Source organism: Xenopus tropicalis, chromosome 5 (genome assembly GCF_000004195.4).
Source record: "Xenopus tropicalis strain Nigerian chromosome 5, UCB_Xtro_10.0, whole genome shotgun sequence".
NCBI classification, from domain to species: Eukaryota; Metazoa; Chordata; class Amphibia; order Anura; family Pipidae; genus Xenopus; species Xenopus tropicalis.
Genome location: NC_030681.2, coordinates 96,778,756 through 96,902,902, shown reverse-complemented (window position 1 = coordinate 96,902,902; position 124,147 = coordinate 96,778,756). Strand labels below are relative to the sequence as shown.

General features: G+C 38.9%; 5 protein-coding genes across 9 annotated transcripts in view; 1 reads left to right on the top strand and 4 right to left on the bottom strand.

Moving 5' to 3' along the window:
- Window positions 1-12,890: 12,890 nt before the first annotated feature.
- Window positions 12,891-22,488, bottom strand: gsta4 (glutathione S-transferase alpha 4). Of its 2 annotated transcripts, NM_001016676.2 has the most exon segments (7): window positions 12,893-13,190; window positions 14,935-15,066; window positions 15,373-15,514; window positions 16,609-16,741; window positions 19,216-19,267; window positions 19,405-19,512; window positions 22,340-22,366. In NM_001016676.2, coding segments are annotated over 6 exon segments (702 nt in total). In that variant the 5' UTR covers window positions 19,492-19,512; window positions 22,340-22,366; the 3' UTR covers window positions 12,893-13,034.
- Window positions 22,489-28,689: 6,201 nt separating this feature from the next.
- On the bottom strand, window positions 28,690-48,658 carry cilk1 (ciliogenesis associated kinase 1). The gene is made up of 14 exons (XM_002934866.5): window positions 48,569-48,658; window positions 43,355-43,596; window positions 43,036-43,090; window positions 42,426-42,547; window positions 41,731-41,810; window positions 40,320-40,452; window positions 39,733-39,904; window positions 38,280-38,447; window positions 37,147-37,446; window positions 35,308-35,495; window positions 34,074-34,219; window positions 33,548-33,679; window positions 33,083-33,196; window positions 28,690-31,670 (listed from the first exon to the last, which is right to left on the bottom strand). The coding sequence occupies exons 2-14, from the start codon at window positions 43,453-43,455 to the stop codon at window positions 31,510-31,512; spliced, it is 1,872 nt and encodes a 623-aa protein (XP_002934912.3). The 5' UTR covers window positions 43,456-43,596; window positions 48,569-48,658; the 3' UTR covers window positions 28,690-31,509.
- Window positions 48,659-48,974: 316 nt separating this feature from the next.
- On the top strand, window positions 48,975-71,814 carry fbxo9 (F-box protein 9). 4 transcript variants are annotated; one of them, XM_012962833.3, is made up of 13 exons: window positions 48,975-49,183; window positions 52,274-52,351; window positions 52,514-52,672; window positions 53,588-53,645; window positions 54,970-55,063; window positions 57,575-57,699; window positions 60,722-60,836; window positions 63,936-64,054; window positions 64,594-64,684; window positions 66,498-66,593; window positions 67,935-68,028; window positions 70,592-70,746; window positions 71,297-71,814. In XM_012962833.3, the coding sequence occupies exons 1-13, from the start codon at window positions 49,181-49,183 to the stop codon at window positions 71,403-71,405; spliced, it is 1,296 nt and encodes a 431-aa protein (XP_012818287.1). In that variant the 5' UTR covers window positions 48,975-49,180; the 3' UTR covers window positions 71,406-71,814. The 4 variants fall into 4 exon arrangements, with proteins under 4 accessions (XP_012818287.1, NP_989005.1, XP_012818289.1 ...); XM_012962835.3 differs by lacking the exon at window positions 48,975-49,183 and adding an exon at window positions 49,378-49,465; XM_018093819.2 differs by lacking the exon at window positions 48,975-49,183 and adding an exon at window positions 49,452-49,596.
- An 8,102-nt stretch (window positions 71,815-79,916) lies between these two features.
- gcm1 (glial cells missing transcription factor 1) lies at window positions 79,917-98,847 on the bottom strand. The gene is given in 5 exon segments (NM_001016915.2): window positions 79,917-81,478; window positions 88,051-88,179; window positions 90,203-90,315; window positions 92,979-93,231; window positions 98,743-98,847. Coding segments are annotated over 5 exon segments (1,164 nt in total). The 5' UTR covers window positions 98,815-98,847; the 3' UTR covers window positions 79,917-80,881.
- A 24,746-nt stretch (window positions 98,848-123,593) lies between these two features.
- elovl5 (ELOVL fatty acid elongase 5) overlaps window positions 123,594-124,147 on the bottom strand; it is a 21,920-nt gene continuing 21,366 nt past the window's right edge. Inside the window, exon 8 of the mRNA XM_018093868.2 lies at window positions 123,594-124,147. This exon is cut by the window's right edge and continues 1,430 nt beyond it. The gene's annotated coding sequence lies outside the window, so the exon portion shown is untranslated.

Genomic DNA, 124,147 nt, shown 5'->3' with positions numbered 1-124,147 from the left:
CCATTTTTGCATTGGTGAATTTTGTTTCTACTTGTTGCCAGCTTGGTAATACCTTTAGGTGGTGGTGGGGGGTTGGTAAGGCTATGGGTTTTGGGAGCAACAAAAACTTTTTAAAGGGTAATACTTTTTTGCCGCAACAGATTGATACAGGTTTTATCCTCTGACTGTATAATATACAATATACACTGCGGCTGATGTGATAGCACTTAACTGAGGGGTGAGGTGGCCCCTAACCACCTATTTGCAGTGAGAATTGACATAATTTTAGCAGAGTTTGGTGTATCTTATCAGTTCTGGTCCCACATAGCATTAACCACTATATGGTAGGCAAATTCAAACTATTCAATTATTAACCATTTTACTTATAAACAACTTAAAAAACAATTAACTGAATAATCCTGTATATTTCAGCTCTGGGTGCCACACTCTGGCTAATAGACATGCTGCACTTCTTAACTTGCATGTCTGAATGATCTGCAAGCTAGGGGACGAGTTTGGGCAGAAGGGGGATGCCTAAGTGTTTTCTCCAGCTTGAACCTCATGTATACAGTGCTGACAAATGCAGGCAAGAAGTGTCCAAAAAAATGGCAGTTTACACCACTTTGTAAATAATCCATCAAATGTACTGAGAAACCAATGATAAAATGTATGTAAAATGTAAGTAAAGGCGGTAGGTACTGTAGAGATGGGTGTGCTGGCGTACTTTTTATTAACGTGCTCATCATTCTTTTGACACGTGTGTCCAAAAAACGGTCCACAGGTAAAAAAACTACACACATGTCAAAAGTTGACACTCGTGTCAGAGAAAACGACGCCTACACCAAAGAAAGCGAGCTCTAATAGAGCTACACTTTATCAATAAAAAAATATAATGTTTAACATTCCCCACAATATATAAAAATGTCTGGTTATATGACAGTTCCCTTTTCAATGATTTTAACATTTGGCCATCCAGTATTTCCTGCTACCTTGGCTTAGGAAAGATTATTATTATGTTTTGCTACCAGAAAACAATAAATAATAAATAGGTTTCAGAAAGGGAATCTACTAGTTATATCCCACTGAGTAAGTCCTGAATCAGTATAAGAATAAACAGCAAAGATTTTCAGTGGAAGAAAAACAACAACATTTATTGGCTCAAATTAACAAAAACATAACTCATATAAAAAGCATACTATACCAAACAATGACCAGGTGCATCCTAATCTCCTAACGCGTTTCACACCATGTGGCGCTTCATCAGAGGAGGTCTACCAGAAAACCCACAAGCTATTTTCGTTTCTTCTCCTGATGATAAACCAATTTTCCCCAGGGTAGGTACTGTGTTTATATTTACTAGTGGGATCACAATCAGCATCCTGATAGGTTCTGTCTTATTTGTTTTTCTTCTTCTTTTTTTTCTTATTACAAAAATAATTGCTATGGCTTTCTGTTGATTTGCATAGTTTTAAAAACATGAATCGTATAGTTTCCTCTCTTTCAGAGGTTGATCTTGCTACAAATGATTGAAACTGTAGAGATAATTGTTCTGCAGTAGAGGATGCTATTGTATCCAAGCACTGTATTGCCCACATGATGAACTGGTCAAAATAATATTTTCTGCACTATGTTGCTAAGGGGGCCACATACAGACATAAGGGTTTTTTTCCCGATTCAGATTTTTAGCGTTAAGCCAAAGAAAAAAATAGAGCTAAGTCACAGAAAGTGTAAAAAATAGCCATGTGTGCCACCAAGCACTCCAATTTGAGTGGAGAGATTCTTATATTCAATATTTAGGCAAGGTTCCCCAAAAATCCTGGTTTGATATACTGCTTAAATTATCAACCCGTTCTGAGATCTGTTACACATGACTGTGCTACGTGGCAAAAAGAAACCGTACTGTCTCTATTAAAATGAATGCACTGACAAAAATCAATATGGTCTCCTTTGGCTAAATGGCCATAGTTAAAATGGTAGTCCTGCCAATCATTTTATATAAATCTAGGATGGTCCCAATATCAGTCCCAATGCTCTTCCTTCATGAATTCCAAAAATTAATTAATAGGTTTAATTGGGAGCATAGAAAACCTAGGATCACACACACCATTTTATGACTTTGACTTGGCAGTCCCAAGCATTGTTCGGTACTACAGAGCCAACATGCCAGCCCAAACATGCTTATGGCACTTACCCTCTCAGAATTAAACATGGCTAGAGGTGGAACAATAATCTCTCTTTATTTGTTCCCTAATACAAATTCTTTGACTCACTTGACCCCCAAAAAACTATGCAGTCATTAATGCTAGACATAGTTAAAGCGGGTCTACTAGTCTGGGCATTCTGTGCTGGTCCCAAAAACAAAATGCACTTTCCATCACTCAACACTCACACAATGTGCACATTAGAGCTCCACATTCCATTATGCCTTAATACCTGGACAAATCTGGGAATGCACATATTAAAGTCCATATACACCTAAAATCCTCTGATCAATTACAAAGAGAGTCTGACCTCCATAAATCTGAGTTTTATAAATTTCTACAAATCAGACATTTGCTGACACAACACCCAAAGCCTTTTATGAGGAATAGAACACCCTTAGAGGTCATGTGGGCTCCTTCCAGCAACCCCCAAAGGTATCGCTAAATGCTATGATTTACTATACATGCCCATACAGCAGGGGAAAATCCCTGCAATGTCCCAGTGGAAAGCTATCAGAAAGCCAAAATCCCACATAAGCTGTGCAGACCACCTAGAGAATTACTATAAGGAAATGTGTTGCATATTTGGTGGTGCTGTGATAAGTTACATAATTTTTGAAAATCAGTGTTCTACATTGTGGAAAACACGCTACACATCATAATACCCAGACCCCCAAACACTGTCTGACCGGTATATTACCAGATCTGAGAGACAAGATGACCAAAAAATTTTATCCTAACTTTTCATAGCTGCCTGGAGAGTGATCGGCTTGAAAAAGAACAGAGGCTCTGACCTACGCCCAGATAATATTCTAAATATCAAAGGGGGAGGTTAAAAATGTTAATTTGTAAAGTTGCAGATTGAAACTGCTAACTGCTAGTTTGTGCTGTTATTACTGTCATGGTAATCTTGGCAGACTTCACCTCTTGTATTGCTTATTGGTCGCTTTGTATGTAAATTTTATATAAACCCACTTTTTTTACAGTGCTGTGGAATATGTTGTTGCTTTATAAATACATGTAAATATTAATTTGCCATTAAGAGAAATACCACATTAAGGGGCATATATATTAACACTGGAGACAAAAATTGCTGGTGATGTTGCCCATAACAACCAATCAGATCTTTGCTTTTGTTTTCTAACTTGTAGGTGATCCATCAATACACAAAACAAACAATGTATGGTAAATTTGTATATTTGCTTTCTGGTTCTGATCACTAATTTATCTGGCCTTAGTGATCCGGTGTACAGGACATTACAGGATTGGACTCCGCTCCCCTGGCCACAAGCACACAGAGCCAGTTACAGAAGCTTGTACAGGTATGGGATCCCTTATCCGGAAACCCATTATCCAGAAAGCTCCGAATTACGGAATGCCCATCTCCCATAGACTCCATTTTAATCAAATAATTCATTTTAAAACTGATTTCCTTTTTCTCTGTAGTAATAAAACAGTACCTTGTAATTGATCCCAACTAAGATATAAATAATCCTTATTGGATGCAAAAAAATCCTATTGGGTTTAATTAATGTTTTATTGAATCTTTAGTAGACTTAAGGTATGGAGATCCGAATTACGGAAAGACCCCTTATCCGGAATACCCTTGGTCCCGAGCATTCTGGATAACGGGTCCTATACCTGTATTGCAAGTGTGTCATTCATGCTTTCCCTCACCTCTCACTCCAAATACTATGCTCCTATAATGGTTCTCCTGTTTATATATTACTCACTTGCTGGTTGTCTCCCTTTAATGTAAAAACCATTATTTTTGTTTGTAAGCTACCAGTTATATTGTGTAATGTTGATTACAGATGTGGTGACATACAATAACACATGTGCAAAGACCAGTGCAAACAAGCAGCACTGCCACCTTCAGTAATTGTTATGCTAAATCCAGGCCTTGTAATACTCCTCTCAGCAGCATCAGTTACAGCACAGGGTCCCAAACTGTGGGCCCCCTGCAGAGACAGCCAATGAAGTGGAAAGAGTGACCTAGTCTAAAGTACAATTTGAAAGACATTTTAATGTTAATGATTTAAGGGGTCCTTTCTAAAGCACTTGTACCCTTGAGTGCCAGACAAAAAATCCCCAGTTTGAGCATTTGGTAACTTGTAAAGACAGGGTCCTCTTACACTTCTTGCTAATTTGTACCTTATCAATCTGCATAACACACAAAAGTGTATGGAGTGGGAGGGACGGGACACCTACATGCTTCCCCCACCTCTCAAATTGAACACTGACTAATGCAAGCAGCACTCAATTCAAAGAGAGCCAATTGGTTTTTTTTGGGCACTTTTCCCATTGTGTGGGGCATTGTACACATTGTACACAAGACCTGTAGTGTTTTGGATATTCCTGAAACTAAATGATAAGGTAGTGCAATTTGTGGGCACAAATCATTGTTTGCAGAGAATTCCAGCCTTTGCAGCTGAGTGCCAAGGTGCATCCACTGCAACTGCACCTAACGCATCAATTGAACAGACAATCAAACTTTTGCAAATTGGGTGCTAATTGCAGCTAACAGTTTCATTGTGGGGACTGACATCTAGGGGCACATTTACTAACCCATGAACGGGCCGAATGCGTCCGATTGCGGTTTTTTCGTAATGATCGGTAATTTTGCGATTTCTTCGTATTTTTTGCGATTTTTTCGGCGTCTTTATGATTTTTGCATAAAAACGCGAGTTTTTCGTAGCCATTACGAAAGTTGCGCAAAGTCGCGATTTTTTCGTAGCGTTAAAACTTGCGCGAAATGTCGCACCTTTTAAGTTTTAACGCTACGAAAAAGGCGCGACTTTGTGCGCAAGTGTTAACGCTACGAAAAAATCGCGACTTTGAGCAACTTTCGTAATGGCTACGAAAAAGTCGCGTTTTTACGCAAAAATCGTAAAGACGCCGAAAAAATCGCAAAAAATACGAAAAAGTCGCAAAATGTTCGTTTCCAATCGGAATTTTTACAATTCGGATTCGAAATCGTGTCTTAGTAAATCAGCCCCCTAGTGTGGACATAAGTACCTTTATATAGTGTTACTACACACACAACCTTGCACCCATTTTAGATTGACGGCACTAGCGGTTGTCATAAGGGGACTTATGGGAAAGGCAAACTGATTCCACTGTAGCAGGTCTGGACTGGGATTGAAAATAGACCCTGGTACACAGAGGCCAAAACAGCCCAAACAGCCCAATAATCTGTGACTTCTTACAGCAGCCCCTCTGACAAAACTCACAGATTGCCAGTCTGAGTTTGCACTGTAGCCATTACTGCAATTGTATTTCACTGAGTTTTTTCATGCCCTATTTTCTATGTGCCTGATACGTGTTAATGGTATATTTAAGCAGAGAATGCATTCATAGCTGAGAAAAAAAAACCAAAAACAAATTATAAATTTCTGGATGCCCAACCTCCATTTCAAAAATGTGCTCGGTGGGGTCCTACAAATCATATGGGAGACATGGGTCAGTGAAAGTGCTAATTAAGGTCACACACATTCGCTCCATAAAGCTACTACTTTTAACCTGGTGCCTATTACACAATTTGAGTGCAGTTTCCCTGTAAGATATGTATGAGGACTCCATATCAATGCCACAGTGCCGCTGCCACAAAAAAAAAAATCCAAAAATGACACGGAAAACAGGTGATTATGGATGTGTTCCATGCAAGTATGGAGACAAGTGGTGGGAGGAGGGCGAAACCCATTCACCAGTCACTGGGGGAGGGAGCAGCTTTGTATAGTTTACACTAAGGGGAGGGCGGGGATGTTAATTGCACCAATTAGATAGTGAGCGTTTTGCATAGGCAGATTCCCATGATTCGGCTTATATGTTTGGCAACAAATTTAGATTTAAACATGATTTTCACAAGAAATATGAAAGAAAGCAAAGTAGCATCAAGCAAAGGACTAAGGGTGTATCATCTCTTTTATGTACGTACCATTTGAATACTAACACATCTCTCCTTAATAGTAAATGAAGACCACTGCTGGGGGTTTATATAACAACATGCAATGCTGCTGTTTTTGGATGTGAGAGAGATCTGGCTGCGACATCTGTCACCCCATTGATCGCTAGGGCTGATCTGGCTGGCTAGGCTGATGTCCCCTTCCTCCCTCACCACTCCATGTGCGTCCCTCCCGAAGCTGTGCGCTCGGTCGAAGAGGATGGCTGTCCCCGATAGAGAAGCACCAATCTCCAGTCAAGGGTATATGAGTAGCTGCGCTCCCCTGCTAGAACCTCCAAACAAGATTCAAGTACGTAGGGTAGTCAAGCTCCAAGTCTTCAAGCACATCCAAATGTGGCACTGCATGGGGCAGTCTGCCTTCCTTTTCCATTGTTTTATTATAGCTTTTATTATAAAGCAACTCCTCTGCATATATGTATATATAAGCCCAATACTCTTTTATGCACCTCTGTAATGGCTTTTATTATTTTTCTTATACTTCTTTTGAGATATAAATCAACAATTGGTCCCTGATGGCTGCCATGCTTTTTAGCAATTTTTTTGGTAGCATAATGGTAGCTCCCCTTAAAAAATAATTTACTTGCTTATACTCCTCAGCCTGCAGCTGTTTCTCTTCATTTGGTGATGGTACTACTTGTAGGAATATCCTAATATTGTACAATACAAACACAGTATTAAAGGAGATGTCAACTCAAATTTTTATTTTAATTGTAATGCATAGGGTACCTTACCCCCACCCGAACTGCATTAGTTGCGCTCCCACAATCTTCTTGTACAGCCAGCACCGCCGCATTCTCTGTTTCTTTGCTTTGCATTTCACCTGGCGCCCATTTTGCCGAGGTGACGTCATCAAGCGCTTGTATCTCTTTCAAATGCGCATGTGCACATAGCCCCCCCTGCCTGATCTCTTGAAGAGGTTTTTTTTTAAACAAACTTTAAACAGACTTTTCACTGATAAAATTTTTGGTTGGGGGGTTGACATGTCCTTTAAGATTAAGAGTGACATACATCTGGGCACCACCCCTGGATATCTCGTGTCCACGTTCAACTTCACACGGAACCTTGGAAAAAGTGCGCCAACTGTTTTACATGCCCTCCTCGAGCGAGTGAAAACTTCTGGATGATTGGCAGTACAACTGCCCAGTGGGGAACACCCTGGGAACCTTTAAGCCCGAAACCCATGGCCAATTAAATCTCTAGCTTCACGATCAATATGACAGAGGCCCATTTTCCTACTGAGTCTGGCCCGCCTGTCAGCGATTTTTAAAGACACAATGCACCACAGCGTAACCCCAATTTTAAGATATCTGCCCTAGGTTGGTTGCCAGATGTAAACCCAATTTGGCTGTAAAAACAGGCAACAGCAGCTAGATTGGCTTTAGAGCATGAGATACATAGGACTCTACACACCAGATGGGCTTGCGCTATGTGGAAATATCCTTGGGATGTAGTGCAACTACAACTCACTTAAGGTGGCCATACACATTAAGATCTACTCGCTTGGCGTGGTCGCCAAGCGAGCAGATTTTCTCCTGATATCCCCACCTATGGGTGGGCGATATCAGGCAAATGTAGGCTAATTCAATTGTTTGGCTTGGGGCCAAATGAACTAATTAGAACGGCGGCAATGGGCGCAGTCTGTTCAGGGACCGCATCAGTTATGCGAGGGACCGATATCGGCAGCTACAAATCGACCCATGTATGCCCACCTTTAGGCTGTGTGCAAAGTAAACGAAAGAATGGGCGCCAGAAGGTTCTTTGTGGAAAACCAGAATTTAACTTGTTTATTGTCCCAGACAATGATCCACAGGGTTATAGCAATACTCACACAGAGAAGATATCAGGTAATTGCACAGAAGGTAGAAAAATATGGTGTCCATCGATTTAGACCACTTCAGCTGAGGGTGGAGAAGGTAAGCACCATCAACCAGCATGGCCTCCCTGTGGAGAGTAGCCTGGACAAGTATCTGTGCCCTCAGGGTGTCCCTTAGCAGCCAAGGATCCCTCACAGCTGACTATAGATCAGGGTAGGGTAGAAGGCTTTACTGGGGCCCTGTTAATCCCAGGCTCAGTGGAACTTCCACCTGAATCATCAGATGCAGCCATAGAGAAAGACCCACCCATTTACTAAGCACTATATTAGAGTGCCAAGGGAGTGGTCTCCCTGTTAACCAATAAGGGACATATGCTTATGGCATACTAGATATATGGACCTCTGCCCAGTAACAGGATGATATAGGAAATGGTAGGGCTTAAAGCCATAGGGGCATATTAACCCTATGGGTCCCTACATACACTTCAACAACTAAAGTTATTGCAGAACTTGTAGATCACATTGAATCGGAGTGTGCCAGACAAACCCGCAGCGCTCAGACATAACTTGCTCAGCCATAACCCACTTACCTCTCTTTGCCTTATACTGCATGCACGTAATGTTCTGCTCCATCGTGCACCATTACCGGGTACTGCAGAATAGGTTTGCTGAGAGAATTCTACACGCACTGGGCCGGTTACTATGGGAGACGTGGGTGAATGCGCTAATTAAGGTCACACACATTCGCTACTACTTTTAACCTGGTGCCTATTACACAATTTGAGTGCAGTTTCCCTGTAAGATATGTATGAGGACTCCATATCAATGCCACAGTGCCGCTGCCACAAAAAAAAATCCAAAAATGACACGGAAAACAGGTGATTATGGATGTGTTCCATGCAAGTATGGAGACAAGTGGTGGGAGGAGGGAGAAACCCATTCACCAGTCACTGGGGGAGGGAGCAGCTTTGAATAGTTTATACTAAGGGGAGGGCGGGGATGTTAATTGCACCAATTAGATAGTGAGCGTTTTGCATAGGCAGATTCCCATGATTCGGCTTATATGTTTGGCAACAAATTTAGATTTAAACACGATTTTCACAAGAAATATGAAAGAAAGCAAAGTAGCATCAAGCAAAGGACTAAGGGTGTATCATCTCTTTTATGTACGTACCATTTGAATACTAACACATCTCTCCTTAATAGTAAATGAAGACCACTGCTGGGGGTTTATATAACAACATGCAATGCTGCTGTTTTTGGATGTGAGAGAGATCTGGCACCCCATTGATCGCTAGGGCTGATCTGGCTGGCTAGGCTGATGTCCCCTTCCTCCCTCACCACTCCATGTGCGTCCCTCCCGAAGCTGTGCGCTCGGTCGAAGAGGATGGCTGTCCCCGATAGAGAAGCACCAATCTCCGGTCAAGGGTATATGAGTAGCTGCACTCCCCTGCTAGAACCTCCAAACAAGATTCAAGTAGTCAAGGGTAGTCAAGCTCCAAGTCTTCAAGCACATCCAAATGTGGTACTGCATGGGGCAGTCTGCCTTCCTTTTCCATTGTTTTATTATAGCTTTTATTATAAAGCAACTCCTCTGCATACGTGTATATATAAGCCCAATACTCTTTTATGCACCTCTGTAATGGCTTTTATTATTTTTCTAATACTTCTTTTGAGATATAATCAACAATTGGTCCCTGATGGCTGCCATGCTTTTTAGCAATTTTTTTGGTAGCATAATGGTAGCATAATGGCACAAACATTTTAAGGGAGTTATGTAGTTATAGAAGAAGCAGACCCTGTGATCTGGACCCCAACTGTGGGGCCTGCTTCCTCTATAGTTACACAACTGATTGTAACTAGAAGTTAATGGGCCCCAATATAAATAATTTTTGGGTCCCGTAAACTGTGGAAATACGACATTGTTCAAGAAGCTGCTTATCAGTCATTGCCCCAGTGGGTCTCTTGAACCTCCTAGGCTGCCCAACTAGGGAAGCCAGCTGACCAGTATTTTACCAGCTTGGACAATAAAAATGTTGCTTGATGCCAATGTTATTAATAGGGAAAAACAAAAAAAGGGGAAAGTCTGGTATTTATTGCAGAAAGGGTGGTAGTCCTACCCACAAAAGTTGCAAAGTCTTCCTGCTATATAGTTACACCTCTGGTAACTTAAAACTTGAAGCCATGGTGAAAAATCTTCATCAGGCCCACTGTCTTCCTCTCGGTTTTATATCAAAGTTGGAGGAACAGAGATAGGCTCAACAGCAGGACTTTTCCCTGCAGAAGTGTGTTTATTGAACCATGTTTATTGTGCCATGTGCAACTTTGATATTCAGCATGTCCCCTTTTTGGTGGTAAGGGATAGGAACTACACTTTTGGCTCCCAAAGTGACCACAAGTAAAGGTGGCCACACACGTGGCGATCTGACGATCTTTCGTGCGACCATCGGTCGCACAAAAGATCGTCAGATCCGCCACTAACCTTCAGGGCTGAAACAGGCAGATAAGGAGGTAGAAACAATAGGATTTCTACCTCCTTCTGCCGATTCAGCGCTGAAGGCAGATTTTGGTCAGGTGCCTTCTATGGCGCCCGATCAAAATCTTTTAACCTGGCCGATCGTCGAGTCGACAGATATCAGCAGCCTCCTGCGATATCGGTCCACTCGCCGACTTGCCATACACGCACCGAATATCGTACGAAACTAGGTTTCATACGATATTATCGGTGCGTGTATGGCCAGCTTTAGGCTGGAGACATTTTGGTTAATTGTTCTCTGTTGTATATCTGTGGGTCACAATAGGTAAATGCCTGCTGCACTCAAACCCCTACTCCCCCGAGTTACCTTATTGTACTATAGACATAAATGTAACATTTCTTAAGGAAAGTATAATTACTTCAGTGATGGCATAGGCTATTGGCACAAATGGGACCTTCTCCTCCAAATCTCCCCAGTATCAGTCCTGTCAACCTACACACAGCGTGAGACTTTTTATTTATATTGTACACAGGTTCCCAACTTTTTGAAAATGGGGTTGTACCATATCACTTTTAATTATTTTACTATGAAAAGGATCAGCAATACAGAACTTGCCTCTTAAGGGGAATCTGACACAGGTAAACCTTTTACACATCTGTAGTAATATGTGTGGGGATTATGCATACATACCTGCAAGTGTATGATATTCATATCATTTACTTGTATGAATGTTCATAGTGCACAAGATACCTGTATAGATTTAAACAATGAGTCAGTCAGATGTAAATTAAGTTTAGAATGCTTTGAAGTGCCTTTGGGGTGGTTACCTTGGTATTTATTATAGGTGGGTGATCAACACCAAGATATCACAGGAAGTCACCTGGAGGGTCTTTAGCATTTCAAATTAAACTGGTTGTTTAGCTGTTTATGGTGAAACAGCATCCTAAAGGAAATTACCTGACTGACTAACACAACAAGATTATGATACCTGATTATCTTGGCAGCCAATGAGAAGGGACAAATAGATACAAACAAATAAGGTACAGGATAATGTGGATCAAAGTGACTTGATATACTGTAATTTAGGGTAAGTTACTGAAGTGTGAAGTAAAAGGAATCCCTTGTTATTAACTGGCCCAGTATCTCTACAGATGTTTGTATTTCGGGCTGGGTGCTGGCAGTTTTTAATCTATGTAAATTGCCATAAATCCAAGGCCCAGGTTCAGTCCCTTCTCCAGAGAGTTAAAAGTTTTAATTAATTGTACTCCCATACCTTCCTTTCATTCTCTGTTTAAAATTTCCCTTAAGGACCAAGTGCGATAAGCGCTATTGCATGCTTTTTTGCGTTAAAATTGCAGGGAAATGGTCATTTTCAGAACAGTAATTTTACGAAAGAAATGCTAATATGGCGTGCGCGTGATAAGTAGCGCATGTGCATTAATTAGCGTGCGCGACAAGTAGTGCGCTGCGTTAATTAGCATGCGTTGCATCAAATACCGCATGAAAATAGTCTTCGTGACTTAAATAACGCAAACAGCATTGCATCTAAATTAACTAAAGTATCCTTTTAGTGAATTTTGCGTTAAGATGTGAAAAATAAGATGCAATTAAATTTTTAATGCATGCTATAAATAGCGCTTGTTTTATCGCACTTTAGTGAATCAATCCTCTGGTGTGGCCTAGTGCTTACTTGGGACAATTTCTGGCCAAGGGTGTTTCCCTCAAACAGAGAGCAGGGCCAGAACTAGGGGTAGGCAGAAGAGGCACCTGCCTAGGGCACAATGATGGGGGGATGCCAGGCAGGTACCTCTTCTGCCTACCCCTGCGCTCCCTTGTCATTGCATGCACAATGCCATTGGGGGGATCATTGCCCACACCGCTCAATGACAAGTGGTGGGTCAACATCCCCCCCCCAAAGGCATTGCGTATGCACGCAGGAACTTTGGGCTAATGTCCCACAAAGTAAGATAAGACTTCTGCAACCATAGGCAACTAACCTCTCAGAAATGCCTTTCTTGCAAAAATAGGAGTCGCCGGTGGAAAGGCCTACGCATTACTTCGCTTTCCAAAGCCAAAGTGATGCATAGGCTTTTCCACTGACGACCCCCAATGTTGCTGGTGGAAAGGCATTTGTGAGTGGTTAGTCTCCCACGGTAACAGAGATCTGTTGGCAGGCAGGGGGGGCAATGACGTTAAATTGCATGTTAACAAAATGTCCACAATGTCTTTGCACTGCCTCTGAATGTAAATCGCTACAGGTAAAGTTATTAATGTTATGTAATGATACAAAAATGGCCAATGATGTAGTATAATGCAATTACACACTTTGAGTAACCTACTACCCGGTCAGTCATTACCCTTAAACTAGTAAGCGGCTGTTTGACAGGGGTCCCCATGTAAATTTTTTGGTTTGGAGGGGCACAATTTTAAAGTTAAATGATGAGAGACTAAAGGCATGAAACTTTAATTGTCATTTACTAGCAACGTTGATTTTCCAGCCTACTGAGAGAATACCACAATTAAATGACTGTAAACATGAAATATAATACAAGCAATTTTTCTGATAGGTGAAAACACAATGGTGAATTTGGCTAAGTGATTCAATTTATACGAAAATTAAAAGCCACTTTGTAGTACATTTGGAGTACTGCATTCACTGTCTGCACATATTTCTCATCTGGCTGAGGTTTCCTCTTGCTCCCAGGCAAAAGGAAAGCCTTGATTGTAGGAATTTCACTTATTCTTTCCTTAAAGTCCTAGAAAAATTGATATGATATATTGTAAAATAATATATAAATATATACACATGTTCATTAACATTATTGTGTCTGTGTACCTATAATAGATTCATTTCTAAACATAGTTAAACTATCTCTAGCAACTCCTCCTCTTATTTCTATGTGAAAAAAGATCCTGGCTGTGTGTCTAGAATATCCTTGAAAAAATTTGTAAATAGTGACAATCACCTTGAGCCAAAGTAAGGTTTATGGCGAATCCTGTATTTTCTCCACCAGTGTAAAATCTGCTCTATATCTTTGTGCATTGACAGGAGAGTGCTCGTGTAAGGATTCCATTCAATGTGCATCTGACACACCATGGCAATGTGTAATGCAGGTCTAAAAATGTAGTTTCTAGGATTTGTATTTCACATTCATCAGTGTTTAAGCAAGGGATGGTACTGCTGACAAACAATTGAAACAATCAGAAACTTACAGGACCCTGAGCCAAACAGGCTTTACAAATTTACACATGCAATTTCTACAAATGTATTTCTTTGTATTCAGGTTTAAAGTAATATCACTGTACTGATTAAAGTCTAGGGATATAGCCCTTATTCTTTTACATAACTCCTTTATGCAATATTCCCATCCCATAGGACCCCTTGTAATTAAGTCAATGAGCCAACAGCTCAGTGTGAAAGTTAGATTTTGGTGAATCCTGCTGGTCACAGACTTCACCCCAGGGTTCTAGTAGAATAACTTACCTGGGCACATCATACAAAGCAGTAAGGGGGTGCATAAAAGATATAGTAGGACAAGATGGCAAGAGGGAATCATATATCAGTGTTGCCCAACAGCAGTGTAACAAGTCAGGACTGTCTGCCCATGCCCCTGCTCCCCTTCTGCAAAGTGCGGCTGGAGAATGGGTATTTTTAAACTATTTTTTTAATTTACTTTCAAACTATAAAGGAAACAGACCACGGTCTGGGCCCCCACGGGGTCTGTTTCCTCTATAGTTACGCCAGTGTTGCCCAAACTGCTGTCCTCTGATTGTTGTGGAAGTGCTACTCCCAGCAGTAATGGGTTTCTCTAAGGGCTCTGGTACACGGGGAGATTAGTCGCCCGCGGCAAAACTCCCTGCTCGCGGGCGACTAATCTCCCCGAGTTGCCTTCCCTCTGCCATCCCACCGGCGAACATGTAAGTCGCCGGCGGGATGGCAGACGCGGCGGCGCGATTTCGGGAAATCGCCGAAAAAGACTCGCGAGTCTTTTTCGGCGATTTGCGCGAAATCGCGCCGCCGCGTCTGCCATCCCGCCGGCGACTTACATGTTCGCCGGTGGGATGGCAGAGGGAAGGCAACTCGGGGAGATTAGTCGCCCGCGAGCAGGGAGTTTTGCCGCGGGCGACTAATCTCCCCGTGTACCAGAGCCCTAAAGCCTGTCTTATCCCAGAGGTTTAGTGATTGACACTAAACATATGAAAGGTCCCAATTACTTGTGATCCCAACTCCCTGATGCTTTACACAGCCATGACAATAGCTATGCGAAGCCCAGGAAGATTTCTACTGATTACAACAAGGACCAAAGTACTTTATTAAGCTGTATGTAATAATAATATTAATAGTAAAGTGCATAATATAACATTTAACTAGCACTAGTTGCGCCGCACCCCCCATCCCCGGTCCTTGGAAAAATTGTCTTGCTTGAAACCGGTCCGTGGTGCAAAAAAGGTTGGGAACCACTGTTCTATAGGATGCATTTTAACTGTATATTCATTTACCTGCAACAGAGGGAAATTAGAGAGCACATTGGCACTTTTTTCTTCTATCATTAGGATAGCTTCTAGCAGCTGTATATCCGCCCAGCTGAATTGATTTCCAACTAGAAAGTCCTGGCCATGATCCCTCAATACCTACAGCAAAATATACAGTTCTGTTACACAGTATTATAATTTTATTTTCACATATTTTAAAATGAGATAATAAAACAAACTGACAAACTTTGTATGAGATACTGATTCACACCTGTCAGCTTTCAGAACTAACATATCTGTGCTTTGTCAATACTGTAAGATTACAGAGGCTTTAAACATTAATTTTGGCAACACAGAGGGTCAGTAAGGTTTACAATAAACATTACCCTTTTTAAACTCCAGTGAGCCTATCTTGCTCACCATACCATGGAGCATCACCAGAAAAATATATTGCATGCTGCTTACCTTTTCATAAACTGGGAGGTAGCACATTTTGGCCTTCTGTACCAAGACATCAATTTGCATTCCTGGTTCTACATTCTGTAGGAAGGGTTGTGACATTATAACCTCCATAAATTCAGTGGTACCTTCCACATACATATCAATCCTGAGAGACAGACAGAGAACAAATACATGTTATACCCCTTTTATAAGGGGATGCTGAATCTGTTGTTTTCCCCCAGAATAATTTTTTTGGGAGGGGAGCCTAGCCAGGTTCACAAAGGAGGGCGGGAATGAAGGAAGCAGTGGGCGATGGGGGCATTGGTCTGGGTCAAATGTCCACCCTGAGGAATGAAAGTTACAGTAGCAAACTTGTTGTGTCACAGATGTGACACCATGAGGCTTATTTATAGTCACTGGGCAAATTTGCCCATGGGCAGTAACCCATAGCCAACTGCAGCATGAATAATGAAAGTACACTTGATTGGGTGACATGGGTTACTGCCCAGGGGAAAATTTGACCACTGTTAATAATTAGAGATGTAGCGAACTGTTCGCCGGCGAACGTTACGAATGCTCCGAAAAAGTCGCAAAACTTACGATAACGTTACGAATGCTCCGAAAAAGTCATAAAACTTACGATAACTTTACGAAAGCGCCGGAAATTACGAAAAAGTCGCAAAATTACCGATCATTTCGAAAAACAGCGTGGGTCAATTTTTCAGAGAAATTTTTGCTTGATCCCCCTCCTGCATGCCACTGTCCAGGTCGTGGCACCCTTTAAACAACTTTAAAATCAGTTTTCTGGCCAGAAATGGCTTTTCTAGGTTTTAAAGTTCGCCTTCCCATTGAAGTCTATGGGGTTCGCAAAGTTCGCGAATATTCGCAATTTTCGGCGGAAGTTCGCGAACTTTTTTTTTGAGGTTCGCTACATCCCTATTAATAATGTTATAAATAATCCCTGCTTGGGTCCAGTTTATTAAACCTACATTACCTAACATGATGCAGGACTCTAGGCCCATTTGCAGGCAGGCCTGTAAATTTTCCTGCAGTCATTTATCCGAAAACCCTATTTATTAGAGGTACTTGTGTCACTGTGCACTCCTTGCACCTCAGTATAGCGGTACAACACTTTAGAAAACAGCTAAGGTTACAAACATTCCAGGACCACAAATGGAGTTGCATCAGTGCTTTTGTATAATCAAATTTCTACATTCATTGTTTTATTTATTCATTTTTTGGTCAAAATATTTCACTTACAATACTCTCTCTACTATGTCCTTTCCATAAAGGTTATACTTTGCAGCAATGTACTGTAGGATTGCTTTTGTTTGTACTAACTTCATCCCATCCATTTCAACCACCGGTACTTGCTTGAAAGGTAAATTTCCATCTGTGATAAAAAAAAATTGTTTTTAAAGAATATTGCGTTACAGAAGTGCAAATAAAAAACACACTTTTCATAAATATACATGCCTTTATTATTGAAGGACTAACATCATCACTATCATTTTGAGTGATTTACACTATTATTAGTACAAGACCTTACATTTAAGAGAAAGCTGCAGTCAGGGGGAAAAAAGTGCTTATAGGAGATGGAAAATCATTTTTATATTACTGCCAATAGATTTGCCACATTAGTGCCACCTAGAACAATATACTTAGGTATGTTAATGGTTTCTGCAGAATAAATAAACAGCTTTAGAAGCTTTCTCCCTTTGCTTAAGATAGCAGCTGCCATTTTATGTGGCTTCCTTCCTGCAGTCTCTAGCCATTATAGCTGAGATCACACATTCCTAAGGAAGTAGGGAGAGAACTCTTAGCATTCTGGTGGGAGGGGGGGAACAGGAGAGGGGAGAGAGGAGAGAACTGCGCAGACTCTTGCCCCCGGGAATTAAGGATGTTTCAGAGAGAAAGTCAGACATTGGAACATCATGTTTACACAAAAAGAGACAAGAAATCCTGTGTTTCTTTTGATAGAGGACTAAGTGCAGCATTACTGTAAGTGCTGTATTTACATAGACCTTTCTGATAAAGCTTACTTAGTTTTTACCTTTCCTTCTCCTTTAAAGCTAAATCATGAAAACCAAAAAGAAACATTTTGGAGTGTTCCTCTCTCCTCATATCACTTTATTCTAAACCAATTTAAGGGCTTCTACAGTTTTACCCTGAGTTAATCATGTTGCATGGCGGAGTTCATCATGTAGTGTTCCACCTGTGTTTGGTGCTTACATGCCCCTGTGTTGGTACAGTCCCATAAGAAAGAATGGATTGCCCTTCATCCCGAGCTTCCCTGGTGTGGAACGCAAGAGAACTCCACCACAGGGGAACGCAGGTCGAAACACCTGTCTGTTCGAGCCTTAAGGGTTGCCAAAGTGTATATAGGGTTTTTACGAAAACAGAGAATATATTTTTATGCCTATACACTATATAAAATCAGGTCTAAAACTGCCAGATGATCTGATCTCCAGTGAATTACTTCACATCACCGCTATGTAGGGCACCAGGTAGATAAACAAAAGCTCATTTCACTTGGGAGAATTCTTTAACCATTACAGCTTAAAGGTGGCCATACATGTTGCGACCCGCTCATTTGGTGAGGTTGCCAAACAAGTGGATCTTCTCGATTGTTTGGCCCTAGGACCAAATGGCCAAATGAAAACAGCAGGCATAGTCATCGTCAGACCAAGTCCTACATCAATGAGCTGATGCACTCCGTGAGCCGGCAGAAAAATCAGACCCGCCCAATCGAGATCTGCCCAATTTTAGGCCAGATCTCAGTTGGGTAGGCCCGTCAGAGGTGCTCATACATGGAAAGATAAGCTGCCGACTTGGTCTGAAGGGCACAAATCTGCAGCTAAAATCTGCTTGTGTATGCCCACCTTAAGTTTACAGTTAGAACCTATTTTATTGTTCATTTATTGATTTTGTGCCGATTATTGCAGTTTGGTAGTGATGTTGCCTTCTATCATCTGACTATGTCTTCATAACATACTGTGTTGCATAAACAGTAATTTGAGGAATGAAAACATAGTTTTGCCTCTTCATAGGTCCCTGGAGTATACAGAGCTGTTTTGGGCTCTAGTTCTTAAAGGGGTTGTTCATCTTTGAGTTAACTTTTAATACGATGTAGAGAGTAATATTCTGAGACAATTAGCAAGTGATCTTCATTTTTTATTACTTGTAGTTTGTTAGTTATTTCACGGTTTGCTCAGCAGTTGTCTAGTTTATAGTTTCGGCAGCTATCTGGTTGCTATGGTCCAAATTAACTTAGCAACCAGGGGGTGCTTTGAATGAGAGACTGATATATGAATAGGGGAGGACCTGAATAGAAAAATGAGCTATAAAATGTAACAATAACAATAAAGCTGTAGCCTCACAGAGCATTAGTTTTTTGGTTGCTGGGGTCGGTGACCCCCATTTGAAAGATGCATAAAGTTAGAAAAACAAGGCAAATAATTCAAAAACTATAAAAAATAAATAATGAAGAATTGGTCATTCTATAACATACTAAAAGTTAATCTAAAGGCGAATCATCCCTTTAAAGGGGAAAATTTAATATAAGCTTCATCATACTGAAATAAGACATTTTCCAAATATAATCAGTTAAAAATGCTGACCCATTTCTGAAATAATCAAGTTAGTCTTTACTCTCCTGCTCTCAGCATCTCTCTCATTCCCTCTTCATACAGGAGTGAGGAGTTGGATTTTGAGAAACAGATATCTTTTAGGGGTTGTACTTTTGCCAAAAGATATATTATGCTCAGAAGTGTATACTTTTTCTGATGACCTTCAAGTCAAGTGGTACAGGAGCTGAGCTACCCTAGCCTAGAATGACAGACAATTACATATCAATTATAAACACACCTTGAAATAATGCTTCAAATTGTTCTCTGGTTTCTATCATCTCTTCCTCGAACTGCCAAAGGAAAAAAAGTGAATAAAATCTAATTAAAAAAATAATTATGCTGACACTTTAGTACAAGATACTACTTAGCAGGCGGTTTAATACAAAGAATATTAGCAGGCAAGTAAAAACAGTGTGTTTGCACTTACCTCAACTCCAGCTGCTGCTAGAAGCCAGCGTATGGATTCCATTTTGCCTCTTCCATTAAAGTAATGGAGTTTGGGTTTTTCAGACATATTGTGTACTTCCTAGATTTCCTAAATGACAATATAATGTTCATCAACATATGCATATAAGACAAGATAAAGTACAAGGGGAGATTGTGATACATAATATAAGACAGAACACCTCTTTTTATCTATAAAGCCTAAAAGCCATATAGAGAAAAGTAGAAGGGAAAATTCACAGCCAAACAGAATTCATTTGACAGAAAGATCTGTAGGTGAATAATGACTCAGTAGGCACTTACACAAGTAACATACATTATTGTTGTCATTTGGTCAGACTGAAAGAAAAGCTGATTTGACGTGGCCATGATAATCTGGTTAGAAGGTAGCAATTTAACCAGAATAATGTTTTTAATTTTGTTCATACATTAAATGTAGAAACAAGTTTGCACACAAATAATTAAATATAAATAGTTTAAAGCAACAAGCAGAATGTCGACATATGTGCCTTATATTGCTGTAGTTCCAAAATGCATAGGATTTACACCCTATGGTAACCCTAGGAACCTGTTCTAGGCCAAAGGTGCTGATTAAGATCCTAAATAAGTAATGGGGTCAAACCACACTCTTGAGATGATATAGCAGCAATGGTGCTATTCATTATACAACTATGGGATACCTTATCTGTAACCCCATTATAGAAGTTATGGAAACACCTCTTATCCAGGAAACCCTTGGCACCCCTGATCTTTGTGTTTGCCTTTTAAACTAAACTAAAATATATAATTTTATTTTATGTAAATGATATTCCCTGGCTAAGGTACTGACTATACATCGAGCTTACATTGCTCAGTTAGGCCCACCTATGCAACAATAAGGTTAGCTTTGAAAACAACAGACCCTTCTGTATATAAAGGTCCTGTTAAAACCTTGCACTCTTTTCTAGGACAGCAATGTGCACAACAGATGGATAAAAGTGCAAGCCAGCCAAATGTAAACTCTGCTCACTTCTGATATACACTTTGCCAGTCAAACCATTAAAGCAAACTTAGAAACACAACTCTTCACATTATTGTTATTTTAGTTTTGCAGGTGGCAGTGCAAAGATAATTATGTACTCACAATTCTTTAAAAAAAATTCTAACAAATATATATAAATATATAAAGAAGACTTGGCTTTGAGTTCTCAGTAAATCTCAGTCAGAAATCATTTCATTCCTGTGAGGCTTAAAACAAAGGATGTGCTGTTCAAAATAGGCCAATGGCCAGAAACCCCCTGGGACGCCTGCAAGTTAAGCAGTAGCACAAGAGGGGAAACTAGAGCACTGTGTTACCAACCTCACCAAATCATGCCAGACATGTCTGCAGTTGCTGTATTGTCTCAAAAACATACAAAGTGAAATTCTCTGTTTAGAAATGTACCTAGCTTTGACCTACATAGTTTTAAAAACATGCTTTACACATGTACAGGTATAGGATCTAGTATCTGGAAACCCATTATCCAGAAAGCTCAGAATTGTAATCAAATATTTCAGATTTTTAAAAATGATCCCCTTTTTCTCTGTAATAATAAAATAGTATAGTACCATATAATTGATCCCATCTAAGATATAATTAATCCTTATGGGATCTAAAACAGTCCTGTTGGGCTTATTTAATATTTAAATAATTTTTAGTAGACAAAGTATGGCAATTCAAATTGCGGAAAGATCACTTACCCGGAAAACCCCAGGTCCCAAGCATTTTTTTTCCATATCTGTGTATCATACTGTTCCTTATTTCTAGGTGCTGTGCATTGGTGTTAACACACTGTCTCTGGTTTGGCCAACTGCACAGAAGTATTAGTTATGTTGTAACTGTAAATTCTCATCAGGTCTAATTACCTGTAGTTACTAAAAAAGTTTTGCCTGTTGCACTGTTACAATTCCCATTAAGCACGTCATATATGGTGGCATATTATGCACCATGTTAGCACAATTCTTATTTGAGGCAAAATTAGTTTAAAAAGCTGACAACTCCAGCACAATTCCTTCCACAAAGGGACAAGACGTAGCTATAAGAAACATTTTCCAGCCTATGAACCACCAATGTGTAAATCTTTACAAAATATATAATTCCACTAAAGAGAACTTAAGAACATTAAACACTATAACAGGCCAACAGGGATGTTGTAGAACTACAGCTTCTATTATTTCCTTACAGCCCAATTATAAATATATATCTTTCTCTCTAAATTATATATATCATCCTCTTTACAAAAAAAAAATGATTTTTTTTTGTAAATACAAATTGTATATGCTTTGCTCAGATCTCTGCAGCGGAGTACCTTTATTGCCTCTTTGAAGAGTATGTTAACTCAAAAACAAAATGATGCATAATGAAAGAAATTGTCATTCTATGCAACTATCATTCTAGTCATTCTATGCAATATACAATGATTACACATGTTCAGTGGTTTTAAAAGCTATTTGTAAATACAACTGCTACTGAAAAGCAGCATCTTTCCCTCCTTGCCCTCTCGGTTCTGATTTTTGAAATGATTTAGCAGTAGCCAACTGATTAACAGATGTTTGACAGTGCAAAGCTGTTTTCTGCTACATTGTTTCAAGAATTAGGACCAGCAGTGCAGAAAGGGACAGCATATACAGCTTTCATTGCAATTACATTAACAAATAACTTTTTTCATTATGCAAAATTTTATTTTGTAGTTTACAAAATCTCATACATGGCAGCATATACTTTTTGCACAGCTGCTTTTCAAATGTGTATTTTTTTTTTAATGGATGTATATTGCAAAGTAACTATTTGCATGAGAACGGGATCTGTAATTAGCTGTCTATAATACCATATGCTTGAATTTGAATGCATTAAGAAGTTATTGCCCTAGATATGAGTTAAAGACAGATGGAACACTTACATAACCTTGGGATTCCAGCAATGTCAGATCTTCCCTTCTCACTCAGCTTAGCAATGATAGCGAGGCAGATCTCCAGGTTCCCTCTTTATATCGACCACAGCAGCTAGTTTTTAGTGCAAAGGAGAAGGTCTGTTAGGAAGGAAGGGCAAGGAGGTGTGTCTAAGCCAGCCACACAGAGACCATTCACATACTCACACACAAAGGTTGCTTTACTTACCACGACAGACAATTTGGCATAGTAAACAAAAAATGTTTTCTTTATGCAAGTTATAAGATACACAAAGAAATAATTTAAAATGTTGAAAAAAGTGTGTTTACAGTTCATAAAGTCATGGCTTTAACAAGGCATAGGGTTATCTAATGCAGCTGTGCTCACACATGTCAAAATAGATAATTAGATATATATCCAAAATACTCCTTATACAGGGCTGTAAGGTGAGCCTCTGGAAAGTGCCTATACTGTCTGTTCACTGTCTTGAACTGTCACAACATAGGTAGGGTTGTCATCTGGCCTAGCTGGTAAAATATCAGCCTGTATTACAAGTTAACTGGCAATGTGTTTGCCGATAGGTTTGTAATATGCAGCCCCTGCATGCCCAAATTCCCTTTCTGAGCTCCCCCTCTAGCCCATGGACTGCAGTTTAACTCACTAAATTCTCTTCCAGTTTAGGCTGGGGATGTTATGACCCTGTGCCATTTGCATCATTACCACATTAATAGACTTGCCTCGACTGATTGTTCCAAAAGGCGACAGCCCTAAACACAGGGCTTAAATGTGTATACAAACAGCAAAGTTTGTATGCCTTCTCTACCCTTTCTCTCATCCGATTTTTAAGTCAGAACCATAGGAAGTAATGGTACCCACATCAAAAAAGATGGGTAGAAAAACATATGACCTTTGTTAAACTTACCACAACAATCTTATAAAACAGTACAAGAAGTAGAACCTGTACTGTAGCCAATAAAAAATGTTGATGAACTATAAGAACACCTGACTTCCTCCTCACCAGGTAGGATCTCACTCCTCACTCTTTCTGGTGAAAGTTTTTTGTTTTCTTTTTATTTTTACTTCTGTGTAGACACAGAGGGAAGTTTGCCAGGTAATTAAGAAGAATTTACTTGATGCCCCAAGATGAACCTGTGGTTCTAGCCCTGTGCTAAAAGAGACCCTTGATTATGCCCAAGTATGCATGACAGGAATACTGGTGCTTATTGGGAAGGTATTTAGGCGTAGGCATGGCTGCTCCTGCCATGAGCGGTCAGTTACCAGGGGAGGCCAAAAAGCTGCCTCTGGTAACTTTAAAGGGCAACTAAAGCCTAAAAAAGAATATGGCTAGAAATGTTTAGCTATGTGTTTTGGGCCCTTGTACCAGCTCAAAGTAACCAAAGCTCTCTAGAAATAAACCCAATGCCCCTGAAGATGCCCACAGTAGCTCTCCATCTTTTGCCCTGCCCAACTACTGCACATGCTCAGTCTGCTCTTGGCTGATGTCAGTGACCTGAGCTTAGGGATCGACTCACAATATTCTTATTTCCCCTGCCTGCTTGCTCTAGTCACTGCCTGGTCACTATTAAACATGCATATAAGCCAGGGGTCGGGAACCTTTTTGGCTGAGAGAGCCATAAACACCACATATTTTAAAATGTAATTCCGTGAGAGCCATACAATATGTTTGGCCGTGGATGCTGTGGGGCAAGGTAGGGTGGGTCCCAAGGATGCCTGATGCGGATGCGATGCAGAGGAGGGCGTGGCCTGCGCTCGGCGGATAGAAGACGTGTTCTGGCGAGCACAGGCCACGCCCCCCGTTATTTTTTTTATTAAAGATTTGGCAGCAAGCCAGATGCAGCCATCAAAAGAGCCACATCTGACTCCCGAGCCATAGGTTTCCTACCCCTGATATAAGCTAACCAATCACAGTCCTGTCTGGCTGCTCCATAAAAAACTGAAGTCCTGCTCTGGCACTTTGAGCTTGGGGCAAGACTTTAGCTGAATCCTTATTGTGTGACTTCTTCCCACTTTGTAATGATTCCAAATACTGAGCTGTGTTACAAACATAAGTTACAAAGGTTGGAAACATAGGCAGAAGCTGTGACAAAAGTTTTAGTCACTTTGCTATAACAAACAGTCCGTCTGGGAATAAACTTTTCCATTGTAAAGAGTTTTCTGTATGTAATACAGTGACTTGCATATGCACCTTACACCCTCCCCCATGGCTAAGGTACAGAACATTATCAGCTTTAGCAATGGGTTGTTTATTTATTTATTTTTGCTTTTTTTATATACAACACACAACAGACCAATAACTTCTCTCAAAGAGTTTATGAAGCCAGTTGCATGGGGGTATCTGTGCATTACACATAGGGAGAGGCCAAATTGTGCCAGTAGGTGTATAGGCAGAACAACATGATATGTACAGGGGAACCTCTGCACAAACACTATGTTCCTCCCCTGACACTGAGTTCAGAGTTTGTGCTCTCACTAATATAAACAGGCTGTGTATGAAACCCCCAGTCTGCTCAGCTGACCTTTGCTTTGGTCAGTGTACTGCAAGTGTCAGTGAAAGTTGTTTGTAGAAGGATAGAATTCAGAATGTGTTTTGTTAGAAAAAGCCACATTTATTTTCTGAGCTGACATTTTGGAGATGGATATATGATAATATTTGGGAGTCTGGTGTAAACAAGTTATGTCTGAATACTAAGCTAAAGCTTGTTTTTATTGATATCCTGTAATAAAATGTGTATAATAGGGCAGCACTAGTTTATATGTACCTGTACCCATGATGCACCTGTGTTTCTGTGCCAATGGGATATTTTTTAGGTTCCACCTAGTTCTCTATGGAGGTTGAAGCAAAAATTATATACACAAGAGAATTGACCTATGAGAATGCTAATTAGATTCCCAGCACTATATCAGTCATTTTGATATTACCTTACATATAGAGATAATTACATCATTTTTCCCTTCATTATATGGCACAGGAATCAGACATGGGGATAAAGGGACAGACTTGTTCAGTGCTGGGAAACTGTGTTTATTGCTCCCAACTCCAACTGCAGGAACAGAGAACATGGAGCCAGATTTACTCACATCAGCTGGGATTCTCATTGGGGGATTTCTTGCATGATTATGCAGCCACTGGCTTTGAGCTGTTGTTTTGATAAAAATTTACTACGTTCCCTAAGCTATGCCTCCCAACAGCAGCCCAGAGCAAACTGAGCATGTGCAAGCCCTAAATCTTTCAACAGATGGTCTAACAAAGTAACAAGATGGCAGCCCCCTCTGGACAACTTTGAAAGCATAAATCATTACTTTAATTAGGCTTCTCAACCTCTGGGCTTGTGCAGTAAGTTCAGAATCTTTATATCTCTGTTCAGTATACAAAATACAGCATTTCTAATGATTTTCAATTTTAGACTTTAGTTCTCCTTTAAGAGCTAAATTTAAAATTTTTAAAACGAAAATTAGGCTCAGCACTAGCGATGTGACCCACTCCAACGCTAAAGTTCTGGGCGTGGACCAGGAGAGAGGTGGTGGCATCGGGGCTGCTGCCTTGAGAATCGGTGCTGAGCGTAGGCATTCCCAAGTTCCTAACCAGTGACCCCAATTGCATCTGTTCAAATGTTTGGAGAACTGGCCATGGGTATGGGCTAGTGGTGATAAAGCCCGCATAGTATGGTTTCCTAGTAGTCACTGTGTGTGTGTAATACTCAGTGCACTGGTGAGTCTGAACACTAATTATGTCCCTCAGCTGAAAGCTGTCAGGGCTCTTGCTGGAGCTTCTGTCATGCTGACAGTCATTGCTGCCTCTTAAAGTGCATATGATCTACGACTCTTTGCTTTTGCTGTTTGATATTTTAAGTTTTTGTTTGTGAGCTCCACCTAACAAGCAGCCTTCCTCCCGGGTTCTGACTGGAGTTATTCGTCCATTCATCCAGTTATTCTTTTTTTACGTGGTGAAGCCTGGTGACGTGTGACAAATTTTGTTGTCGTTTTTTACACAGCATAATAAATAAGCCCCCAACTGTTCCAGGACTAGCTGGGGGTTTGCACTGCTAAAGCAATTTTTTACCTCCATCCTTTTTATTTTACACTTAACATGTAATTTTCCTATTTCTGCTGTGCATTTCTGTGTGGCATAGGTTATTCTTAAAGATTTCATTTCGTTCTGGTGGTTTTAGCCATGAACACAGTTGTAGTTCTAGTACATCGGAGTTGTTGTTGTTGACTGCATGGTCCCTTTCTCTTTATTGGTGTATTGGCAAGCATACACCATTTGTAGCGGCCTTTAGGTTAATGCCACACCAAGGGGTATATAAATTATGCTGTGTAAAAAGTGGAGTAAAGTATTACCGGTGATGTTGCCCAGGGAAACCAATCAGCAATTAAATTTCAACAGTTAGAAAACCAAAGCAAAGCATCCGATTGGCTGCTATGAGCAACATCACAGGTGATGTTTTACTCCATTTTTTACACAGTATGATAAATATACCCCATAGTGTATTCTCGGGAAGCTGAAAAATGCATGCCAAGAATACGCCCCACTATTGTAAAATATGCTAGGCATCGAATACGCTCAGGTGCAGGCACATGTAGCCGATACCTCAGAAAATTCAAAGTCTTGCATTTTTTGTTGGATATCAGCTACATGTGCCTGCACTTGAGCTTATTCAGTGCTTCACAGTGCAGGCACAAGTAAGATGATTTTACAGTAGCGGGTGTATTCTCGGATGTGACAATATCATGTTGGGCACAGCATGCTGCGTTTGTATCTGACTGTTGTGTTGCATTTAAAAAAATTGTAGTTTACGCATTCAATGTTTGTATCGGTCTCATTACATTTTGACTTGGGCAACTAAATGCGATTAGTCATGTGCTTTGTCGATCCGACGCCATCCACAAAAAGCACTCATGAAATTTAGCCCTTAGAAGGAAAAAGTACTGGTAAGACTTAGCTGATGGCAGACTGACAGGTTTAGGAAGGACTAGAGACAAAGTGGTGATATTAAGAAAAAAAAAAGTGGAGATAGATTTATCTCTACTTCTGTGAATTTGCCATGTAACTTCCATTCTTGGATCTTATCTAGAAACATCTGCAGTAATCCAAGATCACAGTTTGGCTTGCCAGTGTGCATGCAATGCTTGCTGATCACCAGGGTGGATGCTGGGAACAGACTGTGAACAGCTAAAAGTGGCACCAACACTACTAAGCAGCTCTGTAGTTATGGACATGCTAAAGGGGAACAGATAAGTTGGGGAAAGTGTCAATGACATGTTGGCAAGGGATCTGGTAGTAACAAATTGGTAGTAACAAAACGTTACTTTCCCTTTAAATAAAGATTTATACAATTCATTCAGTGAAAATGCTAACATTGCCTCATTTATTAAGCACAATAATGCAAATGAGTTAAAATCATGCTTGTCACCTATTTTATGTAGTTTTATATATAAAATGAGATAAAAAAAAAATTCTTGTTTCTAAAAATGTTAATGAGGCCTTTTACATTTTTTTTGTTTTTGTTGGCTGCTAATCCCTATGAATACGCTAATGAGTCCCATATACTGCCACTGAAATAGACATGGAGATTGGGTGAAACAATACAGGGCTGAGGGACGGGGGAGGACTTACACTGAGCTGTAGTTTTCTAAAAATGCCAGGGGAAAATGTCAATAAAATAACTTTTTTCTTTTCCATTTGTGATTTTAATTTTATATATAGTGTCAAACTTTACCAAAAAGAAAAGTGTCAGTTGGGTCAGAAATTTTGGCGGATTTCAATTTGTGAAAACAGTTTTAACTCTCCTTTTACTCCAACACTTTTGTGATTTTCCTCCAAATCATTGGTAACGTTGTGCAAAGAACAAAATCTGAAAACTTTATTTAGAAGAGAAATTCACAGTGGAGACAGGGGTTTGTGAATATGGTGGGAAATCTGACAAATCTCAACTTTCATTTTGGCTCAGTATGACTACTTTTGTGAATTCCCCCCCAAAGACCAGGAAGAAAAATAACAGTTGCCCTGGGAAATGTTATTTTTTGGAAGACACCATTAGGACTCCTAAATGCATCAGCTAATTCTTTCCATTATCTTCTGCCTGGCTGTATTAATGAGAGTTCAGAGTTCTTTTGTTATATGGCATTTGTGTTTCCTTGTGGTTTTTTAGTCACCACATGCTGCATTTTCTTGAGCTTGACACGTTCAGAACAGAATAGCACTTAGGTGCATTTAAAATTATACAAAATGAGCCTTTAGGAAGTACGGGGAGGGAGAAATTGACTAGATATATCAGGAACTGATGGTTTGAAAACAGCAATTCCATCAAACAATCTAGTAATGAGCAGTCACTATCAGTTTAATAGAAATATTTTTTTTTATTGAAAAGTGAAACTAGTAGAAAAATTTATGCATGTAAATGCAAAACAATATCTCTTGTAGCAACCATAATACAACCGTAAACTTGTATTTAAAATATAAATGGTCATTATACCTCTGAATGCATTACTGTTTCTGCTTTAGCAATGTTTGTGCATCTGTAAACATCAGCTTCCAAGATCTGCTGAGATTTTTTTTTAGCTTCCAAAAGCTGCAGAGCATGGCTTGACACCATTTAAACTGTTTATAGAGAAACAAACAAAAAAAGTCATGAGGCATTCCTTCATGTTGGCGCAATGGAAAGCAAAACACAAGTTTGGCACTATATTGTTTACATTGCCAAGCTACCTATGAAAATATTATATTAGCAAATGGCACTACAAATCATTTCTTCAATAATTAGATCAGGGGGTGTGAGGATTTCCCTGTGGCACATAGATGCTAACTTACTGAAATATAACAACAGCTTGTACACATAGCATTTTTCATCCTGCCGTGGATTTTTCCTGTGTTCCACCACAGGGGGGTGCAGGACGAAACACAAATTTATTTTTTCATATCTGCCCATTATGACATAAGCGCCTAACGCAGGTGAATGGATCATGTTGAATTCCATCTGCGTTTGGCTCTTCAATGCTCCTGTGCCACTACGGGCAGACAATAAAGAAAGAATTGCACTTCCCTGCATTGGAATGCAGGAAAAATCCACAGAGAAATGCCCGTGTGTACAACATAGAATAAGAACTCTGCATACTAAGGGGCGTATTTATTAACATTGGACAGAAACATCACTTGTGATGTTGCCCAACCATCAGCAATTAGAAAACAAAAGGAAAGATCTGATTGGTTGCTATGGGCAATATCACCAGTGATGTTTATTTCGAGTGTAAATAGATATGCCCCTAAGTGCACAGTAGTAGGGGCTTAAAGCATACTATAGCCAAGCCAATAACACGGTGAGTAATGCCATGCCTGATGTAACGCCCACTCATATCTGGTAAAAATATAATGCATGCACTAAGTTAGGGTCGTAGAACCACGTATAACAATTGCCCATACATGAAATGTGAATTGCCCATACATTAAATGTGTGCAGAAATGTGCTCATATAAGTGATTAAACAAGAAGCACACACCCCTGTTCACTATGATATGAATGAAGTACATACTAATTGCCTGTTATTATTTGCACCTTCTCAAACAGGCAGCAGACCTGCAAATTTCTCCCATAGAAAAGTGGCTATAGAGGAACTGACCCCGCAGTCTGGGCCCCCCTCCCCGCTACCACAGATTCTGCTTCCTCTATAGTTACACCACTGCATAGATGGTGTTTATTGTTTCAATTGTTTCAGGACAAGCTGTTTTCAGGGCAGATGTGGGAAGAGGAGGCAGTTTATCAGTAGTCTGTAAATTTGATTACCTACCTATCAGATTTTGGTACAGTCATTGGCTTTCCCCAAAATGTCAAATAATTGTTACTTTACAACAAAAGGAAATAAGTGTAGTTAGGGATACTTGTTCATAAGGAGCTGCTGGCTGCATTTCACGTGGATAAACCAACTTTGTCACAATTCTACAATGTGGGGACTCACTTAAAGGGTCAGGCCACATACAAAAGCAGAGTATACCTACATATCCTGCTATCTATCTTGATTTACATATGCCACAGTCAGCCATTTTTCCCCATTCAGCCTACTGCACCAAAGGCACAGGGTCAAATTTCCACCTCTGTTAATAAACAAAGGCCTAGTCACCTGCAAACAGTCTGAATAACTGTCAGCAAACAAAAAAAAGTGGGTTTAATATTCAAATGATATATTGTGCTAGTATGTACTCTTTATAGGAATTACTTTAGTAAGGTACTCTTCTGTATATGAACACATCATATACTTTAAGTCTGGACCCATGGCACAACTCCATCACTACTGCAATAACCAGCATTGCAGGGAATACAGTCTTGTCAGGCAGAGATCTTGTCAGGCAGTTTGCTCTACCAAAGTCACGTAGCAAAATGATATATTTATTATATGGACTCCCTTGCCTTTTCTATACATAAAAAAAATGTAATTCCCTAATGCATGTCACTGGTTCAAAAACCAACTAACAAAGCAAAGCAGGGATTATACGCTTAAATAGTTTTCTTTATAAAAATACATACAAGTGAATAGTACAAAAACTAAATGGTAAATCGTACTTATGATTCAGACACAACGTGAGTTATATTCCATGAGATTGGTTGCCCCCCTTGGCTGGTAATGCTATATTTCAGTACTTTAAGGCACTAATATAACTATGACTTGCTCTAGTATGGAGCAAGCTACAATTAAGTGTTGCGGTGGCTGAAAAGAGAGAGGGGCAATGCCATATAATCCCAAGGGCTGAGTCAGTGCAATGTGACAAGTTGTCCTTAATTTACTCAGAAAGATCTGCTGTGCGGAGCTAGACCAGCAATGTAGAGCAGAAACTCAAAAGGAAACTGACCCCGATCAGTTTAAATACTTCAGTTTTTCTTGTAAGACTTTTTGCCAGTTTAGTGGGAACAAAACATGACATCTAAGACACCACTGTTCAATAGCTTAATGAACACATATTGTAAATAAAAACAGTAATAAAATAAGAGTCTGAATAAAAGTTTTCAACAGGGAAAGACATCTGGATAAAAAAAAACAAACAAAAAAAAAAAAAAAAAAACAGCCAAATAATCTCTTTCTCCAGCTCCACAGAAAGAAATGTAGACCTCTGTTCCGAAATGCATGGTTGGCACTGACCAAAAAAAAAAAAATTTAAAAAGTTCTCAGTTTTACGATCTGTGCCCTCCATATTTGGAAAGCCAGTCTGTTCTTCCATGAACTGGAAACACAGGAGGTGCTGGTTTGGATGTCAGCCTCTGTGTGCCTTTGGAAGGTGAACGAAAAGAAGGAGGACCAAGAAATGATCCAACAGACCTCAGGGATCCATAATCTAGACAGGAAGATGACAGGATGCATACATTAGTGTACTGAAAAATACATGCATCTGTGAGTGCTCACATTTAACACTCTCTTGCAATGGGATTTACAAAGATTGGCTCTATTTCATATAGCTACAAAAAGGCACACTAACACCCAATGCAAAAATAATTCACAATAACATTACAATATGTTTGAGAAAGGAGGCCCCTTAGAACATTTTGATGTTGTGGCACCCCTTGGAATACAGCTACATGTTTGTATGTATTAGTGAAGAAAAAAAAGGAAAGTGAAGTGCTGTGTAAATTAGTTTGCAATAAACACTTACTTGCTGAAAGAACAGTTAAAGGGGAACTAAAATCTATAATGAATAGTGCAGGAAATGCTGCATTTTATATAATGAACTTAAGGTACTGGCACAGAGTAGTTCAACAGCACTGTAACAGTAATAATCCATACCTTCAAAGTTCAGCAGATCTTAGTGTGGTTTGAGCTGCTTTTAAAGTTCAGGTAAATTCTAAATTTTTCTACCATGTATATAAGTCAGGCACATCTGCGCCACCCAAACAGTATCATTTATACTCTATGTATCCCCCCCACCAAAAAAAGAGCACAGTTAAAGCATAGTTTTTCTATGGTAACCAGCAATGCCATCTCTTCACTGGTGGCTAGAGTGAAGAGAATAATGTTTGGTAATCTGAGCTGAGATTGACTGTTTTAGCTAGGAAGTGAGCATGCCCAGTAGCCAACAGCCAAAGTAAATTCCCAAGGGAGGGGGGCTGAGTGGGTTAGAGGAGGAGAAAGAAACCCAAGTGATTAAAGGGTGGTTCACCTTTAAGTTAACTTTTCGTATATAGAATGGCCAGTTTTAAGCAACTTTTCATTTGGACTTCATTATTTATTTTGTACAGTTTTTGAATTATTTGTCTTCTTCTGACTCTTTGCAGCTTTCAAATGGGGGTCAATGACCCAAGCAGCCAAAAACTATTGCTCTGTGAGGCTGCAATTTTATTGTTATTGTTACCTTATATTACTTATCTTTCTGTTCAGCCCCTCTACTATTCATATTCCTGTCTCTCATTGCAACTCTACCTTAGGGTCCCAATTAGCTTAGCAACCAGGGACTTGCTAGCAACCAGATAACAGCTAAAATTTCAACCTGGAGAGCTGTTGGAAAAATAATTAAAAAACTACAAATAAAAAATGAAGACCAATTGCAAATTGTCTCAGAATATCGCTCTCTACATCAGTGATCCCCAACCAGTGGCTTATCAGCAACATGTTGCTCCCCAGTGGATGTTGCTCTCAGTGCCCCCAAACCAGGTAGTTATTTTTGAATTGCGTGCGTGCATGTGGTAGGCACCAGAAAAGAAAGATAAGTTCAGATTTTTGCAGTGGTGTCTTTATATACTTCTGTTTACTCACTGGGAGTTGGATCTGTAAGTGGAGCTAACTGCACCTTCTGCCCAATATAGCCAATATCTTTTTTCAAAAAGGCTGGCAGATAACTAGAAACTGGGTCACTGCTTCCTTTCTGACCTTGAAGACAAAAAAAAAAAAGAAAACATAAAACCTGTTACACAAAAGCACACAACATACTGGAGACGTATAGTTTAATTATGCCTATAATTGCTGTATTATAGCATTGGTTGGGTTTTTTTTCTGCCATGTGAGAAATTGTTGATAATACATTTCATGTATAGATTCACACAACACAATTGCACAATACATAAAAAAAAAAAAAAAAAAAAAAGAATCTATATTTGATGTTGTACTGACAAAATGAATAATTTTGTGGTACATACAAGATAAACACAAAAGTGTTTAACATTTACTAAGAAGCTGTTTAGTGTTCGTAAAAACGTTAAAAGTGTACTATTTCACCCCTACCTGAAAGCCTGCTATTGGTCTCAGATGCCAAGCCCAGTGGCTTAATGGGCTGAAGAGGAATTGGCCACGGATTTGAAACATTTGTAGAATCACTGCTTGAGGATTTGCCTGCACTGTTGTTGATAGTAAGACCTGCAAATTCAAGGGACACCAATTGTCACCAGAAACCAGCAGTAACCTTTTCACTGGATTTGTCTTTTGTAGATCAAGAATAAACATGAATAAACATCAACATGAACAGACACAGACAGAAAACCTAGAAAGCATAACATAAAGGGCAGTAAACTGCTGGTTTGTTTTCTGTGAAAATTGATAAGAACCTTTGTTATTTAGACCTTTTACAGATGGACATTATTTTCTGCGTTCAGACTCATCTAGTTCCTATTCACCTGCGTTCAGCACTTGCCTGCTCCCTACTAATAGAACAGACTGGACAAGGAAAGCAAACTTAAAAAAAAAACCACACTGCCTTATTTAATATTTTAAACAATTTTATAAAATATGGTAAAGATGATTATACACTGACCAGGCAAATAGCGGGAGTGCTTTAAGTAATGTTGTTTTGCTGCCGAGGCTCTTCTGGAAGTAGCAGAATCTTGCTGAGCGAACGAGTTGAGTTCTGACCCAGCAGAACCATTGTCTGCATTCTTTAAATCCACTATACTTTTAAAGCTGCTCAAAGACAAAACATGAGTTTCTGTTAACTTTTTAAGCAAAATCACAAGTTAAATGAAAAATAAATTAACATATAACATAAACAGGGTTCTCTTCATTGGTTTGTCCCACAATATTACAGCTAGCAATTACTGCATGCATGTGAGATTTTACACCACATTTACAGAGAGTGCAAAGGGATTAAGCATTCATTCTCTTTTCCACCGATGGAGACATTCATATCTGGAAAAAGTATGAGGTTATGCAATAAAATTATGTTAGAGGAGCCTTTACAACAGATGGCAGAGCATCTCATTGCAATAATTAGGTAAGATTTTTTAGACTCATACATCGGTTCTGAGCAAAAGAACTACAGAACAAAAACAGCCCAGGGTTTATACAGACTTTGTAACAGTAGCATATGTCATAAGACACGTTATGAGCATAGGTGTTACCAGTTTACCAGTATACGCCCATAGAAAAATCTGTTCACAGCACAGAAAACAAGGTCTTTGCCAAATAGGTGGTTTTGTCTTCAAGGCTATAATTGATGTAACTAGGCTATCTTGAGAACAGAATCCTTCCACACACAGAATGTATTCCTTATCACTGGAAACCTGTTATCCAGAGAGCTCTGAGTCCAACTCCCAGAGACTCCATTTTAATTAAATAATCCAAAATTTTAAAAACACAACTTTTCTTTGCCATAAAAAAAAAGTACCTTGTATTTGATCCCAACTAATCTATATTAATTAATCCATATTGGAGGCAAAACTATTCTGCTGGGTTTATTTCAATTTCAGTGTTTTTTTTAGTAGTTAATTATGAATAGAAACCCTATCTGGAAAACTCCAGGTCCCAAGCATTCTGCTTAAACAGGTCCATACATATATCTCAAATACAATTTCCTATACTAGGCTGAACGTAAGCAGTATTAGGACAGCTAGCTCCTTGCTGTGTCTTTTAATGCTGTATAAACTTAAACGTGGCCCTTTGGTGTTGATGGTCCTATACACAGATAGTATTTGATTTGGTTTAGAAGCCCTGCGTATGAGGTATATCCTTTGCAATGTAATCAATGTGGGGGAATTAGTAAATGACATTACCTGTGGACTGCATCCTCATTTTGTTTTTCATTCTGTTTAATCTCAGTTCTAGGATTTGAAAAATGGACATCGTCATCGGAGTCATCCCATTCATCAGATCCCTTGATTGTTTTAGTAACATGACCCCATCTTCTTCTGGTCTTTAAATTCAGCTCCCCATTAGCACTCTCTGTATCAGAGGCGGCTTTCTGGAATCATGACACAAAAGCTAATGTCACTGTTGTCCTGGGATAAATAATTCTGTAGAACAGTAGTGCGTGTCTCCGCCTGAAACCCCTGGGTTGGCAAATTGCAGGCCAACAATTTATTCCTTGGGTGAGTTGTGGGCCGAGGACCTTCAGCACCAGCTTAGTGATCCACTCCAGCCCACCTCCTGTTTACATCCCCCAGCGGCCAGATTAGTTTATGTACTGGTGTGCGCTCACCTCCTTTGGTGAAGACAATTAAAATTGTATTTTCATTGTTTTATGTATTATAAGTAGACTGGTGGGTCACTTATGAATTGTAGTTATAAAGTACTATATGAACTAAAGTTTTTTTGATTCCACATATCAATTTAATTTACTTATATAATTCCCTTTGTTTGTTGGTTAGCCACCAACAAGTGAAATAGAACAATACAGTGAGTTAGTATGTTAATGATGTCAGAGATGGGGGGTATATTAAAGATGGCAGCACAGCAGTGGGGTGAGGGTGTGTTAGGGTTAGCACAATGCAATAAATTGTTGATCCACATCACTATTATAGCAAGAATGTCAGACTCTTGTCAGAATGTTCTGTTTCTGACATTTTGAAAGTGTTCTTGATACAAAAAATAATGGCCTTTAATAATTTCAAATATTACTAGATTACAAATGAAACATACAAGTATGCCATACGTTTCATTATTTGCTAGCAGATATAGCTTGAAAACAATTATTCCATGTGCATAACCAGTGATTTAAATGTTACTGTAGCAAACAGTAGCTATTCCAGATAAAATACAAGGGCAAACAGATTCATGCTGATAGATTTAACTTGCTTTCACTGGCCGATTCAAGCATGGGTATGATTATCACAACTGAAACACAGCATCCTTAAATTGTTTGCAGTAGGGAAAAAGTTGGATTAAGAAAGCCCTCTGATTATATTTAAAAAAATAAATAAAAATGTTAGAAGCAGTGACTAGCGTTTGGGTGTTTTTTTTCATGTTGATGACAATTGATAAGAATGTAAGGAACAAATATATTCTTAGTGAGAATCAGGGCTGTATTTCATTCAAGTGCCTTGTATTCATAGAAGGAGCTGCGCCAAATGGTTGCTTAAGTCTTTAGATATAATCGACAATCCCTTTTTTAAACAGAGAAAATGGATGCTGAGGCCTTACTTAATTTTCTTATGAGGTTATGATATGTAAAGGCATGAGCCTTTTTTTTAATGGAAAGGGACAGCCTGCAGTTTGGTTTAGGCTGTTTGTAAGTTTTGTTGCCAGGAAATGTGTGCTACCTGCAAACGACAAATTGCCGGCAATACATTGGCATCTAGAACAATGAAATCACTGTGGGTAAAAGACATCAATCAGGCAAAGACTTGTGTGTTTTACATTGTTCTGGGTGATCAGGTGATTTCAAGCCTGTGGTAACAAACCAGCCCAAATCAGCTCATTTTTAAGTTATCTGGTAACTAAACAGTTAAATGAATTGAGATTATATGCACACAAAAGTGAAAGTTATACTAACTGAAATCTAATGAAAACCTACAATAATGCTCTAAAAATAAATAATATTGTTATTTTAATTTACATAATAATTGAATTTACTAAAACCCACCACCATTAAATCAAAACCAATGTATCCTGACCTGTGGTACTCTGGTACTTAATGCAGGCAGATGTGGTTGACCCACTTTGTCCTTCTCTTGAGAAAGACTGAATGGCTCGGTCCAGGATGGACTTTGTTTAAAAGGATTGGCATATGGTTGACTTGGCTGAAATGCTCGTGATGGCAGTCGATGCTTTGGTGGTGGCCGAGTTGGAGGCACAGGTTTGATTTGAAGCGAAATTTGTTTTTCATGAGGTTCTTTTTGCTGTTTGGACAACTCATGTATTCGAGGTGATGTTCCTAGCGTCTGTCCTACTTGAAAGTAAGAATACCGAAGAGCCTGAAATCAATAAAGAAAATAAAAAATTAATTATAAGCAATTTCTTCTTAGGAGTATAAAAAAAAAATCCAAAAATCTGCCAAGTATTGTAATTCCAAACTAAGATTTTATTGACATTCCATGTATTCCATTTAACAACCAATTGTTTAGGTTAGACCAAACAACAAACCTATAAAATGTTTTAGACTTATGTTACAACTAACTGAATTCATGTTTGTGAGGTTCCATAATAAGACTAGCAGCGAACCAATGTCCCAAGTACTATTTTGACAGTAACGACATTATACAAATATACTGTTACTGCATAAAACAGTTTGGGAATGTTAGATCAATCATCATAAGATATCAAAGTAATGATCTGTAAGTTAGATTGACATAAAAAGAGAGGAGGGCTTCTAAGGCTAATGTCCCACAGAGAGATTAGTCGTTTTGATTTTAGAGTGAGTTCCACTAACAAGTTGTTCGTTTTGTCTCTAAATAAGGAACAATATGAATCTCCAGTACCTAAACCGATGATACGACTTTGAATTGCATATCACTCTGAAACTATTGGAATCACTGAAAGGAAAACCTATTGGGCAGGAAGTTGCTGCGACTGTATGCAAATTGCCCCATTATGCCGGGGAATATGACGTGCTGATTTGTTGGAAATAGAATCGCTCCGTTGTTGAAATCTCTAGTAAGCACATGTTAGGAAAAGACGAACGACATGTCGCTGCCACTCACTTTTTAAAAATCATACCTACTAATCTCCCCGTGGGACATTAGCCGAACAGTTCTGAAACAAAGCCAAAAGGACAAGGAAACCTTCACTATAGGCACCTATTGCTCACTTGGCTTGCAGTTGGCCTCTTCTTGGGATCCCACTGTAGCATGTCTCGCATGACTTGGATCCCATCTGCACAAGCATTTGGAATCAAGGTTTTTAGGTTGCTGGGTACACAATGGGCCCAGCGAAAATTCATTGCAGAAGCAAGCTGGAAACCTTCAAACCAATCATTCTGCAAAAAAAATATAAGTAATTATTTTACCAATAGAATGAAACACCCTCTACAAGTGAATATGAAGGTGCGATTCCATAATTTGAGGCTTACTGTCAAAAGTCCCTTTATAATCTCATTTTATCCATATCTCATGCTTGTTTCCATAATATTACACATTTTAAAAAGATTTGTGCTGCAGTGCCAATGTTTACTTTTATTTATCACAGCCCTTCCTACCTACCAAAACTTAGGTAGAAGTGGTAACACATGAGACTGGGCTAAAGACATCAGGGTGCTAGCAGTTAATTTGCACATTACAGATCTAAGTAAGATGATCCCCATGGTTTATAAGGGAAAGCACTGAGCACAACTATGCTACAGCTTCTACCATCTACCATCACTTTGATGTACTCCACCACTTACACTGAATGATATTGCATGCTTAGAAAAGATTTCCAGAATTCAAACATTTCAAAGTTAAATATATGCGTTATGCCTCTGCAGATGTGGTTGTAATTAGAATGGTTGCATGTCCAGTCTTGTGTATAGCAAGCTAGTATAAAGGCTGGCTTTGGACAGGCGATGCAGTCTAGTTACAGCTGGATTAGATTTGCCAAGTTATAATTACCTCCAACTTGGTTCAACAGAGTCTTAAGGTGGCCACACACGTGGCAATTTCTGATCTTACAATCGGCCACTAAACGTTCAGGGCTGAAACGGCAGATAAGGAGGTAGAAACAATAGCATTTCTATCTCTTTCTGCCGATTCAGCCCTGAAGGCAGATTTTGATCAGGCGCCTTCTATGGCGCCCAATCAAAATATTTTAACCTGGCCGATCGGCGAGTCGACCGATATCAGCAGCCTCCACTGATATTTAGAAATAATAACTGCTAAGGGCTCTCCTGTTGCAGATTATGGCTAACATGTTAATAACATCAGTTTATAACCATCTGTAACTTCACTGCTAATATCGAATAGTGTAAAAGGATATTCCCAATACATGAGGTTTAAGACTAAGAAGTACTGGAGAGAGCACTAGAAGTGTTTTTCAAAGTAGAGAAAATAAACTCCACAACATGTAATAGGTATCATGCATGAAATATGAAAGTGCTGCAAATACTTTCAACTGCTTTTTACCAGGTAAAGGGCCTTTTCCAAAACAGCTTATATCTGCCACAATAAAATTTACCTCTGTATTTTCTCCATGTGCATTTGGAAATTGGACATTTTGGATGCAAAATGGATCCGCCAATAGCAGTGGCAGGACCAATGTAAATATCAGTTTAGGAGAACATATCATACCTTCTTTGGAGTTCCCAGCACTTGACAAATTTTGAAAATGGTATCAACTTCGCTGGAGCCTGGAAAAAGTGGCCTAAGTGTGTAAATTTCAGCCATGATACAGCCAACTGCCCAAATATCTATAGGGGAGTTATAGTTTGTGGCTCTAAGGAGAACCTCAGGAGCTCTATACCTGTAAGAAAGGTTCAGATATGTTTAATCACACTTGTTTCCCGCGCAAACGTTATACCAGAAAAGGTATAGGGACTATGTAATGTAATACAGCTGTATAAAAAGATAATTAGTACTAATTATTAATATATATGTAAAACGACAACTTAGGCAAATGTCACATGAAAAACATGAGTTGCTTAATGTGTTATTTTAGCAATGATTTATTCAAGTGCTGGGGAAAACAAATAGCCAGCCAGCACTGCAAGCTAAAAAGCAAAGTCAAGCTCACAAGTAAGGGTTGATTCAGATGATTTGACAACCAAATAAAAATCATAGGCATCAAAGTGACTGAAAACTCCTCATATGCCATTGCTCAAATAAACTAAGACAGATAGCTCTCTCTAGCATTTGGTTTATAGAAAAAAATATTTTACCATCTGGTTGACACATAATCAGTGTATGGTGGCCTTGATCTAGTTTCTCGAGCTAGTCCAAAATCTGCAATTTTCACAAGTTCAGGTCCCATGCAAAGGAGGTTCTCAGGTTTTAAGTCTCTGTGAAAAAACCCTGAAATAAAACAGAGAAACAGTTATTTTTGTACCTCAAAACATTCAATGGCATCTAGTTTGTTTGTGTAGTACGAAGAAGACCCTTTGGAGCAAGTAAAAAAATAAAAAGAAATAGTTATTTAAGTTAGATACTTGTACGTGCTCTTTCTTAATGAAGTGAGAATTTTTTCATTTTTTTTTTTTTTTTTTCAAATATTCCACTCAGTTTAAAAAACATCCTTATGGAAGCGTCTCTTACTTATTTCTATATGTTATTAATGATTGAGGAGCTTGGTGCAGTATGCAACATAAGTACAATTTTTGGGTAACTACGGCAGGGATGGGATATAACTGCAGTCATATCCCAGGGGTTTTCCATTAGTCATCCTAGTGCTACATGCACCACAATATTATGTGCAATACTGCAAACTACCTATAACTAGACACAGAGAATTACTCCTAACCATTATTTTTAAGTGGTGTAGCCAACATCCAAAGGGGTCTGGCCCAAAGCTATACATTTCACTGAGGTAGGCCACAGATTTGGGACAAGTTCACCCAATTTAGTCAAGAAACTTTGATGGCTCAGGGGCTGAACTGCATGAAGGACTATATTTATGTAAAGCTTAATTCTATTGCTCTATTTATATAGCGGACAGTCTGAATGATCTCAACAGTAGTGAAGAGGAGTTGTCGCTCCTGTTAATTTTCTTAGCTGCTGGTGCTCCTTGCCCTGCCAAATAAGTTGTATCTACAGATGAAATTTCTAGTTTTGACATTTCACCTGTGATACAAAAGTATTGCAGATTTGTCAAAACTGGTTCCCAATGTCATACATGTCCAGACAGCTGGGAATATAGTTGAAATTGGCCAAAATCCCCAAGCAATCTTGCCATGTATAGCCAACTTTAGAGAACCATCAATACACAATTTGTTATTGTAATTATCTTAGACTCAGGGTAGAAGAAGAAAGTTTTGTGTAGCATATTTTCTTGGCCAAGCAAGCCATTTTCAGTAATGGGAAGCACAAACTGTAAACATCAGCTCTTTTAGTTAGTTGGCTATCTAAGAAAGGCTTTTTATCTGCCGTATGCTAGTATCTTGGCGTTTATATAACTGGAAAAACTTGGATGGCACTGATAAAGAGATCTATGAAGATCTTAGGCATGCTGGAGCCATAAAATTTTTTTATAGGACCATGTACAAACCACACGCCCTTCCCTGGTGTATTTCACATCTTGTACAGTATCAATCTGTATGGCTGATGCTTAAAATCATAAATGATCGACAAACATACCGTATTTGTGTATATATGCAAGCCCTTGAAGAATTTGGTACATAATATTCCTGATAATAGATTCCGGAAATAATTTGTTCCTGTAAAGAAAAGAAAGAAAACTGAAACACTATCAAAGGGGGGATCATGAAAATATCTGAAAGGTTGTAAGAAAGGGTTAGGGCAGTGATCCCCAACCAGTGGCTCCCTACCAATGTTGCTTATTAATCCCTTTAATGTTGCTCCCAGTGGCTTCAAAACACACACGCGAAAATTTTCGCACGTGTGTTAAAATCTGTTATTGTGAGTTAAATAACGCAAAGAACATCGCTTCTTAATTATGACACGTGTCCTTTTAGTGAATCGAGCGTTAAGTCGCAAAAAATAAGAAGCGATACAAATTTTAACGCATGCTATAAATAGCGCTCATTTTATCATCCTTTAGTGAATCTGCCCCATGATCTCTTACGAGACCACTACATTAAAGAATATTGTTTGAATGACAGAAATGAAAAGTAGGTACTCATGTAAACATGCATAGTCCTTGTTTCAATTTGTATATTGTCTGGTTTTATTATTTTTTTTTTTAATAATTGTTGATCTGGTCCAAATTATGATTGCTGTGCGAACTGATGCCATTTTTTTGTCTGCATACCCCAAATGGTTAATGGCCTGTAGCAGAGGAAAATACCAGGATGGGCCAAACTCATACATACCGATCTTTCATTAGCTGGTAGAGATTTTCCTTCATATACTCAAAAACAAAGTAGAGTTGGTTATTTTCTCTTATGACTTCCTTTAGCTTTATGACATTTGCATGATTCAGTTTCTTCAGCGACTAAACAAAAAAAATGAAACTAATTATAGATAAAACAAAAAATATAATAAGACAAAATGCTTCTTTACATTGGAGTACTTAATAAGCTACCACTAAGCTATCAACAAGTTTTGCTTTTTCAAAGAAATGAAGGTGAAATATTCGTGCTTCTTAAGCTTTCTCAGATGACACTAACCAACCTAAAAATTGGCTGTAAAATAGGTTATGCAATTCATTTCACTTAATATTTTCTATTGTCAGAGGAAATGTCATTCTATTCAGAATGGGAGCTGGTTAAGCCAACTCTTATGTCTGTGAATATTATGAATTAACTTCTTCAGCACATGTTGAGGATTCAGACTGGAGATGTAACAGTCAAGAAAGTTTTTATAAATCATAGAATAGATCCAACCAAGAGTCCTTCTGGATTTACCCGTTTTAATCTTAGATAAATCTGCTATCGAGTATTCCCTTATTCAATGTTTTTAATTTACCAAAAAAGCATCTACCTTTACTTCACGAAGATTCATGCATTCATCCCAGGAGTAGAATTTCCTTTTCATTCTAATGTATGCAAAAACACACATATAAACATCATATACAACTGAAGAACCTTTTGCCTATTGCTGGAAAAGACATGGGAACATCTAGGCACATGCAGTCAGAACAGCTAGGCAGTGCAGAAGTACAGAAAGGGAAGAAAGATTAGTAATAGTTAGACAGGAAGAAGACTAAAGAGTTCACTTTTCACATGGGTGTAACACAGCTTGGGCAACAATTATAGTTAACTTTCATTTTTGCTGATTCCAGAGAAACAAATAACCTTACTTCTTAATGGCCACAAGCTCTCCTGATTCCACACTCCTCCCAAGAATGACAGAGCCATATGTTCCATCTCCAAGTTGTTTGACTGTTGTATATCGATTCATGTTGACTAAACTGTAGATGGTGGACCATTTCAATAAGGTGTGGTTGACCTTCTGTCAACCCATTTAACCCCGGGTTATGCTACTGTATATGGTGCAGTGCAGACTTCAAGCGGAAACACGAACATTACAGGTGTTTCAGTTCTTCAATGAGAAACAAAAGAAAAATTTAAAAAATAAACATATAACCAACACTGTATGAGCAGGCCCATGCTAACATAACAAATGGTTTTTATGTAATTGCAGTTTAAAGAAAAATTAGTTTATTCCTTTTAGTCCTCTGGCTCTGACTCTTGAAACAATGTAGCAGAAGACTGCTTCCCCCAGTTTTGTAAATCAGCCGGTTTCTGCTATTACAGGTATGGGATCCATTATCTCGAAACCCATTGTCCAGAAAGCTCTGAATTATGGAAAGCCTGTCTCCCATAGACTCCATTTTAATCAAATGATTCAAAATTTTAAAACTGATTTCCCTTTTCTCTGTAATAAAAAGAGAACCTTGTAATTGATCCCAACTAATATAGAATTAATCTTTATTGAGGGCAAAACAATCCTTTTGGGTTTAATTAATGTTTTATTGATTTTTTTAGAAGACTTAAGGTATGGAGATCCAAATACCCTTGGTCCCGAGCATTCTGGATAATGGGTCCTATACTTGTATTATGTTTCGGAACTCAGAACCAGCAGTGCAGAAAATGCAAAAAGCCAGATACTGGTTTCAAAGTAATAAGCAGTAACTTCAAATGCACATTTTGAACGAATGTAAATTTGGAAGCTGCCTAGAATGCATTCCTCTGTATCCACAAGCATTCGTACAGGGGCAGCAAACACTTATGTACACATTTTTATCAAGGCGAGAAAGTTAAAGGAGAAGGAAAGGGTTTTACTCATTTTTTAGTATGTAATAGAGGGGCCCTGCCCCTACCTGAACGCTGAAATCATTTCTTCTAAAAATGCTCCTTTGCCCAATACGGTCCTCCCGAAGTACACACTATTTCTCCTTGTCTGCGCAGCCATGTTTTAAACATGGCGCTCCACTAGCCTCCCCGCTTGCCTCTCCCCCCCAGCACCTGTCAGCTGTCACCATTCCTCACCGCTCCTCTCCCCTCCCTGCGTCCTCTCATCCCTGCTCCTCTTCTCGCTTGCCTCTCCGCTCCAGCACCTGTCAGCTGACACCTGTCCGTCCTCACCGCTCCCCTCCCTGCACCTGCGTCCTCTTGTCCCGCTCACTGCTCCGCCCCAGCACCGCCAGCCGACACGGTTCCTCACCCCTGCTCACCTCTCCCCCTCCCAGCACCTGCGTCCTCTGGTCCCCGCTCGCATCTCCGCCCCAGCACCGCCAGCCGACATGGTTCCTCACCCCTGCTCACCCCTCCCCCTCCCTGTACCTGCGTCCTCTCGTCTCTGCTCCTTGCTTGCCTCTCCGCCTCTGCACCTGCCGGCTGCGTCCTGTAATGTCCCCAGCTGCTGGTTCTAATGGCAAATAGCGTCTCATAACCAGACGCTCGGGGGAGCGTGCCTGCTTGTGCGCATGCGTCGCCTTTAAAAGTAAGTCTCCAAGTCTTGGAAAAGAGTGATGCATTATGGGAATCTTTCTACCCAGCTCAGAGGTTTTTTTTCCTGTTTTGCTTCTGATCATCTGAACTGGAGATATATGGGGAGACTTAAGGGCACTATTGAGACAACTGAAGGTATGCCTGCATTTTGAGATTAACTCTTTATTAGCCTTTCCTTCTCCTTTAAACATATTACAAAAATACATTGTCTAATCTTTTAATTACAACAAATCTTACTTTTTATTTATAATATAGCTGTAGCAGAAAATTGTTTGCTTTCACAGGCTAGTTTTTAAATTACCTGATAGTTTAAAGGGATTCTGTCATGACTTCTATGGAGTACTTTTTATGTCTAAATTACACTCTTTACATAGCAAATAATTAATTTAAAATGTTTTTGGACCACCAAATGTATTTTTTTAGCTGTAATATTGGTGTGTAGGCAGCCATCTCAGTGCATTGTTCCTGAGTCTGAGCTTTCAGAAAGAGCAAGCGCAACACATTAGAACTGCTTTCAGGGAACCTATTGTTTCACCTACTCCCATGTAACTGAAGGAGATGGAAGCTGGACTTCCTTACTATTGAGTGCTATTCTGATATCTACTAGGAGCTGCTATCTTGCTACCTTCCCATTGTTCTGCTAATTGGCTGCTGGGGGGGGGGGGGGGGAAGGGGGTGATATCACTCCAACTTGCAGCTCAGCAATAAAGTGTGACTGAAGTTTATTAAGGGCTCTGGCACACGGGGAGATTAGTCGCCCGCGACAAATCTCCCTTGTCACGGGCAACTAACCTCCCCATCACGGGCGACTAATCTCCCCGAATTAGCATCTCGCGAGGCAACTTTGGCGATTTGCCGAAATCACCTGCGCATTAGTCGCCGTGTGCCAGAGCCCTAAAGCATGGGTCACATGGCTGTGGCACCCTGGGAAATGAAGAATATAGCTAGCCCCATTTGAAATTTCAAAATTTAATATAAAAAAATTCTGTTTGTGTTTTTGAAAAACAGATTTCAATGAAGGATTCTGCTGGAGAAGCTCTATTGACAGTATTTTTTTTAAAATAGAAATTAAGCTCTGTATAAACCCCCCCCCCCCTTTGTGATTTGGTTTATAGATAAGATGTTCACTATGGAGGGGCTTATCTGATCATCTACCCTACAAGAACCAGAAAATTGGAAAGACTGAGCTGCTGCAGTTGCTCTGTATGCACAAGAAGCAACAAAAACAGATTTTTAGGCAAAAATTGTGCCCTGTTCACTCATGTTGAACAGGGGAGTATAAAAACCATTGTGGATTGCACCTGTTTTTTTGCACTTTGCACCCTGCTCTGCACAATATAAACGACTCCCACTGTTTGTAACTGGACTGTGGACAATTACTATTGCAACTCATTCCCAGCTGTATATATATTTCTTAATCATGAAGATCTAAAATAGGCTGAACATGTGATCACACACATCCTGTTCGGTCTATAAAATCTTAGATGCATTTATTGGTCTTCAAAGACTAACGGCAAAATTTCTTAGATTACTTATTTACAGGATACAGTTTGTTTATAAAAACAAACAAAAGGAATTCTGGGAATGAATTCCAAACTCTTAAAAAAAAAAAATCCCATAGGCTACAGCTCACCCACTGGGTTTGAAGCTGAAGCCAGGACAATAGCTGATCAGATTCCCAACTACAGACCGGTTTCACACAAACACACATATGATCCTGTAATCAAAAACACAGACCAGGAGTGTTAATAGTTGATTTGTAACTCCTTGTGTAGCAAGGCTCCCCTGATTAAACACTGTTTGTTGTGCACATTTCTCACTAAGCAACAAAATGTACAATCCATAAAAAGGGATTGTCCAAAACCAACAGAGCAGTGTCAACCTGCCAACTACACAAATTACTGCAAAGCTGATAGCAAAACAATACACAATACCAGTCACACTACAGGGCCATGCTATAGAAATAGCAGCAAGACGTGAATTTAATTTGCAAAACTTTTAGCATTAAAGTGAAACAACACTATTCTACACAATGTTTCATAGGAAATGTTGTAAGCTAACAGTTAGTACCCTAAATTATCATGTATTATAATGACCCTTATTTAATTTATTTTCAGAATCTTGGTAAACAGGGACATAATTATGTTATAGTGTAAAGTGCTGTGCAGCCTACTGGCACTATATAAATTGATGAGTGAATGAATGTAAGTATGTATGTAATGTATGTATGTCTGTATTCCGTTATGCAAAACGGGCTTAATCTGCACATACACGGCAAATACAACCTGCCAACTAGGCCCCACTAGACTAAACTGGTAGCTTATTGACCAATGTATGAAGACTGCATGTCTTATATATGGCTACAAATCAGCCAGATATCTAACCTGCACGGGCACCAACTGCATTGGCCCACTGATGTAGAGCTTTCCCAACCAGTTATCATACACCCACATTATGAGCTGCTAACTGGTCAGGGGCCAATCAGATCAGAAAGATTTGACACAGCACCTGTGAACGTTCCAAATAAGCAGATCTTCACAATTCGCTGTTTAAAAAAAATATTTCATATCAAAATGTAGTCTAATGGTGAAAGAAGACTCAGCAAGTACACAGGTACTTTTGTCGATTTATGAAACAAAGTTGGTGGTATAAAGGCACAGGCAAAGCAAAACTGCAACATTTTGTATAAGGCAACCTTTCATAAGGCAGGGGTCCCCAACCTTTTAACCCATGAGCAACATTTAAATATAAAAAAAGTTGGGGAGCAACACGAGCATGAAACACGTTCCTGGGGGTGACCAAAAAGGTTGTGATTGGTTGTTTTGTAGACACTATGTGGATTGGTAGACTACAGGAGGCTCTATTTGGTAGTACCCCTGGTCTTTATACCTCTAAAACTTGCCTCCAAGTTAGAAATTCAAGAATTAAGACCAGCTTTGATGTCACTGGGAGCAACATCAAAGGGGGTGCTGAGCAACATGGTTGGAGATCACTGATATAGGGTATGACCCTAATCTCATAGCTCAAAAGCAAAACGGTTTATAGAGCTGTTCCCACAAGTGTATTTATCTACGTTTTATTGTTCAAAAGCCACAAATTGCACAAAATGTAGGTATATAATAAAGAGGTTAAATACAGGACACAATTAAATGATTGGACCCTAATAAAAGCATAGTATTTTATACACCTTTAAAACTTCAAAGGTCATACAAACCAAAATGTTATATGGTGGGATAAGTTTGTGTACCCAATTAATTATAAACAAAGCCCTTTTATGCAGAAACCTTGACAGCTATCTGGAACAAAGAATATGTGGTTTAAACTATAGACACTGGCATTTCACTGTTCAGACAAAAAATACCTTTGCTGCAGACTTTGAAAATATTTAAACTTAGCCCACTCACTGCTTGCTTTATAAATGGCACTGCCTTTCCCACCATTGCCATTTGCCTTTATTCAGTGTAAACACATACCATTCCCTAGCAGTCTTATAGTTGCAAAATGACTAAAAGAAGCTAAAGCAGTTTCCACACAAGCCCATTATAGTCGTGCAGACTTACGGACGAGCCACGAAGGACAGATGATGGGATCCTGGGAAGAAGACTATAACCATCAGAATCCCTTGGAGCCAACTGGGCATTTGGTTTAGTAGAAAAAGCAGGCTTTATAACTGCGGGTTATGGAAGGGAACCGAGGAATCAATGTGTGCGGTGCATCTGTTTGACCCTTTTCAATGTCCGCCTGATCCAGTCAGAAGGATTAAGACCACTTAGTTTGAGTCTTGTTAGTTGAACTCATCTCTGCCAAATCCAGTGTTCCTTCTGTATCCGTCTCTCTTGTTCCGGTGTTTCACTTTTCTTCCTGTTGTTGAATCTCTCTGGTTACTATTCTTGTCGCCCCGCCCCCTTCCGCTGTCCCATCATGCAAGTGTCTCCCTACTACTTGCGCCGCTCTTGACCACCCATTTTCCTCTCTCTAGTTCCGGAATTTCTACCATCTTTGCTTCTGGTGCCGTGATCTGTGCAATTTTCGGCGGCTCCTCCAGTTCGGAGCCCGTGTCTCGCCGCTCAGCCATGGCCGCCGTCCGCAGGTCCCGCTCTGACTCCCGCTGTGTCCTGCGTTTCTCCGACCGAGAACTGTGCTGAACCTCGAGAAGACGTGCCCCGCCCAGCATGGTAACACCCTCCCATTGGTCTGTTAGATAGGACATGTGTGTCGTACTTACGTGGAAGCATTGACTCGCAATATTATACAACCTGTTATAGTGCGGGTCACTAAAGGAAAATCTGTGCGTATAACAAATACTATAAATTAAAGGTCATGTGAGCCTGACCCTCCAATCGCTGCAGTGAAAACAAGCTCACGTGTACTACCTGTTGGCCCGCCCCCAAAAATCGCCTTACGTTTCCCTGAACCTGGCACGCTAGGGGCACTGGGCTGCAGCGCGGGATTGCTACGTAATGGCCTTTTCTTCTGTGTTGGGGGGTTTGTGGCACCGTGGTGGGCAAGGGGCATAAAATCATTTCTCCTGTCAATCGCAGCATGTTTTCAGAAAGGAGGGCTAAAGCTGTGTGAAAAGTTTTAGCCGGTTAGTAGTACAGGGAACTGCACTTTTAGAGGCGGGTTTTTGTCGTTTTGCAGGTTTTTTATAGCACACGTTTGTTCTGCTACATGGCGCTTAACGGTGAGAGTGGCCTTGTCGGCCCTTTTGCCTTGTAACTTCCGAAAGTACTGGTATGCTATAAACTAGTACTACATACTAGAGCGGAGGGAATTTGTATCCTTGCACCTTGTCCCCTGTTCTAATCTTCAGAAAAGCTGCAAACCCTAAACCTGGCCAGGGGTGAAAAACATTACTAGCAGTACTTAAAACCCATTTATAGTTATAATGTATAAAAACAGGATCCCTAACAAGGTTCTAGCCTAATAATAAAAGCAACTCAGTTTGCCAGGGTGCAGTAACCCATAGCAGCTAGTAAGATGTCTGCATATTAAATGCTACTTTTCATTATTGCATAATCCCTTAAAAGTTACCTTATGTTTTGGAGATGTGGAACATGTTTACATTTATGTAATACATTGCTCAGTAACATCACAATGGTCTTCGTGCTAGTAAAATGAAAAAACATGAGTCATTGTCATAAAAGATAAGAAGAATACTCCAGCAGCTCCCAAACCAGGCCTACATCTGCAGGAGTATTCTTCACATGATTGTTCACCCTGTGCAGACAGGCTTAAGACCGATTCGGCAGCTAATTGTATAGGCACTACCGACGGGCCTGCCCGGGCAATATCTTGCCTGAAATCATCCAGATATCGATCGGGCAAGTTAAATCTAGTTGGATCGGGGATTGCATCGGCTCGTTGATGGCGGTCCCCGGACTGACTTTGCCTATACCCAGGGCCAAACGATCGAATTATCCTGGATTCTCCCGATATTGCCCACCCATAGGTGGGGGATATCGGGAGAAGATCCGCTCGCTTGGCGACATCGCCAAGCAAGAGGATCTGAAAGTGTATGGGCACCTTTACAGCTTGCACACAATGCTTTTTAGGAGCACAACAAGTGTGTAAATATAGCACAGACACCTGTAGTTCTACTATGTCTCCTGTAATAGAAAGGTGTCCAAACTTTGTTACAGGAATTAGCTTTCATTTGTGAATATGCCAAGACATTTCCATTCACCCAACATCACCATTGATATGTGCCAGAGGAAAATAACAAAATAATAAGAGATTTCGTGTTTGCCCTTAAAGTAGAACTAAAATGAAAAACTAAGGCAACTAATGTTTTTGCCTTCTGTACCAACCCTAAATTTCACAGCCCTTTAGAAGGAAGAATAGGTGAAGATGCCTCCAGTAGCCCCCAATCTTCTTTTCTGCTTGAAATCAGTTTTTCAAAAACACAAGCAAATTCGGGACTCCTCCAGTTACATCTTATGTGTAGCGCTGGCCTTTTCTGAAAGCTCAGACACAAGGCACTGAGATGGCTGCCTACACACAAATATTACAGCTAAAAAAAATACATTTGTTGGTTCAAGAATACAATTTTAAATAGTAGAGTGAAGTATTTGCTATGTAAACAGTGTAATTTAGAAATAAAAAGTATACCATAAAAATCATGACAGTGTCCCTTTAACCAACTGGTATGTGTGTTACTATATAGAAACATACATTACATACACACACCTGGATAGGGTATTAATGAGATGGGGCTCCTTTTATTGCTGTACCAGCTTCTGCTGTTCTTTAAAGGCTTCCATTAGATGTTGAAGCATTACTGCTGGGAAATTCTTCAATTCAGCCAAAAGAACTGCAAGGGCAGGTTTATCACAATTTTAAATTCTTAAGTATACGCAGCACATCCCACCCATGAGAAGTGTCGCAGAACAATTCTTCAAAAGTCATAAAATTGACTATAATAAACAGCTAATATCTCAGAAGTGAAAAAGAAGAAAAAATGTAGATTGCAAAATTGCTCAGTTTATGTTTTCCACAGAATTTTTTTTTACCATGTGTGGAATGAAAAGGTAACTTTTTGTGGAAAAATTAAATTGAGCCTCAAAGTCCTGTATTTCTGATATAATATAACACTTTCTACAGCAGCTCTAGTTGTACTGTGTGCTTCTGCAACTGTATCGCATGCTGAATTTTCAAAAGTTCACAATCATATCAGCTTCTGTAAAACTGACCTGGATAGGGTTGGGGCAAACCTTGAAGCTGGAGCAGAGATGGGCAGCTTACAAAAAATGCTGGGCTAGGCACCCAGCTTAAAGGGACTGGGAAGAGCACTGTGTTCATTTTAAGCGGGGTTAACTTACTTAAGTTTGAGGTTGCCATCAAAAATATTTTTATGGCCGCTGACAAATTTCTTGGATATCACACTTAAACATATGGTATAGTGGCTAATTAGATCTCTCTATGGAGGTAGTTAAACTGCTTTGTTAATTTAAGTTAATTTTGGTTTACTACCGGCTTGTTGCCTTCTGTATTTGATTCTAGTAGAATGTTAGATTGATTCATGCAAATTTCCTTGTTATTATGAGATTCCCATGCAGCAAATCAAATTTTTGAATGTGAAATTATGTCTAGTGTAGTAATTAGGTTGTTTAAATGGATCCCAACCAACCAACCTACATTTTTTGCAATGGGTGGCAGTCAGAGGAGTTTAAATATTATACTGTGGATAAATCTAGGTGAGAAATGTGTTTTGTTTGGGTTTTATCTGATTAGTTTTTATTCATTTGATTTTTTTTTTTTTACAGGCGGAAGGTGATGAGGATTCTTATACTGACAGCCTGATGTCTAATGAAAATGGGAGACCTGGAGAAACAAATCTTCAGGTAAATGATGATGGAGTTAGTGAACTTTGCTATTCTGCTCTGCATTATTCATTTCTGAAACATTTTTAAGTTAAAGGTAGAGCAAGTAATCTGTATACAGTGTACAAATTATGCTTAAATAAGACTTTCCAGGTACTTCATGCAGAATATGCTGTCTTTTAGGAAGAGCTGCAGATGTTTAGAGCTCGTTGGATGTCTGAACTCACACCAGGATTGAGCTCTGGAGGGCTTGAAAATCGGCCTTGTAATGCAGCAGCTAGAGGGCCGGTGGGAAAAGTATCAGAAACCAAAGCAAAGCAGGAATTGGCTAAAGAGGCGAAGGTAAATTTAATATAGTTTACTGGACTGTCCTGCCTGTCAGTTTAGGGCAGCTGGGGTTAAGGTGCTCCTCAGTAGAGGCAGGATAAACCGAAGAAACTTTTTCCAATCTCCTCCTTTCTCCTGTCACACAAGGACCCTTTCTGCATAGTCACAGCAGAGTCTGTTAGCTCCACCTTTGCCTTTGCATCTATGAACTGACATTTGTGTACTCTCTGCTTGTGACACTTGAGTATTGCCACAAGTCACAAAACAGTGACTATGCATTAACCCTTTTTTATGCTAATGTCACATGGGGCGATGTGAGCACATATACATGCATTCAAACAGAAACCAGTATTGGTAAATATGCCCTTCTCTGTCTTTCACAACTATTGGAAAAACTGTGCCTGAAGCACAGCAGTTAAAAAGTGATCTCCACTTAGAAGTGCTCACCTAAGCATTCCTGAGCAAACGTTTTTTTCCACTGCCCCATGTGCATCCTGCATGGCCTTTCCTTTAGTTTGCTATGGGAAGCAGTTATAGGCAGAAATAGGCATTTTGCAATGGCGTTCCAAGTGCTTCATATCAAATTATTTAGAACACGTTAAATATAATGCACCTCAGCTGCAAAACCAAGGAGGGAAACATTAGGGACAGTAGACTTCCTTGTTCAACATAAGTTCATTTAATAGGGCTTGTGCTGAACATACTTTTTGCCTATTATTTTAATCATAAAAACTGAGCTAAGGCGGAAATAAAGCTACTTGTGATATCCTTGTGAAGTAGATAATTTACTGGCATTTACCCCCTCCCTTACCCTATTGCTGTAATGCTGTCTGCAAATGTGTTTTCTAATTTCTGTCCTAAAAAATTCATTCCTTTGTGATTATGACTTTAGCTTTAAATTAATGTTTTTTTATTTGTTAACCTAATCAGGCAAGAGAACTGTTTCTTAAGGCAGCAGAAGAGGAACAAAATGGAGCTCTTTATGAAGGTACTGGCTACTTTTTTACATCTTATCTTAATCGGGTAGTTCACTTTAAATAAACCTAAGAGAGTTATAGCTGGGCTTAGTCTAAGATTTTTTTTTTTTAAATGTCTTAACTATTAGCCTTGCAGTTCTGCAAACTAAACTGTTAAAGGGGACGAAAGATTTAAACTATGAAGGCATGTTATGGTTGTGGTTTTCTCTGAAAAAAGATGTTTGCAAGGGGACCAGATTATTCTTTACATTAGAAGGCATTATAGACAGATAGGAGGTGTTCTTTTTTTTTTCCCCATAAAAGTGGTAAAAATGATTGACACACCAGAAACCAACCCTTAGTTTAAAGCAGAGTAGGTAGTTATTCACAGTGAGGTTGTGGAATTCCCTGCCTGGTGATGATGTGATGGCAGATTGTATTAAGAGTTGCTGGGATGATTTCCTAAGCATAATATCATAGGCTATTGTGATACAAAAATTTACAATTAATATAGATACTGGTAAATATATAATATATATATATATATATATATATATATATATATATATATATATAATATATATATATATATATATATATATATATATATATATATATATATATATATATATAATCAGCCCTTGAAGTGTCTGCACTCTAATGCAAAAAGTATGTATATCACGGGGTGCACATCCAATATTATTATAAACAAAAAAAATACTGCATCCTTGAGAAAGGTCCTGTTGAGGCCTGAGTACAGGTAAAGGATCCACTATCTTGAAACCCATTATTCCAAATTATGGGAAGACCATCTCCGCATAAACTCAATTTTAATAAAATCACTCATTTAAACATGATTTCCTTATTCTCTGTTATAATAAAACAGTACCGTGTACTTGATCCCAACTAACATATAATTGATCCTTATTGGAGGCAAAACAATTCTATTGGGTTTATGTAATGTGTAAATTATTTTTTAGTAGACTTAAGGTATGGAGATCCAAATTACAGAAAGGCCCCCTTATCCGGAATCCCCCAGGTCCCAAGCATTCTGGATAACCGGTTCTATACCTGTATATAGATAGGTCAGTATAAGTGTGTTTGTGTATGCACTAGGGTTTGTTTGGAGGGGTTGAACTTGATGGACTTTGGTCTTTTTTCAACCCAACTGAACTATGTAACACAAATATCAGTATTGTCTGACACTACAAATATGGAATCAAGTGTGTCTGGTCAGCAACAGAACTTAGGCCTGTATTCTAAGTTGGTTTTCTTAACTTTATTTTTAGTTACTCATATTTGAGACTTCTGTTTGTGCAATCCTAAAATCTTTTACCCTTTTTGATATTTTTACAGCTATCAAGTTTTACCGTCAAGCAATGCAGCTTGTGCCAGACATTGAATTCAAAATTAACTATACCTGGTCTCCTGATGGTGATACGAAAAACTTGTATGTACCAAGGTTGAATAAAACATTACAGTTTTTGAATTCTAAATGAATAAAATTTAGTTTCCAGAAATAAATGTAATTTTACTTGACAAAAACCTCGTGATTTTAAGGATTCTATTTCACTTCAGCCAGACACTTTGATTTGGCCGAATCCAAATCCTGCTGCAAAAAGGCGGAATTCCAGATCCTGGATTCAATGAATTCCTTATTTAGCTTTTATTTTCTGGCTAGTGGTACAAGCTCAGAGATATAACAACCTTATAACAGTTTACCATGTCACAGAATATGTCCCTAGTATCGTCCCACCCATTTTTTTCTGTAGAGGCAGTCATCAACTAACCCCCTAAAGATTGCCATGCAATTTACTAACTTCAGCAAAGTTGTATGTGTAAAAAAAACTTAAAATCAAAAGATGTACATTTGTAAATCAAGACAACCTTTTGAAGGTTATTGGGATTCTGTCATGATTTTTATGATAGACTTTTAATTTCTAAATTACACTGTTTACATAGCAGATAATTCACTCTGTATTTTTCTAGTTGTAATTTTGGTATGTAGTCAGCCATTGTGCCTGCTTCTGAACTTTTTGAAGGAAACAATGCTACACAATAGAACTGCTTTTAGATGAGCTATTGTATCCCCTGCTCAGTGTACTCTCAAAAAGACCCAAGTTGCATAATACCAAAACAGGGTTTCTTTGGATTGGGTGCTATTCTCATGTCTACCACTAGGTGGTGAACATGTTTAGCAATGTACATTTTTTTCCCCCCTCTATAATGCTGAAATATTCTCGAGCAATTGAGAAATCTGCTTTTTGTAAGGGTAAGGGGTTCGGGGTGTCAGAAATTATTGCCTAATTGTATGGATCTGGGGCTGAAGTTCCATCTGCTTCTCACCGTGTTTAATGTATTTTGGGTGCCACTGCCCTCTGTGCATAGTGTATTTTAGGATCTGGAGTTAATTTTCATAAAAGTCAATGTGCCATTATTTACAAGTGCATACTGTGTGTATATATCTATATATCCTTTACTGTACAAGCTAATTAAGGCAAATGGTACATGTGGTAGTTTTTCCACAGTGTATTTTAGTTGTAGAGAAATGCCAGAAGCCACCCTAAATTATTGTGGCGCAGTATAAGCAATTTTTCCTGTTCACCCACTCGCAAAAATTCAGGACATAAATTCATATGCTGTTCTGTTCTAATATGCACATTAGCAGTGGAGCAAATAACCCTAAGACATAGCAGTTGTTTTGGTTGTTTAGATGCGTCCTCCTTTTTTTTTTATTTCCAGAAACTCTGGCTAAAAAAAGTAACTACTGTTCAGCCTTAGTTTTATGGGTATTTGTTACATGGGTATAAGTTACATGGGTATTAGTTAGATTCCACACAAAATGCAAATCTATCAGTTCTGTGTTACAGTTGCCTTACATAAAAACTAAGAATATAAGATGCATCCCTAATTTGAGTAGATCTCCATCAAGAAATATTGTGATATTAAACTGATGTGTAGTATTTTTCTTGTTGCTAAGGCAAATATAATTTTTCTTTAGTTGGCAAAGTAAGTGAACAGTGAATAATACATTGGCAAACTATGATATGTTGCAATGCATGCCCTTCCTACAAAAAAGAAAGAAAATGGAATTGCACGTGAGGAAATTATAAAAAATGCTAACAATTAATTTACACAATATTATAAACAATAACAAATGAATAGGAATCTGAAACAAAAGAAACTATAAAAAAATCAAGGTTGGTCTATATGAACAGAACCACTGTTGGTACTGGGCAAAATTTAAATAAAGTCATACCAAGTAGAGTGGAGGACCCGGGTGTCTATACCCCGAGCCTATCGCTAATTAGCAAATTTCAGAAGTCCCAACACAGTCAAAACTTGTTTGTGCTGATAATAACTCACTGGGGCACATTTACAAAAGCACGAACGCTCCGAGCGTATTTTCGCTGATTTTTTTCGGGCGTCCACACGACTTTTTCGTACGGCGCACGACTTTTTCGGACGTTTGCACGAAAAAATCGGAAAGGTTTTACCGCTGTTTACAATTGTTCGGTACAAAAATTTCGTGACTTTCGGATCGCCAATACGATATTATCGTGACTAATACGATTTTTTCGTAAGCATTTTCGTGATATTTGCGATCTTACGAAATTTTCGTTTCCAATGCGATTTTTTTCCCCATTCGTGATTCGGATTCGTGGATTAGTAAATGTGCCCCACTGTGTCTTGAATGTGGTCCGGGTGCTTAAAGCCCCGAACCAGTAGCCAAGGGTGGTAAACCATACAGCAGAAGAGACAACTCTAAGCACGCGGACAACAGGATATCCACTTAAAATTTCAGCTTTATTTATACCATTAAAAGCAGCACGCGTGCTTAGGGTTGTCTCTTCTGCTGTATAATTAATTTACACAGACTTAATTTACAAGTTATTTGCATTTACTTTGCAACCATGTATGAATATTCCTATAACCTGATTTTTATTTGTTAATTTTTCAGCTTGGATGATGCCAATAATGACAGCAAAATGGCTGATCTGTTATCTTACTTCCAGCAGCAACTGACGTTTCAACAGTCTAAACTTTGTCAGCCAGACATTGATGTCACTCAAACTCATATCTCAGGTAAAAAGCACATTATCATTATACTCCTAATTAAAGTGCCAATATGTGGCTAAGTGCTTTACAGCAATAATCACTCTCATCTTCCTGTTCCTGTGTTTGCAAGCACAGGGAAAACGTAAACCCCATCCAGCCATGACTACCCTATTTAAAATTAAACCTAAGACCCCAGTAGTACAAGGCAACAGTTCTATCTACTGCACTACATTATGTAAGTAAAAAGTACATTTTTATTTAACTGCTAGGAAGGACCTAAGTGCTGGCAGAATAAGGTTCAAGCCCAACATCGACATAGCTGATGGTACCTAGGTGCGACCAGAGTGTACCATTTATGTCCCAGTTGTCCTTGGTCCCCCATTATTTTCTTTAGACATTAATTAAGGGTTCCTGAGTTTTGGAGCCCATATATTGAACACATAAGAATGAAGTTCAGTGGATCATAGACTGTATTATTTAGCAGAGGATTGCTGTTTGCTAGTTGCTCTATTTACTCAGTTTGTATTCTAAACGTATTCATTATATTCTCAGGATTCCTTAATTTTAGGGGTATTTGGGATGTATACATTAAGCTTATGGGTTTATTAATCGGTTTTCGAGTTTGTTTTTCTAAATTGAATAAACTTGCATATTGAATGCTCGCTTATTTATTAATAAGGAAAATCATCCAAATAAAAAAAAAACCTCATATCTCTAATACCTCTAATTTTTGGATTTTACAAAGTTAAAAAACTCAAATTTTTAAACTTTGCATATATAGCTTGACTTTGCCTAGGGCAACTCCCATTGACTTCTATAGAAACTCGCAAGCTTTTAGCTGGCAAATTTTCTGCACATAATAAATATTAGACATTTGAGTTTTTGAACCTTAACTCGAATTTGAGTTTTTTTAAGTGCAAAAATCCTAAATCGAAAAAATAAAAATATAATATACAGTGGCTTGCAAAAGTATTCGGCCCCCTTGAACTTTTCCACATTTTGTCACATTACAGCCACAAACATGAATCAATTTTATTGGAATTCCACGTGAAAGACCAATACAAAGTGGTGTACACGTGAGAAGTGGAACGAAAATCATACATGATTCCAAACATTTTTTACAAATAAATAACTGCAAAGTGGGGTGTGCGTAATTATTCAGCCCCCTTTGGTCTGAGTGCAGTCAGTTGCCCATAGACATTGCCTGATGAGTGCTAATGACGAAATAGAGTGCACCTGTGTGTAATCTAATGTCAGTACAAATACAGCTGCTCTGTGACGGCCTCAGAGGTTGTCTAGGAGAATATTGGGAGCAACAACACCATGAAGTCCAAAGAACACACCAGACAGGTCAGGGATAAAGTTATTGAGAAATTTAAAGCAGGCTTAGGCTACAAAAAGATTTCCAAAGCCTTGAACATCCCACGGAGCACTGTTCAAGCGATCATTCAGAAATGGAAGGAGTATGGCACAACTGTAAACCTACCAAGACAAGGCCGTCCACCTAAACTCACAAACAAGGAGAGCGCAGATCAGAAATGCAGCCAAGAGGCCCATGGGGACTCTGGACGAGCTGCAGAGATCTACAGCTCAGGTGGGGGAATTTGTCCATAGGACAACTATTAGTCGTGCACTGCACAAAGTTGGCCTTTATGGAAGAGTGGCAAGAAGAAAGCCATTGTTAACAGAAAACCATAAGAAGTCCCGTTTGCAGTTTGCCACAAGCCATGTGGGGGACACAGCAAACATGTGGAAGAAGGTGCTCTGGTCAGATGAGACCAAAATGGAAATTTTTGGGCAAAATGCAAAACGCTATGTGTGGCGGAAAACGAACACTGCACATCACTCTGAAAACACCATCCCCACTGTCACATATGGTGGTGGCAGCATCATGCTCTGGGGGTGCTTCTCTTCAGCAGGGACAGGGAAGCTGGTCAGAGTTGATGGGAAGATGGATGGAGCCAAATACAGGGCAATCTTGGAAGAAAACCTCTTGGAGTCTGCAAAAGACTTGAGACTGGGGCGGAGGTTCACCTTCCAACAGGACAACGACCCTAAACATAAAGCCAGGGCAACAATGGAATGGTTTAAAACAAAACATATCCATGTGTTAGAATGGCCCAGTCAAAGTCCAGATCTAAATCCAATCGAGAATCTGTGGCAAGATCTGAAAACTGCTGTTCCCAAACGCTGTCTATCTAATCTGACTGAGCTGGAGCTGTTTTGCAAAGAAGAATGGGCAAGGATTTCAGTCTCTAGATGTGCAAAGCTGGTAGAGACATACCCTAAAAGCCTGGCAGCTGTAATTGCAGCAAAAGGTGGTTCTACAAAGTATTGACTCGGGGCTGAATAATTACGCACACCCCACTTTGCAGTTATTTATTTGTAAAAAATGTTTGGAATCATGTATGATTTTCGTACACTTCTCACGTGTACACCACTTTGTATTGGTCTTTCATGTGGAATTCCAATAAAATTGATTCATGTTTGTGGCTGTAATGTGACAAAATGTGGAAAAGTTCAAGGGGGCCGAATACTTTTGCAAGCCACTGTATATAAATCACCCCCTTGTGTTTTTTGTTTGGATCATGGTGCAGGATTTTATAAAGTTTTAAAAAAGTTTATGAAACATCTCTTGGCAAACCTAATTTGTGTAAGTAAGATGTGATCGCCTTTTTAAACAACCTCATGTGTGATTCACTGCATACTACGTTTTTGGTATCTTTCGTACCAGCCATATAATTCCATCTGGAGAGTGTAGTAATTAGTGTAAGTGCATGTATGCAAGCTACTTTGAGATATTTATTTTATAGAAATCCTAGCTTTTGAGATAAATGGAGTGTTTAACAAGGCTCTTTGTTAGTATCCTTGTGTGTATTTGTACGCATTACTGCCATTTGCATAAAGGATTTGGGAACTTCTGCATACAGTAGGCTTAACTTACCCAGGTCTATTGTTCTTACAATGTTTAATCATGTATTTAACATAACTTTTATATCCTTGACAAAACGACTTAGCATTTTATTTGCAATATTGTTCTTTTCCTTAGTGCTCCCAATGGAGGTGCTGATGTATATTTTTCGCTGGGTGGTGTCCAGTGACCTTGATCTCCGAGCACTGGAGCAACTTTCCTTGGTCTGCAAGGGCTTTTATATTTGTGCAAGGTATTCCACTTAAGAGGAATATACCCCTTTCAAAATCAAGATTTTAAAGTCAATTTGTGTTTTATTTGTCAAATAAGAATTTTTAACCCCGGCCTTATGATAAGACAAAATGTACAAATGTATTGTTGTGAATAGTGTCTGTTATACTATTTTATAATTGAAATTGATTTTTATGAAATCATCTGTGTACTTTGTTGTTAATAAATTGGACTTAAGCAAACAATTTTCAAGTTTAATGCTCATGCCATTTGGTGGACAAAGAAATCTGTTGTTCCCATGAGGGAAGTGGAGGTGTACATAATATGGAGCACCATGCATAAAAGCTAAGAAAAACACTTAGTCAAAATCGGATTATTTTGTTTTTAGAAACTCTCATAAACTCCTGAGAGTATTCTGATTAAAAAAATGGATTAGTGATGTATTTATTAATAGTCACAATCATTTTAAAAAAGTTAGGATTTTGGTGAAAGTTTTACATAATTTTTGAGAATATATTGCCATTTCTCAAAAGTATTGTGAAATTTAAATGGCAGTGCATTTCTATAAATCCTCTTTATTTTTCCCAAACAGGAAGTGCTCCAGCAGCCATTTGCCCATTTTAGGAGCATTGGTGCTCATACTTGAAAAACAAAAATGTGTTTAAGTTTCACTTGAAGCTGTGTGAAATAGAAAACAGTGATGGGATTAACTTCCCCATGAAGTATGTGTAATAAAAAACAATGCTGCAATTAATTTCCCCTTGAAAGTGTGTGAAATAAAAAAAACAATAACGTGTTTAACTTACACTTGAATATGTGTCAAGGACAGGCTGTCACTGACTATTCTATTTTTCTACTATTCTAAGCTCCATAGGACTGAATGGTTCTCAGCAGCTTAAACCTGGTATACTTTTTGTCAGTTATATAAAGTTGTATAAATTTCAAAAGTTTGTGGGTTTTTTAAAAAAAAAAAATTCTCTTATTTTTCGAGATTTTTTTTGAGAAAAAAACAAAACAATCGTATGCTGCCAAAAAACATGTAAATCTCAGGGGAAAAAAAACTTGATTTTTTTTTTTTTTTAAATTACATTTTTCTCAGAAAACTTCAGTAAATGGGCCCTTAGTACTTTTTATTTTCCAAGCGATACAACTACCACTGAGCACAAACATCCCATAGAACAGAATGGAGTTCAACAGCTCAAAAGAGGAACTATTGTTAAAATGAAAATTTTGTACAGGTATGGGACCCATTATCCAGAATGCTCGGGACCTGGGGTTTTCCAGATAAGGGGTCTTTACGTAATTTGGATCTCCTACTTTGTCAGCTAATAAAATTATTTAAACAGTAATTAAGATTAATTATATCTTAGTTGGGATCAAGTACAAGCTACTGTTTTATTATTAGAGAGAAAAAGGAAAAAACATTTTTAAAAATATGACTTAAAGGACAATGAAAGGTTAATAGAAATTAAAAGTAAGTCTAAAGGCATTCTTTTTAAGTACTTACTGCATATCTAAATTCCCAGATCCCTTCTTGCTTCTCTGAGATATGGTGCTGGCAGCCTACAGCAGTGTGAAGACTACAGTGACATCACTGAAATCTCTCTCCCCTTCCTGTAGGTGCCAGCGGCAGCCTTCCTATTCTCTGAGCATGTGTGTAACTTGATCCTGTCTCCTGTTCTGAGCTACACATGCCCACAAGCCAATCAGAACCGGATCTGGCAGAGGGGGTGGTGGAGGGAATAAAACACATGTGCAGTATGAAGCAAGGAGGGAAAGGAAGGGAGAATACCTTTTTAGAGATGGCTGCCTGTTTTAGAAAATGTGAAATAAGTGTGACTGAGTAAATATTTGATTAGGTGAGCCAAAAGTGTGGTGTTTTTATGACTTGCATTCTCCTTTAATTGATTAAAATGGAGTCTATGAGAGATGGCCTTTCTGTAATTCCGAACATTCTGGATAACAGGGTTTCCGGATAAGGGGTGGGGAGAAGAACCTTTCCAAATTTAATTGTTTACAAATCTTGTACCATTTCTGAAGTTCTTCTTCACTATCCTCATTTCAGCAATTTGTCATGTAGCTTTGTATCTGAGTCAGTTATTTTGAAACATTGTCTAGGCAAAGAGAGTATTTGACCAACTGTGAGTCAAAATATGACTCCAAAACTTGCCTCAAGATAATACAGATGAGGGGAATACTAAAGAGTAACAATTTTTTTTCAAAAGCTATACAGAGTTTGTAGTGAATTATATTTAAAACTTTTCTTATTTCCATGAGGTGAAGCTCTTATATTAATTTTCTCAATAGTTTCTCTTTAAAGCAAGTGTTGACTGAAAATGTCTTTTTTTTTTTAGCCATTTGCCTAAATCAGGAAAGTGTTGAGTATTAAAAACTCTTGGATTATTTTGCTATCTTCATGGATTAATGTTTTCCTGGATAATATCAAGTACAGTGTAATGTCCTATTACAGGAATAGGCAAATCAACTGAAAAAATAACTGAACAGAACACAACAACATTGCTGTATTTTGATTTTTCTTTTTAATATGTCCCATACCTATATTTTGCCACTTGGTACTTTATTACAATTATTACAAGGGTACAGGTACAATTAGTACAATTTATTAGTGAATTTTTTGCTACACAGATTCAGTGCTATAATACAGGATATGAACTTTAATGGACAATAAAACCCAACTTTACCTGGGGTGCCAATTTGTTAGGCAGCCACAAGTGCTTCAGATTTCTGACCTGGTACCTTACAGGTGCATGCTGGGATCCCAGGTTAGAATCACTGGTGTGGTGTTTAACAAATTTTGCCATTAAATATTTATCCAGAGAATTTTCATGTCATGTACATTGAACCTACTGTTTGTGCTGCTTATGTGGTAAGAAGGTAGGCATTCTAGGAAAAATGTACAATTTATAACATTAGACGTCACAGAGGGATTGCATGACCATATAATAGTAAATGCTTTTATACAGGTCATCGGGTACGGTGAGTCATGTAACAGATTACATCATTAAACACCTTGAATCACATTCCATAAATATTGTAATAGATGTCTATTTTTGGTGATTCATAATTTGTTTTATTTGAAACACACTATTCTTTTTTTCAGAGACCCAGAGATCTGGCGGCTGGCTTGCCTAAAAGTATGGGGCCGAAACTGTGTGAAAATTGTCCCCTACACCACTTGGAGGCAGATGTTTCTGGAAAGACCACGGGTTCGATTTGATGGTATGTTGTTTAAATAAATATAATAAAAAAGGATTTATTACCTAATAATAAAGGCTTTACCTGAAAAACGATATAATATCTACTCTCCATAAAAAATGGACTTATATACAGCTAGGATTGCTACGGTTTTAGTCACTATGGTTAGATAATGTAACATATTAGCTACATCTGAGACATAAATTACAGAATTAGTAGCTCAAGCAAGAGAGGGATCTAAAAATGAATAATAGTCTATGCTTTTATGAACCTAACCAAGTAGAAACAAGTTTGTGTTTGTGAAACACATGTGCAGTATAAATAAAGGAAGGGAAGGGAGAATACCTTTTTAAAGATGGCTGTCTGTTCAAAAAACCAGAAAATGTGAAGTAAGTGTGACTGAGTAAATATTTGATTAGGTGAGCCAAAAGTGTGGACTATTGGGCAGTATACTTTTAAAATTTTGACTTGCATTCTCCTTTAAGTGTAGTGTTGCCCATTTATGCCAAAGTATAACTGTGGATGTAATCTTAATAAGTGTTTGTAAAAAATGTCTGTTGCAGGGGTATATATCAGTAAGACCACTTATATACGTCAGGGAGAGCAGTCTTTGGATGGTTTTTATCGTGCATGGCATCAAGTGGAATATTATAGGTGGGTATGATTACCATATATATTCATGTCCCTATAAGAACTAGTTCCAATTTTTTGTCATTACACCTGGCTTTTTAAACAGCTTTAAGCTAAAGTATGCTGGAGGTTAAAAGTAAAAGCTCATCAAAACAATCAGAAGTATCAGAAATAGACTGACACCCTTCTTACAATGTTGAAGAGCAAGAAGCTTAATTCACAGGGGGTGGCAGTATGTTAGGCACATTTCAGTGAATTCAGTCTCCAGACTTAAATGCACAACTGCTCATCCATAAAAAAAAGCCAATAAGTTGTTTTTGTTATGAAGCTGCTTTCATAGTTTAGAACTTGACAGAAAATGTGTGTATTTTTAACAGATAGTTTTGGATTAAATGAAAAAGCAGGGCAGGACCAGACCAGGAATAAAAATAGCACTCATGTATACACAGCACATTCACAGTAAACAAGCCCATAAACATATATGTGTAGGTAATACCATATAGTTTTATTGCTATATTTCATGCTCAAAACAAATTAAAGTGCCTTAGAATGACTATAGCAGTCCCCGCATCAGGATCTTTGGATCTTTTGGATGATGCATGCCAGTTACTACCCCCTGGGCTTAAAAGGAAAATATACCCATGAGCATAATAGGTCTTTATAAAAATATAAATATATATATTTCATAATATATATCATCCTGATGACGATCCTATATGGATCGAAACGCGTAGATATTTTGTTTAAATAAAAATTGATTCTATTGAATCGTATGCCGTGAGTGCTTTTCAAGTATTGGATGTTTTATGTAATAGTACAGCACCCTGCAATAGAACAAAACGTGGTGCACGTCCCCAACAGTTTCCGATATCCTTGCATATAAAATAAGTTCAAGAATGGACAGCACACACTTTAAAGTGCAAAAAGTATATTAAAAGATCAAATTCATACTGTACACAAAATGCAACGTTTCGAGCCCGGCCGGGCTCTTCCTCAAGGCATGTGGGCAGTAATTCCATGGAATTATTTTTTTTTTTTTCAGTACAATATGACATTGAATAGTCCTAAATACTAAAGGCAGCCTCTTGGCTTGTACAGTTCATTGTGTTCATGCACAAATTGAGGATACACGTACATGATAGATTACATCAGCCAATGAATGGACATACCTCTCTTTTATACCCGCACTTTTTTGTGTTATAGAAAGCTCTGAATTATGGGAAGGCAACCTGCCGTACGATCCATTTTAAGCAAATATTCCTTATTTTGAAAAATGATTTCCTATTCTCTTTATTAATAAAGCAGTACTTTGTACTTGATCCTAACTAATCTGCATAAATCCATATAGGTCGCAAACATATTCTATAGGATGTATTTAATGTTGAAATTATTTTAAGCAGACTTAAATGGTGATCCAAATTACAATAAGATCCCTTAACTGGAAAACCACATGTCTCAAGCATTTCAGATAATAGATTCTATACCTGTATAAATTTAGTATGGGCTTAAATTCAGTTTTGCATGAGCTTTGTAAAAGTGGTATTGATCACTAAGTAAAGGTAGCCATACACAGGCAGATTTAAGATGCCGATTCGGGCCCGTCAGACCGATTTGGCAGAGTGGAAATCTGCAATGAGTATCTGGAAAAAAAACTGCAGCAGCATAAAAGAGGTGTTATAAGTGGCTTTAGTTTCTCTTCAATAGTGCATTGAAATGGTGCTTGAATAGGAAAATGATCTATATAAATTTTTTACCATTAAAGGCTAGCAAAAATGTATATTGGCAGTGTTGCATAGTAAACAACTATTTATATCTTTTGATTAATGTTTACATTTAGGTATTTGAGATTTTTTCCTGATGGACATGTGATGATGCTGACTACACCTGAAGACCCCCAAACAATTGTTCCTCGTTTACGGACGAAAAATGCGAGGTTTAATTTCTATTTCTATAATAGTTGTTATTAATGTCCTGAATACAAGATAGCTTAGATAAATATTTCTGTTTACACTGTATTGTAGGCTTTCTTACTGGGTACTGTATTGTCTCTTTACACACATTAATTGGTTACTTCTCTTCGCAATGTACCTTTAACTTATGAGTTTGTAAACTGTAACCCTAAAATGAAAATTTTAAAAAAGCCTTTGTTTTAATGTCAGCCTCATCTCTGCACCCTTCTAGGCAAGTGCAGTCTGTAAGGCTAAATGATCAGCAGTGCACACGCATTCGGAATAAGCCTTGAGCTGAGTTTAGATATTCATATGGAGTCATACACCTTTAGGAGGTGTTTGCTTGAGACCCTGTGATCTGAACAATATCTAAATAAACTTGTCCTACACTAAAGAAAGGACTGTCCTGTGATACAAGCAAGCAACACCGAAGCACAATACCTACCTTTGTACATGTAATATTTAAAGGACAAGGAAAGGCTAAGTCAAAAATGTTAGGCACCCCCAAGTGACTTTAATCGCTTACCTTTTACCCCTGGCTGGTGCTCCTGTTAGGAGAAAAAAGCACCAGCCCGGGGTACCTGTAGCAGAGCGCTTCCTCCTTCCTGCTTCGTTTTGCAATGACTAAACGACCGGCGCATGCGCAGTAGATTAAATAGCTGACTTCTCTGTTTAAGTTCGGCTTTTCACTCTACTGCGCATGCGCGCGCACAAGCAAAGCAGGAAGGAGGAAGCGCTGCAGGTACCCCGGGCTGATGCTGTTCTCTCTGAACTGGGGCACCAGCCCGGGGTAAAAGGTAAGCGATTAAAGTCACTTGGGGGTGCCTAACATTTTGGCACCCCCAAGTGACTTTGCCTTTCCTTCTCCTTTAAGCAAAAAGTGCTTTTTAGATAGTATACTGACACCTGGCTATTCTATAAAGCCATTGCCAAGTAAATAGAATTTGATAATATATTTATCCTAAATCACACTAAAAATTACAACAGGGGGTGAGCATGCCTCAAATCCTCACCCTTTCCTGTAGTGTTCTTAGCTTTGAGAAGTTAAATGATTTAACTTCCCTACATGTCAAGATATCAGAGTAACACGTGAAGCCGGTTTAGCTGGAACAGAGAGGCTAATTACATACAATCTTTTCATTTTGTGAATGCGCTCTGATAACATTTTTTACTTTTGCTTAATAAAACCAATTGTAAAATGTTCTTGTATGTAAATCAAAATTATTCCCCAGCCTCATTTTATTTTTCTGTTTCACCTTTAAGTATTCTTAAATTAAATTATATTCTTAGACAATATGTCTTACTACGTTTTTCCTAATCTGCAGAACTGATGCAATGCTGCTTGGCCACTACCGCCTTTCTCAAGATACAGACAACCAAACCAAAGTATTTGCTGTAATAACCAACAAGAAAGAGGAGGTTGGTATACTTGGGTGCAAATTAAAGAATGCAGACTGTGACTGCTGATAGGCAAAAATATAAATCATGTTAGAACAAAAACACCAAAAACTAGCTCCTACCATATTGACAGTGTATATGTCAGTATGGTAGGAGCTAGTTGTTGGGGTTTTTTTTTTTTCTAACATGGTTTATTTTTTTGTATTTCTCCTACATCTACTTGGAGGACACAGGAACTGCTGGTATCGCTCAGACCACAGGAAGACGCAAAAAAACCAAATCCTCCCTCACGAGCTTTACCCCTTGCACTGCAAAAATAACATATATACAGTGGTGTGAAAAACTATTTGCCCCCTTCCTGATTTCTTATTCTTTTGCATGTTTGTCACACTTAAATGATTCTGATCATCAAAAACCGTTAACTATTAGTCAAAGATAACATAATTGAACACAAAATGCAGTTTTTAAATGAAGGTTTACGTTATTAAGGGAGAAAAAAAACTCCAAATCTACATGGCCCTGTGTGAAAAAGTGATTGCCCCCCTTGTTAAAAAATAACTTAACTGTGGTTTATCATACCTGAGTTCAATTTCTGTAGTCACCCCCAGGCCTGATTACTGCCACACCTGTTTCAATCAAGAAATCACTTAAATAGGAGCTACCTGACACAGAGAAGTAGACCAAAAGCACCTCAAAAGCTAGACATCATGCCAATATCCAAAGAAATTGAGGAACAAATGAGAACAAAAGTAATTGAGATCTATCAGTCTGGTAAAGGTTATAAAGCCATTTCTAAAGCTTTGGGACTCCAGCGAACCACAGTGAGAGCCATTATCCACAAATGGCAAAAACATGGAACAGTGGTGAACCTTCCCAGGAGTGGCCGGCCGACCAAAATTACCCCAAGAGCGCAGAGACAACTCATCCGAGAGGCCACAAAAGACCCCAGGACAACATCTAAAGAACTGCAGGCCTCACTTGCCTCAATTAAGGTCAGTGTTCACGACTCCACCATAAGAAAGAGACTGGACAAAAACGGCCTGCATGGCAGATTTCCAAGGCGCAAACCACTTTTAAGCAAAAAGAACATTATGGCTCGTCTCAATTTTGCTAAAAAACATCTCAATGATTGGCAAGACTTTTGGGAAAATACCTTGTGGACCGACGAGACAAAAGTTGAACTTTTTGGAAGGTGCGTGTCCCGTTACATCTGGCGTAAAAGTAACACAGCATTTCAGAAAAAGAACATCATACCAACAGTAAAATATGGTGGTGGTAGTGTGATGGTCTGGGGTTGTTTTGCTGCTTCAGGACCTGGAAGGCTTGCTGTGATAGATGGAACCATGAAATCTACTGTCTACCAAAAAATCCTGAAGGAGAATGTCCGGCCATCTGTTCGTCAACTCAAGCTGAAGCGATCTTGGGTGCTGCAGCAGGACAATGACCCAAAACACACCAGCAAATCCATCTGAATGGCTGAAGAAAAACAAAATGAAGACTTTGGAGTGGCCTAGTCAAAGTCCTGACCTGAATCCTATTGAGATGTTGTGGCATGAGCTTAAAAAGGCGGTTCATGCTAGAAAACCCTCAAATAAAGCTGAATTACAACAATTCTGCAAAGATGAGTGGGCCAAAATTCCTCCAGAGCGCTGTAAAAGACTCGTTGCAAGTTATCGCAAACGCTTGATTGCAGTTATTGCTGCTAAGGGTGGCCCAACCAGTTATTAGGTTCAGGGGGCAAATACTTTTTCACACAGGGCCATGTAGGTTTGGATTTTTTTTCTCCCTAAATAATAAAAACCCTCATTTAAAAACTGCATTTTGTGTTTACTTGTGTTATCTTTGACTAATAGTTAAATGTGTTTGATGATCAGAAACATTTTGTGTGACAAACATGCAAAAGAATAAGAAATCAGGAAGGGGGCAAATAGTTTTTCACACCACTGTGTGGAAATATTTCCACATTGGGGTAAAGTTACAATTGTATCGGGTTTCATGTTTGGTTGTTAAGTGAAAGCCTTAACATTTCAATGTATCTTTTCGCCAATTGTAAGTTAAGCTGAAGCAGTTTCAGTGTCGGGCTGAAATATGTAATGGAAGGGCTTCTGTCTTAATGTTGTTAATTTTGTACCCCGACAGTTTATGCCCATAGGGTATGCCAAATGTGCATTGCAAGCAGGAGGCAATGACTCAAAACAAAAGCAAAGCTTTGAAGCTTTTACATATTTGAATGTGTAAGCTTAGGCTTAGGCTGGGGTGCCTTTGTCCAAATATGGACAAAGCTTTTATGAGGCCTGTCAAACATACCTGACTTTGGCTTTTCTGTTAAAGGAGAAGGAAAGGCTTAACAATTATGGGGTACCTCCCCAAGTGATTGTAATCACTTAAATGAAACCCCTGGCCTGTTCTCCTGTTAGGAGAAAGCTGCACCGCCCTGGGGTAAACTGACACCCCCCAGTGATTGTAACTTTCCTTCTCCTTTAAATACATAAAGCAGATGATTTTGTGATTAAGATGTGCATCCTACAATAAGAGATGGTCCCCATGGACAGTAAAATAAGCATGTTTTCCATTTCAAATGCAGAAACCAAGTGACTATCAGAAATATCGTTATTTCCGTCGACCCCAAGTTCAAGAAACAGAACGCAGCTTTCATGTGGGTCTACAGCTTTGTTCCAGCGGACGTCACAAATTTAATAAGCTTGTCTGGATCCACCATTCTTGTCACATTACTTACAAGTAAGTTTCCCATGTCACTAATGATATCTGTGCATGTTTATCACTCTTGTCCTGTCTAACTTTTTTGTAGTAATTTATGTACAGTGTCCTGTAGAAGAATGAATTTACCAATACTGGATAGTAGCATCATGCTCTAAGGTTGATTTTCATTATCGGGGACTGGGCAGCATTCTTAAGAAAAATTACCTGCCTGCATTTAGTTATTATATACTTTGTGTACACTTTAAAAGACCTTCCATTTATTCTAGAAACTATGACATTGTTGTATAAAATTACTGTATAGGTCCTAACCAAGAATATGTATGTTCATTTGCCTTTTTAACACTTTTTATCTATCATAAATCGTAAAATCTACAGCAACTATAGCCAGGAACAGTGTGGATTTTATAGGTTAGAATTGTATGTTTAAGGTTTGTGAACTGTGTGTTGCTGAATGATGTGTCTTACATGGATGTGCCTGTGGCTGCTGGGAAACATGGTAAAAGTAAAAAAAGAAAAAAAACCAGTAACATTATATTACTTCCTCTTGGTGTTTGTTTTTTTCCTTTAGATCAACTGGAGAGACGGCTGTTACAGCATTTGACATTGACAAGATGTACACACCAATGTTCTTTGTCCGTGTAAAAAGCTTCACTGCTGTATCAGAAAGGCCTCTTTAAAAATGCATTATTCTTGCATGTATAATAATATTAAAAAAAAAAAGCATTGAATATTGGGGTTTTTGGAATATGCGGGTTGCTTTAATTGAATGAAATAACTACGCAGAGTTTTATTTGACTGAAAACAGCCGTTTCTCTATTGCTAAGGTTATTTTTAGATTGTATTCATTTTGCAAGAATGTTCATTTATGTTCATACAGCTTACAGACTGTTGTTTTAATGTATATTGGCCCTTCAGATATGTTTGAAAATATATTTAAAGATTTATGGTACCATACTTGCACAACTCTTCTTGCATAAAAGAATGTTTTACTAATAGATGGTTAAATAATTTTTGCTGCCGTTTAGCTGTACCTTTCACTTCAAGTGGATATTTGAAAGAAAATAAAAATTCTTAAACAAACCTGAACAGCTGTTGTCAAGGAATATATGAATGTGTAGCTCTGTTAGAAAGCTGAAGTGTATGCAGTTTCCATCATACAGATCAATTTTTACTTAGATCAATATATGCTTTTAAATACGTCTCTATTATTTATTTCAATACAATCTGGTTGCTGCAGACAGATACAAACACTAGCAATGAATGGTGGTGCCTGTTATTATGAATACCAGATAATTCTGTTGTTGCCCTTTTTAGGGCAAGATTCTACAATGTGACTTCTCTATCAGCTGTATATTAAGGACATAGGCGGAGGGTGACTTTTTTGTTTGGGGAGGCTAAATATGGGCCATACACAGACTGACCTACAGCTAAAGTGAGAATTGTAATTGGATCCTTTTTAAATACCAATTTAATTTAAAACAAACAATAAGTAGTGACTGGCCAGTCTACCACATATATAATACAACATTTGTTAAAATATATAATAAGCTAAAAGGCAAAAATAATCTCCTTTGAAATGTGTAGATCAGCAACATTCTCCCTGGTTCTCACCGTCCCATAAACCAGAGAGCACAGAATCTTTGTTCATTGCAACCTACTTTTTGCTTTATTGAGGATAAGTTCATTGGTTCAATTTAGTCCATTTCATTACACGTAACCTTTTGAATATGATCACATAACCTTTTGAACCTTTTTTGGTGGGGTTTTTTTTAAGAGATTTGCTTGTCCTTTAAATTGCTTTACCTTTTATGCTTTGTGACCTTTCCCACTTTTTAGTGATAACAATAGAAAACCAGGAAGGGTATAACAGGAAGTATTTAACTCTAAGGTAGATATGTTCTTAAATTGCCTAAAGAAGCTTTGTAGCGAAACACGTAGCAATTATGTGCAGCTGTAACATATGCTAGCCCACCACTGAATATTTAGGACATGCCGAATTCATTTGGAGATAAGCCGCATTAATGAAAAATCACACGTATATCAGATCATCTTAAAATTGCTGGAATAGTGGCAATTTGCATTTTTTTAAAAAACACTAGCAGAAGTGTCCTATTTATAAAAGATGGTTGGCCTATGCTATTTGGGTGTGCCACTTGGCCAGCCATAAAAAATATAAAAAATTGTGAAGAACTTCCTGGTCAAGCTCCCCCCCTCCAAGAAGGCAAGTAGCACCAATAATGCTTCTTTCTATACAATGCTGTAGAGACAGCCTTGGGTATGTAGGTAAGTGAAAAACGCTTCCATGCTTCGGGTCATTTGGTCAGTTATACAGGAAGGCTACATTTTCTTCCAAAACAAGAACACCCCTGTGTCAGTTTATTCCATCAGGAGTTCAAGCAATAAATTACAGAAACGGCAAACTTCAGCCAGAGATTTAAATATTTTGGCCTTACCTTCAATAGCCCCCAAACTAAAGTTTTCCTAATGGATGTCAAGTTACACTGGCTAGAAACAGCAGCAGTAAAAATGGTGGCTTTAATGGAGATACGACTAAATTGCAGGTTTTTCTAAACAAACAGTAGTTTCCACTTCTAACACACAGAAGACCGTCTCAAGTGGTGGACAAGACAGGAAAACTCAGGCTCAGGTAGGCTGTGGGCCCACTCCGGGGGCAAGCTCTCGCAATAGATTCCAGCCTACAGGGCAATGCAAAATACCGGACACTTGGTGCCAGGACCCCTGTACAACAGAAGAAACTCATCTGCCCATCAACATCTTGGAACCAAAAGCTGCTTTTGAAAAAGTGGTGAGAGACCACGAAACGCATCAAGCGTATGGTTTTGTTCTGTATGAGCACAATATGCTTTTATGGAGACTGAATAAAGGTATGATTTTTTAAACAGCAGTGGTTATGTTGCTCCGTACATGATACTTTTGGTTGCAGATTGATTGGCCGTCTGGGTTTCGGCTGTGCGTTTGAGCACACACTGCTGGCTCGGTAAGTGCTCCCGTGAGTTTCTATAAAATCATCAACATCTTGGAGATGAGTGGTAGAAAACCAGTAACTATTAAGGCTTTCCAAAAAACCAAAGTCTTTCATCAAATAGGGCCACCAATTGGTAAGTTCAATCAGGTAAGGCAAGTGATCCCCAACCAGTGGCTCGTCCGCAACATGTTGCTCCCCAACCCCTTTGGATTTTGCTCCCATTGGCCTCAAAGCAGGTTCTACTTTTTGAATATTTGGCTTGGAGGAAAGTTTTAGTTGCATAAAAACCAGTTGTACTGACAAACAGAACCTCCTACAGGCTGGTTACCAAATAGCCATTTACAACCCATATTTGGCACCCCCAGAAACGTTTTTATGCCTTTGTTGCTCCCTGATTTTTTTTACATTTCTTTTTTTTTTTTAAATAAAATCCCCCTTTTAAGCCTACAGTATATCCTTATTGTGCACCATAGGTTAGCTGCAATTCTAATTGTTTTTTCAGTTATGCATTCCTTCTTTTAGCCTATGTGGTTTTCTTGCTACACTTGCTAACTACTTTCTAAACAGAACTGTATATAGTTAATCTACGTTGAGTTATTCAAGAACTGCCTGTTAGTCTTGCACAACCTCCAGTTTGAAGCCAGCAGTACCTTCATAAATTGTGATGTACCAACAAATATGCATAGCTGTGCTATACAGTCATTCCTTAGTAACCTGTTTGCATCAATTTTTTTTAGCGAACAATCATATTTCTAAACAATGCACATTACACAAAATACCCCAAAATTGTAAGCTATTTCTTCTTTCAAACTCTCAATCTCTTCAAGAACTACATTCTTTCTGAAAAAAGGTTACATGGGAGTTCCAAAGATAATTTAAATAAAGGCAGGCACCACAATCAGAAATGGTTGTATCATGCTCTATTTGTGTGCAGTAAAGTAGATGGCACAGCATGTCAGGCCCTCATTTAGGTTCATCTGAGTAAATAAGTAGGCTCAATGTACTTCTGCTGCTGGACTGCTGGTATACAGCACACATTTATTAAAGTATTAAAGGAAAAGCCTGTTAAATTGAGGAGACTAGATTGTTAGGCATCCTCCAGTGTATTAAATCACTAACTTTTTGCCACGGCTAGAGCTAGTCTTTTGGATTCAGTCTTTCTCAACACCACCATCTTATCCTTCTGTCCCAGGAATCCTTTGCACCTTTAAAACTTGGCCAGTACAGTAAATTGTCTGACAAAGCTGGTGCGCTGGGGATTCTGGGAACTAATCCCAAAGAGCTCCAAGAAATTCCAATTTACATAGGTTTATCCTATAGGCTAAAAGTTCACCCACTGGGTTTTTGAAGCAGAAGCCAGGATAATAGCTGATCAGATTCCCAACTACAGACCAGTTTCACCCTTCTTGGAGCTCTTTCAAATTTTTTTAAACTTTCTAAAAGTAATAAGATAATTCTGTACAATTTATGAAATAAGTTACTCTTCACTATGCCTGCAGTCCGTCTCTGTACATGCAGGAGTTGGAGTCAGATTTTTATTGACAGTAGTGTTCACCACACTGCACCTCTCGATGTATGACAGCTGTCTTTCAAAATAAATGAATCTAACACACACAGTTAAATGTATGTGCTTAGAGGGAAATAGTGATGACTAAAATGATTGTTTCTCAGATGGCACAGAATTGTATATTGATTTAATATAGAAAGATATTTATGTTTACCAGTTTTCAGTATCTTAATTAGAGATATGTTTAACCTGTCTCTGTTGCAAATAAATGAAGCTAACATTTTAGCTTGGAGGAGCAAATTGTGCAAAAATATGCAATAATGAGGAGGATACTAAAAGCTCATTATCAAATGAGTCACCATTATCTGGTTCATACAAACGTGTTTCAAGGTTAAGTTCACTATGGATTGTAAAATATTTGTAAAATGCAAAAGGAAATAGTCACTGATGACTGAGAAATGTTGGCACTGAAAACCTGCTATTTTTGTTTTGTAGATTTTGGTACTTTTTAGATTTAAACCAGTGAACATAGATATAACATTATTTTGCCTGTTGTGTAGTAAACTTTTTTTTATAGTATGGCACACATAGGCAGGGTAGGACAGGCAGAGTATGGCACACACAGGCAGGGTAGGGCAGGGAGAATATTGCACACATAGGCAGGGTAAGGCAGGGAGAATATGGCACACATAGACAGGGTAGGGCAGGCAGAGTGGGGCACACATAGGCAGCATAGGGCAGGCAGAGTATGGCACACACAGGCATTATTCTGCTTGCTCTATGCTGCATGTGTGTGCCATATTCTGCCAGTCCTACCCTGCCTATGTGTGCCATATTCTTCCTGCCCTATGCTGCCTGTGTGCCATACTCTGCCTGCCCTGTGCTGTCTGTGTGCCATACTCTGCCTGCCCTGTGCTGTCTGTGTGCCATACTCTGCCTGCCCTATGCTGTCTGTGTGCCATACCCTCCCAGCCCTATGCTGCCTGTGTGTGCCATACTCTGCCTGCCCTATGCTGTCTGTGTGCCATACTCTGCCTGCCCTATGCTGTCTGTGTGCCATACTCTGCCTGGCCTATGCTGCCTGTGTGTGACATACTCTCCCTGCCCTATGCTGCCTGTGTGCCATACTCAGCCTGCCCTATGCTGTCTGTGTGCCATACTCTGACTGCCCTATGCTGTCTGTGTATGCCATACACACAGGCAGCATAGGGCAGGCAGTACATACATTGACACAATGCTGAGGTGTGAACAGGAGAACAATGTGGGGTTTTACAGTTTGAGCCTGAGGTGTGAACAATGCGGGGATTAAAAGGTGTGAACAGCACATGTCTAAACGATGCAGGTGTTTATAGCCTGAATCTGAGGCATAACTCAAGCAGGGGGGCAGTAAATCTCAGTACTGATAGCATTTAAAGCTTATACAAAGCTAAGCAGTCACAGCAGCCAGACAGGTGGGGAGCCACCCAGAGGGGGCTGCCTTTTGGAAAGCAATGCTCTAGACTATATGAGCAATCTATGTTTTCAAGAAAGCATCCTTCTTAGGGCAATGGCACATAGGTTGGTTCCTCAATGTATTACTTTCTATTTTATTCTGTTTTATTATAGATAGTTATATCTATGTAAATTAAAGCCTTATTTATCCAAAGATAAATTCTTACTTTCACCCATAGAAAAAGGAATAGATCATTTGTAAACTCAGTTGATTTTTAAGGTGATGCTATGATTAAATAACCCAATAGGATTGTTTTGCCTGTGATATGGATTAATTATATCTTAGTTAGGATCAAGTACAAGGTACTGTTTTATTATTACAGAGAAAAAGGAAATACTTGTTTTATATTTAAATTATTTTATTAACATTGAGTCTGTGGAAGATGTCCTTTCAGTAATATAGAACTTTTTGGATGAGTTTCCAGATAACAGATCCTATACCTGTAATTAGTAAACATTAATCTGGATTATTTGGAAAAGGGCAAAGGAATGGCATTTAAACATAGTAACATAGTAAGATGGGTTGAAAAAAGACACATATCCATCAAGTTCAACCATAATGCCTATATATGACCTGCCTAACTGCTAGATCAGTGCTGTCCAACTGGCGGCCCGCGGGCCGCATGCGGCCCTCGACCCCCCTCTGTGTGGCCCCCCACCTGTCTGGCTGCTTTGATGGCTTACCTTTGAGTAAGCATTAAATGGTATCAGTACTGAGATTAACTGGCCCCCTGCATGGTTCTCACCTCAGATTCAGGCTGTAATCCTTCTGTATTGTTTAAAAATGTAATCCCCTGTGTTGTTCACACCTTTTAGTTTCTGCATTGTTCACTCCCTGCAGTGTTCACACCTCAGGCTCAGACTGTAATCACTCCCATTGTTCACTTCTTCACACCTCAGACATAGGTACTGTAGGCAGAGTATGGCACATACAGCCAGCATAGGGCAGGTAGAGTATGGCACACACAGGCAGCATAGGTCAGGGAGGGTATGGCACAAACAGGAAGGGTAGGGCAGGCAGAGTATGGCACACACAGGCAGGGTAGGGCAGGCAGAGTATGGCACACACAGGCAGGGTAGGGCAGGCAGAGTATGGCACACAGAGGCAGCATAGAGAAGGCAGAGTATGGCACACACAGGCAGGGTAGGACAGGCAGAGTATGGCACACACAGAGAGCATAGGACTGGCAGAGTGCTGCCTGTGTGTGCCATACTCTGCTTGCCCTATGCTGCTTGTGGGAGGTGAACCTGGCAGGGGTTTGTTGTGGGAGTTTGTTAGCAGTTGGAAATAGCCATTAAATGGTCCCTAAGGTGTGTAATTATGTACTGGGGGTTGCTCTGCTATCCACAGGGGAGGAGGAGGCATATGGAATTTAAGGGTATATCTTAATATGACATAATTCTTTCACATATGAATGATGGTTGATATCCCCACAGTAAGGACCAAGCATTTGGGATTTTGCTGTGCTACCACCATTGTGATAAAATAGGTGTGGTTTGAAGTGGGTGTGGTTTCAAAAAGGGGAGTGGTCAAAACTGGCTTCCATTAGCGGCCCTCCACCATGTATGCTAGAGAAATTCCGGCCCTCGGCACCGTAGAAGTTGGACAGCACTGTGCTAGATGATCCAGAGGAAGGAAAAAAATCCCATCAGAAGCTTTTCCAATTTGCCTCAGAGGTGGCAAAAAATTCTTCCTGACTCCAAGATGGCAACTGGACCAGTCCCTGGATCAACTTGTACTGAGCTATTACCCATAACCCTGTATTCCCTCACTTGCTAAAAAGCCATCCATCCCCTTCTTGAAGCTATCTAATGTATCTGCCAGTACGACTGGTTCAGGTAGGGAATTCTTCACAGCTCTTACTGTAAATAATCCTTTCTTAATAATAAGGCAGAACCTCCTTTCTTCTAATCGGAGTGGGTGCCCTTGTGTCTGCTGGAAGGGTCTACTGGTAAATAAAGCATTAGAAAGATTTGTATATGATCCCCTTATATATTTAAACATAGTTATCATATCACCCCTTAAGTGCCTCTTCTTCAATGTAAACAATCTCAACCTGGCCAGTCTTTCATAGAACTAGTGCTGAATTTTGTTCCTCGTATTACTGGGATTGAAAAGTTGCAAAAGGGTGTTCAATGCTACTGCTAAATATGTGATGTCTATAAACCCCTTCTAGTATATATTACATTTTCAACAATGTACATAAGTTCAGTCCCTTAAATGACACACAAGCTAAATGACTCACCTATGCCAAAAAGGAACAGTTAAGTTGTATGTTTTGTTATATAATAGGAACAGAAGAAAACTCCATTTATTATTCTGTTTCTCACTGTAAGAAATAGCTGGGGGACAGGTGCCCCCATTAATCCATCTGTGCCTCTTGTCATGAACCTGGCCCGAATATGTAAAACAGTTTAAAAAATAAAGTAATTGCAAGTTATTGTCCATGTTAATAAATTACTCAGTTACAGAATAATTTGGTGATACAGTATTAAAGAACTAAAGATTAACTAAAGAAGTAGGTCAGAGAAGTTGTACTTTGTCTTTTGGGTTTCTGTACCTGCCCAAGGCAACCAAAGCCTTTAGCAGGGAAGATCTGTGCCTTTGAAGATGCCCCAGTAGCTCCCAATCTCCTTTTTTGCTGATTCACTGCAAATGCTCTGTTCTGCTTTCAGTTATACAATATACAGTATATACAGACTATAAATGTCTCAATATAAGGCTGATTAGTAATTTATTCAGCTACAAACAATGCAGTTAGCAACAGAATTAAATCATCAGCCCTGTAGCATCACCTTAATTGACAGGCAAGCCTCTTTTCTTGCTAGATAATTTGTGATGACCCTAAGCTTAGCTTCTCAATGACCATTCAGAGCACTCTGAGTGTTTGCAGTGTCACTGACACTTCTAACAAAATACAAGGGTTTCATTCTTCTTTAAGGTCCCTTAGACATGAGCATAGGTAAGTTAGTGTATGTGAGTGTACTAGCAATTTCCAATGTTACCTGTGTTCAACATATGACTTCATTTTCACTCTTCTGTCATTACAGTTCCCATATAGAAGACTGGGTTATATGGCAGGTGTTGCTTTCCAGATACTGTATACAATTATCAAAATGACTTGTGGTGCTCACTGCAGGAAGTCCTTGGAAAACTTCCCAAATTTGTGCAGGTATAGTAAGAATGCAGGGCACTCACAAGGAAAAAGTTAAGTTAATGACTTTATTGATAGCTACATTAGAATAAAGCCCAACATGTTTCAACCCCCTAAAAATAACAGGGGCACAAGCAATATGCAGGCAATTAGAACATGTTAAAAAAACACATATAAACAAAACTGAAGAGATGCACTTAACCAGATCACCTACCAAATGTAGTGTCACAAGTGGATGTCACAGTCACATAGTCACTATCTTCATGCAACATAGTTAGTTAAGCCAATCTTATATACACATTAAAAAGAGAAATCTACACCCTATGGGTCACCAAAAGGCAGGGTGATTTGAATTACCTGACCATCAAATATATGAATAATAAATCTGTCCAGAAGTCTGAGTTTTACACTCTCTCCTATCAATTCACAAACATTTTCTAGAACAAAAATTGGCATGTGTATTGTTTCTGTGCCTTTCATTTGTTCAATGTGTTGCCATCACACAACTATATTGTATGAGATGATAGGAAAGGTTGTTCAGTGTGATTCCTAAATATTTTTACAAAAACCAAATAAAACAAGAATTTTTGAGGCATGATAAGATGATAATGATAAGATGTTGTAAAATGCTTTCAAAATTGTCTCAGAGATTTTATTGACAAAAATAAAATGTGGTTTGATTTGCTAGCACCAACTCACATGTATCCAGTATCAAATGGATTTCTGATGCAGAGATTTTAAAGTCTTATTCAGGAGGAGTGCCTCTCCACCACAGATAAAATATTTATGATGAACACTACTTAATAATGACTGCACATAAAACAAGCTAAAATAGTTCCAGCAAATTCAGTCTTTTCATGTGCAGACCGTATCAAAACAAATGGATATTAAAAAGGAAAGCTATTGGGAAAACCCACACATGACTTCAGGCAATCCATGATCTGGGAATTTTGTCGACGGTGCCACTGGTAAAATGAATGAGGACCTTCCTTCATTTCTTGAACTCAGTTGCTGTTATAAGATTGGAGAAAAATGATTAGGATTATATCTAAATAGGTAGGAGTCCTCCTGGCAGAGCCGGTAGACAGCTGACGATGATGCACTATTGTTATGGTTCACATGCAGCATGCCTTCGTGTACATCATCTGCATTAGATTTAAAGTTTAGGAGCCCATCTATTATTGAAGGTTCCACATTAGAAATTTGTTGGTTATATAAGCCATGGCAGCTTTGCAAAGGTGATTTTTCCCAACATAGGTTTTCTAGTGGTTGCATATGTTGATTCTTTGCAATGAAAACTTTGTTCCACATTTGCTGATCTTCACTGTAAAAATCAAATTCCATAGTTGAGCTTAACTCGCCTCCAATGCATTGATTGCTCTCATTCTGATTGTCTCTGCTTAGATTTTTGCTCCATTCTAGGTCACTTATATTTTCCAGTTGATTTAAATCTTTTTCAAAATTATAGCTGTTAAGGCAGTTGTTAAGTATATTCTCCGTTTCTGAGTTATCCATTTCCATGTCATTTAAATCATATAGCATTGCTTGAGTATCCTGGTCTAAGGGTGTGTTTGAAAGGTTCTCCTGATCAGCTTTTTCACCTGTAAGGGCCTGAAACAGAAGCACAATTGAGAAATAACACAACTCTTCCATAAAAAAAAACCAAACACTCACACAAAATGTAACCTGAGCCTTATGTGTTAACAAATGTTACTTGTAATCAAGCTGTTTTATATCATGTTACTTGCCAGTGTGACATTGAGTTTTTTAGAGGTTTATTGGGCACTGTGTTATTGCATACTAAATGCTTTTTGTTAGTATACTACTTTTTAGGACAACTGCAATGCAATATTGAAAGAGGTTTCATGTATACTTATGAAAGTAGTTATTATACTACCCCACATTATTTAATATATATCATATCCTCGCCATTCCTTTTCTTCTATCAAATCCGCATTTCTCTACATTAATTTTCTCTTTTTCTTTTGCTGTCCAGTTCTCTATAACCTTCTCTGATGCCTCATACTTCAGCACTGCATTTACCAATTCATAATTTTAGGACACTGTCCTTGGATGATTGATTTTTACTGATATATATGTGGTATTTAGCAATAGTTTTTTTCCATAGGGAGCCATAACTATGTTTGAAACCCCAGAGACATTGTTACCACTAAAATAGAACTATTTTGGTTTTATCCTGCGCCCAAAAATAAATAAATAAATCTGTATTATGTTTCCCTGCTGTCTGAAAATACCAATGGCAAAATTTACATTTTACACCTGTAGACCATGCCACACATATGTGTAATAAGGTACACAGAGAACACAGGAAACATTATAAATGTTTCCAATTTACCTGGGAAACCATGAATAACAGGATTGGGGCATAAGAATGGAGCCTTTCTTCCCAAACAAAATCACCTGTTTTTGGGTTATGTATAGTGCAACACAGTCTCATGATTTATACTCTCTGCTTAAAAAGTGGCTTTGCTAATAAATTAATTTCCTACAAGCCTGGCATTACCTTAGCATCTGTTTTCTACAGATGCCCATATCTGTGCAGCCACAATATTATGTCGACCGCAGTTCCACTAGTAAACAGGTTTATTTCAGCTAAAAACCCTGCGTTTATAGCTGTATTCTCAAACAAAGGTAAATATACAGCAAAGGCACTGTAAGATCAGTACACAAGTGCAAACTCTTGATTCAGAGTATGACTATGAACTATTGTAGGTACAGGTATCAGACCTTTTAAAAAATAATTTCCTTTTTCTCTCTAATAATAAAACTGTACCTTGTACTTGATCCCAACTAAGATATAACACAATCCTAGTGGGTTTAATTACTGTTAAATCATTTTTTTCTAGCAAAAAAGGTAGGAGATCTGAATTATGGAAAGACCCCTTATCCAGAAAACCCCAGGTCCCAAGCATTTTGGATAATGGTTCCATACCTGTATAATGACTGAATGAAGGACAAGGTTTACCAATTTATTTTTAATTAGTGTTTATTTTTATTATTACAATTATAATACATTCTGAATGATTCTGCTGCTGAGTTCAGTTCATTCCTCTATTAACCATTTGCCATTATCCTCCATTATCCATTTGCCAGCTAAAAGTTTTCCTTCTTAAGTATATCCCTTGCTAACATAAATATCATGGAGAAAATATATTCTTTGGCCTTTCTCATAACTTTGTTATCAGTAGAGAATTTTTTTCTCATTAGAAGTGCATGCTGTACTGATCTTTGCTTAGATGTTATATTATGAAGCAGTGCGATTGTTAGGCATGTTGCTGAATGCCTCGTATTTGTTGCCACAATACAGTATATAACCAGGGGGTTATCTTTATGTCTGGCATTAAACCTCTTTTTGGGTTTAACCAATTTTAGTAAAGGTTAAGTTTGAATCTATTGTTCTGAATACTGCATAACCTAAAGTGGGAAGGTGTACTCTTGGTCATTGGAGTAACCCTGTAAAAAATATACACTTTCTTCCCTGGGTCCATATGGCTTGGGCCTATCTTCAAGAAAATATCTTTTATTGTATGGTTAGCCATGAGGTCAGAGTTTGTAAGTTTGCTTATTACTACATGATACCAATGCTGTCAAGAATCCAGTACAGGTATGGGATCCCTTATGCGGTAACCCGTAATCCAGAAAGTTCCGAACTACGGAAAGGCCATCTCCCATAGACTCCATTATAAGAAAATAATTCTAATTTTTAAAACTGATTTCCTTTTTCTCTGTAATAATAAAACAGTACTCGATCCCAACTAAAATGTAATTAATTCTTATTTGAGGCAAAACAATCCTATTGGGTTTTTTCAATATTTAATATTTAATATTTAGCTTACTTAAGTTATGGAGATCCAAATTACGGAAAGATCCCTTATCAAGAAAACCCCAGGTCCCGAGCATTCTGGATAACAGGTCCCATACCTGTACTTTGAACTGACCTCTCACCTGATGCACCCTGTGCTACAAAAATGTTTCTTTTAGGTGTTGTGTCATGGACACAAGGATAAAGTCAAACACCTTCTGTTTCCCCCATCACTAAATGTTTCTAGAACATACAGTGTTGAGTACAAGCCTGCCACTTTCATACCACAGTGAACTAAATGTGTTCTTTAAGGAAACATCCATTATGTCACTAGGCATGTTTTAAAACCTGCATAACAGCATTCCAAGGTAGACTAAATGAGCTTTAAAGTCAAAATGTAGCCCATGCGTTGTATTTTAAATGTGTGACATGTATTTTACATATAGACATAATATGCACATTAGTGCTTGATTGCATGGGGAGCATATTAAATTATCTCTAGACCTCTGCTGCCTTGAAAACAGTTTGACTTGAAATTTGAACAAACACAGGTCAAATAGCTTATACTTGCTAGCTGTTGCTGAAACACATACATAAAAAAAACAAACATAAGAAAAGGAATGCTAAATTCCATAGATAAGATCCATTGATCTGTCACAGTCTTTGAGAACACACTAGGTAGGTTAACTTACTTTGGACTGTTCATTAATGCTACATTATAATCTGACATTGAAAAAAAGTATTTTAAATCTTGGTTGTTGCTGAGATTTTATGCCATTGATTTATTAAGGGACAACACATTCTAGTGGGGTTATATAATAAAAGGCGCTAAGTTTGCCCAGGAGCAGTAACCCAGAGCAACCAATCAGCAGGTAGAATTTACTGGTCACCTATTTAATAGCAATCATCTTATTGATTGCTATGGGTTACTGCTCCTGGGCAAACTAAGCCCTTTTTCCCTTACGTCCCATACGGCAGCAACCCTGAGATTCATTCTCCTTCCCTTTTGGTAGGACAAGTGGAACAATAAAGTTTAATTTCCCCACACCTATAAAAAAGGGGTTAGTAACAACATGACCTCAGTGTTTTTTTCCTACCTGCGGTAGGCGAGTGGTCATGGGCAGAAATTGCTGATGTCTCCATGGAGAACATATGCAGGGCAGCGACCTGGAGTGCTCCAAATACCTTTATCCAACACTACAGAGTGGATGTCTTAGCCTCTCAGGAAGCTTCCTTTGGCAGAAAGATAATCCAGAAGGCGGCATAACCGGAGCCCGCCCTTAAGCTTGCTAGTTCTCAGGGTTGCTGCCGTATGGGACGTAAGGGAATGAGTAAATTTATACCTACCGAAATTTACTTTTCCCTTAGTCCCTTCGGCAGCAAATATTCCCCCCCTAATAAATCCTTATGCATTATTGTTGTGTACTTCTTATTCACTGAGGTCATGTTGTTACTAACCCCTTTTTTATAGGTGTGGGGAAATTAAACTTTATTGTTCCACTTGTCCTACCAAAAGGGAAGGAGAATGAATCTCAGGGTTGCTGCCGAAGGGACTAAGGGAAAAGTAAATTTCGGTAGGTATAAATTTACTCATTATTACATATGGGGACCTATACAGTATATTGTAGCCACGTTACTGAAAAACCAAACATAAAAAATAAAGCAAACCCAACTATAAGTGGAAGGGGCCCAAATAGACCAAATGTGTTGTTTGGTCCACAGCCAAATTAGAATAACTGTTTCAGAACAGCTTAGCCATTAATTTCAGTATTTGTCAATAACCGTTGTTAATATTCCCGTACAAAAAACGTCTGTCGCACAGTACTGAAATGCTGCTGAGCCTGTTAATGCAATGTAACTGACGCCAGATCAGTTTACAACACAATGTGATGTATGAGTTTCACTGGAATGGCTGGTGTTGAGGAAAGTGTCAGGAATGCTGTAAAGTGAATTTACATTGCCCTTAGGATAAGATCACAAATAAGATATGTTTTATACATTTTATGCTACGTGCTGTCACCAGGGGGAGGAGAAGATGCACTGGCTTACAGTACATTGGTTATATATAATTCATTCTAAATTATAATATATCATGAATAGGGTCTTTTTTAGTATTTATATGGTATCTGTATATTTATATGTACATTAGTCCCACTGCTCCGCTGCTTATGATGCTAATTGCAGGGGTATCAGTTAATAGTATAATAATGTATTACAGATACTTATATCTAATGCAGTTATTGGTCACAAACAAGTTTCACATTCTTGCGCCTAACAATGTCTGGTCAACTCTGACTTCTTATGCTGAGCCTCAAAAGCACTCAGTTTTTCTTGTTTCTTGTAATCTTTTATACAGTGTGATAGTTGGATACATTGATTTGGTGCATAGTTTGAGTATACTAAAAAGGGAAAGGAGCTATATTACAGTGGGCAAGCAAGGAGGGATATAAAGGCCATATAAGCAGGTACATTAGCAGCCACAGCAGTACTTTGGTATTTTGCATTTTAGAGAAAAGTTTACTTGTTGTGGATGCACTGGAATTTTTATGTAAGTGTGTGCGTAGTTTTTTTCTGTAAAAGTTGTTGAGTCTCATTTGAATTATAATATTGCTTGAAAATTATGTTTACTTTTCAAATAGCTTTTAAGTAGTGTTTGGGCGGAGTTCCAAATAATATAACCTTTATAAAACCAATCAAACTGTTTCTTTGGCAGTATAAGGCCACTATCACACATAGCATGAACAAATCTTATAGATGAGACCACATATCAAATGTTATTTAAAGTGGTTGTTCACCAATAAATTAACTTTTAGTATAAAGTAGACATTGATATTCTGAAACAATTTTCAACTGGTTTCCATTTTATATTTCTTTATAGTTTCTTTTGTTCAGATGTTGTCCAGGAAAGTTAGCAGCTACATGGTTGCTAGGGTCTTGTTTACCTTAGCAACCAGGCATTGGTTTAAATGAGAGACTGAAATATAAATAGTAGAGGGGCTGAATAGAAAAATAAGTAATAAAAAGTAACAATAACTATAAATTGTAGCCTCACAGAGCAATAGTTTCTCTGGCAACTGAGGTCACCTACCCCCACTTGAAAGTTAGAAGTAGAAGAGGAAGGCAAATAATGTAAAAACTATTAAAAATAAATAAATAATGAAGACCAACAGCAAAGTTGCCAAGGATAGGATATTCTATAACATACTAAAAGTTAATGTAAAGGTGAACCACCCCTTTATATATCTTTAAAAAGTAAGTACTTCCCTTTCCAGTAAAAAAATGAACAGGAGGATACAAGGAGGAGCCGCTGACAATATACTACCAATTAGTGATATAATTAGTAATGGGGTTTTACTCAAGTACAATTTTTAACCACAATGCTGGAATCAAAAGTTCCAAAGGATAAAAAGGCTAAATTAGAATTAATCCTGCGGCTCAGTATTACCAATATCCAGTGATTTTCAAGATCAGTGACATTAGATAAACCCATTTAATAACATATGTATTACATATGTTCCCACTTAATTATATTTGTTATAATTAGGTGAAGACTGCCGCCTTGCCGCCTTCTTAGATTTAGATTTAAAAGACTGAGGGGCAGATTCATGAAATCACGAGTTTGAATCCCGAATGGGAAAAATTCGGATTGGATACGAAAATTTCTGAAGATCGCAAATATCATGAAAATGCTTATGAAAAAATCGTATTAGTCACGATAATATCGTATTGGCGATCTGAAAGTCGAAAAAGTCATGCAAGCGACGAAAAATTAGGCGAAAATACGCTTGGAGTGTTCAAATGAATGCCCCGAGCATTCATGTCTTAGTAAATCTGCCCCAAAGTGTGCATTGTTCACGCCTCCAGTCTTTCCTTTTTAGGACTTTATTTAGCACTAAGACTCCTTGAGAGCACTAAGTTTAGTCAGTTGTTTCTAGAAAACCCTTAGATTTCAGGGAAATGAGAACGTGGCGTACTTTGTTGTTACAGAACAGAACAATGTTTTTTGTTTATTTTACCTGTATTTTGAAAAGAGCTTAGAATTTTAAATGTGCCTTTTTAACGTGTTTTCCAAAGGCACAGCTGCCACTACTCATTCCAAATGTAACATGTATAATCTTAAAAATATGTATGAAGATATCTAATATTAATTACTCATTAAAACTCAATGAGAAAACAAAACAGAATCAGGCTGATTTTTCTTTGCTGCTCTTTATGGAATAAACACCTAATACAGCAGCCAACAAACACTTTTTACTCTGGCTCGGTGCAATTATAATATGTATAACAGCTTTATAGCTATAAATAAACTATTAGTTTAAGAAAACCTGTATGACCCTATATTTTTGAGATGTCACCATACCTCATCATTCCTGCTCCTTTTTAGTCCAAGTTTGGTGGTTACAATCGCATTGCGCTTCTTATGGCCAACCTTTCTGCTTTCTGACTCGAGTTTTGTTTCTGGCTTTGGATGGTCATGAACTCCCTTTGTCTTTAAAACAGAAATGAAATATTAACTGTAACTTATAAGCAAAACCAAATCAGACTAACATAGGAATACTACATGCACCTTAAAAACAAATTCTAGATGTGCAATAAAGAATTTTTACACCATCACCGTGAGAAAGTTGAGTAGCTTCCGCCTTAGTGAAAAATGTGTTTGTAGAAAACTGGTTTGTTACTAACCCATATATCCATTTACTTATGCCCCTGCAGCAAGTGGAGGAGCACTAAAGGGCATGAAATAGTGCCCTTTAGTGTATATTCTTAAAGAATACATCTGCACTCTGCACTTTCAGGCAGCCACAAACAGCCCAGTACTTACTGCCTGCCAATCACAACAGTTGGGTCATTGGATGGCCTTGTTCTCATTTAGCATCAGCTACATTGTTTGCCAGGGGGGCACACATTCACCAACAATCATAAGGCTCTTCCGCACAGGCATTCACAACCGTGATAACGTGCAGTGGCTTTTCTTTGTGTTCCACCATAAGGAAAAGCAGAAATGAACTGACCCATATTCTCCTCTATGGTGATTGTACCCTAAAATGCTAAATGCAGATGTATGTATTTGGGGGGGCCTAGGTTGCCATGCGGTGGCAGGCAACAGGTATGTCTGTTTGCAAGGGCCCTTAGGTAGACGTTGAATAAATTGTTTAAAATCTGTAGATTTGTTACCAATAAAGTTCTATGTTAGCAACAGTAGCACAAAAGACACTAAAAGATTATTCAGCATGTACAGTTTAACCAGTATAAAAAGCCCCCAGTAGATGGACAAATGAGCTGAAATACAAACTAATTAAAATGAACATTATTATCCAATGTCAACGTAACAGGGCATTAAATCATGCAGTACATTAACCCATAATACAGGAAATGTAATGGAGAGCTGCATACTGTATATCTCAGCACACCCATACAGACTATTTTTCATTGCATTCCTTATTAAAAGTTTTTGTTAAATAATGCTGTTCCAAGCTAAATACAATACTGAAAAAAACAATTCAATATTTAAATACTGTTAAATGAAATAGGACTCTAATTATGGTGCATAGAGACACATTTGTTACAAAATGGCAACCATTGCCTCTTCTCTTTATTGTTTTTTTTTCAGCTTCAAGTTTTTACTTAAATAAGTGCACGTAGGAGATTTTCTAACTTTTGAGTTTTTTTTAATTCTAAAAAAACAGTTGATAAATCTGCTTTTTGCATCATACATACTTCTATAGAGATGTAATAGAGATAATATTCTTAGAAGCTGGTTCAGTGTGTATGTTAAAGAAATAGAAATTTCCTGTCCAGTTTTTATTAAGGATTTAATATGTCAGTGTTTTGCAGTGTTTGATTTAATGTCAAAATTTATATTCCTGTCTTTGAGGGGTACTAACTAAAAGTACACAGAATTCAGTAAAGCCTTACTCCATTTCATAAATATAGCATTGTTGTTCTGGGCGCCTCCTTTATGGATTAGGTAAAAACATACTTCTCTGTCTATTTGTTCTTATTTTACTCCAATTTAACGTCCGATTCTGACATTATTAACACATGCAAAGTCAAACTAATAACAAAAAATACAAAAAATGAATACCAGCCATTAATTGAAGAATATCTCTGTCTACATCTTACAGGTATAGGATCTGTTATCCAGAAACCCATTATCCACAAAACTACAAATTACAGAAAGGCCATCTCCCATAGACTCAATTTTAATCAAATAATTTATGATTTCCTTTTTCTCTGTAATAATGAAACAGTGCCTTGTACTTGATCCCAACTAAGATATAATCATTCCTTTATAATGACAAAACAATCCCTTTTAGTTTAATTAAGATTATTTTTTAGTAGATTTAAGGTATGGAAATCCAAATTATGGAATTCCTGAGCATTCTGGATAACAGGTCCCATACTAACTGAACTACCTGAACTAGCTTAAATACCTGAACTACCTGTTTAAAAGTTACAGTGTTAAGGTGAATATAACAGGCTTGCATTCCAGTTCCCAGACACCAGCCTACCTGAAAATATATGTATGGTCCTTCATGCCTCCAGAAATTGGTAACTGGAAATCCACCATGACCCCGGCAAGAAATTAGTTTTAAAGGACCGCTGCAGTTTGGGCAGTGTTTACCTGTAGGAGATCAAAGGTCAGCATATATACACCCATAGTCACTCAGGAATTCATGTAATGCAGGTGCCATCTGACCTACTTTGTCTGTTTTTCAAGGCTTGTTTTAAGTTCAGCTGTCTAACTAGGGTCTGATTTTGACAGGGGTATGATAAGCATCAATTCATTGGACAATTTTATCTTTTATTTGCTTACAGCAAGCAAATATGGCTTGGAGCACATTCCAGATCTGGAGTCGTGATGTTTTTGGCGGTATTAATGTAGGAGAGTCACTTTTTTGCTTGGTGATCTTCTTTGTTATGCTAAATGGGTCAGTTTATGGAAAAAGCATCAACTGTAGATTCAGTTGATTATCTGTATTCACAAAAGTGAACTTTTATTATCTAATCAACAAATTATGTAAAGGCACATAATAATCAGATATTGAATTATGACAGATTGACAAATCATGTTCTTGAGCAATCCTTGTCTTAATGTATTTTTTTTATACAACTGACCTACAACATACATTTAAACAGCAAGAAACATATAAAAAGAATTACAATGAACCAAGCTTTTGGCCTAAATGTGCCACCAAAATTCAGCTATTGTTGATTAGTAGACACTTGGAAGTAAAACACAGTATTTGAATAGTACTTAATTGACAGGGGTAACCCCCTTGGCAGCCCAGGAAGGCAGTAGGCTAATAACTGAGACCTGCCAATATTTGTAGTATTGGACCCTGATGATTTCTGGTGGTAGCCCTGGTTGTAATACATTAGTGGAGGCAGGACCAGGTTTCTATACCATAAAGATAAGAGAGACAGAGCTCCAAGACCATCTGTAGTGAGGGATTGCCAAACCTAGAGTGGTTTGCCTTCCTATGGGGATCAAACAGTGAAGAGAAGGGCCCATCTAGACAGTACTGAAATTTGGGGTGGAGGCTAAGTTGTAGTTCTGGATCCTCTTAAGCAAGTTGACTTTTACAAGTTGCTTTTTTGCAGTGATAACTTTAGACATTTCTGTTAGCAGGATGTTGCCTTTTTATTGAGAGGTAGAGCACAGCAAATCTGAGAAGTTATCCCCTGTGATTTTTGTTTATGTACTTGCATAGTTTCATTAGCTATGTGTCTGGTCTGCTCCATTTAAGGTTAAAGTTTATGAATATGTTTGGCCTACCCTACAAAGAGTGTTACCAACTTAGGAACAGATGTGCAAAAAACCATCAGACTTAAGGTGTAGTGACCCAAGTCCTCTAGAGGACAGCCTTCTTTTTCTCTCCCAAAGTAGAGCAGTTATATATTTATAAATACAAGCAGAGATACTACAGGCATAGATTAGAGATTCACATGCAATATATGCAATATTTGTCCCAGGCCATGGTTACTTTTCTTAGTAAGGTAAATGTAAATATTGTACGAGTGTCAGAATGGTAAGGCGAGGTACAAAGGACCCACTATTATAATATCTAGCAAAGTATTCCTGTGAATGCAACATTTTGGTCCCACCTGAGGACCTTTATCAAGGATGTTTGAGAAACAAAATTACATATCACGGGACATTATTGAATTATAGAGGGTCCGGAGAAGGACAACTAAGCTGGTAAAGGGTATGGAAAGTCTTAGTTATGAAGAAAGACTGGCCAAGTTGGGTCTGTTTACACTAGAGAAGAGGTGCTTAAGAGGTGACATGATAACTATGTATACATACATAAGGGGGTCATATAATAATCTCTAATGCTTTATTTACCAGTAGGTCCCTCCAAGGGCACCCACTCTGATTAGAAGGATGGAGGTTCCATTTAGATAGTCAGAAAGGATTTTTTACTGTGAGAGCTGTGAAGTTGTGGAATTCCCTCCCTGAACCAGTTGTACTGGCTAATACATTAGATAGCTTCAAGAAGGGGTTGGATGGCTTTTTAGCAAGTGAATACAGGGTTATAGGTGATAACTCTTAGTATAAGTTGATCCAGGTCCGATTGCCATTTTCTCCCCTCTGAGGCAAATTAGAAAAGCTTTAGATACATTGGATATGTGAAATAAAGACATTGTCTTGTTTTTATACTTATACATGAGGGTGTATATATTTGTGTGTGTTTTTCTTTTTGTAGAAATGTATAATTTATAACTTGATTTGATCAAAATATTTAGCAGTAAGCATCTTTTCTTACAAATACAATGGCTCATTCCCTCTGACTCACTGAGCTTTAGGGCAATACCTCTTGAGTTATAGTATTGGTGATCTGGGGCACTACTTATTTAGATACAACATTCATTTTATCCCCTGCAGACTCATACATATATATTATAATTAGGCATCTATTTTGAGTAGTCCTCCTTAAGAAATATTCATTTTAACTAGTAAAAGATGGTATCACTGTAGACTGATTGAATCATAGGACTGCCTTATTTAATTGCATGCAGCATGGCACCCTGCTTTTCAATATGCAGAATCAATAATCTTTTATTCAAAGACTTATTATTGAATCAAACTTTATAAAATGGGTACTCACATTATAAATTTGCCTTATTTAATAATAAAAAATCCAATATGCAGTAAATATATATTGCTTAATTACACTGGAGAAGGGCATGTCTCTATTAAATTTTATATAGCCTACATTCTGAACAGGAAAACAGCAAGTGAAGACATTACAAACTCTGTACATCTAGCGCACAAATACTTACTTTGCTGTTTTTGCCGTGCCTTATCACATATAGCAGGCCTCAGATATACCTTTCTTCCATCTGGGACTGTGCAGTCATTGCTGCACACAAGAACGCCAAGGCAGGACTTCTTCAGAATGCGTGAGTTGTGATTATTGGTGTTCCTCATTGCCCACCCACTTAAATGTCTCTGTGCATTTCTGTTGGAGGAGCTGTAAATATGCTTTACATATGAATCAGGCCACTCCTGGAACCAGTCAGTTTGTTCTGGATCCTAAAACAAGAAGGCCAAAGAGTTAGAAGTACTATTACTTGTAATATATGTCTTACTCTTACAGTAGGTGCCAATATTTTGACTTCAGAAAAATGTTCATCAAATGCACCCCAATGATAAAACATTAACATTTTTAGATTGTTTAATAAGTAATACATTATGCAATATAATTAACTAGCATGAAGGAATGAAGGATACCCCAAAACAAGATAGGCCTCTATAGAACTATATCACATTAAATGGTTCATATGTAAAACCATGCTTTACCTAAAAAACCATTTTCACAAAAACATACTTTGTTTACTGGTATGTTAAAATCCTAAATCGAAAATTGCCATTTAAAGTACTATGGGCATCCCCCTGGGCTCACACGATTCACAGTGCACACACACAATCCAAGGCACACATGCATGTTAGGTCACATCAGCCAATTAATGCCAGTTCTATCTTTTACTACTTCTTCCTGTTACAGTTAGAGTTGCATTATATCCTGTCAGGGGATCTCTAAGTGAGCACACAGACCTTTACAAAATGGTGGCTCAGAAAAAGATGTTAATGGGTAACATTTACCAATATATATGCAGGCCCAGATTTGTGGCGAGGCATGCGCGGTCGAGGTGGGCGGGCGGCAAAAGGGGGCAGCCTCAGGGCACCCTATTCAGAAATCTGTATATATATATATATATATATATATATTCTCACACAACTGCTGATTATAAAAAATAAGTAATACCTTTTAATATTGCTGAAGAAAAGGCAGGATCGCTCTATTAATCATGGTGGCTATTTTAAAGTGTCATTAGAAATAGTCAAAACTTTTTGCATACACAGCTAGATTCTGTACATTAAGTTTGTTGCTATTTCCAATGTATTTGGCTGTTGACTTTTGTGCTCTGGTGGAGCAAAACAAAAAGATTAATTTGAGAAAAAACACTTCTGCCTTGCAGTGCTGGTGCTTTAGTTTAGTTCCAGCTTGGACACTATCAGCAGTATGTTCTCACTGTTTCTGTGTGAGTTTTCTCCCACATTTCATAAACATACAGGCAGATTAATTGGCTCCTCAGAAAATTGGTCTTAGTTTGTGTGAATGTAATAGCCACCTTAAATTGCAATAATATTCAAAATGGACAGCCTGTATATGGATAATACCATCCCATACCACAGGAAGTGTTTAGCTGAACCCAAAATCACAAATTATATTTCCTTCCTGTCAACTATGCTAAGACTTCCTTGGCCATGATATTTAAAGAACAAGTACTTCTTGTTTTGTGTGGGATAAAACCAAGTCCAAAAAGTGCAGCAAAACCACGGGGATTTTCTTTGTTAAGATTCTCTAATGTCACTCAGGAATCTTGACAGAATCATTTGCAGTATTTATGCACCATGTTTTCTTGTAAAAGCCTCAAAAACACACCAATCACTTTACAAGTCTTTGGAACGGAATGAGGGAAATTCTTTTTTCATACAACAAATAAGTATTTTAGGAGATGCCATACAAGTTGTTGACAGTGCATAATCTGAACAATTTGACTATTGTGCAAGCAGATATTGCCACGTGTTCACAATATGCACAATTTGGGTATAGCTATTATTAGGCAAGACATTTACAGCTTTTATGGAAACCAATTGATATGTTTTCAAATTTAAACTTTGCACTGTTTGGACTTTGCACCTTGCCATAAGCAATTACAGTGCTTTGAAGTTTTCAGGAACTGTGTACACAAAAAAAAAAGTAAATGCTTCTGTGTTTGTGCCAAAGCAGCGAGCATGAAAAGTAGAATGAGAAAGAGACAAAAATGTCAGGTATTAAAGTGAAAAAAAAATTTGGTTCTATATGAACAGAAGATTTTTGTTCAACTACTTCGACGACATCTCTCCGATCACAATGGAAATGTTACATGGCAGGCATTACGAAACAAATACCATCACTTTTAACGCCTCTTAAAAACAACCAGGATTTCCCAGATGGACTCTCTATGCGAATATTTGCATGGTGGACTAGCAGAGGAGTAATAAATTTACACTCTCTAACTAAACATGGCAAACCACTCACCCTATTCTAAATAATGGAAAAATTCCAACCTCCTCCACAAGAAAAGTACAGAGCTATACAACTGGCTCACTATATACAACACCAGGCTAAACAATGCGAACAAAACAGCCTAGGCACAACAAGCCTGGAAGCCATATGTCGCCAATTCCCGTTGCAACCGGGAACCCTTAGCTTGGTATATAAAACCTTCAACCAGCCCTCCCCAGACAATAAAAAGCTCAACTACATGTTGAAATGAGAGAGAGACCACAACAAAATAATGAACCCAATGCAGCATAATGACTAACAAAGGAAGCACCTGCCTTACTGTCAGAGAAACCTATCCAAATTCTCCACAGAACATACCTGGTTCCATTCAGATTGAACAAATGTTATCTGACATGTACCCCACAATGCTTGAGAGGCTGCACAGAAATGGGAACTATGTTATACATATGGTGGGACTGCAAGATCGTTTTGGAATTTTGAAACTCAGTGACCCACCTTCTATCAAGGATTTTCCATACAAAATTTCCCAAAGACCCCTTAACTTTATTATTAGAAAAGAAACCCCCAAAGTATACAAATTCTGCTTACAGGTTGAGCCAACACATATTAATATCAGAAAGGTTAATTATCGCCAGCAAATGCAAAAAAAACGGGACTTCCATTAAATTCTCTAAAAGCAAAAATAACCAACATAGCCCCTAATGAAAAACTCTCATACATATTGAAAAATGACATGGAAGACATGGATAAAATTTGGCTTCCCTGGCTAGCCCATGAAAACAATTCCCAGCTATTCATGGCTATACATCAAAGAACTTACAAGGAGGAGATTTTCTTATCCTACCCATACCCAGGTCCCAGCCACTACAATTATGGTTTTTGTTCTTATTAGTTATTGTTCCTTACCTCATTTTTTTTCTATTTTTCAATTTATAACTTAATCACCAAAACTGCACTACGCAGTCTGCAAGATTTAAAATTAATAATAAAACCAATAAAAATTGGCAGTTTTAAAAAAAATTGCTGCCTTGCAGTGCTGGTATGTTCTATTCATATCTGTGAGAGTTTCCTCCAGTTACTCTAGTTTTTCCCACACTCCAAAAATATACAGGCAATTGCTCTTGATAAACTCGTCCCTGACAGTAAGAGGGACATTAGACTGTAAGCTCCACTGGGGCAGGGACTGATGTGAAAAACTAATAATATCTGTAACAAGCTATATGACAGCCTTATATGGATAACGAATAACAATATTTTTTACAGTAAAGTAATAAAACGAAAAGAAGACAGATATTGATAAAGGTCAGTGGGGGAGGTCCTATAGCCTAACTAACCAGAGGCTCAAGTACACAGCTATGGGGTATGGGGTGAAACTGCAGCCAGACCCATTGGATATCAGTGCACATGGTCATTCTGCAATGGTCATTCTGCAATTCCACATGCAAGGGAAGAGAGAAATATGCAGTTGGAGGGATGGTTAGAGTAGTCAGTAGAAGGATGGCAGATATATATTTGGATGCATTATGGAGCGGGCAATGTACCAAATACTGCACTGATTCCTAACTATAATGTTAGAAATGAAATCCTCTATACCAGTTGCTGTTTGTAGCATTGGGTACATGTTGCTTACCCCACTGCAAGGCAAACCATGTAATCTAATGCAGACGAATCACGCTGCATCACTCCATTTGGTGTGAAAAACTGTTTATTCTTGGCAACATTTCAGGCATCAACCCTTCCTCAAGCTTTAGGCTTGAAGAAGGACTGGTGCCCAAATCATTGGCTGTTTTTGGGCATGAATAAACACTTTCTTTACACCAATTTCCAACTAAGCCTTGGCCAGACCATTAAACCCTTAAAAAGAACTGTTTTAAAAAAAATTGCTGCCTTGCAGTGCTGGTATGTTCTATTCATATCTGTGAGAGTTTCCTCCAGTTACTCTAGTTTTTCCCACACTCCAAAAATATACAGGCAATTGCTCTTGATAAACTCGTCCCTGACAGTAAGAGGGACATTAGACTGTAAGCTCCACTGGGGCAGGGACTGATGTGAAAAACTAATAATATCTGTAACAAGCTATATGACAGCCTTATATGGATAACGAATAACAATATTTTTTACAGTAAAGTAATAAAACGAAAAGAAGACAGATATTGATAAAGGTCAGTGGGGGAGGTCCTATAGCCTAACTAACCAGAGGCTCAAGTACACAGCTATGGGGTATGGGGTGAAACTGCAGCCAGACCCATTGGATATCAGTGCACATGGTCATTCTGCAATGGTCATTCTGCAATTCCACATGCAAGGGAAGAGAGAAATATGCAGTTGGAGGGATGGTTAGAGTAGTCAGTAGAAGGATGGCAGATATATATTTGGATGCATTATGGAGCGGGCAATGTACCAAATACTGCACTGATTCCTAACTATAATGTTAGAAATGAAATCCTCTATACCAGTTGCTGTTTGTAGCATTGGGTACATGTTGCTTACCCCACTGCAAGGCAAACCATGTAATCTAATGCAGACGAATCACGCTGCATCACTCCATTTGGTGTGAAAAACTGTTTATTCTTGGCAACATTTCAGGCATCAACCCTTCCTCAAGCTTTAGGCTTGAAGAAGGACTGGTGCCCAAATCATTGGCTGTTTTTGGGCATGAATAAACACTTTCTTTACACCAATTTCCAACTAAGCCTTGGCCAGACCATTAAACCCTTAAAAAGAACTGTTTTTCTAAATAATATTTTTTTCTAAAAATACACTTTCTTTCAGTTGTCAATTACTATTCTATTGTATTGTTACTTAATTTTAATTAAAATATGTATTTATTTAGGAAGCCAGACAGTCCCTGAAACCTTTTAACACCTGTATGGTCCGGTATCAAGAACTGAAATCACCAAACAATATTAAAACATTTGCTATAACCCTAAATTGTGTTAAAATAAGGCACAAGTTGTTATCACACTGTAGGAATCATGGAGTTTTTATACTTTTTGCTAATTATTATACATATATAAGATTATATATGTTCTCCTTGTATCTGTGCGTACTTCTTGTAGGTACTCTTCTTTCCTCCCACACTCACTGAATGTTACAAAGTACTTAGATTGTAAGCTCTAACGCAGCAGAGACTTATGGGAATGACAAAGTATTCCTGTGCCAAGTGCTATGTAACATGCTGGGGCTTTATAAACAAAGTGCACAATTCATAAAAAGATAATAACAGAGCATTTGCTATAAATGAGATAAATACAGAACACGCACAATGTAAAACGAATACTTCTGTTTACAGAAATTATTCTTAAAAACCCACAATAGATAAAGAAGCTTTCTTGATTTAATGAGTCTGCTGCCAGAAAGTATTCTACCATCTTACCACACCATCTTCATCTGAGAAATCTCTGAAGTTGGAAGAATATGAAGTGAAACAGGTAAAAACTTGGATGTATTTTATTTGCAGCCTACTGTACCTGTGGAAGTTTCATGTCATTTATGTCCCAGTTACTCCCTTTGCTTTCTGGGCTTGTGTGTTCTGGTTCCATAGCAGAATTATAGCAAAGACTTAGCATTCTGCGATAATGTGTCTCTTTCTGTGCTAGAAGAACTTGCCAACAGCTAGCTTTTACCACCTCTAAGCAGTTGTGACAAGGAAGTCTCTTCCGAAACTTAAGTGACACAAACAAGGAGGTTTAAAGGCAAAATCCTTCTAGTTTTGCCAGAAAAACTTGTTTGATAAATTGTTTTGCAAATGTGCAGATAAAAGCTGAAAAAAATGACAACACAGAAACGAGTGTCAGAGAAATATATACAAATCGTTCAACAACAGGGACATTAATCACCATGTCTTCGGGGTTGATATAATAGGTGGGATGCACAGACAGACAACCAATCAAAATGACACATGGGCAAAATGCAATGTTTAAAGGAAAACTAGAACATTATTCAAAGCTTTTGCTAGAATTTTACAGCCAACATTTACAGGCATTATCTTACATACAGTGTATCTGTTTTTTTCCAGAAGGTTCCTTTTCTTTAGCACCCTTGCTTTTAGGTGACGAGGATTTGTTTTTTTCCAGGGCTATGCTTTTACTGAAGATGAATGCAATTACAGATCGAGGCAGTCATCCAAAAAAATACTTATTTTCTATTTTGCAGCAATGAAGAAAGGTTATTTTATGTTTTAAGATTATATTTTTTTCCTTTGTAAAGGGAAATAATGTAATTTTCTATTACTTTTTTATATATATATATTTTTTTTATTTATTTTTTTTAATTATTTTATTTTTAGCACTGCTGCCTTGCAATGCTGGGATGCTAAGTTCCAACCAGGGCACCACTGGCATGTTGTTTGTATGTTTTCATCTTTTGGTGGATTTCCTTCAGAAGCTCCATTTTCCTTCCACACTTAAAACTACACAGGTAGGTTAAATTATTTTTGATAAAACTGACTCTAGTGTAAGGTTACCAGATTATATGAAAAATCAAAAACATTAGAAAATAGGAAGGGCTGCAGTTATGCAATCATGCAATGCATTTATTAGAAGTGGCCCTGATTTCTTTTTAAATGGTCTTGCAGCCTTACCTTAGTGTATTTCTAGCAGTAAGGATTTAACATTGTAAATCTTCCTGGGGTTGGGACTGATATGAATGATGAACAGTATCTATAAAGTGCTCTATACAGGGGTTGATTTACTAACTTAGGTGATTAATTGCATTGCCGCAGTTATAGCAAACAATCCGATCTTTCAGCTTTAAGTTTCTGGGTCTGTTTACTAACTTACCTGGGTCTGATATAAATGATGAACAGTATTTTAAAGTCATGTATAATGCTGTTGATTTATGGGGTTGATTTACTAAATTAGGTGTTGCACGATTGCATTTAGCTGTAGCTAAAAAGTGATTGCTTATTGTTTGCTATGGGCAACTGCAGTTGTTCAGTTTAGCACCTGTGTAAATGTAAATGAGCCACAACATGTTAGCCCTATATAATTTATAGTAATATTAAGGCCCCTCACTGTTTGAAGTCAGTAGTATATGTGATTAAGCATACATATAGCTTTAACTATGCCTACAAAAATCTGCTAGGCTACTTTTTCCATTTGTGGTGTGTGGAGAATTCAGAAATGTGTATTTTAAGAGTTCAGCTGTTTATTTTTTCTGTCTGAGAGCACGTTTTATTTCCTCCATTCTCATAGCAATATTTGACAAAGATCAGCAGTGCTATAAATGGAAAGGAACCTTCCAGAAAAAGGGTAAATGATCCTGCTCTTTGTTTTGTAATACAATTGCTCCATCCTGAGTGTATATCTAGAACCCCTGCCATAAAGTAAGATAGGACTACTGTTGTGTTGCTAGATAGAAAATATGAGTAGGGTAGGGTGACTGGTTTGTAGAGACCTGTCTGATACAAAGAACAATTGGTTTAAAGGATACATACTTCAAATGGAGTGAGTCTTCATGCTTAAGAGATGAACTTTATGCAGATAGAATAGTGTTGTAGGGCTCATGCCCCACTGGGCTGAATCACAGCCTATGAAAAAGCAGGGTGCAGGCACACACAGCATATATCAGAGAAGACATGCAGGAGTTTGCATTGTAGAGCAACAAATGCCACATGTGCCTGCAAAGAGGCTAATCCAATGATGTAGGCATCAGCCTAAGAAACACTTCAGCCAGATATTAAAATATCTCTGGATTGGTATGTCAAAAAAGCAGCTGTCAAATTCCCAAATCTGCTTTTCACCACTTCCCATAAAATACTCTGTCTGACAAAGACATTGTAGGGACAAACAGACCTCTGCTAAGATATGCTCACATTTACATCATTTAGTGCATTTTGCATTGATCTCTATGGAAAGTGCCTGTAGTCGGGCACATTGTGTGCCATAACTCTTAGGGCAGATTTATCAAAATGTGAGATTAGAACTCACCACAGGAACATTCACCCATTTTCTATTCATCCTATGGGATTTTTAGATTTATAAATAGTGAACTGTAGCGTTCACACTTCTAATAAAAAGTGGCTGAATTTTTCTATGGCGAGTGCTCACATTTTGATAAATCTGCCCCTAACTGTTTACTTTGTATTTTATAGGTTTTATTTATGTATTATTAATTACAACATAAAACAAGTATGGGAAAAAAATTGAAAACAGCAAGGTCATGAATTAGGTAACATCTTTGGTTTCCTTTATATTTAAATAAAGACAGGGGGGCATCTCTTAAAGGGAAAGTAACACTAAAAATTTTTTAGTAAAAAATTTATTCTACTCTGCCCCAATAATTGCAAACCATTTAGTATTTTGAATGATCGATCCTAGCCTTCCTTCTGTATAGGAAGGAGTCCGGCTAGGATCGATCAATCGATCGCCGCATAGTGGATGCTTCCCCTGCATCGCTGTATCGCCTTTGTTCAAATGACCGGAAGCCAAGTTTTAACAGTTATTTTGTAATAAAGCATTCAAAATACTAAATGGTTTGCAGGATAGGGCAATTATTGGGGCAGGGTTGAATAGAATTTTTACTTAAAAATGTTTAGTGTTAATTTTCCTGTAACATTAACTATAGTTTATTAGCATTATCTATATGGTTTTAAAGTTTTTTGAAACCACAACCCAACTCATTTCCACAAATGTCAGTCATTTATCAAAAAATCCAAATTGAAAAAGCACAAACAAAAAAAAAGACGAGGGAATAGAACAGAAAACTGCGAATTTTGTCGCACAAAAGCTGAAACTTTTTTGTATTGTTGGAAAAACCCATGGTCAAAAAACCCTGAAAATTTCTATAACAAAGAAAGCTCCTCCAGTTGTTAAAGGGACACCTGTAATTGATTTTTATCTCATCTCAACGTGTTTTAGATGGTGTTTTGCATTTGGAAATGTTGCGGTTTTGATGCATAATAAATCTTGACAAAACCGTTTTTTCTCCCCAACAAAATTGGATCTTGCTGTCCAAAAACCTGAACCTAAAAGATTGAGTGTTAGTAAATGCTTCCCATTTGCCATTATACTGTGGTCTATACTGAATAAAGCAACAAGTGGACCTGGCTGCAAACACATCTGTGTTTTGCTTAATACACAGAAGCAAAAGAAATGGCCATTATTACTGTTTACTTTGTACAGGTTTTCAAAAGCACAAGTTTTCACTGCTAGGCAAAGTGCGTTACATGGTACCATACATCTTTTCAGTTTTGTTAAGTACACGTTTCATCCACTTGTTCTAAAAAAGAACTTTAGGTATTGTTTTAATATGGATGCATGGAAAACAAGGTGTGTTTACTTAACAAAATACTTTCGTTATTTTTTCTGTAGCTGCTTCAAAATATAGAGCTTATTCTTTGCCCAATTAAAATAAGAGCTCTGGTCTGATTCACAGAGCCCTGTTGTGGGCTGCATCAGCATTATTTTTTAGCACAAATTGTTAGTTACCCTTTAAAGTCAAAGTTTACCTAAAAATGAACTTTCAATATTATGCAGACAAGGCAAATCTAAGCAGCTTTGCCATTGATTCTATTTAGTTATTCGTTGTGTGTTTCTATATTAGCTTCCCCTGTGTCAAAGCCTGTCTGGAATTTAAACTTGGGTAATTTTGCCAGGGCCATTCCCATTCTTTTGGTTTTCAGTCACAAATTACTTTCTGGTTGGTAAGGGCAGTGGATGACACAGTGGAATAGGGGTTAGTATCGCACCTGTTAAGTTCTTCGGATCTATTTGTATTAGGGCATTTGTGTGGAAAATTAATGCATTTATTATTAGATGTATTTGCTTTTGACGCATTTGAGCTTTAACATTTATATATAACATTTGTAACATTTGTTTGCAAGTTTCAGTCAGTAATTGAGGTGAATAATTAACAAGTGATGTATTGTGATTGGCAAGTCTCTTTTCTTAATTTTTCAGGATTCTTTGAGGTCTGGCATGATGTAGAGGAATCAGCATATGGCTAATCTGGTGCCATTTTTCTTAACCTGAAAACTATAGGCCTGTTGGTTTGGCAGCAGTGGTGGGAAAGCATCTAGAGGTGGAAATAAGGGATAAAACAATTTTATAATTTGCAAATCACAATATTATGAGTTTGTGCGAGTGAGGTTTTATTTGTAATAGACTTTGCCAAACTAATTTAAGGTGTTAATTGAAAATACCGTTTCTGGGCAAATTAGGCTCAACGTTGATAAATGCTAATAAATGCTAGGTTATGTACTTTGGTGGAAATAACATAAATGCGAGTTATATATTAAATGGTAGTGTGATGGGGTATCCTTAATCGAAAAAGATCTGGGTATTTTTGTGGATAACAAGCTGTGTAACTTTAGGCAATGTCATTCAGTGGCTACTAAAGCAAATGAAATACTGTCTTGCATTAAAACATGAACAACACAATGCCATTATTTTCAACAGTAATGTGCATTGTTCTATAATGTTTAGGTTTCTTTAATATAATACATGTACACAACTTCATAAACATGTATACATACAGTGGCTTGCAAAAGTATTCGGCCCCCTTGAACTTTTCCACATTTTGTCACATTACAGCCACAAACATGAATCAATTTTATTGGAATTCCACGTGAAAGGCCAATACAAAGTGGTGTACACGTGAGAAGTGGAACGAAAATCATACATGATTCCAAACATTTTTTACAAATAAATAACTGCAAAGTGGGGTGTGTGTAATTATTCAGCCCCCTTTGGTCTGAGTGCAGTCAGTTGCCCATAGACATTGCCTGATGAGTGCTAATGACTAAATAGAGTGCGCCTGTGTGTAATCTAATGTCAGTACAAATACAGCTGCTCTGTGACGGCCTCAGAGGTTGTCTAAGAGAATATTGGGAGCAACAACACCATGAAGTCCAAAGAACACACCAGACAGGTCAGGGATAAAGTTATTGAGAAATTTAAAGCAGGCTTAGGCTACAAAAAGATTTCCAAAGCCTTGAACATCCCATGGAGCACTGTTCAAGAGATCATTCAGAAATGGAAGGAGTATGGCACAACTGTAAACCTACCAAGACAAGGCCGTCCACCTAAACTCACAGGCCGAACAAGGAGAGCGCTGATCAGAAATGCAGCCAAGAGGCCCATGGTGACTCTGGACGAGCTGCAGAGATCTACAGCTCAGGTGGGGGAATCTGTCCATAGGACAACTATTAGTCGTGCACTGCACAAAGTTGGCCTTTATGGAAGAGTGGCAAGAAGAAAGCCATTGTTAGCAGAAAACCATAAGAAGTCCCGTTTGCAGTTTGCCACAAGCCATGTGGGGGACACAGCAAACATGTGGAAGAAGGTGCACTGGTCAGATGAGACCAAAATGGAACTTTTTGGCCAAAATGCAAAACGCTATGTGTGGCGGAAAACTAACACTGCACATCACTCTGAACACACCATCCCCACTGTCAAATATGGTGGTGGCAGCATCATGCTCTGGGGGTGCTTCTCTTCAGCAGGGACAGGGAAGCTGGTCAGAGTTGATGGGAAGATGGATGGAGCCAAATACAGGGCAATCTTGGAAGAAAACCTCTTGGACTCTGCAAAAGACTTGAGACTGGGGCGGAGGTTCCCCTTCCAGCAGGACAACGACCCTAAACATAAAGCCAGGGCAACAATGGAATGGTTTAAAACAAAACATATTCATGTCTTAGAATGGCCCAGTCAAAGTCCAGATCTAAATCCAATCGAGAATCTGTGGCAAGATCTGAAAACTGCTGTTCACAAACGCTGTCCATCTAATCTGACTGAGCTGGAGCTGTTTTGCAAAGAAGAATGGGCAAGGATTTCAGTCTCTAGATGTGCAAAGCTGGTAGAGACATACCCTAAAAGACTGGCAGCTGTAATTGCAGCAAAAGGTGGTTCTACAAAGTATTGACTCAGGGGGCTGAATAATTACGCACACCCCACTTTGCAGTTATTTATTTGTAAAAAATGTTTGGAATCATGTATGATTTTCGTTCCACTTCTCACGTGTACACCACTTTGTATTGGTCTTTCACGTGGAATTCCAATAAAATTGATTCATGTTTGTGGCTGTAATGTGACAAAATGTGGAAAAGTTCAAGGGGGCCGAATACTTTTGCAAGCCACTGTATATAGCACATATCTGTTGCTGTGATACCTACAATTAAAATAAAAGCAACACTGCAGGAATGCAGCCAGTTTTGCATTATGCATTGTGTTCACCAACTGCATTGTTCACACCTCGGGCTCAAGCTGTAATCACCCACATTGTTCACTGCATCACACCTCAGACTGTACACAAACAGTGCCAGCATTGTGTCACTGTATGTACTGTGTATGGCACACACAGGCAGCATAGGGCAGACAGAGCATGGTACACACAGAAAGCTAAGGGCAGGTAGAGTATGGCACATTCAGGCAGCACAGGGCAGGCAGAGTATGGCACACACAGGCAGCATAGGGCAGAGTATGGCACATACAGGCAGCATAGGGCAGAGTATGGCACACACAGGCAGCATAGGGCAGGCAGAGTATGGCACACACAGCCAGCATAGGGCAGGCAGAGTATGTCACAGAGTGTGTGTGCCATACTCTGCCTGCCCTATGCTGCCCCTGTGTGCCATAATCTATCTGCCCTATGTTGCCTAGGTTTGTTCTGGGAGTTTGTTAGCAGGTGGAAATAGCCATTAAATTGTCCCTAAGGTGTGTAATTATGTGCTGGGGGTTGCTGTGATATCCACAGGGGAGGAGGAGGCATATTGATTTAAGGGTGTGTATTACTATGGCATAATGTAATTCTGTCACATATGAATGATGGTTGGTATCCCTGCAGTGAGCACCAACCATTTGGGTTTTTGCTGCGCTACCACCATTAATATGGGCATGGTCTTGTGATAACATGGGCGTGGTTTGAAGTGGGTGCAGTTTAAAAAAGGGGAGTGGTCAAAACTGGCTTCCATTAGTGGCCCTCCACTATATATGCTAGAGAAATTCCAGCCCTCGGCACCTCAGAAGTTAGACAGCACTGGGAACCATTTGAAAAATACGCTTTTAAAAATCCCATAGAAATGAATAGAACTTAGGCAAGTTTTTATATATTAAGCTCAAATCTTGAGAAACCAGGCCCTACATATTGCCCATTTACATCTTTTCCCTCGAGCTACCATATTGTGATGATCTGTGTGCTCCCTCAGAGATCACCTGATAGGAAATAATGTAGCTCTAACTTTAACAAAAAGTAGTGTGGGAGTAAAAGACAGAGCTCTGTCCATTAATTGGCTGACATATTGGCTAATATGTATGTGTGCCCCTGGTTTGTTTTCCTGGACTGTGAATCATATCATCCCAGGAGGTGGACCTTAATTCTTAAAATGGCAATTTTCTATTTAGGATTAACCCATAGCACATACTACTAAAAAGATTATTTTCATGAAAATGGTTTATTTAGATGAAGCAGGGTTTTCCACAATGTTGGACTGAGATGCCAGGGGCCCATCAGAAAACCTCAAACCACGGGGCCCATTCCCCAAACTACCGTATATACTCGAGTATAAGCCAGCCGATCCGAGTATAAGCCGAGGTACCTAATTTTACCTAAGAAAACTGGAAAAACGTATTGACTCGAGTATAAGTCTAGGGTGGGAAATGCAGCCGCTACTGCTAAGTTTCAATAATCAAATTATTTAATAAAAGGACACTCACAAGTGTTTACATGACTACCATATTAATAAACACAAGGTATGGGCTGGAAAATGAGGCGCATCCAACATAAGATAACCACATGCAAGGTTGTACAGGTTAATATCTCATTTAATTTCACATACATATTGAAATTGTGATGTGTAAATTTGTTATTTAATTCTTATATAGTTCTGTATACTTTTTGGGGTGAGTGATGTAAAATCACAAGTTTAAGAAAGATAACATCATGTGTACTAGTAAACAGTAAATATTTCTGACTCTTATCTCATCCAGTCGGTAATACCTATGCCCAATTGGAACTGCACTGCAGAGTTAGGCAATGCAACCTCTTGTTGTGCCCCCTCCCCCCCACACACTGCACCCTAACCAGCTACATATTATTTATATAATGTGTTTGCCAACTCTGAGAGAGCAGGTAAATTAATAATGCAATGTCATCATCCCTTAGATTTAGAGAGTTTCACAGGATGAAAGGGTCACAGAGGTAAACTTGGCAGTTTTGTATTATTATCTTAGAAACATAAGGGGTATGTTTTGACTAGAAGATTCTATGCAGAGAGAGATAAACCTGGAAAGACAGTCTATTAACATAATGAGATCTCTAATCTCCTTATTTTCAGAAACTGTGGAGAAACGTATTGTAAATATAAATACATATTTCACCTTCAGCCTGTTCAATAATGTATGTTGAAGTCTGTTTGAGAAGCACAAGCTCATGTTCTCCTTCCTGCTGTGTGTGCGAATTCTTATGAACCAGGGTCTTTCAGTTCAAGCTTCCGTTTCACGTTCAACCTTTGAGTTCCCCTGAGCTCATTACAAAGTTACAGATACGCGGGCAACCAAAACTCCCCCCCCCGTGCACCGCGTCAGCACACACAGACGTCGCGCCTTGTGCGCGCGCACCGAGTACTGCTATGTGTAGCGATCAGCGCCAGAGACTGGTATGTGCAGCATTGATTTGGTTGTGCGCGTCCTCCGCAGTGTTAAGCCAACTCGCAAGCGCGAACATATGTCCAGGGGTGGGCGGTGCGAGCAAGCGCACGGCCGGGAGAACGTAACTACCGTATATACTCTAGTATAAGCCAAGGGTGCCTTTTTGAGCACATTATTAGTGCTGAAAAACTCGGCTTATACTCGAGTATATACGGTATTTTTCTTCCTCTTCTCATTTAAACTCTTCCACTAGTCTTTTTTCTTTACATACTATAATCTATTCTTCAGTCTCTTTGTTCCCAAGCAAAAAAAGGGAATGGCCATGAAAGACCAAATGGTTAGAGGCAAGAGGGTCCACTGACACCTGGGCCAACTGGGAGTTTTCCTGGTATCCCAGTCCGACACTGGACCTACATTGTTTAGGGGTAAATTCCCAATTCTGCCCTGATTCTTTCTACTGACTCAAATGAACAAAGTCATTGTCCCAAGAAGACTGACTTACTTGGAGAAAAAGCAGTTTAAGGGGAACTATTATTAAGTGTCAAATAATCTTCATCCCATGGAAATAAGAAACTTTTTAAATCTAATCATCAATTAAATACGCTTTACCATTTCTGAAATATGTTACTTCTTCAGAATTATACCTCTCTGCAATTTGTGTTTCTATATGCAGGAATCATATTTTGATTGACACTTAGGTCAAATGCATTGGCATGCACTACCTTGGCCTAGACCAGTGCTACCCCTCTGTGTGGCCCCTCACCTGTCTGGCTGCTTTGATGGCTTACCTTTGTGTAAGATTTAAATGGTATCAGTACTGATCTTAACTGGCCCCATGCATGGTTCTCAACTCAGATTCAGGCTGTAATCCCTCTGTATTGTTTAAAAATGTAATCCCCTGTACTGTTCACACCTTCTAATCTCTGCATTGTTTACCCCCTGCAGTGTTCACACCTCAGGCTCAGGCTGTAATCACCCATATTGTTCTCCTGTTCACATTGTATGTACTGCCTGTGTGTAGGCAGCATAGGGTAGGTAGCATAGGGTAGGCAGAGTATGGCACATAGGCAGCATAGGTCAGGGAGGATATGGCACACACAGGCAGGGTAGAGCAGGCAGAGTATGACACACACAGGCAGCATAGGGCAGGGAGGGTATGGCACACACAGGCAGGGTAGGGCAGGCAGAGCATGGCACACACAGGCAACATAAACCTGGCAGAGCATGGCACACAAAGGCAGGGTAGGGCTGAGTATGGCACACATAGACAGCATAGGGCACAGTATGGCACACACAGGCATCACAGGGCAGGCAGAGTATGGCACACACAGGCAGCATAGGGCAGGCAGAGTGCTGCCTGTGTGTGCCATACTCTGCCTACCCTATGCTGCCTGTGGAAGGTCAACCTGGCAGGGGTCTGCTTTGGGAGTTTGTTAGCAGTTGGAAATAGCGATGAAATGGTCCCTAAGGTGTGTAATTATATGCTGGGGCTTGCTGTGCTATCCACAGGGGAGGAGGAGGCATATGGATTTAAGGGTACGTCTTAATATGACATAAAATAATTCTTTTACATATTAATGATGGTGTGAGTGAGGATGAAGCATTTGGGTTTTTGCTGCACTACCACCATTGCGATAAAATGGGTGTGGTTTGAAGTAGGTGTGGTTTAAAGGGGGAGTGGTCAAAACTGGCTTCCATTAGCGGCCCTCCACCATGTATGCGAGAGAAATTCAGGGTACATTTCCCCTTTAATAGCAGCACCTGTCATGTGATGAGAGGTGACTTCACACCTAGGGGCATGGGCGTCCACAGAAGGGGGCAAGAGGGGGCACTTGCCCCCCCCTGGAAAAGTAGCAAAAAAACCCAAAAAACCTTACTCCGTTTCTGTCCCCTCAAGCCCGTTTTGCTGTGCTCCGATTGGATCTTTCTTATTGTGGATTCTCCAATCAGAGCACAGCTTCCTTGACAGACAGTAAAATTGACCAATCAGAGCACAGATGCACACAGGGATCGGGAGATTTTGCAAACTGGAAACAGAAATGAAGACTGAAAAGAAGAATCTGCAGCTGTAACTTTACCTAAGAACCAACTCTCAACTTTTGCTGCAGTTTTCATCCCACAGGTACTATACACAGGTACTATACATAGGTACTATACCCAGGCACTATACACAGGTACTATACACAGGCACTATACACAGGCACTATACACAGGCACTATACACAGGCACTATACCCAGGCACTATACCCAGGCACTATACACAGGCACTATACCCAGGCACTATACACAGGCACTATACACAGGTACTATACCCAGGTACTATACCCAGGCACTATACACAGGCACTATACACAGGCACTATACACAGGCACTATACACAGGCACTATACACAGGCACTATACCCAGGCACTATACCCAGGCACTATATCCAGGCACTATACCCAGGCACTATACCCAGGCACTATACACAGGCACTATACCCAGGTACTATACACAGGTACTATACCCAGGCACTATACACAGGTACTATACCCAGGCACTATACCCAGGCACTATACACAGGCACTATACACAGGCACTATACACAGGCACTATACACAGGCACTATACCCAGGTACTATACACAGGTACTATACCCAGGCACTATACACAGGTACTATACCCAGGCACTATACACAGGCACTATACACAGGCACTATACCCAGGCACTATACACAGGTACTATACCCAGGTACTATACCCAGGCACTATACACAGGCACTATACACAGGCACTATACCCAGGTATTATACCCAGGCACTATACACAGGCACTATACACAGTTACTATACCCAGGTACTATACCCAGGCACTATACCCAGGCACTATACCCAGGCACTATACACAGGTACTATACACAGGTACTATACCCAGGCACTATACCCAGGCACTATACCCAGGCACTATACCCAGGCACTATACACAGGCACTATACACAGGTACTATACAGTTCTAAAGAATCACTAGCTAACATTAAATTGTTTTTTGCCAGACCTGACATCTATAATAATTTATAATCTATCCCCTACCCTAACAGATGGAGGGTAAGTTAACTCTTTCCCTCTGAAAAAGCTCATTGTGTGTTTATATATTTGTTGTTGTTTTTTGCACTTACTATTTTTTTTTTTTGTCATTGTTTTGTTCATTTATAGTAAGTTACAGTGGAGCCAATGTTGTGTATCAGTGCCAGTGTTATAGTGCCAGGGCCTGAATATCTGCCCTCTGTACCCACTGCTCCTCATGGCATATAATGTGCTGGTTTTGTAAATTAGGACTGCGTCTCACTGTATATAATGGGGAGTCAGTATCCACTGCCTTTCTTGCTATAAAACTAACATAAACACATCTAAAGGGGTGGTTTACTTTTAAGTTAACCTTTAGTATGTTATAAAATGGCCTATTCCTAGCAACTTTGCAATTGGTCTTCTTAATTAATTTTTTTGAATAATTTGCCTTTCTCTTCTGCCTCTATACAGATTTCAAATGGGGGCCAAAAAATATTGCTCTGTGAGGCTACAATTTTATTATTATTATAATTTTGTATTACTTATTTTTCCAAGTAGGCCCCTTAACTATTCATATTCCCATCTCTTGTTTAAACCACTACCTGGTTGCTATGGTAAATAAGACCCTAGCAACCAGATAGCTGCTGAAATACCAAATGGAGAGCTGCTGAACAAAAAGCTAAATAACTGAAAAACCATTAAAAATAAAAGTGAATTCGAATGCGAACTACCCCTTTAAGCTAACTGATCACAAACACAAATGTTTGCAGATCCCCTAACAGAAGTGCACGTATGAATACTTTTACATACTAAACATTTTAGGGTAAAAAAAAAAGCACCCCCACCCGCACTTTTGTACAGTATCCCTGGGAGTCAGTGGGAACGGCAAGAGGTAGTTGGGAGGTTAACTTTTTATGCCAGCAGCGAATCCACTAAGTGTCACATTAGCTGTAGGTCAGTCTGTGTATGGGCCATCTTTAGCCTCCCCTAGTATCATCCTGCAAAAAAAAAAAATATATATATTTATATATATATATATTTATATATATTTGTCTGTTGCAGGATGATGCTAGCTTACTTGCCCCCCCTTGGAAAATTTTCTGCGGACGCCCATGCCTAGGGGTGTGACATTTGGTTCAGTCCGTTGGCTGGCACTGTGTTGAGAGGTAAGAGCACACTCCTTCTGAGAGGTTTTTTGCCAAATAACCTTCAACTTCCCTTTAGTTTAAAAAGTTTAAAAAAAGGAGTAAATAGTAGGATACTGCACCCCCCCACTGATATCAGTGACTTTGGAGAATTTTGCCCTAAAATGGGCTTTGGAGATGCCTTTAATCTTAGTGCTGGTTGGCAGAGCTGGATTATAAATCTGATTGGGAGACACTAACCCAGGATTTGGTTTTTTTGGGGTTTTGTTTCTGTCCTTGCCCTGCATTAAATGTTTCCTATGGCAGGGGGGCAATTATCAACGCTGGGCAGTAATGCTTGGTGACTAGTAAATATGTATAGTTCTACATTCTGACCAGGGGCAATCATGCCCAGTGTTGATAAATGAGCCCAACTGTATTTTCCCTTTCTGCCTCCAACAGGCACTTTTACTTATTATAGACACAAGGCCTAATTTACTATTTCTTACTACTGAAGAGGATGAATCTCAATCAGTGGATCAGAAATTATGGTGATGCCCCTTAGAGGACTGATTAAAGCTAAGTGCTGATTTGTTGCTACTAGCAACATCACTTTTGCATTATGGTGTCTGTGATGCATAAATATAAAGTATTAACTGGTTGCTATACTCATTAGCCCCGGCAACATCAAACCAAGCTTTATTATCTGGCAAATTAATATTAAGGTTGGGTGCGTGTGTGGGTGGGTGCGTGGGTGGGTGGGTGCATGGGTGGGTGCGTTTGGGAGCGTGGGTGGGTGCGTTTGGGAGGGTGGGTGTGTGGGTGGGAGGGTGGGTGTGTGGGTGGGAGGGTGGGTGCGTGGGTGAGGGTGGGTGCGTGTGTGGGAGGGTGGATGCGTGTGTGGGTGGGAGGGTGGATGCGTGTGTGTGCATGTGTGGGTGGGTGCGTGCGTGTGTGCGTGGGTGCATGCGTGTGTGTTAGGGTGGGTGCGTGTGTGTTAGGGTGGGTAGGGTGGGTGCGTGTGTGTTAGGGTGGGTAGGGTGGGTGCGTGTGTGTTAGGGTGGGTAGGGTGGGTGCGTGTGTGTTAGGGTGGGTAGGGTGGGTGCGTGTGTGTTAGGGTGGGTAGGGTGGGTGCGTGTGTGTTAGGGTGGGTAGGGTGGGTGCGTGTGTGTTAGGGTGGGGAGGGTAGGTGCGTGTATGTTAGGGTGGGAGGGTGGGAGTGTGTATGTTAGGGTGGGAGGGTGGGTGCGTGTGTGGGTGGGTGGGTGTGTGTAGGTAGGTGGGTGCGTGTGTGGGTTGGAGAATGCGTGAGTTGGGTGTGTGCATGAGTGGGTGAGTGCGTGGGTGGGAGGGTTTGTGAGTGAGTGGGTGGGAGGGTCGAGTGAGTGGGTGGGTGGGTGAGTGGGTGGGAGGGTCAGTGAGTGAGTAGGTGGGAGGTTGGTTGAGTGAGTGCTAGGGTAGGTGTGTGCGTGGGAAGGAGGGTGCATGTGTCGGTTTTTGTGGGTGTGTGTGTGTTGCTCTTGGGTGCATTTGTGGGAGGGTCGGTGGGTGTGTGTGGGAGAGTGGGTGTGTGTGTGGGAGGGTGGGTGAGTGTGTGGGAGGGTGGGTGCATGTGTGGCAGGGTGGGTGCATGTGTGGGTGGGATGATGAGTGCGTGTGTGGGTTGGTTTGTGCGTAGGTGGGTGCGTGTGTCTGTAAGGTGTTGGGTAAATCTTCTGTCCTCTTGCTGCACTTTACATTTTGGTCACTTACCTTAATGGGTAAATCCTCTTGCTGCACTTTACATTTTGCTCACTTACCTTAATGGATAAATCCTCTTGCTGCACTTTATATTTTGCTCACTTACCTTAATGGATAAATTCTCTTGCTGCACTTTACATTTTGCTCACTTACCTTAATGGGTACATCCTCTTGCTGCACTTTACATTTTGCTCACTTACCTTCAATAATAATGGCTCCTACTGGACACAGAGGCGCTTTGCTGTCCTGGATAAGATAAATCCTCTCCTGCTCTTCCAGTTGTTCCTGTAACATTAAAGCATTAGAACTCAGTTTATACCATACTGTAAGTTTGCTCACAGTTGCCAATCAGAATGGAGCATTGGTACAAATAAAATCAGGGCAGGACATAGCTCACCCATCTATAGTGCATTGGTGTTATTCTCTTGGGACAAAACCATTCTAACATTAACAATAATTTGCCAGATAATAAAGCTTGGTTTGATGTTGCCGGGGCTAATGAATATAGCAACCAGTTAATATTTAATTTTTATGCATCACAGACACCTTAATGCAAAAAGTGATGTTGCTAGTAGCAACAAATCCGCACTTAGCTTTAATCAGTCCTCTAAGGGGCATCACCATAATTTCTTATCCACTGATTGAGATTCATCCTCTTCAGTAGTAAGAAAAAGTAAATTAGGCCCTGTGTCTATAATAAGTAAAAGTGCCTGTTTGAAGCAGAAAGGGAAAATACAGCTGGGCTCATTTATCAACATTGGGCATGATTGCCCCTGGGCAGAATGCAGAACTATACATATTTACTAGTCACAAAGCATTACTGCCCAGCGTTGATAATTGCCCCCCTGCCATAGGAAACATTTAATGCAGGGCAAGGACAGAAACAAACAGCCCAAAGTATTGGTATTTATTCCGTTACAGTCAGTTACATGTTAAGGTTGGTAAATAAGAGCAGGGCAGGTACCTGGGGACAGAGGGGCAAAATTCTATGAAGCGTGTCAAAACTGGGAACAAAAAGAAGGTATTTTATGGTTTTGCACATATTGGGGCCGATTCACTAAAGTGCGATAAAAATTATCGCACGTTTTTTTGCGTTAAATAAGTCACGATAATTATTGCGCGATTCACCATAGTATTATCGCGTGCGTTAAGTCGCCATTTTCGTTTTTAGTTTTAACGCATGCGTAATTTTGTAAAAACATATTACAGAAACCTCCATAAATCAGGGCTTTGCCTTTTATAGGCATCCATGTGGGAGGGATAAGGAGTCACTTGCCATCCCCCCAAGCTTTTTTATTAATAAGGAAACCTTGTCTGAATAAAAAACTCAAATACCTTGAATTTTAAAGTTGAAAAAAACTTAAAAATATCTCAAATTAAAAATATGGCTTGACTTTGCCTAGTGACATTGACTACAGAAACTCGCAAGCTTTTAGATGGCAACATTTTACATTCACGTTTGGGTTTTTGCACTTAATAAATACCAGACATTTGTGTTTTTGAACCATAATTGGAAATTGAGTTTTTTTTAGTGCAAAATACTCAAATCATGAAAAAAAATCAACGTTGATAAATCTCCCCCTAATTGTTGATTTAACAGGGGAGGCAGCATTTTATTGAATAAACGTAAAGCTTTGTTTTGAAAAGATATATTGAAACTGCCTACTGTACCCTCTATATTAATGGGTCCAATCAAAGTTACTCAGTATTCTTTCCCTGTTGTTTCTCCCCCTGGTGACATCCTTCACAGCCAACTCCATCACTGGTTAATGACATAAGGGGCCTAAAGGAGAGAATTATGAGGGACTAATTTAGCTCAAAAAAATTGGGAAAGAACCTTGTGATTAAACTATGTTACACAAGTGTGGGGAAGCAGAAGATGACTAAATAATATGAACTGTAAAGAAGCCACTCCACTTAAACCATGCCCTTAGCTCATGGGCAGGCCAAGCTGACCGTCACCCTAGGCAACCCGGTCGGCCACCTAACCCCTGCACCCCCCCCGGCTTGTGTACTTTGGCAAGCATGCACAGTGCCGCAGTTCCCACGGGGGGGGGGGGGTGCGGGTGCGATGGGTCATTGCCCTTACTGCGTAATGACAAGTGGCGGGGGCAATGACAATTGCCTGGTGCCCCCCCAATCATTGCACCCTAAGCAGCTTCCCCTTCTGCCTGCCTTAGCTATGCCTCAGACAGCTTATTAATGGCCCAAGACTACACTATAAACAGGCAGTTGGCCAGCAGGTTGAGGCCAGGAATGCAAGCAGACTGCTTTGTGATTTAAAAAGTGCTATGAATATAGTGCAGCAGCAAACACAGTCTGCCATGACATTTCACCTCTCTGAGCCCTAGATAACCCTTAGGCAAAGCTCTCCATGTGCTCACCACCCCAAACCTAAGTATCCCTACCCTCTCTTAAAGGAAAACTATACCCCCAAACAATGTAGGTCTTTATAAACATCTATTGCATAAACAAGCTCATATGTAAAACCCTGCTTCATATAAATAAACCATTTTCATACAAATATACTTTTTTAGTAGTATGTGCTATTTGGTACTCCTTAATAGAAAATTGCCATTTTAAGTATTAAGTGCCGCCTCCTGGGATCATAGGATTCACAGTGCACACAAACAAGCCAAGGCACACATACATGCTAGGCCACATCAGCCAATGAATGGACAGAGTTCTGCCTTTTGCTTCCACACTTCTTCCTATTACAGTTACATACCTCACAACTGTCCCGCTTTTCGCGGGACAGTCCCGATTTTTATGCCTCATCCCGCTGTCCCAGATTTTCTTCCTAGTTCTTGATATTTTGCCTTCTGTGCCAGAAAGAGATAAAGTCTTCATTCGATTCTTTGCTGGGAGCTCTATGATGTTTGTAACAGAGCCGATGTTTGGGAGAGCGCAGTGGGAAGAGCCGAAGTCTTCATTCGGCTCTTTCTGCCGCAGAGAGTGTAAATTGTCACAGTGAAGTTTTCATTCTGCAGTTTCTGGCGCGCTTTGCAAAACTATGAAGAAACATTTAAGAAAGCTCACTGGAAACAGCTGAACAAGGACTTCTGCATTACTAAAGTACAGATCTCTGTACCTGTAATTTCTACTTCTCTGTGATGCAGAGGAAAGCATCCGGAGTTTAAAATTACTCAGGCAGCACAAGGGTTTCCTTAACCTGATGTTTAAGAAAAATGGATACCCACTGTATAGATCAGGTACCTCTTTGCTTAATGGCAGCCGCAGAGAGCATTTTCCAGTATTTGATCAGTGCAGGATTAATACATACAGTTTGATTTTAAGAGTTATATTACATTGTGTTAGGTTAAAAGATCATTCATCTGGCAACCAACAATGAAGAATGGTGTGTTTATGTAAAGTGGGGGTCCAAAAAAAATTCTGCACTACGCACGACTGATATTTTTGTCCCTCTTTCTGATTTTGAAATGTTGGGAGGTATGCAGTTAAAGCTGCACTATTTCTGGTCAGATGCTCTCTGAGGGAGAGCACAGCCCATCACTAAATTGTGGATCAAGGGAAAGGATATAAAAGGGCAATATTTACTGGTATATATATTCCAGTTTGTCAAGATTCTTTAATAGGTCACTTACCATAATATAAATTATCTGTTGGTTAAGTATTCATTCTGGGGGTATAGTTTTCCTTTAAACACTGCTTACATTTGATGGGCCTGTTTTTTTGTTAAGTGCCTGAGAAAGCCATAGATCTGATTTTAAATACTGTCATGGAAGGTTGCCATGTTTTGCCATGCCAGAAGCTTTGTACTCTCTGTAATGTAACCTAGAATAAACATAAATGTCAAAAATCTAACACTTGCAATACAAGTGTTTTTACAGCTCCTATCTCTTTATCATTAAGGAAAAAGAGAAGTAACTATTGCACGTTCTAAATAAACATTGCACATTTTTTGTTGTGTCAAGAGATTATATCAGCTGGAAACCATGGAGAATCATGCAGAAAGAGCAGTTGATATAGTACGTGTCCCTTCTTGCATGCCTTCTCACACACACACACACACACACTCCTACTCACACACATTCAGTATTCAAATAAAACAAGTTAAAATCTTTCTGTTTCCAACAATTCCATTAAGCAATGTTTAGGGGGAAGAAAAAAAACATGTTTTTAACTTTAGATTTTGTTTTTTAAAACAGGGCAGGATTATGGTATATCTTAAACCACAAAGTGAAAAATCAGAAGCACCTACTCCATTGTGCAAGGCATTGCCGTCTTCCGGTTGAATAAACAGCGCTGGCTAGTTGGGTAAAACTCATGGGGCAAAAGTCCACTGACCTGGGGGAAATTTTACCTATTGTTTCAAAAGCTCCAGCAAACTTTTAGAATCTTAAAAAAAAAGTCCTGCATGTATTTGCACAGATATACTCTTTTTCACTTGATTTTTATTGTCCTCCCATTTCTGCCAGCTGATGAAACAGAGGCTCATTGCTAACACATATTAGGACCAGTTCAGTAGTGCACAGAAGTCTTCTGTGAAAGCAGACTTCTAACTGGTTGCTATGGGTTACTGCACTGAATTTAATTACCCCTAATGTGGCTATGTGGTTTATTAGGACCACAAAACTTCCAGTGCAATTATCTCTACAGTGATTCTTATGCCCCTATACACTCCTCACACAAACTCACTTTAGCATTCTGATAACTGACAAAAAAAACAAATCAACTGTAAACTTTACTGTTATTCTAAATATGAACTATTTACATTACAAAATACACTTTCATTTTTTTATATAGTTCTTTGAAATAACTTTTACTGACACTTTTTTTTTCTTTACCACAGGTTTCTGTGAGAAGTCTGAACCCTAGTGGTGAACCAAGAAACACCTTTGGAGCTATTACACCAGAAGAAGAAACATTCAATTAAGAAGTATGTTGTGGTATGAAAAGTAAATAAGATAAACCCTGGTTTAAAGACTTTAGGGGTCATTTACAATCTGGGTGTGCAGTTTAGTTGCAGTTGTGGTTTCAAACAATTAAAGCATACATTAAAGATACTTGCATATACAATCATTCTTTGCCTTTGTTTAGTTTCTGATACTAAAATCTAGTTAGTATTGATGTTGGTATATATAGTTTATGTATATGAGTGTATAGATAGGTCAGTATAGGTTTATGTGTGCTAGGTTCACTTGGAAGGGTTGAACTTGATGAACTTAGTTTCAACCCAGTTTAACTATGTAACTATTTATAAAGTTTTATACATACATATTTGCCTTTGCTATAAAGCATAAGGTTCAAATTGTTGATAGATGAGGGGTTTATGTAACAAATTTATACCAGTTCTCCATATTAACAAGAGATAATCTATAAAGCGGACATACATACTGACATTGTATCTAAAGCGTAATCCCCACACAAATTCATTTTCCCATTTGGCCATGTACAAACTGGCGAAGGATGGGGCAAACTTACTTCCCGTCACTGTGCCGGTGGTTTGGAGGAAGTTCTAATGCTCATTTATATATATATAAAAAAAAAAAATTTTTAATACAAAGAGAATCTTCCTGCTCTAGTTCCCCTGGAGAGTGAGCACACCTCTTCAATCCTCGTGGAACTGAATGGGATGGGAGTAAAAATCTTAGTGGTATCTAGGCGTTTTTGGTCCCTTGTCTGCCCGAGGTGGCTCCTCCGATGCTGCCCCCTCAACTCGCCTCATGGTAGCAGCACCCCTGCCCTAACTCACTGTGGAGACAGACCTTTTTACTGTATATACTCGAGTATAAGCCAAGTTATCCAGCACTCAAAATGTGCTAAAAAAGGAATCCTTCGGCTTATACTCGAGGCAACTAATTTTGTTAAATAAAAATGATTATACCATGTAGCAGTCAGGTACACACATTTCGAGCATGCACGAATGTCGCACCCGCACCGCCGCACGTCACACGTAGTGCTGCCAGGACTACTCGTCACACCAGCGGATCGGGCGCCCGAGCGCGCCACAAGCACCCACCCCGAACGAGTCGGGCGCTGGATCCGCAGGTGTGTGCTTCCGGGACTGTAGCACCTACTTGGTGAATCGTAATTCTTTATGGATGGCAGTTTTTGTAAAGTGCATATTTTTAACGCTATTCCAGCTTTCATCGATAGCTAAGCTGTATATATATCATCATACATAAATCTTAATAAAACACACACACGATACCACATTTATAAATGTACTTGTTAAAAAAAATTGGGCAGAGTTTGTAAAGATTTCAGGGTTGCAGTACTCTTTTGCACAGAAGGTCTGCACAGTAAATTAATCTGAGTTCTGCCAAAGAATACAGTGTTGCCTGCATTCAGCAGTGCTATATTAATTTGGGTCGGAGGGGCACAAGGGCTTTTGTGTAAATTACCCCTTATCTTTCAGTAGACCTTTCTTTAAAGGAGAAGGAAAGGCTAAACCGCTTGCCTGAAGCAACTGGCCAGTGAAAAAGACTGTACTGGCACTGCACTGGCCGGGATATACCTGTATATTATCTGGGTGCAGAGTGCAGCCCATCATTTTCCGCATTGGCCTAGGGAAAAACTAACAAAGCACCGTTTACCTCTCACCAGACATCACTTGGCAGAACTAGGATTTTACGCTACTGTAAATATGTAAGCTTAAATTTGGGCCAGGGAAAGGTAAAATGGCAACATAGAGCAGTGTTAGTTTTTTCCTCGGGCTCATGCATTTTTTTCCTAAAAAGAAAAAATTATAGGATTAAAAAAATGTAGCAATTAAATTGAGATATTAACCTGTACAACCTTGCATGTGGTTATCTTATGATGGATGCGCCTCATTTTCCAGCCCATACCTTGTGTTAATTAATATGGTAGTCATGTAAGCACTTGTGAGTGTCCTTTTATTAAATAATTTGATTATTGAAACTTAGCAGTAGCGGCTGCATTTCCCACCCTAGGCTTATACTCGAGTCAATAAGTTTTTCCAGTTTTCTTAGGTAAAATTAGGTACCTTGGCTTATATTCGGATCGGCTTATACTCGCGTATATATGGTATTTTAGTCATAATATCACTGGGTCAGAACAAAAGGCATGAAAAGATTTAAGGGATTATATAATAAGATTCACCTAGTTTGCCCAGGAGCAACTTACTGGTCACATGTTCAAAAGCAAACATCTTATTGGTTGCTATGGGTTACTGCTACTGGGCACACTTTGTATCTTTTATAAGATATGGGGGCTAATGGCAGATAGGGGGTTGTTTTTAGACAAGCAGATAAAGGTGGTGAAATTATAGTTCAAACTATAACTGATTACACTGCAGAATCTGAATGGCTATTGGAGGGTAGTACCACTTGCACCCCTGTAAAGTTTGAGCTGACTGAACATTTTTTAATAGAGTTGGAATCATTACACCATCTGACAAAAGCTCCTGTTTTTTTACTTATTTTTAGTATGTTATAGATTAGCCAATTCTTGGCAACGTTTCAACTGGTCATTCTTTTTTATTTTTAAGACTGAAGACACACAGAGCTACTAAAAATAGACAATGCTGATAATTGTCTCTTTGTGTGTTTTAGCAGAGGCAACTCTCAGTATTCCCTATGGCAGCATATTTTCTGGGGTTTAGTAGCTGTGACAAGTAGCTGCTGCTAAGTAGCTCTCTGTTTTCACTCTTATAGCTTTTGAATAATTTGCCTTTCTTCTTCTGATTCTTTCCAGGTTTCAAATGGGGGTCACAGCCGGAATGTATTGCTCTGTGAGGCTACACTTTTATTGTAATTGGTATTTTGTATTCCTTATCTTTCTATCAAGGCCCTCTCCTATTCAAATTCCAGCCTCTCATTTACACCACTGCCTGGTTGCTAGGCTAAGTTGGACCCTACCAACCAGATAACTACTGAAATTCTGAACTGCACAGCTGCTGAAAAAAACAAAATAGTTCATGAAGCATGATTTAAAAAATGAAGACCAATTGCAAATAGTCTTAAAATAGCAATCTCTACATTATACTACAAAGTGCAGGACAGGGTGCTAAGTTCAAAAACAGGCGAAATTCCATGTTTTTTGCATCATACTCTGCACATTTCAGAATAGCTGTATGTCCTTTAAGCCAAAATGCAACACACAAACCTGTATGTTGTCTATAAATGCTGTGTTGCTTATGTTTGCCATTGAATTATGTAGCCCTTAGTGCTCATTCACTTAGGGGTAGAAGTAAATGAGGCCCATTTTCCTGTTGAAAGCGGAACTTCCTCCCAAGATAATTTTTTTGTCAGACAAACATATTCTTTTCCATTACCTGTATTTAGTAAAAGCTTTTTTTTTACTTTTTCATACCTCTACTACCTATCTCTTTTGTACTCTATTTTATTATTGCATTTCCTAACTCTTTTGCTACCACCTTGTGTCATATTTGTTACTTCTTGATTTCCCACCCTGTTCTCTTATTTTAACATTATTACACCCATAAGACATTTCTGAGGCTAAATGTTTTTAAAAAGTTGTGTGTCAGTATGGGATGGTATACCCTGTCTGTATGCTTGCAGGTCTAGTGTGTGTTCAGATTTCTTTGTATCAGCAGTTAACACTACAAAGTACATCTGAATTGCCTTATTATCCTGTTTATCTGTGGAAACAACATTGTACTACCCTTGAGTGTACTGTAGGTTAAGTAAACCTAAGAATATGTGCACTAAGGGACAAAACACCACTATTATCTTGTGTGGTATAGGGCAGACGCAGCACAGCACTCCATGCCTTTAGAGCAGTGCTGTCCAACTTCTGTTGTACTGAGGGCCGGAATTTTTCCGACCTACGTGGTGGAGGGCCGATAATGGAAGCCAGTTTTGACCACTCCCCTTTTTGAAACCGCACCCACTTGAAACCACACCCATGTTATCACATGACCATACCCATATTAATGGTTGTAGTACAGCAAAAACCTGCCATACTCTGCCTGCCCTACCCTGCCTGTGTGTGCCATACTCTGCCTTCCCTACCCTGCCTGTGTGTGCCATACTCTGCCTTCCCTACCCTGCCTGTGTGTGCCATACTCTGCCTTCCCTACCCTCCCTGTGTGCCATACTTTCACTGTGTGTGCCATTCTTGACTGGTTTGTGCCATACTTGGCCTGTGTGTGTCATACTCTGCCTGCCCTACCCTGCCTGTGTGTGCCATACTCTGCCTTCCCTACCCTGCCTGCGTGTGCCATACTTTCATTGTGTTTGCCATTCTTGGCTGGTTTGTGCCATACTTGGCCTGTGTGTGCCATACTCTGCCTTCCCTACCCTGCCTGTGTGTGGCATACTCTGCTTGCCCTATGATGCCTGTGTGTATGGCACACACAGGCAGCCTACAGTGACACAATGCTGGCACTGCTCCTACAGTCTGCACAATAACTATATATTAAAAAACTTTTTAATTAAAGTACCACCTCAGTATATGTTCTTTTTGTAGTGTGCAGGGATTATTTGTGGGTTTCTACTGCTCCTGAGGTGTGAACAGGGGAACAATGTGGGTGATTAGAGCCTGAGCCTGAGGTGTGAACACTGCAGGGGGTGAACAATGCAGAGATTAAAAGGTGTGAACAACACAGGGGATTACATATTTAAACAATACATAGGGCCGCCAGTTGGACAGCACTGCTTTAGAGTATTTGAAAGAATCCTAATTAATTAGTTACAACAATGTTTAATGCGTGGGTGGGTTGGGTGCTACAAAACCAAAAGATTAGTCTTACTTTCTTATATACAACTGGTCACTCTCTCCCCATTGGACTTGTTGGTTTATCATTTGCCCTCCAGTTATGCAGGGTGCATGTGTTTATACTACAGACATAAAAAGAATCAACCAACACATTCATATACTGTAATTTTTAGTTTTTAATATATTAACAGACACATTTTCTATGTGCAATGTAAATGGTTTTGCCAGTGGCAACTCAAGAGGAAAACAGAAACACATATGCTTCTCCCTTGGCTTGTTAAACAGACTCAAGGCAAGGATTGTGACGTGGTTCTGAAGTATGTCATTATCCTTTCCTGCAGTCAACGTAATATTGATCATTTAAAAAAATGCTCAAAACTCACTATTCACTGTACAAAGACCAACATCTGATGTCATATACAGCTGGGAATGAGAACCAAGATAATGTCTTCACAGGGGATGATACAGGACCTTCAGTAATCTTGAGAGGGCAGTAGTGCTTATTATAGATGTTCTGCCCACCTCCACTGCTTGATTCTCTTGCTGATTTGGTGGCATGACAGTCCAGCGCAGGTAAAACAGAACAAACCATAATGCGACTGTTAACTTTTGGCTCATGTTGCTATGCCCTTGTGCGCATTGATGAATTTACCTGTATGTTGCAGGCTATAAGCTTCGCTTGAGTGCAAGTCACTAACAATCATTTAACAGA

Bases quoted from the DNA above. Each gene is read 5' to 3' on its own strand.
- gsta4 (XM_012963017.3), bottom strand. From the start codon at position 19,491: ATGTCTGAAAAACCCAAACTCCATTACTTTAATGGAAGAGGCAAAATG. The intron at 15,515-16,608 runs GTAAGTGAAATA...TCTGTCTCTCAG, and splicing joins GACATAGTAGAGAGAGTATT to GATTGATATGTATGTGGAAG. The intron at 13,191-15,372 runs GTAAGCAGCATG...CAATTTTTCTAG, and splicing joins ACCTCCCAGTTTATGAAAAG to GACTTTAAGGAAAGAATAAG.
- cilk1 (XM_002934866.5), bottom strand. From the start codon at position 43,455: ATGAATCGATATACAACAGTCAAACAACTTGGAGATGGAACATATGGC. The intron at 43,091-43,354 runs GTAAGGTTATTT...TGCATACATTAG, and splicing joins GAGCTTGTGGCCATTAAGAA to AATGAAAAGGAAATTCTACT. The intron at 31,671-33,082 runs GTGAGTAAACAG...CTTCCTGTCTAG, and splicing joins ACTTACAGATCCAACTCCCA to ATTATGGATCCCTGAGGTCT.
- fbxo9 (XM_012962833.3), top strand. The intron at 55,064-57,574 runs GTATGTACCAAG...TTAATTTTTCAG, and splicing joins GATGGTGATACGAAAAACTT to CTTGGATGATGCCAATAATG. The intron at 64,055-64,593 runs GTATGTTGTTTA...TGTCTGTTGCAG, and splicing joins ACCACGGGTTCGATTTGATG to GGGTATATATCAGTAAGACC.